The following is a 131,687-nucleotide window of genomic DNA, read 5'->3' as shown; positions in this document are numbered from 1 at the left end:
ATCTAGGAAAACACACTCAGCACACTAAACAAAATCATAGTTAGGGTGTACAGAAAGAGAGTTGAACACCAGCCTCATGTATAAATGGTTCATACTCACAAATATTTTTTTGTACGCTCGTTTCCATGCTCACATAGTGATGTATAAAAACTAAACTTGGCATAAAGCCACGTACATTCTCACACCAGCACAATCCATTGCGTACGCAGGTTTTTGGCTTGGTTTTGCAATCTGGCGGCACCTACCGTCAAAGCAGTACTGCATATCATTTTTAAATTTAAGGCATCTGATTGTGATCAACCTGTAACAATATAATGGTCCGTGCTGCTTTAGTGTTGTTACTCTCAGTGCTCCACTCAGAGTATTTTAACCCACTGTATCTGAGTGTGGAATCACAGCTCTACAGCAGCTGATCAGAAAGAGGATTATCAGGAAACAGCATTTAGCACACGCTGCCTCAGCCATGCGTACAGTCAATTTGAATCTCTCCCGTTCAGCAAACGCTTTAGAGCCTTTCCTGCAGGAAACCTCAAGATTCAGAACAGTTTCATCCCAAGAACAGCAAATGCATTCAATCAGTCCATCAAGTGCTCCCGGTAGAACTGTTTGTACTTAGAATTACAATTACATCACTGTAAAGATGCATAGTTGTCATTGTTTTTCATTGTATTGTCATTATTTTTGTTATCATTTTATAGAAAAATTGTCCAGTCCCCTTCTGGAAATTTATAGAAAAAGTTTATGGAGGAGTTTCATATTGAATCTCATTGTACTATATGATGACAATAAAGGAATTCAATTCAATTAAATAGAAGTGAGCGTGTATTTACAGATGATGATGACTGGCTTCTAAGAAGATTTAGATTTCCAAGAGCTATCTTCTTGGAGTTCTTAATATAATTTTTAAGATGAAATGTATTAAACTATGTATATTACATTATACAAATACATTTTAACTTCATTTAAATAATGTACATTATTGATTATTAAATGTGTGGGCACGGTGGTGCAGCAGTAGCGATGAGCTGGCACCTGTCGAGGGATTGGTCCTGCCTCATGCTGTATGCTTGCTGGGACTGGCATTACCCTGGTTGGATAGATGGATGGAATAATTAAACATGTACTATGAAGATGTTTCAATGTTCCTTAAACGTTTTGAAGAATCACCGTTCTAAGCTTACAGCTGCCTTTATATTTATTACAGAACTCATTGTGTGGCGACTGGTTACATGGAGAAAGAAAAGGAAGGCCAGGCATTGGAGGTTGGTACATTTGAGACAGTACTAAGACAGCACTGCTGCATTAAATTATTTTGTCGAAGGTTGCGCACATCCCAGCAAGCAACTTGCAGGAGGCAGGACCAATCTCTGGATGGCGCCAGCTCATCACTACCAGCTTTGGGAGGTGTTATTTTTGGTAAACTGTTCTTAACCCCAGAAGTGTTTTGAAGGCTTGGCTGATACATAACACTACAATGGGGTTTAAACACCTCCCTGCCAGTGTACTAGTCTGTCTAGAATGGTTTACTTTTTGAACAGGACAAAGGTAAAAGGATTTCATTCTTTATTTTTATAGCAGAAATTATTGTGTGCAGCATCAAAAAGCACTTTCAACAAAAATACATTTTGAAGACGCACAAAAAAAACGAGATAGAGAATTGGAATTTATAAAGAAAGTATTCTTAGTGGTACTTTGGGAGCTGGTAAAGTGAAATAACCACTGCCACTAGATAGTCAGCAGACATAGCTGTGTTTAGGTCAGTGGGGTAGCAGTCTTTTTATTTTACCCTGTGTGCTGTTTATGATTAGTATTTCAGGTAGCACAGGCTCACAACCACACACACCAGGTAATCTAAAGTCTTGAATTCAGTGATAAAGACACACTGCTATGGATTTTATCACATTATGTCTTGCTATGTTTGGGATTTGGGTAGAACCAGGGAAAAAACATGCAAATAGTGAGAACATGCAAAAATGGTTCCATTGCAATATTATCAGTTTCTTTTTTTATTCTTTACCATGATCTTGTGCTTTTTACTGTAATAAATAAATCAGCCAGTTATACGCATATAATTAAAATTTCCTTGCATTTGACTTACTGTATTAACAATATGCCTTTGTAGGGACTGGTGAGTCTATTATAATATTTTTGGGGTATAGACTGAGTAGGTGGGTGGATATAAGGCATACTAGGTCCGACATGGTAGATTGTCTGGTATTGTTGCAACCACTTAGCACTGGATTTCTGTCTGGGAAACCTTCTTTTAGGGATTTGCATGTTTTCCCTGTGTTTAGATGGGTTACACCCAACAAACCAAAGATTTAATGACTGGTTTACAGAGTATCCCTATTAATCCAGCCAACCCTTAATACCAGGAAAGCTTTGATTACCCAAAACTTTTCACCAAGACAGAGAGATTATGAAAACTCTGATGGATGAATTGAAGGTATGATAGGTTACGATAAACTGCATAAGGAACCTGCATACAAATATACAGTATAATAGATGATATCTGATGAATCTTGCCTATTTGCCATACTGTATAACTGACTAATCAAAACAGAAAATTAAGATGAACTTACACATCCAGGGTATATGACACATAAAATTGAGGTAAGAAGTATGTTAGTCAAAAATAGCTGCCATTTAATCTGCGCAAACTCACAAAAAGTATTTTAGAAATCCTGAAAAAAATCCATTATTAAGCAGGATTGTAGAGGTATTTATGGCTCACTGTTGCCTGAAATGTGCAATATATTTTATTTGTAAAGTTGAAGAATTAATATAAAAAATTATATAATTTAATATGTTTCATGTATACCAGAAAGTGTAAAGTTTATACACCGAGTATTGACATATTCTGTAGTAGAGTCATGTCGGTTACTGTAGCATAACTGACTTGTATTGTGTGTCTTGACCATGTGAGAAGTAAACATGTCCTCAACACCTCTCGGCACCTGAGCTGGTTATTTAAAACCTGATATCCCAATTATCATCATAATAGTAAAAGACTGACTTGATAAATAAATCATTCTGTGCAAATATACAGTTACAGAGCTTTTGTCAGTGAGTGGGAAAATATGCAGAACTTTCTTCATTGCTGCATCGTCTGCTTAACCACTTACCTTGCCAGCTACTGTCAGTGATGACACATGCCAAAAAGAGACATATTAAATGTACTGATCAGTTGCCCCAGTTGAAATGGTTAGCAGTTCCTACAAGTAATACAATCTCTCTCAATTGTGAAATGTGGCTTAATACTGTACAGTGCACATCATACCTTTCAGTATCTTCAGCAGATGCGTTAGCAGTCGTTCCGCACCAGTTGATCTGTATGGCTAAGACAAATTCTTGGAGTCTAATACAGAGATGCACTTTCTTTTAATGGGCTTTGAAGCTGATTTCCATTGTTCTTGTTCTTCACAAGGACTAAGAAAGGAATGAACTTTTAGACCTGTTATTGCAAGAGCTCTTCTGTTTTCCCCAATAAAGTATCCATGAGGGACATGGCTCCCGTACATGAATTTTTGGAAAACTCATCAGGGGACTGCAATTGTGAAGAGCTGAAGCAGAAACTGGAGTACATAACGAAGGTTGCCTTTCGCTCTTTAACTGACATGAACAGTTTTCCAGAAGGGGACTGGAAATTACTAGAACAAACCATGACAGATGCAGCGTTGCCTTCTTCAACAGCCCCCAAGGTGAATATCACTTGGGTAAGAGAAGCAAATATTACAAGTGGCATTAAGGAAGACAGATTCCCTTTTGCTTTGATCAAAGCAGTATTCCTAGTGGCTGTCTTAGCTATACTAATTGTCTCTTCCTGCCGGCTTGTCTTCCGATTTATCATCAGAAATGAGAGGATTAAATATTAAAACCTGTGATTAATTCTGGGTTTGAAACTGTAGAGATCTTGGTCTTACAGAAGGTGCCACCTGCAGTTACTATCAGGATAGTTATTACCTCTGCATTATCCTTGAGATGATTGCTGCACAGCTAGAAGATTGCACCTAAGAAGACAAATGCCAGGCTATCCAGCATGGACTGACTTTACCACTCTTGTAAACTTTTGTTATGGAAAATATCCTTATTCTTAATGTTTAATAAGAGTATATCTTATGGGACATTTTTTTCCCTTAATCAAACAAAATAGAAGTAGAAATTGTGCATCTTTATATATAACAATAAAATGAAGATTGTTCTACCATACTGCATGAGTGCCACGGCAGAATCCAGACTTCCAGGACTTATGAACCTAAAAGACAAATTAGTATTCATGGCACCACTTGAAATTTGGGCATTTACATGGATTTATTACATCAGTTATTTATGTCATTTTCCATTGATTTCTTTAGAATGTTTTGTTCTTTTATAGTGGATCACCATAGCAGAAATAAAAAGTAACAGAAAATATCTTTCAGCTTTCATTCCTTACACCAGTTTTTATGTTTTTGGAATTGAAAACATAATGTATAACAAAAAATAAAGACTTTCTTTGCAAGAGTCAATGCATATTTTTTGGATAGTTGCAGTTAAGTTATTTTATACATTTGTTTTCAAATGTAAGTTTCATCAAAAACTTTGCATATGACTTAAACTAAAATAGTTTTCTGTTATACAGTGTGCATGAGGGCTATAAAGTATTGTCTGGATTCAAGGTGTAGAAGTATTTTTTCCAAATGTAACTTTTCAGTAATTCACATGTTTTTTATTCTCCTCTTAGTGAAATGTGTGTTCAATTGCTCTTTTTTTATACATCTAACAGAGAATGAACCTCCAAAATACTAATCTTTTACTTGCTTAATGTTAATACTTAATGCATTTCAAATGGAAAATGTGAAGATACAATTTAAAAAAAAAACTATTTCATTATTATTAAGACAACCCTAGTACATTAAGACTCAGTGAGTAACTTCTGTAATCAGACACTGTCTATTTAAATTGTAACCCTATTAAAAAAACTACAGTTGCTTATGTGGCTTGATACATTTTTTTGTATTTGAAATGTTGCAATTTAAAGAGCATCCAGTGGTGGAATGGATTCTGTCAGGGTAATAGAATGACACATAACTATATTTTTATCACCTTTAAAATATAACAACTAAAATAACAAAATTAAGATTGTACATTTTTTACTAAGAATAAAAATGCCATAAACCTTAAAAAAATGCTGTTATAATAAATGTTAAAGTGGTGGAGATTTTGCTGTCAGAAATTAAAGATAAAAATAAAAAAATGTGTATCGGTATATAGTACACTTCATAAATAGTATAACAGTTAATAAAGTAATTTTCAGTATTACTAATTGCAGATATTTTTATATTTTATGTTTAAATATATGGCTTGAAATGGAAGATGTAATGATGTATGACAAATTCTACAGCTGACACATGCAGTACTGCATTGAATTTAAACTGCAGCTCAATTCAGTCCTTCCATTTCAGTACAGGGTATCAGAGGACTGGGTCTTTTCCAACCAGTACTGGGCTCAAAGTAAAAATCAGCCCTAGATGATATACTTGTCCTTCACAGGATATACACCTCCACACTTTCCTCCTTTAATATACCTGGTCAATTTTAAACTCAACAATTAACAACACAAGTGTCTTTGAGATACAGGAAGACTACATGGTGAGAATAAACTAGGGTACACTGAGAATAAACAATGAACTAGACAGGAAGTGAACCTGTGTGCCTGGAGTCGTGAGGCAGCAATGTTAACCTCTGTAGTTTTCAATCCATGTAAAGGTGAGAAGTTTTAAACAGGAAACTCACAAACCAGCCAGAAGACAGTAGCAAACACATAACACAACAACATTCTTTCCAATGAAATGTTGCATAAACATTAAGGATGGCAATTATAAAATGACTTCTGTCTTTCAAATTTAGCTAATATATCACTGAAACAAACTGTGCTACTCATCTAAGACGGGTTAATATCTAAGTAATCAACATAGTCCTCAGTGTTAACGTTTGCAACGCACCAGGCACTGCACATGTAATGCATGTCTCTGTTAAATGCCATTTAGCATGGGATTCGTAAAAGCAGTGTTAATGTTTGTGATGCACCATCTATTGAAAAGAATAAAGCAATGCATTTTATTACTAGAAATGTTAGTGATCCAACATCTTTTAAAATGACAGAGAAATAGCCGCTGGATGGACACATAGACAGATGCACACACACTTATTTTATTAAGGTGTATAATTACATAACATATAAATCTGCTTTATAGATGTACAATAAATCATTCACAAGTAATATGTTCTGTTTAAATACTTTAGCCATTGATACTGTTGTCTATGTTAACTAAAGATTGTTTTCCATATGCAAACTATGCTTTCAGTTTACAAATTTCCCAGTTAAGGTAGACATTAAGGAAAAGAAAGCAAACACAATGCTAACTAAAACTACACATACCAATAAGGATATTAAAATAAATTAGTCATCATTTTAGGCTCTATCAAAATCTCCTGTGATTTTAATACATAATGGAAGACAAGACCCTGTCTTGTCTGAGTTAATCATAGACCAAAGAGAGAGCTAAAATGATTTTAAAACTTAATTAAGTTAGCTGGTTAAATGTGGTATTTTTGGGACAGCAGGCAACATCACGAAAACTTTTATTTTTGTAATGCTTTTCTGTAGTTACAGATCTCCAGACATTTTACAAGCAAAGGTCCAAGATACAATTGCTTCCAAGAGGAGCACAGATCGTTTAGGTGAATTACTTACAATGACACAGTGAATCATAGATTGTAACCTTATGGTTTGTTGTAAAGGATACAGTATCTTGTAGATAGTTATGTGTGGTTTTATTTTAATCGCTGCCTGCACTGTTGTAAGAAATGTACTCCCTTCATGACACTAAAAAATAAGAGGGCAGGAAAATCAATGTATCCCAATATGATAGTAGTACAGTCAAATTAACAGAATAATGTAAAATTCTTAAATTGCATGCTTGATAGATATTATGTTAAAAAAACTTTTTGTACTGTAATTATATGTAAAATTCTTACTTGCATGTTTGATAGTTATTATGCTAAAAACACTTTTTGCACTGTAATTATAAAATGTGCATCCAAAATCAATTTCTATACTAAAATGGATATTTAATTTAATTGTACTGGATACCTCTGGGTTTGACTTACAGTACGTGGTATTTTGCATAATCCAGTTGATGACAACTAGGAAGAGGACAAAACACAGCCTTGTTGAACGCTCATCTTAACCAGGAACCAGTGACTAATACCCACAGTAAATGTGCTCAACGTCAAGTTATTGTAGCATGAAATTCTCTAACCTGTATAATTCAGTTGGGCTGGGAATGGCCAGAAAGGCCAATAATACACACAAGGCCAAGTGAGTAAAAAATTGAAGAAAAGCACCCAGACAAAACCCAACCATGACACTGGGAGTGACCGGGGGCCTAATGTATAAACGTTACAAACGCACAGAAATGTTGCGTACAAACGTTTCCACGTTCAAATTGCGATGTATAAAACCTAAACTTGGCGTAAAGCCACGCACATTTCCACGGTAGCTCATACCCTGTTGTTCACAACTTCTCAGCTTGGTTTTGCAGACTGGCGGCACCCAGCGTCAAAGCAATGCTACTATTCCTGTGTGGTTTATCTTTCTTATTAAGATCCACATCCCTGACGTGGCTTTATAAATACACTGAAATTAACCTCTGTAAGATAAGCGCTATATAGCACCTGACCCGACACAGATTGGACACGGGAGGCACGTGTGAAATACCAGGACTTTTATTTATCTTCAGCTGGAGGGCACGTCTTCCCTGTAATCCCCCCAGCCACAACACAGTCCCAAGCACTAGTCACCACCAGTACAGCACAAGCACAAACACTTTCTTCCCCTTGGCACCACCACTCCTCCTTAGCAACCTTGTCCTCCTCCACCCGACTCTGGCCCCTGAGTGGTGATCGCTGGCTCCTTTTATAGGTCACCTGAAAGTGCTCCAGGTGCTTGATCACCGAGTTCTGGCGGCACTTCCAGGTGTGATGAATTTGCTGCCCACATGGGCTCAGGCATCCCAAACACAGCACCCCCTGGCGGTACCTGCGGGACCCAACGGGGCTGCCCCCAACTACAATTCCCAGAGAGCCCTGTGGGAAACCGAGGCACTACTCCAGCCCAGGAGGGGTGGCCATTTAGTGTCCAGGGGGAGGTATTGCACTGTCCAGGGCTGCTCCCCCTGAATATAGTGTGCAGGCGCGTCCCGGCTGGGCATGGACGCCAGCCACCTGCCACACCGCATATTGTTCATTACAGATGGCTTAATGTCTATTACAGAGCTGATTGTGTGGTGATTGGGTATTTGGAGAAAGAAAAGGAAGGACAGGAATTGGAGGTTAGTACAGTGAAAGAGACAGTACAGCTAATAAATTATTTCATCGAAGGTCACACACAATCACTGTGCCACTGTGTTCCCATGTTTAATAACTTGCTTTAACTCCTATCATCATGAAAATGATATCACGTATACATCTCAGTATTTTACTTATTCAGAGAGCTGTAATATCATGAATGTAATGGATTCTGTGTCCTGTCGGAGGAAGAGAAGCATGTAGTTATTCACACACATAGAGCACAATGAGGATCAAATACAAAACAAAGCATTTAACGTACTACTTTAGTTACAATGGGATTTAAGAAACTAGTAAATTAAACGATATTAAGATTAAGTTTATGATGTTCTACCTTAATGACAAAATAAACCAAGTGATTAAAGAGGAAATTTCGAGATTAAAGTTGACATTTTGTGCTTTTTCCCCACTGTGTGCTTTTTTTTTTTTCTCTGTACCCTAATAAGCTTTCATATGACACTCAGACGGTGGGCTACGACTCGCCATTTCACGGCAACTTTGATATGCGACTTCTTTTTTATTTCGGGCACTGTGGGACTTTGTGAACTTGAACTTTCGAGTTTCTCCGACATGCTATGTCACTCGATCAGCTTCTTTTTCTTGTTTATACCACTGTTTAAACCAACAAATAGTACGTCTTTCCTTGCCTCCACTTGGTATTCGCTGAAATTGTTCTGTTTTTCATCGTGGTTTTGGCATTGTTTTTTCACAGAATGCTGAGCTTAAGGGCTATTTATATTGATTTACATATTCAAAGAGGCGATTCTGGTAATTCTGGGAGGAGTTGGGGCAGGACAGCAGACGCGTGCACGTGCGTTACTTTTTACACTGATCGGGATTTATGTGGCGGAAGAACGTGGAAGTTTGTGTACGCACAGATTCCTGTATCTGGATTTTTCTGTGCGTACACACATTCCAGCTTTTGTGCTTACGTCATGTTATAGTGTGAGTTCTATGCACGGCGTTATACGTGAGGCCCCAGGTTTTGCAATCTCAAAAATGCACCAAAAGCAAAACCAGTTTACAAAAAATTTACCAATTAGAGACCGGAATTGTAATTGACTATAAATAGAAAGGCAGCATGCACTGGGTGTAGAAAATCTGCCAATATATTAATTACCGACAGAAATAAAAGCTAACGTCTTCAAGCTCCATATCTCCTAATGATGCAATTAAAAACTAATTGTTAACTTTCTGTTAAAAAATCTGAATTTATTCACTCTTTTCTAAATATCTTTTTTTTGTAAAAATTACTTTCAAAACGTAATAAAATACTGAAATCAATTCACTCGACACATAGAGTACAGAATAAAACCTTATTTTTGTCACCACGACTAAATATTTTTCGTTATTTACAGTAATACTTTACTATAAATCATTTACAGATATTTTAAAATACATTTCGATTTTTATATCTTAATTCGACATTTCATATACAGTAGACGATCTGGACGCCAAGAAATCTCAACACCAACCTAATTTATCTTTACACAGTCAATTAATCAATATACTTCTATTCACATTGTATAATAAATTCTGAACAAGTAAGCGTCTGGACAAGTTCTATTAAGCTTTTAAATACTTAGAAAGAAATAAGTATGGTTGTCACACAAGCAGCTAGACAGCATCTGATTCTGCGCCGCAGGATACACGCCTCCAGCCCGGTCGCCAAGATATAAGAAAAATAATAATCAACACGGCGTTTAACGACAGTGCCAATAAAGTTTATTGAATTCGCAAAAAAAAAACGCGCATGCCCGACGTCGCTTCTTGTGACGTTTTTTTCGTCAGTGTGCGGCTCTTGGTCGGTGGTCGATTCCTTCAGTAAAATTATTATTTCGTTTAAATCTGTTTCTAAACTACATCACCTGTTTTGGTAGAGGTGCGACGGATTTCAGAGTTAGCCCTGACATATGGCCGAGGCAAACGATACAGGTAATATCTCTGACACTTAAGTGTACAGTTTTGGTTTGGATAAAAATAACTTGCTAGCTACAGAACGTTACTGTAACAACTCCTGTTTGTGATATAGGCTTTGCACAAAATGTTTTAATGTTTATTATATAGGAAGGTTTGACCCCTTAACTGCTTGTGAGACACTTGTGATTGTGTCGTGTGCCTGGAGGTTTGTGTTAGTGTGGTCAATGTTGACAGACTAATGCCGCCGTGGAGGGAGTACATTTTTTCTGCCTCTCATCCGCCTGTTCTTTATGTAATTCTATTTACTGAGCAGATAGATCTATTTTAGGGTCTACGGATGTGTGGATACTCAGCAGGCGTTCTCTTTACACTTAACGTTATTTACATGGCAGCTATTAATCATCGTGTTCAGTTTTAAACAAAATGTTTTTACTTCTGCTACCCGAGCTTATCCGGATCCAACGAATTTCAACAAATCAAATACAATCCTGTTGTCTATCACCAGTTTAAATTTATAACATGCTTATTTACATGATTCACCTTCATAATTTTAAAGCAAAAAACTTTAAAATCTTTGATACTTGACTCAGTGAAAAAACAGATTTCAATTTAAACTGATATACTGATATTAAACTGATCTGAGCCTATACTAAGTAAACAGTACTATATAGGAATGAGTTGAGATGTCATGGATTTTCAAGATTTAAAATTCAAGATTCTTTATGGACCACGTGAAAGTAGTGCTCTCGTCATTTCACAGTCAGAATAAGAAACGGACAGCAAGCAATAGTGCAAATAGTGCACTTCAAAGACAAAGTAATACTACCAATACATAAGTACAGTATAGTAACACAGAAAACATTAAAACAATACAGTTAAATGGAAATAGTAAGTTTAAAAAATAGCAAGGCTAATAAGTGCATGTGGCAGCAGTAGACCAGATTAACTGTAAATGCATCTGTGCATCATTTCCGCATAAATTTAAATGGACTGTTTATACATAGATACTGTAATTACAATCAAAGAACTTACAGGTGTGGAAATTCTCCTGTAATTACCCTTAATGTGAACCTCTGTGTGTCAGGTTGTGTGTGTATGATCAGCCCCAACATGCAAAGGTAGTCAACCTTTGATCAAGCCTATTTGGGTGATTTCAGTTATCACTATAATTTTAAAAGGACACACAATTATGTGACCATGAATTGTTTTGCCTGAGCATACTCCCTAACTGAAAGGAAAGCTTTCTGTACGATTACTTATATTTTTCAAACAATGTCCAGTAATTAACAAATTCTGCCAGGGTATGTAAACTTATGAGCAGACCTGTATTTGCCAGTGTGGATGTCAGGGTCCCAGTTACAAATGTGACCATCATCTTACCAGTCGCAATTGTATATAATCTTTTGAAATTGTATTTTCTTTGCATTTACCACCATGCAGTTTCCTTATTTAGAAAAGCACTGTTTATGTTCTTAGTATCATGCAAGTTTTAGTTGAAAAATTCAGACATACAAAGTTTTAAAAATTGGTTTCAGGAATTAAGCTATTGGAAATTTTGCAAAGCAAATGGTTTGGGTAATGAGATTACATTGTTTATGGGGCATCCCTTCAAGATACAATCACATGAAATTTTTTTTTAAGTAATTACGGTAGATTATTTTTTATTATTATATGCTTATTCTGACTTGGGTTGTCACCTAAAAGAAATTGGAGTAGAATTTGGGGAGATCGTGAATTACGTTAGGGAGGGGACAATGATTCTTGGGGGACTCGTAGAGATTCTTGTAGACATCTAATTTCTGAAAGTGTTTTAAAAATATAAGAAGCAAAGAAGGCTAATATAGGAAAAATAGTTTGTTGCACAAGGTTTCACAGCATCATGAAAATACTAATTTAAAATCTGAATGTTTAAAGAAATAAATAGTAGCTGCATTTGTGTGTTTCTAAAAAAATATTTTTGCCACTTACCTGAATGTCTAATGATGGTTTCAAGTTAGTCACGCCATTATTAAAATAAATAGAGACACACTTTTAAAGTTGTTAATTATACTATTAGTAACCTTTTTCAATTCAATTTATTGTATGCTATTTTTAACTTTATGGCACTGTACAAATATTTTGTACTTTTCCTTTTGAAATTAAGCTTTATACAGCAAGCAATAATAAAAAAAGATGTAGATTCTCCCAGTGAATGCATGGTATATTTCCTAAGTACTTTTGTTCCTTTTACAAAGACATGTAAAGTTAGGTTAAGTTATTACTAAACTGAGGTTTCACAGCTCATTCCTGCTTAACATCCAGTGCTGTCAGCAAATATTTTGTCTAATTGCAAATTCAATTTGAAAGAAGATAATTTGTAAAATTGGTGGATTAGTGGAAATTCAGTATTAGATGTAATTTAGAGTGTATCTCAATTGAAAGTGACACAGTGATTAAAATTGTTGTCTTATAGTTCCAGAATGTTGTCTAGGGTCAAACTCCAGCATTGGTGCTTTCAGGGGGAGTTTTTCCATGTGTTTCTAATGGGTACTTCAGGTTAGGTTAATCGCTATCTCTAAATTGGCTGTCTGGATGTGCTGTTTCTGGCTTTGTGTCTGAATTTTAAAACAGTAGCTTCAGTAAATAAGCTAAATTTGTAATTAATTAAATATGAAAAGGAAGATGAATGCAACTGTTTATACCAAAAACAATTACACATAACTGGGATAGTTGTATACCGAAAACAATTACACATAACTGGGATAGTTGTAGAAATTATAATCAATGAATAAGTATTCTCTGGATATAGTTTGGCAGTAAGTAAGAATTTTAATCTGGTGTAAATGAGTAGGTATGAATAGGTCTGGAACTAAAAGCATCAGTCTGTTTTTTGAGTGCTGATATTATATTTAATAGATTTCCCTCCCACTGCCACTTTTTTCAACAACCAGTCCCCTGCCTCCAGCCCTTAACTATCCTTACTACATACATCAACACCATTTACCATATCAACTGGAATGGTCAGTGACAAGTCCACCTCTGATTGTTAATGTGGGCTGTCCAAAACTGAAGACCAAGTAAGTAGACAACTGATTAAGCTACACACAGGAAACGCCATGGGACCAGATGGAGTTCTTAAGGCCTGTGCTGACCAACTTTGTAGTTTCCTCTGTTACCTGTTTGGTGTGTCCTTAAGGTTCCAAAAGCTGATGCTGTAGAAAACATTCTGCATTGTTCCTGTACCAAAGGAGACAGCCACCTCTACACCTAATGACTACAGACAAATGGCACTTAAGTCTCACATCATAAAGATCTTTAAGAGGCTGGTACTGGACTATATGAGTACTCTTGTAGTAGACCACCTGGGCCCACTGCAGTTTGCCTATTGGACAAAGTTTGGAGTGAAAAATGCAATTATCTACTCCACATGGTTTATTCTCACCTAAACAAATCTTTCAGAACTGTGAGGATTATGTTTATCGAGTTCTCCAGTGCCTTTAATACCGTCCAGCCATCCCTGTTAAGAAGTAGACTCAGAGATAAGCAGGTGGATGGGCCTATGGTGCCCTGGATAATGGACTATCTGTCATGCAGTTGGTAGTTTGTAAGACTCAAAGACTGTTTTTCTGATATGATGTGGACATCACTGGAGCAACACAAGCAACAGTCCTGTCTCCTTTTATTCACTTTGTACTCATCTGACTTGAAATCTTACTTGCATACTTGCATAAATTTCAAGATGATGATTCTGCAATAATGGGGTGTATTGATAAGGGGGAAGATACCGGTGGGGAACTTTGATTCTTGGTGCAGAAAGAATTGTCTGCAATTTACAATTATCAAAACCTTGGAAATGGTTATTGACTTTCTCTGTACCAAAGAACCTCTATGTCCAATCACTATTCACAGAATGGATGTAAAAGTGGTGCACTCCAACAAGTATTTGGGGGTCCACATCAGTGACAGATTTGACTGGTCCCATAACACAGAGGAACAGTATAAGGAAGGACAGCACAAGATCTTTTTTCTGAGTAGACTGCGTTCCTTTAAAGTGGGTAGTGACCTTCTTTACATTTTCTGCAACTCTGCAATTGCCAGTGTGATTTTTCTACACTGTTGTGTGCATGGCTAGTAACATCACTTCAAGAGAGATTCTGCTGAATCAGCATGGCTAGTAACATAACTTCAAGAGAGATTCTGCTGAATCAACAAGTTAATTGAAAGGGCAGGCTTAGTCATGGCGCTACTGGAGCTGCTTTCTACTAACAGCAATATGCCTGTATAATGCCTCACGGTGATTGTGATTGGCGAATCAAAAATTATTTTTCTTTTTTTATTTTCTTCCATTTTAATCATTCTGCTATATGTTCAGACCATTGTCTGGGTATGTTGGTCTACTTGTCTATAGAGCGTCTTTTTTTAAAAAATAAATAAATAAAAATTCTCTCTGGGGACATTAAGGTCTAACCATCTAAGTGTGCATATTATGATATAAATGTTGCAGATAACTTCATATGATAGCAATATGCAAGTAAAGTAAATGTACATAATATGCCAAATGAATATGTAGATTGTATCCTGTTAAGGCAAAGTTTAAGAATTTTAATAGTGCATAAGATTTGCTCTTCTAGAATAACCAATTAACTTTAAAAGGAGTTGGTGATAAATAATAGTATTATTTTGAAGCAACACATTTTCATCCTTCCCTTGTGTTGCTACATCCGCTTCCACAAAGCAGCTGAATTGAAGACTGTACATAGGAAGTAAAATACCAGTCAGGCACTAGTATTTACCTCAATAGATGTCAAGAATGACAGAAAAATTCATATACTTAAAATGCTTATACTGTAAATGTTTAACAAAATCATGTATTGGTTAAGTGTGTAAGAAGAGCTGAACGATGTTTGCTTACATTAATGTTTATTTACATATGCAATAAGCGTTAGGCATTTTTAAATGATCTTTGCAGTATAGATTGCCAATATACCCACACCCATTCCAACCTTTGTATAAAGAGATATAAACATACTGCTAAAAATAAAATATTCTATGTGTTTATTACGTTTGTTTTTCTTTATTAGATGACCTGGAACTAAATCCAGAAGCAGCAGACTTTGTTCCTGGGGAAAGACAGCCCCACTTCCAGCAAAGGAGAAGCTGGAGAAGACCAGACTTTAACAGAAATCGAAATAGTCAGTATGCAACTGCTCGGCAGCAGCATTTCAATCGGGTGTTTTATACTGAAGATACAGCACTTGACAAGGGTCAGCATCTTGACAGAGAGAAGTATTCTTCTCAGGCACTTTTAGATATTCAGAAATCTGGAAGCAGTCATAGCTTTCAAAGCCAGCGACGACATAAAGCAAGAAACACTGCATCTAGCCCAGTAGACCATGTCAACTCTTTGAACAGAAGCCAGATACAAGCTGCCTCTGAGAAAGTTGACAAAGATGGACTCAGTTGGAGAGCAGGGAACTCTGAACTCCATGACTTCACAAATGATTTCGTACATGAAGATTCAAAAGACTTCCGACTTAAAAAGTCAAGAAAATTCAGCTATGAGCCAAGAATGGCTCCAAGTGAAAGGAGAGAGCAAGTGTACTATAGAGACAATGGAGAACATTTAAATGAGATGAGAAGTGAAACATCACAAAAGCAAGATTCCATGGCTGTAGTCAAGACTGCTGAGAGAAGAGATCAAAGGTCTTACGAGAGCATGCCTAAACACTCTTATTACAGCAATAAACGAAAAACCCAAGTGCCCCAAAAGCATTGGCATCAGACTAAAGATGAGTTATATGCTGAAAGTGTTGAGGAGTCTTGCAAAGAAGACAAACACAAAAACATTACTTTTGAAGATCAACAGCCAAGAGTTTTGACAATTCCTGATAAGGCAAATGAAGTTGACAACAGACCACAGAGAAGAAGCAGTGTAGAAAAAGGATATTCACGGGGAATGTTGCTTCATGATCATGGACCAAAAAAATATTTTAACGCCAGTAGGAAACCTTTCTATAAGAAACAAATGGATGTTCCCAAAAATAAAGAAACACAGACTGGTAAGAAAGCATCCAAGGTTTTCTTTATTGTTCTTTGACAGTACTGTGCCAAAGTTATGACTCAGGTATTTTTTCTTTAAAAATAAACGTGACAGTCTGGGCTGCTAATTTAGGAACATGAAACATTCCATTTAAGACTTGTTTACTTAGTTAATTTTGGCATTTTTCACATTAATGATAAACTAAAAAGGAGAAAATAGCAGGTTTGTAAATTATTTGATTTTATATAGAAGTAACAAATTAGCATAATGTAGAAAACTCAGTTGTATTTATATTTAACAGTAATTTGTTTTACATAGATTATATTCTTAAATTCAATATATATATATATATATTATTCTATATCATTTTTATTATTTTTATCCTCCTTTTTGTAGGATGCCTTATTGAGCAGCTGACTGAGGAAAAATATGAGTGTATGGTCTGCTGTGAAATCATTCATGTGAAAGCACCAGTGTGGAGCTGCCAAAGCTGCTATCATGTCTTTCATCTGTACTGTATTAAAAAATGGGCACGATCCCCTGCATCTCAGGCTGAGGGTAGGTGTTTCACAGCACTAAACAGATATGAAAAATTAAAAAATGGTAATAACGTTAATTTCACTGAGTTGAGTTTTGCGACAGATTAAATATGACATATAAATATAACAAGTTTTACTTTTATTGTAGATACTTTTATGTATGGTGGCTGGAAATGGTAGGGTACAAACTGTACAGTTGTTTTATTTTTAACAACTAGAACACAGGCACATTACTATTGGTGAGCTCCTCCGAGACTGAACCAGTGATATTAATTAAACCTTGCAGTCTGAAGTCCGATGTCTTAGATTCGGTAACACATAACATGTAGATTTTGTTTGTATAGTGTCATGAAATTAACTTTTATTTAGTGCCCTTTTTTGTGAGAAAATGTGAAGTAAGGCTATTGCTTGATGATGTTTTTGCTTAGACAGTACTTTGTATAACTTGCCATTTTGTTTGTAGGTTTATTTATGTCTTTTTTGATTAAAGATATTTAATAGTAGGAGAGTGTTGGTTCTCACTGGTTCAGCTGTTCTGTTAATTGGAGTAACTGGGCAACATTCAGGATAATATTTTTTCCCTGTTGCTTAAAGTAATAAGAAGGTCTAGATAATTATCTTAGAAATTCACAAATCATCTTAAAACTATTACAATACTGGTTAACTTAAAATTCATAGCTGTGGATAAAACCTTTCATTTTTTGTAATGAAACCAAATGACAAACTGATGTGAAATGCCTTCACCATTTCTTAACACAATAATGGATGGAACTATTGTACTGATTTTGAAAACTTCAAGATTTTTGTTTTTTTTAGGAAGGAGTTTAAAAGATCCGGCAACTCTCTGTTTAGGTATTGTACTTTGTACCGGTAAACATTGTTTACCTCCAAATTCCTATAAGCCATGCATCGGTCATTACATTAATTCACTGACTATTAAAGACTGTAGTATTGCATGATTATGAAATGTCCCAGTGGAGTTCTTAACCATTTGCAAACCCCCCAGAGTAGGTTTTCACTGTTTTTAATTCCATGCTTTTTTCTCATTATACAATCTCTGGCAATATCTTGGAGGATATTCATTCAGCTGTTTTAATCAGTTGGGAAAAAAAGAAATCACAGATATAAGCTGAACATTCTGGCTTTGTTAAACATACTCAAAAAATTAAATGAAATTGTTGTAATTAATGGCACATTTTTTGTTCAGACCAAGTAGAGGAAAAAATTATGAATTAACTGAACGTTGAGGGGAAAAAAGTACGGAATCATTAACCCAAAATGTTAACATTTAGTACCTTGTTGTACCTCCTCTGGCTTTTTTGACAGCTTGAATTCTTTGAGGCATGGACGTCACTAATGAAAAACAATATTCTCAATCAGGTTACAACTTTCTTGTATAGCAGTTCACAGCTCAACTTCGCAGTATGAAGGCTTGTCATTGACCTTTTTTTTTTTTTTTAATCGGACTGAGATCTAAACTTTTTGCTGACCATGTCATTGAGTTTTCCTGAAGAAAAGTTTCAACACTGTTTGCTCTGTGAAAAATTTCAATGTAAACCTGTGTATTTACTGTAGAGGTAATGATTGCCATCTCTCCTGGTCCTTTACCAGATAGGCAACCCCATATCAACTATGAGTGGGAAATTTTCTTGTTTTCTTAAGGCAGTCATCTTTATTTGTTTCATTGGAACGGCACTAAACAAACATTCCAGCATCATCTCTTTGGCCAATGCAGATTTGGTATTCATCACTGAATATTACTTTCATCCAGTTATCCACAGCCCATGACTTCTTTTTAACCCACTGTAACCTTATTTTCCTCTGTTTATGTGTTAATGATAGTTTATGTGGGGTTTTTCTGTATGTAAATCCCATTTCCTTCAGCCAATTTCTTATAGCTCAATCACAAGCATTGACTCCTGTTTCTGCCCATTTGTTTTTTTATTTCTTTTTTTGTGCATTTTCTGTTTTGTGGAAACTTTGCTTTGAGTTTTCTGTCTTGACACTTCAGTGTCTTCCTTGATATATTTGTATGTTCCCTTTTTCTAGCTTTGCCATTTTGTTTGTACTTGCTCCAAATTTTAGACACAGCTGACTGGGAACAACCACTATCTTTTGCTACACTCCGTGTTGAACTACCTTTTTGAAGAAGTTTTATAATCCTTTTCATTGTTTCAACTAACAGCTCTCTTGTTGGGACCATTCCTGTAAATGGGCCAGATGCAAAAAGCTTATTAAGATCTGCAAGGACTCTCCTTTAACTGCAGATCAATGGGCCTATTTAGACTTGTGCAGGTAGTTGTTTTAGAAATGAAAATTACCAGGTGATTTCATATTTCACTCATTGTTGAGTGATTCCATTATTTTTTCCTGCACTTGGTCTGTATCAAAAGATTTGCCATTAGTTACAACAATTTCATGTAATTTTTGTGAGGTATGTTTTATAATATTAGAATTTTCAACTGTTAAACTCCTTAGTGTTGCATTTTATTCCAAAAAAAAGTGTATTGTACTCAAAAGTATAATATTGAAAGAAATAATTATAATGATGAATACAAATAATAATATGTAATGAACAATAACAAAAATAATAATAACAGTAATCATACTGCCAAAACAGTATATACAGTAATCTGAAAATGAGTCGTTTGTGTGGTGAATCTTAAAGCACAGTGAAAGACACAACCCAACGTCACAGTCAGGACAATAATTGCATATTTGTTTTCGGATATCCTTTCCAGATTTATCAGTTTTTAAATGGCACACTGCATAGGTACTAGTTGGATTTTTTTTTTTTTTTTTGTTTTGTTGTTGGAGGTATATAATCAATAAAGTGTCTGCCAATAAGATACTCTGGATCGATTCTTGGTGTGCTGGGTCGACCGCATCTCTTTAGCGGTAGTGTGGACAGTGGATGTGCAGCAATGATTTGTTCTACAAGCTGGCATGTAAAATTTCTACAGTTTCGCCAGCTTCTTGTTTGTATAAGACAAATGTATTCCAAATGCACTGTTATCCACCAGATGACAAAAGTATCTTTTTATAATATTTCTTTTGTTGCCTCTGTACAGTGGAATAGAAAGTCAATTCTTGATCAATATGATCTATACTGCCCATTGTGCTATGGTAGGTCAACTACAGCACAAGGCTTTGTATCCTGCTTGTTACCTTTTGCCTTTACAGTGACTGTAGCAGCATTATGTACAGTGCTAAGAAGTCAAACATCTTTGTTGTTTTCCCATTTCAGCTTAAGCACTGTACCTGTTTACCAAGGCACTAACTAGCACACCTCCCTTTAAAGTAGCTCTGTCAAAGTCTTCAGGTATGCTGCGATGGTTAAGATACACTATTCCATATACATCAGCCTTTCTTTGCAGCAGGATGTCAAATGGCTGTAGCGAAGTATAAAAATTGTCCATGGCTACACAGTAACTTTGATCCAGCAGAGGATCTATCAAAGTCAGCACCAATGACATAGCAACGCCATACTGATTTTATTTCGAATCAAACATTGTCCCTTTCTCTGTGTACAGAACTGAATTCCAGATGTATTGCTGCAGTGGACTGGTATATCTCCCAAATTTTCCCAAGTTGGTAAAGTGCAGATATTTCATAATTAATGAAAGCTTACACTGAGACGTAAATTCTCCAAAGAATGGTGTGGCCAAAATATTGTTATTGGACCAGTACCAATGCTGCTTAGGTTTTACTACAAGTCCTTGCAATATCAGTAAGCCTAAAAAGGCCCAGATATCATCAGCAGTTACTGGTTCCCATCTTTTTGAATGGGAAAACTGCTTAGGTGTACAGTTATTTGCCTGATATTCTTCAGCATAACTATTTGTCTCGACAACAATTCTGTCGATCATATCATCATCCAGGAATGACTTCAGGTTAGTGAGTGGATCACTTGCAGACAGCCAGATGTGGGGGTCACTTTTGGGTTTATCTTAACCAATTTTGGGCTCACTGTTTCAGTTTCACCACCTGATGACAGATTCACTTCCTCATCACTGCTGATGAGAAGCTCCTCAACATCACTGTTTGTATCACTAGCAAGAGCATGCAGCACCTGGGCTGCTGAAAAACATTTCTTACTGAGACGCCATTATTACGTAGGGTGTTACTGATCACACTTATAGGTGAGAGGAGAAGATGCACCTTTGCCCATGTGATGCTCAGACATAAAGCTTACGCAAGATTCACCTATAGCATTGCCCGAGTAATGCTCTGGACAGCACTTTTACAGCCCTAGTGATTCTCAGTTCTAATGCTTATGCAAGATGCATCGGTACAGTTTCCCTAGTGACACTCTGGACTAACGCTTTTAGCACGGTTTTCGCAACCTGAGTAATGCTCAGGTGTAATGCTAAGGAGGTTAAATAAAATAGTTTTATGTCATATCTGTGATTTGTTTTTTTGCAACAAAGTAAAACAGATGAATAAACATCCTCCAAGAGTAGTAATTCCATATTTTTGCCAGGGTTGTACCATATTTGTTTTTGATAAAGTAATAATGATTATGTACTTGTTTGTTTTTTCCTTGTATTTTTTTATCCATTATTTCATTCTTTACTGAAATTACTTATTTCATTTCAATAACTTGCGGCAATCCATCCTGACAGATGTAAGTACAGGGTTAAAACCAATCCTGTATGGGATATGACTTAGAGCACAGTCACACACACATACTCAATGGGCTAATTCAGAGTTGTTCATTGTGTCTTTGAGACATGCATAATACAAATTTAAAATCCAGAGAAGACCCATGTAAACTAAGACAGAATGTACAAACTCCAAGCAGAGACTGCCTTGGCCAGATTAGCGACTGAAGCAGCAGCAGTGTTAACCATTGCATTACTATTCACCCATTTAATTTCTGGAGTTCTAATGATGTTAAATCTTAATCCATTCATTTTCAAAACCTGCTTAATCCAACACAGGATTGCAGGGAGCCAATGTTTAATTTGACAACATGGTTTATAAGGCTGAACTCGGCATTAGATGTCAGTTAGTTAAATGACATACAGATGGCCAGTTTAAAGTCAGTGTAAATGTTAATTGTTATCCATCCATCCATCCATCCATTTTTCTGATTCTGCCCAGTCCAACACATGGTTTAAAGGCAACATTGTCCAAAAGATATAAACTAACCTTGAATGAGACATGCTCCATCATCAGATACAATCCTACAGAATCCCACACAAATTTACATCCGGCTAATTCAGCCTAACTCACATTTCCTTGGAATGTGGCAGGTAACTAGAGTAGCTGGAAAAATCTTGCATACATAGGGGAGAATGTGCAAATTTTCCATAGACAGTGGCTTGATTCAGTTTCACTTTAAGTCCCTGTATTTAATCTTGCAGCAGCACAAGCTATTGTGCAGCCCTAATTAACTAATGCACATTCAGTCTTCTGCCTTGTTTGTTTTTGTAGTGTTACATGATACTTTAGTAAATTCCATGTAGAGGTTCTGGATTATCACAGGAATCCTGCAAGACCCAATAGGAAAACCTGAAGTATGAATGCTTATGCAACAAGCAGAGTTTACCTAGAGAGCAATATAGAGTACACAACAATACAGTATATATAACATTTACAGTACTAAATTATTCAGCAACAATAGCCATTTTCATTTCGCAGGTAAATAACACTCATTTGGCATTCTAAACAGATTGGTTTGCTTGCATAATATAACTGGCTTTGAACACTCCACTCCACTCCACATCTAGGCTGGCAATTTAATTAAAATAAGTGACGAGGTCATAAACAAAGTTGAACAAAACACACTTTGCACTACTTGTAATGCTAATATGAAGCGAAGACAAAATCACCCATGATTCCTAATAATAGTCATTATTCTATTTTTCCCCAGCTAAGCAGCTTTTTGGTTCTAGAAGCCAGAAGACCTTAGGTCACTGTTCATCTCGCTTTTATATAAATGGAGGCATTGTGAGTCTCTTCATATCTCTCAAATTAAGTAACTGAATGTACTTAATGTTTCATTGTAATGATCTTTAGGTATTTATTCCTCATTGTATTTTTTATTTGGCACACAATTTTATTTACAGCAATCGTAAAATTCTCTAAAATGATTTTGGGTGATTACCAGGAAACTACTACTTTAACAAGCAATAAAGAGCAAACTTTTAAAGCAGATCATAAGAGAATTAGGATGTAGTTAGTTAAATAAAAACCAGCTGGTACAAAACAAATAGAGGGCATGAGCCCAACTTGATAAGATAAGGCTACCAGTTAATTGCTGTGTTAGCCAGCCATCAAGGAACAACAGACAAGGTTAAATCAAATGGAGTCTTTGTTTTCTCCTTTACTGTTACAGCAAAAATGTGATAATGATAGCCTGAATATTGTTAATTACACATCACTCTTTTAAGCTTTATGGATCAAACCAGTAGTCACGTAAGATGGAGAATAACTGTATGGCACTGTGTGTTGGCTGTGAGATTTCAAATTTTATAGCAATAAAACAAAAATCTGAAATAAGGCAGTTATTTTCCATTAAATAGAATGTCTTGGCTTAAAAACAGTGGTGAAAGATCATAGGTTTAAAAGTGAATTGAAACAGGATCAGATGCAGAACAATAGTTTTCAATAGTGTACTGGAGGACTGTTTTAAAATCTGTTCTAAGTACAACTGATAATCATGAAAACTAAGCAGTGGGGTAGCAAAAGCTGTGCCAAACTATGTTGTGACGGTATTTGGCTATAATTTACACTAATTAAGATTAAAAGTTAATCAATCAACATTAAAAATGGCTGACCATGGAAGTGATATGCAAAAACAGAACTATAAAAATACTTCAGCATTCTCTACTATATCTAAAGTAACAATGCCAAAACTAGGCGTAAACAAACCACTGTTGTTTTACATTTGAATGACAGCTTTAGCCATCAATTAATACCCTTTTTCAAATAAATTAGAATTATATATTGCTAGCAAAATACCCGCGCTTCGCAGCGGCGAAGTACTGCCTTAAAATTTTTATTAAGAAGAAAATTAAACCTTTTTAAACTGAGGGAAAATATACCAATAATTATTTGTTAAGGATCTCTTTGTATACCACATTGTGAGTTCGGCCCTCCTGTTGTAATATGACCAAGCTGTGTGCTGAGCTTACTCTTGAGCATGCAACATACAGTTGGCCATGTGAACAGTAATCTTGTTTCAAATCTCACAGCATGGATTGCTGCTGTCATAATTGGTTTGAGTTTCATGGTTTGTTTCAATTACGACAGTATTTGTAGGACTTGTGTTGAAGAGACATTCGGCATCTGTCAAGCGTTGTAAGTATACAACCGGTTTCATCGATAACTTCACATCCAGCTTTTGAGAGTTTAAACATTCATAAACATCAAAGTGTCCACTACTGAAATATTCACCTGTCAATCTAAGATGTTTAAGAGGCATTGGCGGTTGTTGAAAGGTGTAAAATATTTGGCCATTTTGGTACACTTGAAAGCGACAACCGAACAATTCAGCGGCAGCCATCAACTCACATGCAGATGCATAGGTGAAGGGCTTAAGCATTTCACTCTTATAGTGCTCCTGTGTAGTATAATTATCTCTTGTACCGTCACCAGTCCACACCTTGAACCTGTCCCAGTCATTCAATACATAAGACACAATGTTCCTCCGGATATCAAGAGTGAGCCTGATACGGCCGTGCAATATGTAACCAAGAGAATGGAAAAGGCAGGTGCCATCTCTGGGCATGGAAACCACTCGGAAAGTGACAGTTCTTTGATCGATGGTGATCACCTCGATAGACATGTTAATGGGGGTACGGCTGGAATGATAAAGGAAATGGGTACCTGAACAATGTAAAGTAAGTCTAAAATACCTAAACAATAACTATAATCGTAATAAATGAACAATAAAACAGCGGAGAAGCTGTGGATTAAATAAAAAGGCTGCAGTTATCAGCAGGGACACGTGAATCCCGTGGCAAAGCAAGGAAGGGAATGTAGAGACTGGAGTGACGGACGGCCTTATATAGGCAGGCAGTCAACAACGTGAGACATATATGGACGTATATATGTACGTAAGTAGGATTCAGTTAGCATTGGGAACCCACGTACCAAATTTCTTGAAGATGGGCCCATAAGTAACAAAGACCGTTGAAAAGTTCAGTATGGCGGCCGACAGTGGCATCATACTACCGAAATAAGTACGTACATTGGTTTCGGTTAGCGCAGGGAAGCCGCCTACCAAATTTTGTGAAGATGGGGCCATGAATAAGAAAGTTCAACATGGCGGACGTTGTCGACCGTTATCGACCGTTATGACCGTTACGTAGAATTTCGAAATGAAACCTGCTTAACTTTTGTAAGTAAGATGTAAGGAATAAGCCTGCCAAATTTCAGCCTTCTACCTACACGGGAGGTTGGAGAAATAGTGATGAGTGAGTCAGTGAGGGCTTTGCCTTTTATTAGTATATATTATATATATAACTAGCAAAATACCTGCACTTCGCAGTGGAGAAGTAGTGTTTTAAAGAAGTTATGAAAAAGAAAAGGAAACATTTTCAAAATAATATAACATGATTGTCAGTGTAATTGTTTTGTGACTGTTACGAATGTTGCTGTCATCAAGGATTTGATTGTCATTATTTCTTTCAATCAGGTTCGTATTTGGAGGATGTGTTGTGTTCAAGTTACATTCCGTGTTTGTCAACCATTGTAAAGATAACAGGTTTCATTCATCGAAGTGTTCACTACCCAAATCGGTACTTGTGAATCTAAGATGTTTAACAGGCATTCCCAGTATTCATTTGTGGATTTGCCTGCGAGTATTTAGCGCCACTGTGTCTATGAACTTAATTTAAACTTAAGCTTTACACCTTGCTCTCATATTGATACAAGTATGTCTACAAAGGCTTGTTTAGATTCAGAGGGTTGTTCCTTTCTTACTGCATCAATAAACAGCTCGTCTTCCTCTTTGAGACATCACACACTGCATGCACGGGTTTACCTTTCCCAGTCTTGCAAACTTTAGCGAAGTGGTTCAATTTACCACATTTTTTACACTGTCTTCCTTTAGCTGGACATTGACTTTTTCCACCGTGTGCTTTGTTTCTGTAGTAGCTGCACTTATGAATATGCTTGTATGCGTCATATGCTTCATATTCTTTTGCTGCCTTCTCAATTGTGTAATGCGTTTTTTGTTCAGCGCTCTTTGGAGCTCTTGCTTTTTGTCTGTGTACTGCGTTCACAGTCAGTTCACGTGAGCCGTTCAGAGTACATGCATCGAAGGTTCTCAGATGTGTTTGTGCTATCTCGTGCGATCTTGCGATGTCCACGGCTTTATTTAATGTTAGCTCAGGTCCGGCACTTAACTTGAAAGTTTCTCTCGCACTTTCGCTGAGTTTGTGCCAAACACTATTCTATCCCTGACCATCTCATCTTCGTTTGCATAAGCACAGTCCTTCACCATCAAGTTTAACTCCGTTACAAAGTGATCAAAAGTCTCGTTTATACTTTGCGTCTTCTCATTAAACTTGTATCTCGCGAAAATTGTATTCGTCTTAGGCATGACAAACGCCTCGTAGCGGCAGCGTGTCTATTGGATTGCTGCTGATGGATGGCCTTATATGGGCTGGCACTCAATTACGTGGGAGATGTGGGTATGGGGGACGCAATATAGGCAGGCAGCCAACTACGTGGTAGGCATGGTGATGGGTGACGCAACACTGCCTCACACGGCGACCGAGCTGCAGGCTATGGCTGTATATATGTACGTAAGTAGGATTCAGTTATGACCGTTACGTGTAGAATTTCGAAATGAAACCTGCTTAACTTTTGTAAGTAATCTGTAAGGAATGAACCTGCCAAATTTCAGCCTTCTACCTACATGGGAAGTTGGAGAATTAGTGATGAGTTAGTGAGTCAGTCAGCGAGGGCTTTGCCTTTTATTAGTATAGTATAGATATATGAATATATAATACATCTCCTAGCCTTACTCCAGTCTGTAAAGTAAGTTCAAGATCAGGCTGTTTTTGGTTTTTTTTTTTTTACCCCCTGTTGTCATAGCATTTATCACATTTGTGCTTAAATAGTTGCATTTTTCAGGATAGAATGAGGCACAGTGCACATTATGACCACAAATGCATAATCATGATGGGCAGCTCACATTTCTTTGAACTTGTTGAAAACAGGAAATGTTCCATTTTTGCAATAAATATAGTGTTCAAAAGAGAAATCTAGGGACCTAGCAATCATAGAGAATTATATTTACTCTGCTAGATCATACCAGTATTAAAAGTTTTATTCTGAAAGAATAGAAAAAAAAGTGTTTATTGAAGGAAGCAGTGTTTTAAAAAAAAAAAAAAAATTATTGTTGTGAATCTGGGCTATTGACAGCCAAGACCATTAGAAACGTAACAAAAAGGAAAATATAACTTTGAGGAATAAAACAAAAAGAAGGTAACATTTTGTCTCATAACAAGGAAAACAGTGTGTGAAAAACCAAGAAAATGTAGTTTTTGAACTCTGACCATATTCACTGTTTTGACTCCAAAGAAAATATTTTGTATTGAAAGAAAATAGAACAAACATTTTGCACATAGAAAATTATACCACATGAAAATCAGGACTTACGTTGTGGGAGCAAGTTCTAAATATTAGGTATGGTTGTAAAAGCTAGATGGAGCAGAAGAAACATTTTTTTAGTTTTAATTGCCTGAATTCACTAAGGGCTCCCAATGTTAAACATTTTGGATCTCCCATTTCAAATATTTTGATCTGGAACAATATATGTGTCTGAAAATTTTGAATTCTCTACAGTTAAGAATTGTTTTAAGTGTATAGATTAACTAGCCATGAACTTTACTTACAATGTTTTTATTTGCCCTGTATCCAAATACATAACCTGTACTACTTTAGATTTTGATTAGAGCAGTGTGTTCACAACCTACGGTTGGTGATATGTGAGGAAAAAAACACAAACACAAAGTGTGTGTGGGGGGATGCCCCTTAAAAAGCATAGTGGCTGAACCCATGTATGCTCAGCTTCTCTTCAGTTTCTCCTCTCTTTTCCATCTGATGATCCTACTGCTATGAGACTTCATTCTCATCACACCCACCCCGCCTTGTTCTCATCTTTTGCCTCCACCACCCACACCAGTTCAAAGTCTCCCCCTGCTTACATGCAACATAACGCCACCCTCTCGCTCCCCACTACTTTGACTGAATCCATGTCTGAAGCAAGACTACATGGAAACGACACATTAAAGCCGTGATAACAAAACAGTGATTTTTTGAGAAAAAGAGCATTTTAAGAAGTGAATGCTCTCTTTATTGCTTCTCCCACTCCCCAACAAGGTGTTTGCATAGTATCTGTCTCTCAGACCTGATATAGTATGTAACGTTAGGCTTTTTATATTTTTATTCCTTATCAAACTACACTACTGTTCTTACATTAAAATCTTACATAAGAAAAATTAAAAGACATATATCCACACATAAAACTATCAGTAATCACTTGTTAAAATCCCAAGACGCAATATAATTGATGGGGAATTGAAGAAACCACTTTTATTTGTTTTGTTTGTGCCCAGTAATAGTCTAGTACTTAACCTTTAAAGACTGAACAAATTGTACTACTATGAAACATTCAAATCCTGGAAAGGGTATGTCAAGAAAAAAGTTTGAAAGCACCTGGCTTAAGAGATATCACACAATATTGGATCACATGCTGTATGTATCCATAAACTGCCATAGTTACAGTAAGTATTTGATTTGACTAATAGATCTACTGTTGTCATAAATTGTGCTGTGTAACTACTGTTAGCAGTACGCAAGGTCCAAGATCATGCTTTGCTTTGCAGCATTAAGTTTATATTAGCGGGGGCCCCTCAACAGATGATACAACACTTGGCCTAGGAATTGCATTAGTCTTGCTTAATTAAAAGGTAGTAGGCTTATTGTCTTTTGTTAGGCTAAGGACTGGTATAATTTAGACGTTCCATTAACACATTGCAAATGGAGTAAGTATGTCTTAAATATTTAAGAAATAAATTATGAAAAGTTACAACACAGGCATCTTCATGAAAAGCAGAAATACATCTCTAACCAAATAAAGATAGACCAAAGGAGTACAATTAAAGGCATTCTTTAACTTAAAATAGTTATACCTTATTGGAAAAAATGTTTCTACTACTCAACCCGTAAACCTATATTTACACCATTTTACATTGTCTTTGACATGAAAAATGACTATAAGGTTAAAAGTATTGTTATTTCAAAGATTATCTGACTGTCTATATTGTGCATAAATTTACAGATGGAAACGATGGATGGAGGTGTCCAGCTTGTCAGAACGTTGCAGTAAGAGTGCCAAATGCATACACATGCTTCTGTGGTAAGTTAAGAAAAATATGAAATTGTCTTTGAAACTAACAAAGCTCAGGAACATGTATCATTATATTACAAAAGATTACAGTAGACATCTGTTGACAAATAGAAATAAATAACAATTTCACACTAAAGGGATAATTTTGTTATTAAATGTGGGTTAAGAAGATGGCTGGATGGATCATTTGGGTATGTTTATTGTACAGTTGTGCTTGAAAGTTTGTGAACCCTTTAGAATTTTCTATATTTCTGCATAAATATGACCTAAAACATCATCAGATTTTCACTCAAGTCCTAAAAGTAGATACAGAGAAACCAGTTAAACAAATGAGACAAAAATATTATACTTGGTCATTTATTTATTAAGGAAAATTTATTGAATATTGCATATTTGTGAGTGGCAAAAGTATGTGAATCTTTGCTTTCAGTATCTGGTGTGACCTCCCTTTGCAGCAATAACTGCAACTAAACGTTTCTGGTAACTTTTGATTATTCCTGCACACCGGCTTGGAAGAATTTTAGCCCATTCCTCCGTACAGAACAGCTTCAACTCTGGGATGTTGGTGGGTTTCCTCACATTAATTGCTTGTTTCAGGTCCTTCCACATTTCAGTTGGATTAAGGTCAGGACTTTGACTTGGTTATTTCAAAACATTAACTTTATACTTCTTTAACCATTCTTTGGTAGAACAACTTGTGTGCAAAGGGTCGTTGTCTTGATACATGACCCACCTTCTCTTGAAATTCAGTTCATGGACAGATGGTCTGACATTTTCCTTTAGAATTCACTGAAATAATTCAGAATTCATTGTTCCATCAATGAAGGCAAGCCGTCCCAGATGCAGCAAAACGGCTCAAACCATGATACTACCACCACCATCTGCTTCACAGATAGGATAAATTTCTTATGCTGGAATGCAGTGTTTTCCTTTTTCCAAACATAACGCTTTTCATTTAAACCAAAAAGTTCTATTTTGGTCTCATCCGTCCACAAAACATTCTTCCAATAGCCTTCTGGTTTGTCCATGTGATTTTTAGCAAACTGCAGACGAGCAGCAATGTTGTTTTTGGAGAGCAGTGGCTTTCTCCTTGCAGCCCTGCCATGCACACCATTGTTGTTCAGTGTTCTCCTGATGGTGGACTCATGAACATGAACATTAGCCAATGTGAGAAAGGCCTTCAGTTGCTTAGAAGTTACCCTGGGGTCCTTTGTGACCACTCCTGGGGAGGGTAACAATGGTCTTGAATTTCCTCCATTTGTACACAGTCTGTCTGACTGTGGATTGGTGGAGTCCAAACTCTTTAGAGATGGTTTTGTAACCTTTTCCAGCCTGATGAGTATCCACAACTCTTTTTCTGAGGTCCTCAGAAATCTCCTTTGTTCGTGCCATGATACTTCCACAAACATGTGTTGTGAAGAGCAGACTTTGATAGATCCCTGTTCTTTAAATAACACAGGGTGCCCACTCGCACCTGATTGTCATCCCATTGATTGAAAACACCTGACTCTAATTTCACCTTCAAACTAACTGCTAATCCTAGAGGGTTTTTTTTTTTGCCACTCACAAAAATGTAACATTCGATCATTTTCCTCAATAAATAAATGACCAAGTCTAATATTTTTGTCTCATTTATTTTAACTGGTTTCTCTTTATATACTTTTAGAACTTGAGTGAAAATCTGATGATGTTTTAGGTCATATTTATGCAGAAATGTAGAACATTCTAAAGGGTTCACAAACTTTCAAGCACAACTGTATGTGTTTATTCTTACACTGTTTTAGTGTTTACATAGCAAGTAACAATGTACATTATTCCTGTTAAAAGTGAGTCATTACTACATGGATAATCTCTACAAATTTTGTATTAATTATTTAAATAATTTTAAATAAATGCATTCCACAGACATTTAACTTAAGCCCATGTCACAGTGTGCAGCTTCTAGTCAGAGGGTGTGACAGACTTGTCAACTACAGTTGCTGATCTTGTCGCCAGACCTTGTCAATTTACATGACTGAAAATCACTGGCATGTCAGATTTAGTGACTGCATGCCAAATTTCTTGCATAGTTGGGCTCACCCCTTTTTATGACCACAGGTAACATGCCCGATGAAGCTGTTGCTGTACAAAGGGTTAAGCAAGCTGAACCACAATCTCTTTTTTCAATTGTCTCATGATACATCAAACAAGATATCAACAAAGATGAGGTTCTCTTCTCTTTGTGAGGTTCAAAAACCCCACATTCCTTATTCCATATCACTGCATTATATGCACTGCACTTATGGATTAGCATTAATAGGTTGTCAGCTGTTATGCACACAGCTCTGATGCACTCAACCCTTAAACTAAAACAAAATCAGACATACTTGATTTTTGTTGGGGCAAGTCACAAACTTTGTTGGAACAAGTCAAAGGGTATGTGTCACTAAGCTTATATAAATGAACGCTACAACTAAAAATCTCTGGAAAAGTCACGTGGCATTTATAAAGAGTTGAGTTGAGAGTATGTTGCAGTGTTTGCTAACATTCTAGGTTTTATATATTATAAAAAGAAGGTAGATTATCTTGGTGTCTGTAAAATGACGTGGTCAGAACAAGTTAATTACAGTTGCCATCATTACTAAAATTTGGAAAAGATTCATGGCAATGCTTTCCTTCAAAGGATAATGTTGGCCCTAACAACACAAAATTATTACTTTTAAGCAAAGCTGACTGCCTCAATTAAAATTGCTTTTTTCTTGTCAACAACCAACAGAGTATTCCTTAAAAGACTGAATTTAATAAAACTGGTGTGGAGGTCAAGCAGCACTCTTCATACATTAATCACTTCTATTGACAACATTTCCATTGTCAATGATTATTTGTAAGTAACAAAATACATAATAGTACTCATTTAACAGATGTCAGCATGGTATTAATGTACATTAAGTGCAGGAAACTGAAGATTGATGTTGCTGAGGGGTATGGCAGTTTTTCCCAAGGTCCACTTGATAATTTGTTTAATTGGTTAAAAATAGTTTAGAGTTTTTAAAAATGTTCCTATACATATTTATATTCCAACTACTTTCATCAGAAACATTTTTCTTAAAAATGAACTTGCAGATGGAAAACCTGTCTCTGCACTAAATGAAAAATAACCACATACGCCAAGTAATTGGAGAAATCAAACACAGACGAAAAATGTAGATTTTTATTACTTTATTGCGAACATTTGTTTAAAATGGAAATCAGTACACATATAGTTAAAAAAGGCCATATTAGGCAATCCAGTAGTTCATATGAACCAAATTTCTTCAAAATAAGATTGTAACAAATTCCAAATTTAATATACTTTGACATTATGTATTCCTAAGTTTTGTATACCTGTCAAACCTTCAAACTAATTACAGTACTTTTTGTATATTATATATAATACACTATATTAAATATTAAAAATTGAATAGCTTGGATTGTAGATTTTAAAACAGCTGTTATCCTGACAAGGAACTTTTCTTTGATATTTTACAAATAAATGAAATTCTTACAAATTAAAGAAAATGGCTGATTGTGTTGATGTGCTTTCAAATTAGATTTGTAGCTCTGCTTATGGAAGCTTTTGTGAAATCAAAGTAAAACTGCAATTTTTAGTGGTTTCAACAATGTCTTATTTTGATTTTTCTGCTGTCATCTGTTCAGTTTGTAATGTGTGGGTCATAGACTTGCACAAGAAAGAAAGAGGTGAGTCCAGATTTCCAAAAATCTCAGCTTTATTGTTGTGAAGACCAAAACATTCTCAAAGCATTTATTCAAACGGGAGTTGTCACTTAAACACATGCAGCATGCAAGCAGTGACAATGACGTTGTCCTGCATTCAGTCCCTTATCAGATCATAAGAACAGATAGCCTTCTTGCAGAAGATAGAAGACAAAAAGTGAATGCAAGGCCAGGTCAGTTGCCAGTTTTAAATGTTCCCCACATCAAACATTGGGCAACAAGGTGTGTTATGTGGTGAGCTGGCAAACTTGCAGTTGCACCAGTGGTGAACAACCAATCTCTACCTGCAGTAACAGGGTTTCAGCACAGTTGGGGGTTGTTGGGGTCTCATAAATCTCCTAATATATTTACATATATGAATATATACTTATTTTGTATATTTACTTTCATACTATTGCAGGAAAAGTGAACAATCCTGAATGGAACAGAAATGAAATTCCTCACAGCTGTGGAGAACTGTGTGGTAAAAAACGATCAGGTCTTGACTGCAATCATCCCTGCAACATGTAAGCAATATTAATACAAAATATCTGAAATTGTAATTCTGTCATTGTTAAGAGGCTTTCTCATGTCTGTAAGCCAGATTAAAGTCTGGTATGAAGCCACTGATTAACAGGTGAAATTATTTCTAGCTTGCCTAGTGGGATCTTTATTTTATTGGATGCAGTTTAGGATATTTTATAATTCTCATTCAGCATCTTAGTGTGTCAGCTGGAGTAGGAATGTATATTACAATAAGATGTACAGTTTGAATATAATTAACCACTTAAACCCCTTATCAAGCGGGGTCATTTTTGCTAAATCGCTTGTAATTTGACCTCTCCAAATTAGAATCATTGCTGTTATTGAACTATCTGGAGTATAAACACATGTTTGGTCTCTTTGTAAAGGTAACATTCTCTAGTTTCACCCTTAGTAGTCAGAATCACTGTAGGTGTGACTGATCAAAAGTTATGCACATTAGAACTCACAGAAAAAATGAATTTTTTTGATCTCGCCTAAGTTTTTTTGTGAAAATAAAGGCCTCTATAGCTGCAGTAGGTAGGTGGGGACAGAAACACACTATGTACCAACAGAATAACTTGTTGACTACTCACATTTCAAATTTGAAAAGAATACCTGTAAAAATGACATTTTTACACCAGTTTTATGTGGGCATGTCCAGGTGCTTTTTAGAGGGACCTATGGTTTATCCATTATCCACATTTTGGAACATATGGAAAAAGTGTAATAACTTTTGAATGCTTCAACCCACAGATATCAATGAGGGCTCTACTGAAAGCTTACACCTAAAGGAATCTATATCTACACACAGTGTCACTCTATTAGTTATGGAAATTCATATTCCATAATAAAAACAATAAAAAATACACATTTCAATATAAAAATAGTCAAAACAAGTCTTATGGGCTAAAAATATATATATATATTATTTTTACTTTTTTAATAAAATGCACACAAACTATATACATTTTTTACAAACTGTTACAATACAGCTCAGCGTTTTCCATGTGCCACTGATTGTAGCAATCTAGCAGGCAGAAAGCACAAGGCGTGTCACATGTCGCTCTCTGCCATTAGACGCCACCTGGTCCGATTGATCACTTTCACGCGCATACATGCATCTATTATTTAATCGAGAGTGTATTTACGTTTATCTGTACTATTTCCATATTTAAAATGCGAAAAAAACTAGGTGAAATCACAATAAACAACCACGCACCAAGTCTGCAGACTGGCACAAATGCCAGCTTCGCGCAGCTCCGATCGGTTTTGTTTACAAGTTGATATGGCAAGTTACATATCGACGTGCTCAGCTGCTCATTGGCTGTAAGTTTGGAGTGACACTCACATCGTCCAATCAAACTGGTAGATTCTACCAGGGTTTGGAGTTGTGCGTCATCTTTCAGCTGTCTGTGACACTCGTTGGCTATACGAGGTGCCAGTCACCCCAGACCCATCGTAATTGGCCAACTTAGGTGTCAATCAGAAGCTAACACTTCCGTGTAACATGCTTTAGCATGGTTATTGCCGACAGAAACAAATTACGTCTGATATGATCAATAGAAATGAAAAAAAATGTCGGAGCTAGTCTCGAGTTAAAAAACGCTTTCTGGAGTTTTGTCCCTTTGAGGATCTATCGTGTGTTTTGGACCTAATCGTTTTACTGGATTATATTCCCTGGAGCCTTACGGACAGAATGAGATCAATATTGCTCGGAAATATTGATGTTTGACTTGCAGAGAGCCTTCAAAGGTAGGAAAAGTCAGCTCTTAAAAAGTATTTACTTCTCTGTAAAAAAGGATTTAGTGTCAGTGCTGTGGTTGTTGTGTGTCAAAATGGTTTATATCATCGGAAAGACGAGACTCTGAATTTTCATTTGATGTGTAGTGTGTCGAGGTGCATGACAGAGGGGCATGCACACATGGCTGTGATATGATTGTGACGTCGTAAAATCGTCGTTAGTACCAGGACCGGTACGTGTGCATGTTAAGGGGCACAAGATGTTCCATGGACATGGACAATGCAATATTTCAAAGTTGTTTGTGTATATTGCAATAAACCCACAAGTGAAACAATAGCAGTTATTGCATTTTTGTATACACAAGGGTGTCTTCTTTTAAATACATTTCCATGTTGACTGCTCCTTTTCATTATTAAAATATGTGATTTGCACACATGTAACCTAAGGTAGGCAGAGTGTCACAGCTGAGTGAATCTGCTTTTATCACATATCCCTGCTACATTGAGCCACATGCAGTGAAAGTCACATTACCATTGACTAGCAGAGTTTTACACTGTTCCAGTGATGCATAGTTGTCTGTGATTGGTCATTTGTATTACATGTCACAGCTGTTCGTAAAAGGCAAGGAATAAAATGCTTGTGTGACCGCTCATCTTTACTCACCATTACGCACAAAGCTTGAGTCAATTTCTGATCATAGTTCTGACTCTACCTGAGAACAACATGTTTGCTGAAGGATGTATTGCTACACTGGTTTGTAAGTATTGCTCAAAATATTGCTTTGAAACACTGGCATGCAATTTTACACTTCAAGCATCATGGATTGAATTTACACCTGGACACACCTGTTCTCCCTATGTTTGTTTTCTGAGCAGTGCTCTTTCAATTTCAACTTAGAGTACCTGCATCGTTTCTAAGCTTATGCTGAACCTGTGCATGTCAGAGCTTTCTTTCTTGTGAGGCTCATCCCTTTGATCGCATATCACTGTATTACATGTGTTATTGGATCACGAGCAAAAGGTAGTGTTTTCAACTTGTGACTGGTTCATTGTGTAATTCCCCTGCCCCCACTCATCAAAGGGATCAACAACACCATGCTATAATGTTGATCCCTTTTCTAATCATGATTGCTCAAAACCCCCAAAAAATGAGTGCAATCACAGAGGGCAATTTACATCGAAGTGCACCCCAGTGAGAAGTATTCTATTGATCAAAGTGGCACTACAGCTACGAAGGACAAAGAATTGTGTGAAATCGAGGTGCAAAGCCCCACCCATTGATCCACACTATTTGCATGTCGAGAACTTGAAAATGAAAATGCACGGTGAAAATGTGTCTTTTCATTTTTGCAGCTTCATTGCGTTTCAGGCTGAAGATGAAATTGCAAATGGGGTATTTTATTTTGATTTAAATTTTTGCAGCATTTTTGCACGCAGACTTTGAAAGTGAATTCGCAAAAGAGAGATTTCATTTTATAGCTTTAATTGTTATTTACTTTTTTGCAGAAAATACCTCCCATACATAGTGACTTCATAACATATGCATAAGCATGGAATGACATTTAAGAAGAAATACTAGATGAGTTTTGAGCAGTTAACATCAGTATTTGAAACATGTGGAACAATATATTATTTAAAAAAAAATTCATAGCACTGCTTTCATTCAAAATTCACCATAATTTAACTAATGTACATATTGCCACATCAGACTCCACACATATTTTGGGTGGGTTAAGCTCCTTGTTTTAATACAATGCAATGACATCTACTGTATAAAACATGTATATTACCTTGTGAATAATATTTTAAGTTATTCAAATATTGCTTCTTAAATAATAAATGATATTCAATCACTTATTCATATCTCTGTAGACATGACTAAACTAAACTGTTAGCCAAATTTATTCTCCTATTGGACATTTAAAATAATCTTGAGTTAGAAGAAAGAAAGATCATATCTTTCTATAAGTCTACAAGTTACACATCTTCAGTTGCTCCCTTGTAGCAATCACATTGATCATTCTTGAAAATGTGTCCTCACAGTACTTAGAGTAAAAGGAAGCATTTTAAAATGAGGATCTAGAGATGATGTTTGTTGACAGCGAATTGAATGAATGGAACATAAAAGAAAAAAAAATGGCCATCATGACTGATAACACCGCTGTTATGGAGCTACTTCAAGTCGGCTGCTTTGTGCACACGCTCACTTTCACATCGCAGGCTGCTCTGAAAATCCCAACAGTTGCTTTCTTGCTTAGCTGGGTGAGGCCTGTTGCAAACTTTTTTTAAAGAACACACATTTAATGACAAAATAAACTATTAGACGTAAGCGTTGAGATTAAAGTGGAAGTGTTGAGAATAAAGTCAACGTGTCAACTTTAAAGTAGAAATGCCGAGAATAAAGTCGGCATGTTGACTTTATTCTCAGCATACACTTTTTTTTTTCTTTACTGTTTTTTTTTGTTCTCCATGGCCCTAATACACTTCCGTAGATTGTTACTTCAACAATGAGCGTTTAAATTTAGGTGTCCAGCAAAGAATGTTGTATTTCTTTTTCCCATCCTTATATGTATTATTTGAAAAAGTCCTCTAAGAGGAGAAAGCTAAGTTGTGAGCCATCCAATTGACTACATTTTCCAGTCACTCCAAAAGGGAACATTGTGCCATGTATAAGACCGCTAGAAGCAACATTTTTCTGTCCTTAGAAAATAAATTGAAGAAGTATAGTAGTATACTGGTCTCAATAACCCAAAACTAAGTAAGGTGTGATTTACAACAATTCTATGTGGTCCACTCTTTTATTTTGTAAATATAAAGAGGAGCAAAATATGACTTTAAAAACAAGCTTTTGAAAAAAAATGCTGAATCTGTTTTGATTTTTATTTAATACCCTGAGTGGTCTTAATTTGTTAAGTGAACATTTTACACATTTCTTTTATTATTTCTATTTAAAAAGTTGCTTTTTTATTTCTTACAGTTTGTGCCATCCAGGACCTTGTCCACCATGCCCTGCATTTATTACTAAAGCATGCATCTGTGGAAAAACAAGGTGAAGCTTAATCTTTGACTTTTAAAGTTCCTTTTAGTTGTACAACCATATATTCTTCATTTTATCTGTTAAAAGATTGCATTGATGACAATGAAAATGAGTAGTCATCTTTACTTCTTTATCTTTACTTAGAAATTGTGTACATTATTAAAAGAAATGTCTTAGAAGGTATTCGTGCATCTATCCATTCATGGTTGAGACAACAGCAGGGAAAGGCAGAAACCAACCCCAAAATGTAGCCCTAGTTGATCGTAGAGCACACTTAAACACATGCCAACACAACACACTGTCAGTTAACCTGACACATATATGTTTGAGGCAAAAAATGAAAACTAGAGAACCCAGTGGAAATCCAACCTGCACAGTTATTGGGAGAATGTACAAACTACCTTCAAACAGTTCAGGCTGGGATTGGAACCACTATGGCAATATGCTACCATGTAAAAATTCAATTAAGTTATGTGTGTATATATATTAAAAAGTTATTATATATGTAAAAAGTTGGGACGTTGTGTAAAATATAAATAAAATCCAGAATGCAATGATTTGTTAATATTATAAACCCATATTTTATTCACAACAGAACAGAGAAAAAAATATCAAAGAAAAGAATATGGTCATTTTGAATTTAATGGCAGCAACACGTCTCAAAAAAAGTTGGGACAGGGCCATATTTATTACTGTGTAGCATCCCCACTTGTTTTAATAACATTCCGTAAAAGTCTAGGAACTGAGGAGACCAGTGCAGAATGTTGTCCCATTCTTTTCTGATATAGGATTCTAGCTACTCAACAGTCCCGGGTCTTCTTTGTCCTTTTTTCTTTTTATGATCTGCCACATGTTTTCAGTTGATGAAAGGTCTGAACTGCAGGCAAGCAAGTTCAGCACCCAGACTCTTCTATTACGAAGCCATGCTGTTGTAGTAGATGCAGTTAGAGGTTTGGCATTGTTTTGAAGAAATATGCAAGGCCTTCCCTGAAAAAGACATTGTCTGGATGGGAGCATATTTTGCTCTAAATCATGTATAAACATTTCTGCCTTGATGGTGCATTGCCAAATGTGCAAGCTGCCAATTCTTTAGGCACTCATGCACCCCCATACCATCACAGATGCAGGCTTTTGATCTGAGCTCTGATAACAAGCCAGATGGTCCCACTCCTCTTAAGTCTGTAGGATGCAGTGTTGATGTTTTCCAAAAAGTTTAAATCAGTTTAAATCAGCTTTGGCCTAGACAAGACGATGTTGTTTTCAGGTCATGTTCACACATGGCTTCTTCTTTGCATAATAGAGCTTTAACCTGCATTTGTGGATGACACAGTGAACTGTGCTCACAGACAATGATTTCTGTAAGTGTTCCTGAGCCCACGCCGTGATGTCCTTTTTTTATTAATGCGGTGCCACCTGAGGCTCTGAAGATCACAGGCATCCAGGCTTGTTTTTTGGCCTTGTCTCTTGCACACAGAGATTTCTCTAGATTCTCAGAATCTTTTGATGATATTACTTACAATTGATGATGATGTTCAAAGTCTTCATAATTTTAAGTTGAAGAACATTATTTTGAAGTTGTTCCACAATTTCAAGATGCAGTTTTTTGCAGATTGGTGAACCTCTGTCCATCTTTACTTCTGAGAGACTCTGCCTCTCTAAGATGCTCTTTTTATACCCAATCATGTTACTGACCTGTTGCCAATTAATCTAATTAGTTGAAAAATGTTGCTCCAGCTGTTTCTTTTTAGATTCACTTAAATTTACATCCTTTTGTTGCCCCCGTACCAGCTTTTTTGAGACATGTCCAAAATGAATTAATACTTTTAATTAAATAGTGAAATGTCTCACTTTCAATATTATGTTTCTATGTTCTATGGTAAATAAAATATGGGTTTATGAGATTTGCAAATCATTGCATTCTGTTTTTTTTTACATTTCACACAGCATCCCAATTATTTTGGAATTGGGGTTGTGTATGAGAGAGAGAGACACACACACACACATACATCTTTACATAGCATAACATCTGGTATGTATTTTAAACTTAATTAGTATGTACATTAGTGAAACCTTGCAATGTTATTTTTTTTTCTTTTACACTGTACAGAAAACTTCTAAAATTGTGGAAAATACTGAATGGTCATAATTTAACGTAAAAGTTGGTAATATAATATCCATATGCAGTGATTTAAAGTACCTTTGTTTATTGTCCTTTCTCTTAAATAAGCCAATCTGTACGTTGTGGACAATCAACTACAATTAATTGTTCCAATTCTTGTGGTGCTATATTGAACTGTGGAAAGCATTCCTGCTCTCAAGTGTGCCACAGTGGAAAGTGTGAGCCATGCCAGCTTCAAGTCAATCAAGGTAACAAAAAATATACATCTGAGATGTAATAACTTGTTTGCAAACACCATATACTGTATCTAATCATGTGTCACTTTTTCAGTAAACATAATAATCTAAATAGTGTCCATTATTTTATTTTTAATTTAGATTTTTTTTTATTTGTATGTTAAAAGTGTTTAACCAAAGTTTCTTTTTTTTCCTTCCACTAACAGTCTGTTATTGTGGTGCTAGTTCCCGGGAAGTACCTTGTGGCACAGATAAAGAACTCTATGATGGCAATGGGAACTTTTCTTGCCTTAAACCTTGTGAGAAGTAAGTAATGTGAACCATTTATTTAGTTGGTAATATGTGGTTGTCATCAAAGACATTACAAGATTCCCTCATTCTTAATCTAAGACTCATGTGATTATTGTAAGACATTGGTATTTCGTTTATTAATGAAGCATCATATATTTGTGGATTTCAGAGTACTTTAAAATAGTAGTCTTAACAATTATTAGCACTTACTAGCTCCCTTCATATGGTTTAACCAAAACATCTGTTTAATGAATTTTATGCAACCACCAATCTAAAAATCTAGAAACATCATTTCCTCAAAATCATAAATGTCTAAAATATTAGATCCCCTTCAGTCAAAGAAAAAAAATAAAATTCTGCTTATCCAAGCACAAGTAAGGGAGTTTATAGATATCCTTTTTCAAGAGTTTGAAAAAAAAAGGCTGTTGTATGCAGTCTTCTTTCTTTAGTCATCATCATGAAGGCGAACTAACACAAGGCAAAAGGGGCAATATGTTATTAAATGTTAAAAAATCAGTATTTTTCAATATGCACATTTCTGGAACATTGTTCATTAATGTTAACCAGCAAAACAGAAAAGGTTGCAAGTGAATCTTGAGCCTCCATGCACAATAAGGGTAATATAACAAGACAGGCATAAAATAATTTATTAGTGATACTAAGAAATATGCAGTGGCTCCTTTCATATTGTAAATCATCAGTTGATATCTAAGCCAAAATTCAATTTAAAAGAGATACCAGAATATAGTCTTACTGAAGATAGGAAACACATTGAAGCTCATACGATGCTCTTGGTCATATAAGTTAACTTTTCATTCATTTATATATTATCTCTCAAGAGTGTCCTGAGTCTACCCTTAGGTCTCCTCCCAGTTGGACATGCCGAAAACACCTCCCCAGGGGACACCAGTGTTAAAGTGGGCAATCTTGAAAGCTAAACATGCTTGTGCCCGTCCAGTACTTGGATGGGAGACTGCCTATAAACACCAAGTGCTATAAGATTAAAATGCAAGGCTAAATTATTAATTTACCTATTTTTCAGCTTTTGCCAGATTTTAATTTTGTACTAAAGGTATTTCAGTTTGTCTTAAAAAAAAAAAAAAAAAAATTGCGGAAATGTTTTGCTGTGCATGTCTAATATGTTTAAGACAAATTTTATTTTTTGAACAGTTGAATATATATATAAATAATATAAAGTCAATGCGTGTGTGTATGTATGTATGCATCTATGTATGTATGTATGTTCCAGCATCACTTCTGAACAGCTGGAGTGATTTTCATGACACTTGTACACATGTTTCTCATTGGTCGACTAAAAATACTGTACTGTGCACCGTCACCCTTAGGGGTGAAACAATCTCTGTTAATCCTAACCACCTCCTTCTGGGTGAGGGGTGATCTTGCAATCTTGTATGTATGTTATCATCCAGGTGACACTCGGAACGACCACCAGAGGGCAAACTGGAGGTGACTGCCAGCATTCTTTATATTTGAGCACCACCGTGCCCCAGTTAATTTTCAAAGTAAATAAAGTTGGCCGGTTCCGAGCATCAACTGGATGATAACATACATACAAGACCATAAGACAAGCACATTAGTGAGTCTTAATTGTTTGTTAATTTATTTTTATTTTTAAAGGTTTTTTTCTCAAACAATTAAAAAAAACACTATTTTCCTCCTGGGCAACACCGGGTATTTCAGCTAGTATCCCATAAAACAATAATAATGATTGATTTACTTTCATCAATGATTGCATTTTTCTTTTTTACTAGATGATTACAGTGGTGTGAAAAACTATTTGCCCCCTTCCTGATTTCTTATTCTTTTGCATGTTTGTCACACAAAATGTTTCTGATCATCAAACACATTTAACCATTAGTCAAATATAACACAAGTAAACACAAAATGCAGTTTTTAAATGATGGTTTTTATTATTTAGGGAGAAAAAATCCAAACCTACATGGCCCTGTGTGAAAAGTAATTGCCCCTTGTTAAAAAATAACCTAACTGTGGTGTATCACACCTGAGTTCAATTTCCGTAGCCACCCCCAGGCCTGATTACTGCCACACCTGTTTCAATCAAGAAATCACTTAAATAGGAGCTGCCTGACACAGAGAAGTAGACCAAAAGCACCTCAAAAGCTAGACATCATGCCAAGATCCAAAGAAATTCAGGAACAAATGAGAACAGAAGTAATTGAGATCTATCAGTCTGGTAAAGGTTATAAAGCCATTTCTAAAGCTTTGGGACTCCAGCGAACCACAATGAGAGCCATTATCTACAAATGGCAAAAACATGGAACAGTGGTGAACCTTCCCAGGAGTGGCCGGCCGACCAAAATTACCCCAAGAGCGCAGAGACGACTCATCCGAGAGGTCACAAAAGACCCCAGGACAACGTCTAAAGAACTGCAGGCCTCACTTGCCTCAATTAAGGTCAGTGTTCACGACTCCACCATAAGAAAGAGACTGGGCAAAAACGGCCTGCATGGTAGATTTCCAAGAAGCAAACCACTGTTAAGCAAAAAGAACATTAGGGCTCATCTCAATTTTGCTAAGAAACATCTCAATGATTGCCAAGACTTTTGGGAAAATACCTTGTGGACTGATGAGACAAAAGTTGAACTTTTTGGAAGGCAAATGTCCCGTTACATCTGGCATAAAAGGAACACAGCATTTCAGAAAAGAACATCATACCAACAGTAAAATATGGTGGTGGTAGTGTGATGGTCTGGGGTTGTTTTGCTGCTTCAGGACCTGGAAGGCTTGCTGTGATAGATGGAACCATGAATTCTACTGTCTACCAAAAAATCCTGAAGGAGAATGTCCGGCCATCTGTTTGTCCACTCAAGCTGAAGCGATCTTGGGTGCTGCAACAGGACAATGACCCAAAACACACCAGCAAATCCACCTCTGAATGGCTGAAGAAAAACAAAATGAAGACTTTGGAGTGGCCTAGTCAAAGTCCTGACCTGAATCCAATTGAGATGCTATGGCATGACCTTAAAAAGGCGGTTCATGCTAGAAAACCCTCAAATAAAGCTGAATTACAACAATTCTGCAAAGATGAGTGGGCCAAAATTCCTCCAGAGCGCTGTAAAAGACTCATTGCAAGTTATCGCATACGCTTGATTGCAGTTATTGCTGCTAAGGGTGGCCCAACCAGTTATTAGGTTCAGTGGTAAATTACTTTTTCACACAGGGCCATGTAGGTTTGGATTTTTTTTTCTCCCTAAATAATAAAAACCATCATTTAAAAACTGCATTTTGTGTTTACTTGTGTTATATTTGACTAATGGTTAAATGTGTTTGATGATCAGAAACATTTTGTGTGACAAACATGCAAAAGAATAAGAAATCAGGAAGGGGGCAAATAGTTTTTCACACCACTGTATATCTGTGTACGGAATTTTACAGCATATTGTAAAGTATTCTATGTATTTGTAAAGTATTTACTTTCTGCATACTTTATCGGGTTGTAGACTTAATTTTAAATTGATAAATTTGCCATTTTTACCCAGCTTCAAGCACTGTGTCTGGCAAAGACCAGGCTCTGCTGAACAACTGCCTATTATCATACCCACAGTAAAGCAGTGTCATGCCGTGGGTGTTTCTCAGTGGCATGGACTGGGAAAATGATCAGAACTAAGGGAAGGATGGATATAGCCAAGTACAGACTGACCGTTGTAGAAAGCTTCCTCCAGAATTCATGCAATCTCGGACTGGTGCGACATTTCACTTTTGAACATGGCAAAGACCCAAAGTATACAACCAAGACAATAATGGAATGACTTCAGGACAAATCTCTGACTGTCCTTGAGTGACACTTCAAAAACCCAGTTTAAAACCCCATAAGATATCTGTGCAGAGACCTGAAGATGACTGTCTGTAGACACTTCCCTTCCAATCTAACAGAGTTTGAGAAGATCAGCCAAGAAGAATAGGATAAACTGTCCCAGGTGTGCAAAGTTTGTAGAGATGTAACCAACAAGACCCAAAGCTGTAATATCTACCATAGTAGCTTCTACAAAGTACTGAATTAATAGTCTGCATACTTACACAATGGGAGATTTCACTTTTAATATATTTAATAAATTTGCAAATCTTTCTCAAAACATTCTTTCACTTTGTAATTATATGTTATTGAGTGTAGATTAATGGGCAAAAATGGAAAATATATCCAGTTAAAATTAATCTTCCACTCGATAAAGTGTTCAGAAAGTGAAGGAGTATGAATAATGTCTGAATCTTCCATATGTCTTTAGTCATTTTCAGCTTTAATATTTTGACCTTTTCTTAAACATATAATTTAAAAATAGTCAAGTACAATTGCCCAGTGAATCTGTATGGGTCACAGTTCTGTAGTTTTACTGTCATGCAGTTTATGTTCTCGCTTAATCTTCATCATTTTTATTCTGCCTACCACTGTAACCCTCATCAAAGTAACATGCTGAATTGGGCTAATTAATCCACACTCAATCCTCAGCAGTTTCCTCCAACACTTCCTGGGGAGTTTCTTGACATTCTGATGCCACCTAAGAGGTGCAATCCTTTGGGTCTTCTACCAGTGATCAAGACTTGTATATCTCCTGTGCAAAGTACCTAGGGGACACTTTAACTACAAGCACAAATCACCTGAAATTGAGTTATTCAGTAGGAAGAATAAGTTGTCCTATTCAGGAGACATTCTGTGCAACTGACTTCCCCACAGTGTTACAGAGAATTAAGGCCTGCATTTGTACTCAGAAACCTCCTTGTGTTCATATGATCTCATTTTTATGATTACTAACCAGTGCACAAGACTATAAGTAAGGATAGTAAACTAGATTGACTGGTAATGTCAAAGTTTCACCTGAGGACAATCCTAGTTCGTAAGTCTGTAAAATTGTTGCTGCATAAATATAGTGGTTAGTATCAAGATCATCTTATACCACACTTGTGAGTAATAATGCCCTGAAGTACTTGAACATATCCACCTTGGGCAGCTGCTTACCTCATACCTGAAGAGAATAAATCTTTCTTTTCTGGGGGAAGATAATGATCCCAGCCACATCACACTTGCATATGACCCATTCCAGCACATGCTAAAGATCACACTCTAATCATTCCCATGGGACATCATCCACAAAGAGTAGAGATGCAATCCTATGGTTCCCAAATAGATACTCTACAATCCTGTACTGTACCTTGATATTTTGTTGAAGAAAACCATGAGCAGGAGAGGAGACAAAATGTGCTGTTCGTGGAGTTGAGTGATTACATTAAACAGAGTCAACTTAAAGTCAAGTATGCAAACTGTAGTCTTACTTCACAAATACAGGGAACTAAAGTCATGCAAGAGTAATGCTAGATCCACCTAGTCTTAAATCTCTTTTTTTTTTTTTTTTAAACAAATATGCATGGGTTTCCAAGTTATAATCTGTTTCCAAATCTGCCAAACACATGTAGTCAAAACTAGCAAACACCCCTGATCCCTCAAATATCTATGGAAAGATGAAAAACAGGTCTACAGTTCCAGAGGCAGAATGTAATCTTCATCATTCCTTATTAAACAGAGAATCTGATCGAGTACCTCAGCCTAGACTTTCCAAGGGAGAAAGAGAAATAAAGTCCTTTGGTAACTGGTAAAGTAGTTAATGGATTTTTCTTTATTTAACCTTTCCCTTTAGAGAAAACCCAGTTCTGAAGATTTCTCCTGTGCCAAGTTCCCAATCTTAGAAGAGGAATTGCATAAATATACATTATGTTTACACAGGTTTAAAACCAGAATATTATTTGTTTTATTTTAGTTTCATTTTTTTTTCTTTCCTTAGACAGCTTGGCTGCAGGAATCATATTTGTGTGCAAGTATGCCATCCTCAGCCATGTCCTCCTTGTTCTCGTGTTCCTGAGCTAGTGATCTGCTGCCCATGTGGACAAACACCCCTCTCCAAACTCCTTGAACTTGGTTATCCTGAAAGAAAAAGCTGTACAGACCCCATACCATCATGTGGAAAGACATGTGGCAAACCACTACTTTGTGGAACAGATGGTTAGTGATTTTCATAAATGCTGTTTCATTATCAGTTTTAAAAATGAATGCTTACTTATCTTAATTTTAATCTATAATGTGTTTTATATTCTTGATCTTAAGGAACTGCTTAACCATTTTTTCAAATTATAGCTCCTGGATTCAGTCAGTTTTAGAATAAAGAGAAGTATGGTGTCAGTAATATGTCCAGACTTAAAAACCAAAACAGCTATTTTTTACTAGAGTGACCTAACATTCTCACAATTGTTTAGTGCAATTCACGGTTACAGGGGAAAGAAGCCTATCTCCGTATCATTAAAAAATAATTAAAAGGCTTGCTAGAACCAGAAGATCATCCATCACAGGGTCTATTCATGTGCACAGAATACTTTCGCTCACATGGGAGCCAATTAAGAACCACTTGTTTATGTCATGTGCACATGTTTGGGGATGTACCAGGAAGAACCATTCATACATGGAGTGAATGGGAAATCTGGGGTTGCAAAAAGTAAATAACTTATTATAAAAACAAAAGGTTTGTCAAAAAGCAAGCAGAATTAGTGGATTTTATAACTTTGGCCCCATATTGAAACATAAAACATATTTATATATTTAGAATAATGTTAACTAGTGGTATTTTGTCTTAAAAGCTAATAAACATATTTTTCTTAGGATCTATTGCAATAGCTTTTTTGTATTCATTTATTTTTCAGTGCATATTAATGTTTAAATAATAATATTTAAAGAATAAATGGACCAAAAGTTATTTAAGATATTTTGCTTTTTGTTCCCCAAATAATTGTTTAACTGCCGATTCCTTCTTATTCTGTCTGTCTTAGATTCCATTCATACATGTGAGAGTCTCTGTCATGAAAATGAATGTGGGCCTTGCTCCCAAATGTCAACCATCAAATGCAAATGTGGATTCAAAACTAAAGTAAGCAACCAATCACTAATTAGGTATGAATATATTCATTTTTAGAGTTTAAATCAAAATTTCTGTTTCTTTTTGTTTCATTTTAGGATATTCCATGTGCTTCAATACAAAATGAAGGTATGCCAATTTAAACACTACTTGATCTTTTGTAAGTGTAAGAACTAATTCTAAATTGCTTTTAATTATAAGTTTTTGTGCTAAATATATTTACATTCAGATTACTGTTTCAAAATCAAAAGAAACACAGTCTCTTTTTCTCCCAGTAGCAGCTTGGCTTGATCTATATAAATTCTTTTTTACTCTAAATTAAATAACCTGACTTCCTTTTTTTGTTCTCTTTTATCATTATTAGTTGACCTGACATTTTCATGTGACAGGAGATGCAACAAAAAAAAGTCCTGTGGACGCCATAAGTGTAATGAGCTCTGCTGTGTGGTAAGCGTCACAAGGAGCATTTTTGTTACATGTCTTTGCAAAACACAGTTGTACTTCTCACAGAAATGCAAATTGTTAAAAGGCATTTAGATTTTTAATGTTGCCACATTAAATTATATAATTGTGTAATCTTAGTTGCAAATGTGGTTAAGTTTATTTTTATATAATATCTTCACTGAATACAGGCTGAGAGTGCTGTAAATACATATACAGATAAAATACAAATGTAATTTTTTTTACACTGACCTTGTGTACACACACTAAACTGCAAGTTAGGTTAGACAAGTAGTAAAGGTAGCAATTTGAGATAGATTAACGGTTAATAAATGGATTTGTTCTGAAATATTAACATTGAGATATTTCTAGGTGACAATGCAGGAGAAGAGAACAAAAACTAGTCATCAGAATCCCTGGAAAAAATAAACCTTGGTGATTCTTCTGTTGGTTATAACTAAAAATCCAAGACAAAGTCAGAATAGTCAAAATTTAGGAGACCTACTACTGTATGCCAGTTAGCTGTACGCCACCACCTGGGCATTGTTGTTGTAGTGGTAGTAGTAATAAGAATAATAATATATTTAATTTATATAGCATCTTCCCCATGCTAAAGGTGCTTCACAGAGTCTCAGAAAGAAACAGCAATTTCTTTTTTAATGTCACAGTATGTAACATTGGATACAAATGTTTCCTGAATAGAATACTAAAATGAGTACATACAGGTTATACAAAACAATAAATAGAATTAAAGACATTAAATCAGACAAAAATACTAAATTCAATACTAAAAGAAAAGCCTAGCAAATAACATCATTTGTGATATAACACACACACACAAATTATACTGAACATCTGGACAGAGTGGAAAACTGAAACGGGGAGTCACAATGTCATGTTAAGTTAAAGCCTTCCAAAACAGATGAGTTTTAAGTTGTTTTTTAAAAGTATGAATTGAGTCAGCTGATCAAATTAATTTAGGGAGGTTGTTCCAGGGTCTGGGTGCTATATAGCTGAAGGCCCTGTCATCCACACAGTGCAGGTTAGTGTAGTGAACAACAAGATTGCCAGAATCAGAGGACCTTAGTTGGCAAATAGGAGCACAGGGATGGAGAAGGTCATTGATATAGTCTGGTATGAGGACATTTTAAAGCTTTTAAAGACACAGGGAGCCAGTGGAGGTGAAGCAGGATGGGTGCTTGCTGTTGGTGGTTTGTGTTAGGACTCTGCTAGCAGAGTTTTCATTCAACGATTAGAAGCGGCACCTGCCAGTAGGGAGTTGCAATAAATGATGCGGGATATGATAAAAGCATGGACAGACATGTAATTGTACCGAATTACACAAACTTAGTTTGTGCTGTCCAATAAAAAAAAATGTAATTTCATCTTAAGATTCAAAGGCAAATGATTTTGATGCCTTTGTCATGGTGAAGAAAATAGCTTGGCAAGTATAGCAGATATATCAAGAGCCTCCACATTATACAGAGGGAAGAAAACAGAATAGAGGATGAGCAATAATAGCTTATAATTACTGTGATACTTCTGTATTTTACATGTCACGAACTGATGGAAAAAAGAGCAACTAAGCACCAGTTGTAATCAGGATGTGCTACACTAGATGAGTGAGTCTTCGCCCTTGATTTAAAATCTAAGACCAAATGGGGGAGTCTTTTATTCAAGCAGCTTTTGTTTTCGTTGGACCTAAACTTATTTAGAAGCCTGCATTTTTACTTAAGAATGGAAGATATGTGGTCATATTTTCCAGTTCTAATAGTGACTCTTACAGTAACATTTCAGTAATCTGAAAGCTACATTTAGAACAGCCAGTAGATCATGCATTTCAGTAGTCAGTTCTACCAGATATAAATATGAGGCAATTTCTCAGTATTCCTCATATTTAGAAACTTTTTTTTTGCATAAATACCCTAGTTCTTGGCTCAATGCATTGTAATTTTTTTATGTGGTAATTGGTAAAGTTGCCACTGTGCAGCGGTTAGCACTTCCACCTCTGCTTCAAAGTACCAATTTCATCCAGATCTCTGTTAATTGTCAACATTAGGATAATAGAAAAGTTACGTAATTGTTTATTATACATGGAATGGCATATGCTAACATCTGCTTATTCATTAGGTTAAGCCATTTATAGTGTTACTAGGAACCAACTTTAATGATAATCTAAAACGTACTTGAAGTCAGAAGTTTACATACACTTAGAGTGAATTCTTTAAAATTCTCTTTATAACCCCTCCACAGATTTTATACTAACAAACTATAAATTTGGCATATTATTTAAGACATCTACTTTGTGAAGAGCAAAAGTAATTTTTTCCAACAATGTTCACAGACAGATTTCAGTTTTTATTGACTATATCATAATTCCAGTGGGTCACAAGTTTACATACGCTTTGTTAACATTTGGTGGCATTGCATTTAAATAGTTTAATTTGAGCCAAACATTTTGGGTAGCCTTCCTCAAACTTCTTACAATAAGTTGCTGGAATGTTGGCCTATTCCTTCCTGGTGTAGTTGGTAGAGGTCTGTGGGCCTCCTTGCTTGCACACACTTTTTCAATTATGCCCACAAATTTTCAGTCAAACTGAAGTTAGGTCTTTGTGATGGCAACTCAGATACCTTGACCTTGTTGTTCTTAAGCCATTTTGGCACAACTTTGGAGGTATTCTTCGGGTCATTGTCCATTTGAAAGACCCATTTGTGATGGAGCTTTAACTTTCTTGCTGAGCTCTTAAGTTGTTGCTGCGGTATATCTACATAATGTTATGTGATGATGCCTACTATTCTGTGAAGTGCACCAGTCCCTCATGCATCAAAGCACCCCAACAACATGATGCCTCCCTCACTTACGCTTAACGTTTGGGATGGTGTTCTTTGGATTGCAAGCCTCACCCTTTTTTCTCCAAACATAACGATGGTCATTGTGGACAAATGGTTTGATCATGGATTCATCAGACCAGAGGAGATTTCTCCAGAAAGTAAGATTGTTGTCCATGTGCCATTGCAAACTGCAGTCTGGCTTTTTAAGGCAGCTTTGGAGCAGTGGCTTCTTCCTTGCTGAGCAGCCTTTAATATTATGTCAATATAGCACGTATTTTGCTGTGGATATAGATACTTGCCTACCTGTTTCCTCCAGCATCTTCACATGGTCCTTTGCTGTCGTTCTGGGATTGATTTGCACTTTTCCTGCCAAAGTTTGTTTTTCTCTAGGAGACAGAATGCATCTCCTTTCTGAGCAGTATGCCAGAAGTGTGATCCCATGGTGTTTGCACTTGCGTATTACTGTTTGTGTAGATGAACATGGAACCTTCAGGCGTTTGGAAATTGTTCTCAGGATGAACCAGATTTGTGGTGGTCCACAATTTTTCTTCTGAGGTCTTGGCTCAATTCCTTTGATTTTCCCCATTATGTCAAGCAAAGAGGCAGTTAACTTGATGGTAGGCCATAACATGCATCCACATGTTGACTCCAGTTAGACTAATTGGCTATCCGAAGCTAATTGTCTAATTAACAAAAGGATTGACACTGTTTTCTGAAATTTTCCAAGCTGTTCAAAGGCACACTTAACAAAGTGTATGCAAACTTGTGACCAACTGGAATTGTGATATAGTCAATAATGATGTCTTAAATCCCCAAATTATAGTTCGTTTGTATAAAATTTTTGGAGGGGTTATAATGTGAGTTTTAAAGAATTCACCCTAAGTGTATGTAAACTTCTGAATTCAACTGTAAATATCCTTTTTTTAACCTGCTAATCCATTTCAGGGTTTTAGAGGCCTGTGGTTGCACATGGTGCATGAGTAAATTTTTAATATTTATTTAAAAAGAATCAAACTTAAATGCAATTCAAGTGTATTTCTTTGGTGTAAACTGGGGTGTTCAGAGTGACCAGGACCCCAAGCTGTCCTTTTATTGCAGTGTGATCCATCCAGTTTCATTTACCTTTCAGCATTAATGCCTGGTTTCTCTATTAATGTATCAGGAGGGACAGTTTCCCTAAAATGTAATACACACAACTCCAATAACTCATACCATAATGATAATTTTTTTATGATTTCTGATTTTATGTAGTGCTAGTAGTGTGTGCAGATTTTTGTTTTTTTGTTGCATGTATTGATTTTGTTGTTAAAAGCAAGAAAGTCATGTGGATTTTCTCTTGTAGTTCGAAAAGAGCTACAAATATTTTTCCATTTTAATTACAGCAGGTCTTTTTTATTATGTAATAGGATAAGGAGCACAAGTGTTCTTTGATCTGCGGATACAAACTAAACTGTGGACTGCACAGATGTGAAGAGCTTTGCCATCGTGGAAACTGTCAGAAGTGCTGGCAGACTAGTAAGTGTTTTTCCTACATCATTGTGTCACATAATGTCCTTAAATTGTTTAATACTGCAAGAATATTTTTTTCTTGTCATTAGTTTACTTTGTTTAATACCTTTAGCCATTTGTCCAACAGAACTGTTCTGTTCAGGAGTTAAATATTACCAATGTGAGTTCCTGTTGGAAAGCACCATACTGTTTATTTAAAAAACATAAGTGCCACAATGACTCCTAATTTTTCCTCTTATGGTGTTCAATGTTATTTAAATTTGGACTTTGGGTTTTTTAATGAATGCCACAAGTGTAGTTTATATGTCCTTCTAGTCCTTCAAGAGCTATGACTAAGAAAAATAGACATAATGTTATCAAAGCTTATATTTTTAAGTGAAGTTCTTTTATCAAATACATACTATAAGTTTACAGATATTTTATTTTTACGCTGTATTTCAGTTTGAGTTTCTATACTCATGGCTATTCACAATATTATAATTTAGCAGAGGAAATGACTGGTACCCTTTACGATTAATGCAAGTTGTCAATCAAAAATAGATCTATGGGCATAACTCATTTTATTGCTGTCTTCTGCCTGTATTTTATATTTAAATATAATTGAATTTTAATAAACTGCGCAATAATGTTATAACCATGAATTGCCAGGCATCAATTAATTCATTATTTTTAATACATACGTTTGGATGTTTAACTGAGAGTAACAGGCCCTTTTTTAGTTTTGAGCATGGAAAAGGTGCATTATAAATCAGAATTGGCTGATTTTAAGACCACAGAGGTTAGTGCTGGGGCTACAACCTACAGAGCCCTGAATTCAAAGACGCCCCAAAAATCAGAGTGAAAAAATTATGTGGCAGGCTAGTCCATTTTGCCAAAATTTAATTGCAACAACTCAAAATTGTACGCAGCACTTTGTATGGCCCCTGTGTTCTTATATACATGCCTGACAACATCGGTGCATGCTTCTAATGAGATGACAGATGGCGTTGTGGGGGATCTGCCTGCATACTCTCACCACATGAGGCCAGGAATTGTCGTGAACCAGGAGCCACTGTACCAGCATAGGGTCTGACAATGGGTCCAAGGATTTCATCCTGATACCTAATGGCAGCCAAGGTGCCTTTGTCAAGCCTGTAGTGGTCTGTGTGACCCTCCATGGATATGCCTCCCCAGACCATCATTAACCCACCACCAAACTGCTCATGCTGAATGATGTTACAGGCAGCATAATGTTCTCCATGGCTTCTCCAGACCCTTTCACTTCTGTCACGTGCTCAGGGTGAACCTGCTCTCATCTGTAAAAAGCACAGGGCACCAGTGGTGCATCTGCCAATTCTGGTATTCTATGGCGAATGCCAATCGAGCTGCATGCTGCTGGGCAGTGAGCTCAGGGCCCATTAGAGGACATGGGGCCCTTGGGTCACTCTCATGAAGTCTTTCTGGTTGTTTGGTCAGAGACATTCACACCAGTGGCCTGCTGGAGGTCATTTTATAGGGCTCTGGCAGTGCTCATCCTGTTCCTCCTTGCCCAAAGGAGCAGATACTGGTCCTGCTGATGGGTTATGGACCTTCTATGGCCCTCTCCAGCTCTCCTAGAGTAACTGCTTGTCTCCTAGAATCTCCTCCATGCCCTTGAGACTGTGCAGGGAGACACAGCAAACCTTCTGGCAATGACACGTATTGATGTGCCATCCTGGAGAAGTTGGACTACCTGTGCAACCTCTGTAGGGTCCAGGTATCGCCTCATGCTACCAGTAGTGACACTGACTGTAGCCAAATGCAAAACTAGTGAAGAAACAGTCAGAAAAGATGAGGAGGGAAAAATGTCAGTGGCCTCCACCTGTTAAACCATTCCTGTTTTGGGGGTCATCTCATTGTTGCCCCTCTAGTGTATCTGTTGTTAATTTCATTAACACCACAGCAGCTGAAACTGATTAACAACCCCCTCTGCTACTTAACTGACCAGATTAATATCCCATAAGTTTCATTGACTTTATGCTATACTCTGATTAAAAAGTGTTCCTTTAATTCTTTTGAGCAGTATATATAAATGATTTAGATAGGAATATAAGTAACAAGCTGGATACGTTTGCAGGTGATACCAAGATAGGTGGATTGGCAGATAATTTGGAATCCATTAAATCATTTCAGAAGGACTTCAACAGCATACACGCTTGGGCAGATTTTTGGCAGATGAAATTTAATGTCAGTAAATGTAAAGTATTACACATATAAAGTAAAAATGTTAGGTTTGAATATATAATGGGAGGTCTGAAAATTGAGAAGGATTTAGGAGTCGTAGTAGAGTCTTTGCTGTCAACATCCTGACAGTGTTCAGAAGCAATTAAGAAGGCAAACAGAATGTTAGGTAATATAGCATGATGTGTGGAGTACAAGGCCAAGGAGATTATGCACACGCTTTGTAATTCACTGGCGAGGCCTCAACTGGAGTAGTGTGTGCAGTTCTGGTCTCCAGGCTGCAAAAAGGACAAAGCAGCACTAGAAAAGGTCCAGAGAAGAGCGACTAGGCTGATTCAGGATTAAAGGGGATGAATTATGAAGAAAGATTAAAAGAGCTAAGCCTTTTCAGTTTAAGCAAAAGAAGTTTTAAGAGGTGACATGATTGGCGTGTTTAAAATTATCAAGGGAAGTAGTACAGTGAATAGAGACTGTTATTTTAAAACGAGTTCATCAAGGGGAAATTTCCCACATACATTAGGTAGTTTTTCTTTACACCGAGATAGCTCTACCTCTACACACAATTGGCTCAATTCAATCCAAAAACCTAACATAACATACTGTAAACAGCAAAGGTCATCTTAAGAGTATGATCAAATAAGTCATTTTATCATGGTGAATTTATTAAAGAAAACTAGACCTAAATTATTTATTCTCTGGCTGAGATGAGGGCAGATTTTTAAGTTGGTGAATTCTCCTACACCTGCATTTCTGGAAGCAGTATCCAGCTCCTCCACACGTCAGCAGACTACTATTTTCACAGATATCTTTAGCCTGTCATTACCTAGTCTGCTGCTTTGTTTGTTTTAAAAATCTTTTTTTTTTTTTTGCTGTTCAAGACATATTGTATAAGGTGACTGCCTAAATGACATTCTGATAGTAATTCTTGCATCAATCACAATAAGATACTGTACTTTAAAACATCTCTGCCACCATATAGTAATATATATGTTTCTAGTTTATTATGCCCACTCTATTTTGCTTTTCTATAAAGCATACCTACAGCTAACATCATAATGAAACGTATTGTAATTATTTTTTTGGTAATATTTAGATGATTTACCTGGTGTTTTTCTTCTGTTGACTTATTGTACATAAATACAAATGTGGTGATCTTGTACTTTTTCTAGGTTTTGATGAACTCACATGTTATTGTGGTGAAACTGTGATATATCCCCCAGTTGCCTGTGGAACAAGACCTCCAGAGTGCAAAAACCCATGTACAAGAAAACATGATTGTGATCATCCTGGTGAGAAAATTAAGGGTACTTTTTATTTAACATAACAAGTGTTTCTCAAAAATGTAGACAAAAAATTGGATAAAAATATATTTAACTTGCTATTAGTTATCCTAGACATTTACTGATTTCTGTTTGTTTACATGATAAAGGCATACCTTTATCATGTAAACAAACAGAAATTGTAAATGAGAATAAATCAGAATTGTGTGTTTAATTCTGTATTTTGTCATTTTTTTCTCTAGATGTTTGTTAAATAAGTTGAATCATTTCACTTTGCATGTTCCTGAAATCATCATTGACAACAGTGCATTTAAATTAAATTTAGGCATAAATGCATTATACTGAGAGTTAGAATATGTGAAATATTCTCCAAGTGAATTGATTCTATTCAGAATAGAGTCATGTAGACATTATGCTATATAAAAATGATTTGCCTAGATATCATTTTACTTGTACAAGGTAAATTCTTTTATATTAGTGTATAAATGCCAGCTTAATCTATATTTTAAGTAAAGCAAAGCCATAATACATTTTGGATCATTTGAAGCATAAATTACAAAGACAAATTAGTTACTCATTATTTGATATATTTAGCCTGATTATCAATTATATTTAGGTGATTACCAGCACACACCATACAGGTGCTTCTGTGAATGTGTTAGGCCCATAATTTTTTAAGATAACCTCCTCAAGGTTTTGACTTCATTCTGAAGACAGGCTCTCTACTAACAACATGAAAGTTTCTTCCTGTCTTAAAAAAGACCCAAGTGTCCTTTAATACAAGTAATTCAGAAATGTTATGTTTTACTAAATTACATTTTACCGTAACGTTTTATAATTTAAAGATGTGCATATGAGGTTGATTGGAGATTCTGAATTTACCTTGCATGTTGGAGTGTGCAGATATGCTTACCCTGCAGTGAACTGGTTTCTTAACAAGGATAGACTTCCTCAACCTTCTTGAAATGAGTTAATAGGCTTTTATATTTTTGAAAGCACAATAAAAGAAAGTAATAAATGCAGAACAGCAAAGGCAAGAATATATTTTGTTTGGGATAAATGTAAAATAGGAATTTTCATGTTTTCCCTGTATTTACTTTTTCTTTCTCTTATTTCTAACCCTTTACAAAGGCCCACTCATGCACACAGCTCTCATTTCCATTCACATAGTATCAGCTTGGAATCATCAGTCAGCCTTGGCCTTGGGAATGAGGAAAGAAGATCATTCATACACGGGGGGGAAAAATATACAAACTGCACAAAAATAATAATAAGGCACAGAATTCAAACACGGAATGCTAGGTTTGTGGTGGCAGTACTATCCACTGCGTCATCCAAATGAGAAACTATGTATTTACAAAAGTTTATGTAAATCAGACTTGGCAGTATCTATTAATTATAACAAATTGCATGTTTATCCACCCATCTCTTAAGCCCACCTAAAACAGTTAATTAGGGTTCATGTTGGGGAACTGGACAGACAGGACACCACACTGCAATTTATGTGTTTTGTCGATTCCAGTAGTAGCATGTTTTCAAAAACACAGATCCAACCAAAGGACAAAACACTTCACCAAATAGGAACATAGATCATTTTTAGAGCAGTTGATGTAGTTCTGTTTATAAAATTATCTTTGTTATAAATATGTAATTATAACCAGTTAAAGTTCAGAATTAGATGTCAATCTGAATTCCCAAATTCTTAAAAGGATGTAGCTTACTCATCTAATTCTTGTACTAGCTGAGTAAGCGGATCTACTGTATTTATGCTTTATAAAGCCATATTAACATATTCCTCATTTTCTTAGCATTTACTTTGACAAAGTGTAATATTTGGTAAAGTCAGACATCTCATTTTAAAAGTATTCTTTGCATAAAGTGTTGACTTTTAAAAATGCCTCCAATGCAGAAACATTTGCATTTTTTAAAGCTGGGTGATTTTGCAAATTATTGTATAAAATATAGTTTGTCTCCTTGTTTTTTTTTCTCCAGTATTTCATAACTGTCACAGTGAGGAAAAGTGTCCCCCCTGTACTTATTTGACACAAAAGTGGTGCATGGGAAATCATGAGGCAAGTGTAGAAGAAAATAAATTTAACCTTATATGTTAAGCTTGAATGCTGTTTTTAAAAAAGCTCCAAAACAAAAATTGTAATATATTGAATGTTTTGCATTTTTATTTTCAGCAAAGAAGTAATATTCCTTGTCATCTGTCAGATATCTCCTGTGGACTTACTTGTAATAAAAAATTGCCATGCGGCATGCATGCATGTAAAAGAATCTGTCATAAAGGGGAGTGTATGTCAGAGGAATCTTGTAGGCAACCTTGTTGTATTATTCGTCAAGAATGTGGCCATCCCTGTGCATCTCCATGTCATCCTCAAACTCCCTGTCCTAAGACCACATGCTCTGCAAAGGTATGTTTTTGTGACAGTTCTAATCGAATATGCATTGTCTTTTGCCTCCAGGAAAAAAATAAACCATTAAAATCTGTAAGGTACTTCAATTCTGAATGTTTAGACTACATCTGAAACCCTGCTCTGGATTAGGGTTTAGAAAATAAATGGATGTTGTTTACATTAATAGCCTGATAAAACCTCAGTATTCCTATTGGTTAGTTCATCATCTTTTTTTGTCATTTGGTGTTTTGACATTGATATCTCCCATATCTGTAGCTCGTTATCATTTATGCCAAAGATAGTGTGGCTTGTTATATTTTTCATTCCAAGAGGTGGTATGATCAACTACATCATTATTAAGGCCGTCAGATAAGCAAGAGTGTCCTCAAATCAGCTTTTGGGTCTTGCAGTCTTTAAGTGTTTTTGCTTTCTGTATCTCTTAAAGCCACTTAAAGCTTTATGCAAAGTGACAAGAACAGATAGCTTTGCTTGTTTCCTCTAAACTACACCAACACTGTACTATATACCAACAAATTAAAATAATTGTCCAATTAAAATAATTCTGACTAAATTTTATTTGAAATAAGTAGCTGAGCAATGAATTTTTAGCTTGAATTACTCATTCAAATAGTAAATGACTTCTTGAATGTATTTTTGCGACTTGATTATCAAAATACTGTAAATGAATTAACTCTTGACTGTGCAGGGCTATGAGGCAGCACACAGCACAGTTGTTAGTGCTGCTTATTTATAACTTTAGCAACAATTACTGTCATATTGACCTTCTATCTACAATATGTTTTTTATTATATAGTTTCCTTCCACATTCCAAATACATGAAGGCTTTACTTAAATCAGATTTAAAGGTTTGTGCTTTATTGTGCCCTCATATGTAATAGCATCTGATCCAGGTTTGTTCCTTTCATTGTATCCAAGTGTGTCAGGCTAGATTACAGTCATTTTAGTTTAGCAAGTAATGAATGAAAATGTAGATAGACTGTATTCAGACACATCTTTACAGCGTACATGTATGATAAATACTGAACAATTAATCAATGAAAATCAAGCTGGAGAGTTTAGGGATGGGATGAGTAATATCTTTAGTAAGTATTGTTGGGTTTCAGTAGGTGAGTGAGTTTGGGAACCATTTGCACTAATATAAGAAAAAGTAGGCTCAACTGAAAGTGCATTTATAACACAAGTTCGGTGACACTAAAGAGAGAGACTTTCTGGATTGCTTCAAAGAGGTTCTGCTAATCTCTCGTCCAAGCAAGGAAGAAAGGGAAAGAAGAAACAAATAATAATGACATGTGCTGTCATCAGCAAGAGTGAGGGCATTAGAAAAAATGTTGACTTCAGCTGGAGATATTGAGGACATTGTTCAGAGCTGGATGGAGTTCTTTGAGGAAGTATTTAAGTAGTTTATAATGAACTGTAGTGCAGTCAAAACTAGAAATCAGCACTTTAAAATGTATCTAAAGCCAGTCATGTTTCTTTACTTAAGCTATTAGCCTGTTAAGGGAAAGTCGATGCTTCAGGTAGAGGAGTTCAAGTACGTCTGGCTTACCTATAAAATTGTTCAAGTGTATGCAGCAGCCACAATTTGTAAATGTTTTATTATATTTTGTTGGTAAAATATTACCTGAGCTCTTAAACAAAGCTTAATTTTACGTCAATTTATAACCTAGTCCTTACCTTTGGTTTTAGGCTCCAGGTCAGTTTTAAGGTTTCTGCATAAAGCTTGTCACCATTGGTAGTAGGATGAGGATCTATCTCAACATTGCAGAATGACCTGGGAGTACAGTTGATTCTTCCCTGGGTGAAGGAGAGCTAGTTGAAATAGTTCTGTTGCAGGATTTATACTCTGCACTGTCCACTAACAGAAATCCTAGTTTGCAGGCCAGTAACATGCTGAGGATTGGTGGTAGTGTGGAAGCAATTTCTTTACTACATTCTTGTATATTATGAGATTTAGTGCATTTTAGTTGACCTCGTATTTAGGTAGATTTGGTTTTACAATATGTCAGTCTATCAAAGAGGTGAATTTCACCATTATAAATATGTGTATTATCTTTATTCAGTTCTATGACAGCATCACTTTTAAGTCATATTCTAGATTTGAATAAGTACTCTCGGGTGGTAATTTCTACAAAACACCTTTCATTTTTTAACAGTACCCCCTCATAATCTATTTCAGGCTTGTTTCGTGCCAGTGTCAGTAAAATGTTGCTGTAAAACATATCAAGATATTCTTAGCATAATGCACTCTTAAACGGTGGATAGGTTGAGCCATTAACTAGAAAGAACGTTGGAAGTGGTCTAGTGGCCATTTTACAGCACCCCATAGTGGATCAAGGCACAAAGCAGTACATAGATATGAAGAAATCACAATCTGGGGTCTGTAGTTGCACTTTGAGCTACTGTTTGTATGAAAATGTGCTATATAAATAAATGTTGTTGCTGTTGTAGTTCAAACATTGTTTTCTCAGTTTCTTTCCTGAATGCAGTGTGACTAGCTTCTCCTGGAACCAACAGTGATATTAGAAGGCACATCTGAATCGTTTTACATATTACAGCTGTACAGAACTGAAAGTACCTTTTGAATGGTCTTTTAGATCATATAAGATGTTTTATTTGTGCACTGTAGAAAATGTGGTAATTGTCAACCAACATTGACCACCGAAAAAAAAAAATTAAGCAGAGAAGTTCATTGAAAACTATCCACTAACTCCAAACTTAGAGTAAATTTAACATCAAAACTTGACAACAGTGTTACTAGCAGCATCACGATGTGCTGGACTGTAGTTTACAAAAACATTATTTAGCTTAAGGTGCTTAGCTTGCTTATCTCAGTCTGAGAATTGAATTATTTACTTGAAGCTATTCTCCTACACCTAATTTATAAGAATTTGTTTTAATAAAACTGTAGTCTAGGACTGCTCTGTCAGTGCCCTTCTAGATATAGAATACCTGGTGCATCATAATGAAATCTTTTTTTAAGCTGCAGTTGGAAGTTCTTGCGTTCATTAAACTTCACACATGAAACGGATTCTTGTAGTACTAATAACATAACTGTCACTTGGTTCAGCACATACAATCAAAATCCTGCAATAAACGAGTAAATGCAGTGATTTGCAGTACTATTTTTATTCATCAAGTTAAGTTATTCAGTTGTTTCAAATCCATTATTGAACTTAATAATATGAGCATTTAATTTTCATTTTCAGGTAGAGCTGCAGTGTGATTGTGGACGCAGAAGAGAAACAATGATCTGTTCAGAAGCGTCTCATACGTACCAAAAGTAATTTTGTTTGATTATTTTTAAATGTTAAAATTCCTTGTGCAAGACAGCAGAACATAATATGTAAAATGGCGTGTGCATTATTTCAAACTCAAATGTGGTATTTATACGAGAAGCCAGAGAAACTTTGATTTACCCTAGCACACTAAGTTTGGTAGTGACTCTTCTTAAAAGTGAGTGTTTCCTTCAGACAGCCAAAGCTCTATAGATTTCATTTGTGTCCTCTTCAGAATTAGATTCTGGTATTCCCAGCATGTAGTTTCCAGTGATACCTGTGATGTCCCAAAAGAGAAACGCCTGTCAAGATGAGTTGTCCTTATGAACAAAGCCAAAATCGGTGTTACAAAATATTATTAAATGTCTCTTTAAGGTTTTGCTTATTGTGAGGGCTTGGAAGTTCTGGCACTCCATCTCTTTATTTGCAGTTATAATTAAAAAGTTAAAAATTTTGACAATACTTCAGTTTTATGTGAAGACAGGAAAAGCAGCAGAGGTCACATTATCAAAACTATTTTCTGGTGAGGAGCTGTGTGTTGCACTTCTTTGCCTCTCCTGATGAACTAGGCAAAGTGTTCTTTTTGGTCATAGTATGTAGTATAAAAATATACTATATTACTAAAAAATGACTTTTTATTTGTCAGATATATTACAGAGCAGAAAATAAGTGATTTGTGGCTTTCTGGTTGCACTGTAGTCTGATGTACCCACTCCAGCTAATCCACTTCACGCCCCGACAAAATCAAACAGGTTGGCAGTCAGGTTTGATTTTGTCAAAAGTCGTAGGGGCATGGCTCTGTCTGTAAGAGAGCTAATAAGAATTGAAGCACTCACCTGGAAGTACACTGCATATAATGCAATAGCTAGGAATAAGGTGGAACACAGGTGCTTTTTACACCTCACGAACAGAGGAGAGACTAAACTAGTCTGTCTGATACCTCATATATTACATATCACGACAGAATGGAAGAAAGTAAAAATAAAAAAAAGGCCTAAGATTTCAGGTGAATTCACCATGTGTGTGAATCCTTCATACAAAATTGGCTCCATCAAGTCTGCATGTTATAGCAACAAGAACAGCAACTGCAGTCGTCAAAGTTGACAATCATTTTAGGCAGCATCCCCTGTTTATCATCTTTTGTTTGGTAAAGGAACTGACACCCTCTAGTATCCTTAGGAAATATTAGGCCATATTTCCATGTCACCTATACTGGTGCCCTTGCTTTTTGCCTACTAGGGCATCCATCATCTCTTCAAGGCTTACTGACCCCAAGTGTCCCCAGTATTTACTTTCTGACAACTTTTGTTCCTTTGGTACTTCCACTTCATTTCTCTTTGTCACTCTCCCCATCCTCACTGGAGGTCTTGCCTGGGACCAGGTATCTCTGTGCCACCCCGAACCCCCATTTGTTCATAGCAGTTTCATGCCATCCAGGCACTACTTTAAAGCACTTACTGAAAGTTTAAAACAACTAATTTAGCATATAGTGTTTGATAAATGAAAAAAAAATGAGCATAGAGTATTTGAGTAAAATAAAAAGTATCTCATATTGGCAATTTTTTTTGATTATGTCTGTTTTAAAAACAATAAACCCATACAGTGCAAAATAACAATACAGATGCATGTGCAACATGTGATGCAGATATGAATTTTATCCAGCATGAATGCAAAAAGGTGATGATTCTTAAAATGTGATCTGAATATATTATCAGTATCTTTACAAACATTCCACCACAAATATATTGATATTTTGTTTAATGTTCATAAACAACATTCTGATATTTGTGTTATTTTATATCAGCTTCACAAACACTGACTTTTTCTGTTGCTTATTTTGTTTTATTCATTGTATTAATCTTTTTCTGTGGTGTTTGCCATCTCTTAAAATACGCATTATCTTTCTAATATATATGGTACATGTTAAATTTGAATAATGTCTTATATGTTAATACTCTAGAGCAAATCCATCCTGCATTTGCAGGAAAAATAGTATTTTACCAAAAGAATATGAAAACCTTCTCTGGTAAATTGCTAAAAAGACTGAAATTCATGATTGCTTGTCTCAATATCCATACTGAAAGAGCACAGGGTGCAATAATTTGCTAGTGAAGCTATTGAGTCAACACTGATTGTTTTCAAATGTAACATTTTAAAATGTGGAACTGAGCAAAGAAATTAACTTCTCAAGTGAAATATCCCACAATATATATTATTTTGATTGTGCAGAATTGCTGCTATTGCAATGGCCAGTCGACTTTCTGATATGCAGCTGGGAGACTCTGTTGAAATCAGTCAGCTTATTACAAAGAAGGAAAAAAAACAAAGTCGGTGAGTATTTCAAATGTATTCTCCTTGGATGGGGCACTAATTCATCTCAAAAATTACTCAAACATATGCAGAAGAAAAATGTGAAATTGCCAGTTAACTTAAAACACAGATCTTTATGGATATGAAGGGAAACCTGAGTCCCCAAAGGAAAATCAGTGCAGACATGAAGTAAATGTGAAAGCTCCAAATGTACAACAACCAGTTGTGGGGTTTGTATTCAGGACACTGAATTCGGAAGGCAGAAGTGCTAGCCTCTGAGCCACCTTCATTAAAGATGGTTTAGTAAATAATTACCTATAACCAATATTCCTTCATATAGTGGAATATGTAAATGTACCTTGAAAACATAGTATTAGCTTTTCTTTCATTAATAATAACAGTGATAATTTTATGTACTGTATGAAGGAAATTCCCATAATCATTATAATTGTTTATTTCATAAAGTCTTTTCACCAAGTGAAATCCATATTTAACTACTTCTATAATAAGTTGTACATTACATATGACTGGTACCATTTCTGTATTTAGCATTATGGTTTTTTTCTTGTAACAGTCAATTTTATGTTCAGTTCTGGAGTGAAAAATGAAGAACAAGTGTCTTAAATGTTTCACTGTCTGAAAAAAAAGGTATACAGGGAAAGTAATTGTGGATTTTATAATGAACATTTTTGTAAATTCAGTTAAGTATCATAAACTTAATCTCTCTACCACATTATTAAAAGTAAAATATTAATAACATTTTTAAAATGCTTTCTCATGTTTCCAGTGAATCATAGCTATCTTTAATGTTGATTTTTTTTTTTTAAAGTACAGTAATATTAAAGTAGTTCACATACTAAATTATACGCTTAATAAACAACTACAACTGCAATGAAAATAACAAATTCATATTCCATCATTGTGAAATGTGTTCTGAAAGTAATGTGTATTACAATTTTGAACTATGCCCTAAATTAATATTGGTACTAGAGTGCATGTTCCCAGGCTAAAAATGTTCAGTTAACAATAATGTTTTCATATTATTTTTTGTTGTAGGTTGCAATGTGATGAAGAATGTTCATTGCTTGAAAGAAACAGGTAGGTGGTCTTAACCTGCATGTCGGACATCAACTCAGTCTTAGGAAACCGAAGTAATTACAATGCTGGATGAATAGGCACTCTTCTTTTTAAATTTTTATCAACTTGTCATGGTTATGGTGGCACTAACATGGCAGAGTAAGTCTGAATAGACCACCATAATCTTAACATTTTTTTGCTCCTTTGGAGTGTCTTGGCCCAGTAGTCAAGGTCTGGTACACATTACATTAAAATGCCCAGTGGACATTTTCTCAAGATACTGAAACTAACCATAAGTGGATCACATCAGTTTGGAGCATCAATTGTAAAATAGCTCTTGTCAAAACTGTGTTTCCTGTGGACCCGTGGTATAACTGACCAATATCATACATTAACAATAGAATTCAATGATATATTAGAAAATCTCTTGCAGTTGTCCACTTGAGTCACTGTTTAGCAGCATTATGATTTACGGATAAAAATTGTCATGGAATCTAGTGGTTCAAATGGCAGTGGTCCTACAATGTCTGCTGGAATGGAAAAAGGAGAAAAATGACTGATGCTTACTTAATATTGCTGTTTACCAGTGTAAGACAGGATGTATTATGTATATGCTCAACTGAAGTCATCTTCCTCCCACATCCCAGAAGTTTTATAAACTGGAACTAGTAAATATCAATTTTATTGTTATGCGTACGTAGTACCTGCGTATCTCCTCAGAGTTTGCAAAAATACAATACAATTAACAGGATACTGAGGTTAGTGTGCAACAAATTACAGAAGTGAATGAATTTGTTGGTACCCTTATAGTTCATTGAAAAAACGCTCTCTTTCTGAAAAGTGAGTAAATAAAAAGCAATTGTCCCATGTATACCTGCATGCCTTTGATATGTCATTGAGTAAAGCAAAACAAATGTGAAAAGAGGTCAAGTATTGCTTATTCTATAAACATATTTTAAAATGGCCTGGACACATTTGTTGTTACCCTAGAAAAGATCATAAATAATATTGTTTTCTTTATTAATATCACATGTCTTCAATTGTGCAATCAGTCATTCAGCTTATTGAAAAGTAAAAAAGTAGTCACTCGGCTGTTTGGTATCATCATATATCCCACACTGAACATGAACCAGAGAATGCAAGGATATTTGTCCTAGAAGGTGATAAAAGAAAATTATAGACAAGCATGTAAAGACTATAAGACTATCTCCAAGCAGCTTGATGTTCCTGTGACAACAGTTGCAAATATTATGAAGACATTTAAGGCCCATAGGACTGTGGCCAACCTCCCCAGATGCAACCACAACAGAAAAAATGATCCTAGACTGTGCAGAAGGATAGTGAGAATGGTAGACAAAAAGCAAAGGACGGCTTCCAAAGAAATACAAGCTTTCTGAGTAGCAGTGGACTCAATGGAATTAGACCCAGGAGGACTCCACTATTGAAAGAAAAAAATTTAAAAAGCCAGTCTGGGATTTGAAAGAATGCATATTGAGAAGCCACAATGCTTCTTGGAGAATGTCCTTTAGACAGATGAGACAAAAATGGAGCCTTTTGTCAAGTCATACTAGCTCTGTGTCCACAGAGGAAATATAAAGCTTTCAAAGAAAAGAACACCATACTTACTTTGAAACGTTGTCTTGGTTATGTTTGGGGGCTGCTTTGTTGCGTCTTCCATGGGTTGCCTTGAGTCTGTGCAGGGAACAATGAAAGTTCAAGACATTTTTCAGCGAAACATTACAGTCCAGTGTCCGATAGCTCTGTCTTAGGTGCAGGTAATGGGTCCTCCAACAGGATAATGACCCAAAATACACATCTATCACCACATAAGAATGGCTAACAACAAAACGTTAGATTGTTCTGAAGTGGCCTTCTACGAGGCCCGATTTGATTTCTACTGAACATCTATGGAAGGAACTGAAACACGCTGTCAGGAGAATGGAGGAGTTTGCTCAGTAAGAGTGGGCTAAACTACCTGAAGAAGTCTCATTGTAAGCTTCAGGAATTGGTTGTTTGCGGTGATTGATTTTAAAGGTTGTGCAACAAAACACTAGGTTAAGGGTCCCATCATTTTTGTCCATACCATTTTTATTTTTGATATTATTATTTGAAATATTCTGTTGAATTGAAACTCTTAACACCAAGTATGATTTTTGTTAAATACAAAATAAACAATATACAAAGTAAGAATGTAGTATAATAAAAAAAGCAAGCAATGTATATATGTTGCATAAAACAATAATATCTCATTAACAGGTTACATAAGTACAAAACCTATTAAATACACAAAGCACAGCGACTCATTAAATATTTTTGATCCTAGTGGCTGCCTACAATTCCAAAGTAAAATATTTTCTGTTTTTATACTTAACCCCCGTGTTTGGTTTTCCAGATAAACACTTTTAAGATTTTTTTTTTCTTTGAATTGTTGCTATTTTGTTAGTTTCGCTTTTATTTCAGAACTTCGTTAAAAACAATATTTGGAATCTTTTGAGTCCCAATATCCTGAATCTTTTAAATGAGGTCAGTGAGACTTTTGTTTAATGACTTTATACCATAATTCAGGATAGGTTTCTCTGTTTGGAATTTCAGCACAGACAAAACAATCTACATCATCAGCAGTTAATAATTTTTTTTGCAAAGTAACCAATAAATGCATGTTAGGTAAACCCCATTTTTGAAATTCTCTGACTTAAACTTCAAAGCCTTACAATATTTACATACTTCTGATATATCACCTATGTCCATATATTCGATCTCTATTCTCCTTTTCGTTATTTCTCCGAGTAATAATTTCTCTTTGTTTGCGCTAATGCGATCTTTACTTTCTTTTTTTTTTTTTTTGGCAGTTTCGTTTTTTTCTGCTTTCATATTCTGTATCTTGCTCTGCATGTGTATCACGCCTAAGTTTTTTTTGAGTCTTTTGAATTCCCGTTTTCGTTATCTCATGTGTTTGGCCCCCTAGTTTTTTAACCTCTTTATGACATTTAACTTTTTTTTTGTACTCTTTGTCTTTTATTTTTGACCTCGCTTTGACCTGCTTTTTTTCAGTGACACCTGGTCCGTGGTGATTATTTTCCCTTTTTTTGAGTAATAATTTCTGTTTGTTTGCGCTACCGCGATCTTTTTCTTTTTTTTTGATACTTTCTAATTTTCCTGCTTTCATATTCTTTAACTTTCTCTGCATTTGTATCGCACCAACGTTATTTTGAACCTTTTGAATTCCACTGTTTTCATAATCTCTAACCTGCTCTGCATGTGTATAGCTCCAACGTTTTTGAACGTCTTTATGAAGTTCTACTTTGTCTTTTACTCTTTGTCTTTTAATTCTGAGCCCAATTGGACATGCTTTTTTTTCAATTCCACTTGTTCCGGGCTGATTATCTTATTTTCTGAATTTGCACCAAGATTACTTTTTCTTTTTTTCTCTCCAACGCATTTAATTCTCTTTTCTTCGCTCTGCTCTTTCTTCTTCGCTTAGTCGTCGACGGTTAATCTATAACGTATTGTCCTTATACGCTTTATATGCACTGAGAGCCTTGGATCTGTGTGTGCTCAAAGCCTTTACACGACTGAGTGTTTTGCTGCCCGTGGTCTTATTTGATATTGGTTGTAAGTAGGGCGTGTCTTGCAAGAATCTCATGTTCTATGTCCCCATAAGATGGTCCTGGGTCAATCTCTTGGCACAAAGTAGTCTCATGTTTAAGGTCCCCGCGAGACGCTCTGTGGCAAATCTCTTTCATCTCATGGGTCTTTTAAGTGTCTTCCATCTTCTGTCTTTCAAACTGATGGATCCATGTTTTATTCCAGCTGACAACCCATGGTAAAAACCTTTCGTCCTCTTCTTCATTTTAGGAGAGCAAATCTGGACACACATTTCTGCACAACCGCGTGATTGATGATTAAATTTGGTGGAACTCAGCATGCATACACTTTGGAATATTGTGAGGCAGTAGTAATGTTCTCTGCACATTCATTGAATACTAAAATCTCAGTTGCAAGCTACTTTTGATCATAATTTGTTATTCCTCTTGATATATTAAAAATATTTTTGTTTTTAGCCTATTTAGGTAGATATCTTGTCCTTAAAAATGCCCATTAGTATGTTTTTCTCTGTATCCTATAGACGTTTAGCAGAGGCTTTGAACATTGACCAGAATTCAAACCCTTTCAGTTCTCGAACCTCAACCTCGAAATACAGTGACACCCTAAAGGAAGATGCCAGGTGAGAAGAAATAAATAATTTGCAATTTAAAGTAAACTTTTACAATAAAAGCTCAACTCTTGTCCAACTGCGCATGTCTAGGCTAGCATTAATGAAATACTGACTGAGAAAGTACAGTTTTGCAAAAAGACTTTGAGCACTCCTAGTCTAAGGAAATTATTTGTTAGGTCTTAACTGAAAAGAAGTTCAAACAATGTCTGCAGAGAACACATTTAAATATAATTCTGCAAATTTTATTGAAAAGTTACTATTTATTTTTGAATTTATCAAATTTGATAAATACATAAAATGTGTCATGCGCAAAAATGTTGTCACATTGTTAGTCAGTATGTACTAAGACCCCTTTGGCAGAAATCCAAGCCTTCAACTGTTTCTTGTAGCCAGCTGATTTTACTTTTAAAGTATTGGGCCACCCTTTCTTGAGGAAAGCTTCCATTTCAGAAATGATACCTTGTCTTGCATACGCTGCATGTTTAAGACCAAACCCACAGATTTTAAATAATAATCAAATCTGAGGACTGATAAAGCAATTCCAAAACCTTGATATTTCATCTCTTGAAGTAGTTCATTTATGTATGTTGAGGTATGTTTTGGACTATTGTCTTGTTGTAATTTCCAACCATTTTTTCAGCTTTAGTTTCCTTCACTTACTGTGGGGCATTCGTTTAAATGACTTGATACTTAATAGAATCCATTCTTCCTCTCTCCCCACACACTTGTTTCCTGGGCCACTAGCTGCCACATATCCATAAAACACAATAAACTCATGTCCATGTTCAACAGTTTGCAAAGTTATATTTTCTCCATATGCCTGTTTCTCTTTTTTCTCCAAATATACATTGGGGATTGTAGCTAAAGAGTTGAGTTTTTGTTTCATCAAACCACAGCACTTGGTTTGAAAACTCCTCTGTCTAATCTGAGTGTTGGGTTACATACATCAGACATTGATTTTTGCTATGAGATTGCAGGTAATGTTTCATTCTGACGATTCTCCATGTAGATTATGTTTGAACAAGTGATGCTGCATGGTGGACTGGGGTACCACTGTTCCTGTGCTCATGGGAATTTGCTTTCTATCCCTGAACAGTCTGCTGCAGTACTCTCAGAGATTTTACTTGTTCCTCTTGACCTAGTCTTGATTTATACAGTTCTTTTTTCTTAATGGGATTTTGAGTAGTGAAAATTGTAAGCAGGAAGTGTTTAGGCATATTTTAAATATATTTTAAATATCTTATTCTGCTCGGAAATAGTGAATTACATTTCTTTTCATACACAAAGTTAGCTTTGTAGAGGAACAAATGGCTGTTAAGTGTAAGCACACTACCCTGGGAGGTTCGAAGGCTTAGACAATTTACCTAAAGTTCTAGAAATCTTTTCACCTGATTAAAACCTTATTAATTAGTTAAACTGAGAAACTCGACAAAAAATAACACTAATGGATCACCTGGAGGGATGGCCACACTTTTGCACATGCACATTTTATGTTTTATTTTTTCTAATTTGTTATATTCGGCAAGTAAATAGTTGATATGAATTACAATTTGCAAAAATATATCATACAGTCTAATAGTGTAATATTTGTTCATGAGAAAAGCCAAACACAAAAACTAAGTATCTTCAAGAATTAATTTTTTTGTATACAGGAAGGATACAAAATTTGTAAGTGAAATTGAAGAAGAAATGAAGAATCTTATAGAACAGGCAAATAAGGTAACAAGTGGTAAAGTCAACTTTATGAAACAACAAAATCTCTGTACTGTGTTTTTTTTTTTTTTGATGGACTTTTAATTTACTGTCGGGTATTTCCTTCAAGACATATTTTCACTTGGAGGTTTTCTTTAGCTTGTTTTCCTTCTCATACTACAATATCATTCAGTTGGAAACCGGTATTAACTGTTTTAGGAACGGTTATTATTCACTCCAGTATCTGATTAGTCAGTCAGTCATTGTCCAACCCGCTGTATCCTAACACAGAGTCATGGCGGTCTGCTGGAGCCAATCCCAGTCAGCACAGGGCTCAAGGCAGGAACAGATCCCGGGTAGGGAGCCAGCCCACTGCAGGACACACCCACACACCAAGCACAGACTAGGGACAATTTAGGATCGCCAATGCACCTAACTTGCATGTCTTTGAACTGGGGGACCCACGCAGACACGGGGAGACATGCAAACCCCTTGCAAGGAGGTCCCGTAAAGCGAAACCAGGTCTCCTAACTAAGACCATTCTCTTTACACTCCACCATTAAAGATGAACAACTGAACTTGTAAAAGTATTTAATTTAATAGTGGAGATGGCGGCTGTGGGTGTAAACACAAATATTTGAGTAGTAAACACCTGTCCTACGTCTAAGGACCCAGGCAACCAGGTGTGTTTTTTTTTTACCCTGAGCAATCCCTTTATTTACCTTACACCTTTCTCAGACCACCTTTTCTTCTAGTGGGCCATTGTTTTTTGTCTGACAACTCAGTGGTCTGAATGCACTTGCAGGAGCATGCCTTTGAATTGCTTTTGGAGTTGCTACTTGACTCCAGTATTTCATAATTCACTGGCACTTTTTTTTTTCTTTTCATAATGCCCTAAAAATGCTGAGCGCCAGTAGTTTTTTCCTGTGCAACTTTGCTAACCACTCTAGGTTTGTGCAATTTTGAAGAGCCACTAGCAATCACCCCAGTTTTCTACCTTAATAAACTGTGCCCTTTAGTGTAGCCTTCACAGTTCATCTACTGAAGTCTAAGATGTTCTTCCCAATTTATAAAATCATCTAACCTGAACTAGTGTAATTTTTTTTTCTTTACTGTGAAAATGTTCATGAAAAAAATTTTATTCAACTTTATTCACATTATAAAGATATACTTTATTTGTAATATTATGTTTAGGATACTCAACTGTGTGGTGTTTGCTTCACTTCACAGTAGATTTTATTTTGCAGGGCAAACAACCTAAAAGGAGTCATTGCTTTCCACCCATGAACAGAGAGCATCGGAAGCTCATTCATGACTTAGCTGAGGCTTATGGAATTGAAAGTGTGAGCTATGATAGTGAACCAAAGCGCAATGTTGTGATCACAGCCATCAGGTAAATGCTGGACTTTCGTGGTTTATCTTCAAAATGTATTGATACTGCCTTTAATGACACGTAAGCAAATAAATAGAAGTCAGAGTTCACATTTCAATTATCTGTACTTGATGGGAATTTATTTCTGTTAATATTTTAATTAATAGTAAAACCCAAATAAATGTTCTGAAGTAGGTGATCTAAAAATGAAAGCACTTGGTTTTTTTTTTTTTTTTTGGTTTTTTTTACCACCATTAATTTTGTGCAGTGAAGATGTCACCTATTATAGTACAACCCCAGTTCCAAAAAGGTTGGGATGCTGCATAAAATGTAAATAAAAACAGAATGCAATGATTTGCAAGTCTCATAAAACCTTATTCACAATAGAGCACAGAAAACATATTAAATATTTAAACTGAGAAATTGTGCCATTTAAACAATAAGGCCATTTTGAAATTCATAGCAACAACATGTCTGAAAAAAGTTGGGACAGAGCCATGTTTACCACTGTGTAGCATTCCCTCTTCTTCTATCAAGAGTCCATAAATGTCCAGGAACTGAGACCAGTTGCTGGACTTTTGGAAGAGGCATGTTGTCCCATTCTTTTCTGATATAGGATTCTAGCAGCTCAACAGTCCTGGGTCATGTTTGTTGTGTGTTTTCTTTCTTGATACATCAAGTGTTTTCAATAAGTGAAAGGTCTAGACTGCAGGCAGGCCAGTTCAGCCCCTGGACCCTTCTACTATGAAGCCATGTTGTTGTAATAGATGCAGTATGCTGCTGAAATACTGCAAGGCCTACCCTGAAAAAGATGTCATCTGGATGGGAGCATATGTTGCTATAAACCTTGTATATACAGTTCCTTTCAGCATTAATGGTGCCTTTCCAGATGTGCAAGCTGCCAATTCCCTAGTCACTAATGCACCCCCATACCATCAGAAATGCAGGCTTTTGAAATGAGCGCTGATAACAAGCTGGGTGGCCCCTCTCTTCTTTAGTCCAGAGGAGGCGGCGTTCATATTTTTCAAACAAAATTCAGAATTTTGATTTGTCTGACCACAGAAGAGGTTTCCACTTTACCTCAGTCCATTTTAAATGAGCTTTGGCCCAGATAATTTTACATAGTGTCCCAACTTTTTTGGAATTGAGGTTTTAATAATTCATCATTGAAAAGTATAATATATCTATAACAAACCTATAAAACATTGCGACTGTGATAAACAAGAGTGCATTATAGGCTTCTACACTAGCACAGAACATGTGGCACAGGCCTTTTTAACCGTATTATCACTTCCTTCTTTTAGAAGGGGGCATTTCTTTCATCAAATGCCTCCTTTGGACTTTGTTGATGAGGCACAAATGTGGTTTTTGTTTTCTCAGTTAAGGAAGGAAAGATTACATTTGTTATTTGTTAAGTCTGTGAACATCTTGAAATTTAGCAATGCTTTTTTGGACTTTTGCTGTTATAAATAAAGCTGAGAATAAGAATCTGATAAGTCCGCACTTTGCATTCTTCTGTGAGCAATAACTAGGTGATCACAGATGGATTGTTTTGTCATACAGTTTGGAGGTGATAGCTTCTGGTTGATGACTGCTTACCTAAAGACATGCTTTTTTTGATAGAATTGTTTAATTTTGGAAACTGCTACATAAGGAAATGAATCTACCCATCCATCTTTTTTTGAAGTTAAATTTCGTATTACATAGTCACAAGGAACCACAGGCAACTGGAACACTGCACAAATACAGTATTCAGCCTGCTAAGCTGATGATTTTGAAATTAATCTGTTGCAATATAAAATATATCTGTATGCGCTTTGTTACAGCCTGATATTTGTGTTTAATTGTGAAATCACGGTTTTGGTTTTCTTTCTCGATTGGTACCAGGGAGAAAACAAACAAATGTCAAACCTTAGACTATGCCAACGCCATCTGTTGCTAAGCATTTAATATTAAGTAAAACACTGAAATTAGAATCTAAAGCCTGTTGATAAACAGTGTCAGAAGTATTTTTTTCTTTACTAATGGAAGCTGGGTTCTTGATATTGAAGATATAGGTAACAGTTATGCCATTGACAAAAGCAGATCCAGCGTTTGCAAACAACATGGCTTTGTACTGTGATTGAATCTACCATAAAAGCCACCACAAGAGCTTGGCAGGGCCACATCCGAACATAGTGTCATTGCTCATAAGAACGGATAGTGCTCAGTGGTCATGATCCACAATACTCTTACATTTGGAGTGAAAGGCCTCCACAAAAGTGCACCTGGATGTAACTTGCAATGGTAGATGTCACTCTCAGAGTTTGTATCTGGGATAGCAAGTGATTAACAAGAACAATAATGTATTCTGATTTGTAAATTATAGTGGAAATAACAGCTAGTTGTTCAGATCAGAATTTGTGATGGGAATGCAGATGAGGAAAGAAATGTAAATTCAGTGTATTTTGTGAAAAATAACATCAATTTTAAAAACAACATAAACATTTGTTTGTTTATTTTCTTTTTAATTATTTATTTAAGTCTACATACCTGGTTTTAGTTCAGTGTAAATAAAACTAATAGCCAGCATTGACATTTGTGATGACATGCTACAAGATAAATTATTTCTCCAAGTGAATCCGTTATCCTAAGTAACTTCTTTTTGGAAAGATGAGTATGGGCATGTGTGTGTTGTGCGGTGGACTGGTGTCCCATAAAGGGCTGGTTCCTGTATGGCAGTTAATGCTGCAATGCTCAGAACTGTGGATGAGGGGTTTTAAAAGTTGATGGATGGATAAATAAAGTCCATTAGAGAGAGAAAATTTGATCAAGATATTAATTGTGTACATTATTGCCCTGACTCTGTCCTTCATTATTTATTTTATAATTTAACGCTATAGTAATTTTTTTAATAACCGCATTTCCTAACTACAGCAGTTCCACAAAGCACGTAAAACCCCAATCAGAGATAAACAAATCTTTAAATATGTAAAATATTGTACGTAGAAGTTGTTTTCTTGATAATCACAATTATTTTAATAAACACATTTTGTTGTTGTCAAATACTTCACCAAGGTGTTGGCTAACAATTCATTGGGCTGTGTCATTGACTTGGGTCCTTCTCATTTCTTGAGTTCCTGAGTTTTGGCCACACCAATGCATGCCTGATCTGGCTGTACATTTTGTTTCACAGAGGAAAATCTTCTTGCCCCAATTGCTCTCTGACTGAAACTTTGCAGCGGGAAGCTGCCATGAAACCCCCACCTCCCATTCCACACCACAAGCAGCAAGGTGCCAAGTAAGTCAGAACTCGAATCTATGCATGGGTTAATGGAATATTCTAAGCAAACTTTGAGAAACTCTCCTGATAAGTAAAATGAGCACTTATTACAGGGAAAGATGTGGCAGTGAACTTGATTTGTTTTGTTGAAGAATGTACAATAATCAAGTAGAAAAATCATATACATATACATTGTCATTTGTGTAGTTAGGGAACCACAGGGATTTGTAGACTGGTGAATATGGTAGAAAGTTGCAGTGATTAATGCTGAAGGAATCAAATATGTTAAATACTGGAGATTATTTGAAAACGAGAAGACTATTTTAAAATTAAAATTTAGTCCTGATGCCAGACAAGCTTAGAGACAGAATTTCTAAAGATGCCATTTGGTAAAAAGAGGAAAACTATTTAATGGAATTTTTTGTACCATATTTGCAACAAATAATTAAGTTATTGGGGATGGATTATTAGATTAAGCAATTTGGAAGAGAAAAGAAGTTTGACCTTTAAATGTACCAATCTAAGAAATGCTTATTGAAACCTGATTCGGGTTTTTAGAAAATTCTGCTAATAAATATGTTTACTAATCATACAATATCTGTATTTTTTTCCAGGGTTGGCAGTTTCAGTAGTATGCAAAAACCTGCCAAAGAAGAACCTCTGATTGATTACTTTGATGTCCAGGATTAAAGAATTGGTGTCCCATCATTACTGAATGGATTGGAATAATTTGCTCCAAAGCCACTTTTCTGTAATTTTGTTGAACTAATGCAAGTCTCTGATCATGTAGTCAGAGATTCTGGTGGTATTTAAATGTAACGATTTTGTTACTAATGTTGAATCAAAAATTAAATTCATAATAAACCACAATTATTGATATTAAATCAGTTTCTTCACATTTCAGCTGTTAAACCTTTAAAACCAGTGCAATTACACATCTGTCAACATAAATAAAATATATTGTTGCTTTTATGAAAGTTGGCATATTCAGAACAAAGCAAGTTTTGGGCATTCTTTGTTTCATTATTATTGGAAAATGGTAATAGTTATTATAGTTATTATAATTACATTTTGGTGTGCCAGGATGAAAGAAATATTGGAAGATTAAGCTTGTAATAAAACAATTTATTACAGTCTCTTCTTATATTGTAAAAGCCAGAAAATATATAGAGCGCCATGTTATTTTACATTACCGCAGCCAGATGGCGCCTGTTTGGGACTGAGCTGTCCCACATGCTCAGTTTGTAGTGGACACAATGTGCAGAGACGAGTCCGTCGACTCCTGTGCATGTAGCAGTAAAATATGCAGTGTATATCGGAGGGACATTGTCATAAGGAGAAGTCTAGTAAAAAGCTGTTTTATAAATAGAAGTGTTTTATGTAAAGTAGTTTGGAATGGAAAACCACCATCAAAAACAGCTAATCAGAAATAAGTAATGCTAGTTTATTTTTATTTAGAAACAGCCCCAACTAATTTGTGGTCAGTTTCCAAATTTGCCTGTATTTCTCCAAGCTTGGTTCAGCTACTGTATACCAAATATATTGTATTTCCATTAAATTATACTTTTTAAATCAATAAAAATACTGCAGTCATACAAATGGAAAGTGTTTTATTGCATTTCACTGTATCCTCCACAGGTTGTTTCATCCCAGGCTGGTTCCTGGCACTGGCTTTAACCCTTGTAACTGGATTTAAGTGGGATTGAAGGGAAATTCAAGAATGAATGAAGTATTCTTAACTTCTCAGCTGTATTGTTGCAATTTACAATGCAAAATTATGAATTTGATATATGAACTTGTAGAAAGACTCAAATGGTTGCTTAACTGCATGGATCTCCATATGTTGCTGTACAGTGATGTAGAGGCTTATAGAAATAGAGCCAGGAATGGCTGAGTGGGCACACATTGAGTTTCACAGTAAATATTATGAATTCACATATTTATTGTGTGCTGGTCACGGTATTAATTAATAAAATTAAAAATAACAATATCAATAAGGAGTACAAATAAGAAACCTTTGCATGTAACCTTCCTTGGTCCTGTACTTGCACATCCTAACTAAATCCTCAGCAGGAGCCCATCTGTGTTATTTGCATTACTCATTTCTCATATCTGATATGGTGGTGCAGATGCAGGGGCTTGCATGTGAAGGTTGGATGCTTTTGTTGAAAATTATTTCTGTGCAACATTTGTGTGTTCTCTCTGTGTATGTGTGTCCCGGCTGGACTTGATCTCTGCCTACATTGAAAAGAAAGCAGTGTTAGGTGAACTGAAGACTCGAATTCAGCCTGTCATGAGAAGGTGAGTATGGCTGAGCTCTAATCCCCATCCTTTCACTGATGTTGGCAGCAGAGGCTGGCTTTCTGGTTTCTCGTGTCCATATAGTAGATACAAGAGATAAAACAGTTTAAGACTGCTTGTAATGTAGCATTACTATTCATTTTCCTTTAATTGAATTATTTTATACATTTATTCACAATAGCATTCTAGCTCACATAAGAACATAAATACATTTTATAAGTTTTATTCATTTTCTTGTTAAATATAACCAAGCTAGCTGTTTATAACATTCCTGGCACCTGTGTACCTTTTAATATGAGCTTTTTATTGTAATACGTTTTAGTTAAATTGTTGTAAATAATATCAGTATTCTTGAGGCTTTACCCTGTATACTGAGCCAGCTTAGTCATAACATGTCAGAGTTCTAATTATTTCATGCAGACCTTAAAGAAGTGTAAAATGAAATGTTAAAGACATTTTATAACAAAATTAAGATAATCATTATAAAACCAAACAATATGCTGGCTCTCATCAACAGACTTCAGTCCAAGGAGAACATGCTGCATTTTGACACATCTCTGGTAAGAAGAAAATGGTTTTCAAAATTTGTAATGAATGGAATGCTAAAGCTTTAATGGCGACTCTCCTGTAATGTGTAACAAGACCTTCAGGCGTCCAAACTGAGGGAGGTGGGGTTAAGGGAATGCTGAACAGAACAAAGTACAGAGAAATCCTCAATGGCAACCTGCTCCAGAGCACTCTGGACCTCAGATTTGCCCGAAGGGTCACCTCCCAAGATGACAGTGTCCCTAAGCACAAAGAAAAGAGAACACAGGAGTGGCTTAGGGTCAGCTATGTGAAAGGTCTTGAGTGTCCCAGCCAGAGTCTGAGCTTGAACCCAGTTGAACATCGGCAGAGACAACTGAAAATATCTGTCTACTGATGGCCTCCATCCAGCCGGGCAGAGTTTTAGAGGATCGTCGGAAAACAATGGCAGAAAATCCCCAAATCCACAAGTGCAAAGCTTGTCCCATTCTACCCAATAGGGTCTGAATACTTGTATCAATGTGATATTTCAAGTTAATAAACTTGCATTCCGGGCTGTTGAGTGTTGTTTAATTGGGGACGATTTTAGCCCAAAACTGCACCATAACAAAATATGTGAGAGTGAAGTGGTCTGAATCCTTTCTGAAATACTGTATGTTTGTGTCCCCATGTGTTCTGTGGTAGGTGTTACTGTAGTGTATAAATTTGAGTGTGGACACATGCTGTCATCCCAAATTTGTAAATGCATTTGTAAAAAGGCCTTTATCCAAAGAAACATATAGTAATAGTAGGTTAGTTAAAAGCAAGAAATGAATGTGCGCAAACTGGCTTAAAGCCTGTTACAGAGTGATGAGGAGGAGGGCAAGACTGAAAAATGAAATCCATCAGTAAAGAGCCCTGTTTAAGGCTCTTAATTCAGTTAATCACTTCATTTAATGCAAGTCTCTTTTCATCAAGCTTTAGTTATATCTTTCTTGTGCTGTCATGTTTAAAGGTGGCTGGAATCATACAACTTCAAAACTCTATTGTGGGACAAAACATTTATGAATCCATGTGCTGCAGCCAATCAGGCCCATCTGCCAACTCCCCACTTGTGTAGTAAGGAGTCTCAAAATAGCTCTTCATGCATCTCTGATTTCTACTCCTCCATGTTACATGTTGGGTATCATTGCCTCATGTCAGTTAATAGTTTGCATCTAATTGTGTTACTGATTGCTTATGGATTAGAAATGTTGCCATGCTGTGTCCAGTCACATTTCCAAACTTTGTTGCTGGTCATGTACCCATTACTGCTTTTTGGCTTTGGTACCATCTTTGGACTTCCAGCAGTGGACTGTCACTACATCACAGACTGTGCCAAGTTCGGTTGTCGACACTGTACAGTAGTACCCTTAACTGATAGTGTGTTGCTTTCAAAACGAGCAGCCCTGGATTACTAAGTACATTAAAAGTCTGCTGAATTATGAAAAGAGAGCTTTGACAAAGAGGCTTTGGATGATGCATCTCAAGTGCTTAAGATGAAGCTGCGTGAAAGAAATGAAGCTTACAAGACTAAAACATCTATCCATTATCCAACCCGCTATATGCCAACTACAGGGTCACTGGGGGTCTGCTGGAGCCAATCCCAGCCAACACAGGGCGCAAGTCAGGAAACAAACCCTGGGCAGGGCGCCAGCCCACCACAGAAGACCAAAACAGAACACAAGAAAGAGGTCTGAAATGGACAGGGTATAGTTATTGGACTCAAACAATGCAGGGCTGAGGTACTAGAAGGGGATGTGGACAAAGCAAATGTCCTGAACCAATGTTTATGTGTGAATGCACCTATTGTGAAAGCTCGTGCCTGTCTGTCTGCATAAAACAACTCAGCCGCCCACCAAACCAATTTAATTAAGAGGTGGCACACTGATTCTTCAATTTGTTTTGTCAGTTCCATTTTTGTTGTGATACCTTGAACAGATCACGTTATATGTCTTAAAATGTCAAAATCTCCCATTGAAAAGCATTGGCAAATTTGCTATCTCATCCATCTTACAACAGAGAATGTTTAATTTCAACTAAGTATTAGTTTGCTGTTTCAATTTTACCTTGGGAATGGTTGCTTGAACTTCTGCATTTTGTATATTTTCCTCTTTGATTGTCTGATGGCCACTTGTATGCCCAATGCAAGTCAGCAGAGACCAGGTAGAGTGGGCACACACAGAGAGTACGCACTGCAGTGTCATCTCCTGCGGCTTTAAGCAAGTTAACTAATAGAGCACAAAAAAGTCACTTCTCTTGGGCAAAGCAATAAGCTATGTAATCGCTGTGTTTTAACTAATATTAATAGCTAGATGGGGAATTTATTTCAGCTTCCTTCATATAGTAATACTGATGTTATGTTAACATTTCTCATTTTGTATTAATAGGTATTTATCAATTTCTAATTATTGGATACTCCTCTATTTGATATATATTCAAAAATGTTACGTTTATAAGAAAACTGAACATCAATTAGTCATAGACCCTCCCGTACCCCCAAACCCCCACCCCAGTGTCATGGGACCAGATGTGATTCTCAAATGAGACACCTGCCCTCGATTCCTCCAGTCTGTGCATTTTAAGCCACAACTGGGGTTTCATGGAAAGGTCAAAAGATACTGAACAAAGGGCTTGATGCTGAGAGGAAATAAAAAGCTAAAACTACTGTTATCCATTCAGGAGCTCAGTAGCCAAGCCAGAGCAAATGAAGCTTAATAATTTGCATGTTGTAGCAAGTACTGCGACCATTGAGACAGGCACACACACACACACACACACACACATATAGACCACCACAGCTACTGCTATGATAACTTTCTGTCATTTTGATTAAGCATCACTATATGACATAACAATAAACAGAGTTTAAATAAGTTTTGAGGTCTATTGATGTAAAACGTGTTAAAAACCGGCAACTATTCTGGCATGGTATGTTTGCATTTCCAATTAGACCGTAATGTTACATTTCTTTAGTTATTCATTTAGACATGCAGTCAGAAGGTGGATGTTGTGCAGCTTCATCTCTGCACCTTCTGGTGTTACTGGGCAGATTTGTTGAGTCAGGTGTTTTGAGTACTGAAATCTGCATCTCCTGTGACTTCATTAGCAGCTCCCTTAACAACAATCCTTTTTGATAGAGTGTGACTCATTGATTACTTCAAATACATTTGGCTAACGGTTTAGTTAAAGGGCATCTACATGGAGATTCATAATACAAATACATTATTGAATAACATTATTTAGGGAGCAATATTTGATTATTTTATAATAATACTAGGGGGCTCTGCCCCCTGCTCGCTTTGCTTGCCCACCCCCGGGTTTGGTTTACCAGATATACAATTTAAAGAGATTTTTATTCTCATGGGAACTGTTACATATGCATTATTTTCACTTTTACTTTAAAACTTGTGTAAAAACAATACTGTACTTGCCCTTTATTTCCAGCCCCGGGCGTGGTTAAATCTCTTTCTTGCAGGACATATGACGCTGCTCGTGTTTGGGACTGCGGCGGCAGCTGAATGCACGCTAAGAAGAAGCAGTTGAATCATCTGCTGGTTTGTTGCTGCTGCTGGTGAGCTGCGTATTCTGCTTGTCACACTGTGCGTCAATCATTTAAAAGCCTGTACAGCAGCTGCCCTATTGTCACTTCGCGTCTCTGTCACTTGTGTTGTGAAGGTGAGGTGGGGATGAGGACTGGCTGAATGCATGCTAAGGAGTTGCTGTCGGATGTAGTTGCTGCTGCTGGTGAGCTGCGTCTTCTGTTTGTTGCTTGTCGTTGTTTTAAGAGGTGGGAGGTGGGAATGCCAAAAGCATTCCAACAACTGCTAGGTTAGATGTCCATGAACTTGTTTTAAATGTTGTATCACTGCCTTGTCTCGCAGGACGTCAAATTGTCTTCCGAGAAGATCACGTCTTGTCTTCCTAGTCTCCCGTCCAAGATTTTTTTTATAATAGAGAGATTAGTCACAAGATGATATAAAAGCTTTATGCCATTGTATTAAAACAAGGAGCCCCCCCCCCACCCCCTTAAAATATTTGAACTCTGATGTGGTGATACATGTTAGTTAAATTATGGTCAATTTTGAATGAGGGCAGTGCAGTGAAAAACTTTTTTTTTTTTCCCCCAAATACTGATGTTACCTGTTCATTACTAATCAACTATTTCTTCTTAAACACCATTCCATGCTTATGCATATGTTATGAAGTCATTATATAGGCACCCTTCAAATAAAATGTTAATGAAATTTGTCACATTATTTTAAAGTTCTCTATGCATGGTCAAGTCACCTCTAAAAAAAGCCATCACTTTGAATTGGCATACACTGGCATATTTGGTTAAGATAAAATTAATATTGAATCAAATCGGGACACTGATTTGGAATCGAATCAAATTGGGACATCATTGGCAATACACTGCCCTATCATCCAGTCATCCCTGTGAAGGGGTAAACTCGGAGATATGCTGGTGGATGAGCCTATGGTGTCCTGGATAATGGACTGTCTGTTGTGCAGATGGTAGTTTATGAGACTCCTGGACTGTGTCTCTAAAATAGATGTGAGCATCACTGGAGCACCACAAGAAACACTCTGGTCTCCTTTTCTCTGGATACCTCTGACTATAAATACAACACCAGGTCATGTCACTTGCAGAAATTCTCAGATGATTCTGCACTTATGGGGTGTATTGACAAGGGGGGGTTAGACAGAGTATAGGAGTCAGGTGAAGAACTTTGTTTCTTTGTGCAGAAAGAATTATCTGCAACTTAACATCAGCGAAACCAATGAAGCCTCTACATTCAGTCACTATTCAAGAAGTGGATGTTGAGGTGGTCCACTCCTACAGGTATTTGGGACTCCATATCAATGACCAGCTGTACTGTTCTTGGAAAAACGAGGAACCATATAACAAAGGACAGAGCAGGCTCTTTAAATGTGGGTAGTGACATCCTTCACATCTTCTTCTATGACTCTCTGATAGCTAGCCAGTGTGATTTTTCTACGCTGTGGGTGTGCTGGACTGGTACCATCACTTCAAGAGAGGCCCACCATATCAACAAGCTAATTAAAAGGGCAGGCTTAGTTATGAGACATACTCTGGACCCCCTGGAGGTAGCAGTGAAGGAGAAAGTTAAAACAAAACTGAGTGCCATTACGAACAGTACTGCATATCCTCTCTTTGACACACTAACACAGAACTTTCAAACAATAAATTAATCAACACAAGTGTGTCAAGAAACGCTACTGGGGCTCCTTTATACCAACAGCAATACACCTGCATAATGCCTCACTGGGACTGTGACAGCCAAGTCCAGCTTTTCTTTGTTTTGAATTTTTTTAGACTATATTTTATCTATCTATTTAATGAATACAAAATAAGAGGAGAAGGACTAGATCATTTAACAGCTCAGTCAATTAGAAGTAAGGCTGACTTCTTGATTTGTGAAATTGAGTGGAGTGAATACCAGCAGCCACTGAGGTACCCCAGGACTGAACTTGAGACCCCGACTCCATGAAGACACTTGACCTGTTTGTATCTTTTTCAATGCTGTTAGTACCAAACAACTTGTTAAAAATGAATTATTGTAATTCTACAAAACTGAGTTCTATAAATGACTGTGTCTCTTGTGAATAAATGCCAACCTGGAACCCGCACTACTCTGCACATTTCTTCTCTCGTCAGGCTTTGGCTTCGAGGTTTCTTGATTTGCTGTTATGAGACTTTGCCAAAAGATAAAGAAGCTGTGTTCTTCATTTTCTTTCTTTTGTACATGAAAGTCAATGGACTTTGAAAATTCCTCTATTTGTCACTCATAGCCCTGCCTTTGCAAGTCAGTTTTCCTACAGTGTGAAAAGCCATTTCAAGAGGTGCATCTTGCGTGTCACCAAAATGCACAGCTTTGACAGGCAGGGATGATTTGTGGCGTAGATAGCCCTCATCTGTCCTCCATATGACATCGTTGCTGTCACAGTTACAGAGCCTCCCTGGACCTGAGCAGGTGCCTAGACCGAAACAGAAAGACGTGTGTCAGAACCCAACATGGTGAACCTACCTGTATAATTTTTTAATGGCTGACACTTTGTCAGACCAAGAAGCTGTTTATGGAAAGACTGTTTAGCGCCACCATATTGTGCCTGCAATAAACTGTTCTTGACAAAACAGACATTATGATGACCCATAAGGTACTGAGTTCCTACCTGTCATTCCGCAGGCACAGCTTGAACTGTTGACCTCCGCTCCACCCCAGTCCAGCATCTTGTGTCCATCCCAAGAGACCCACCAGCCCCAGCCGGACTGCAGGAAACGTATGTGTCGACAGTCAAGCTACAATTCAAAAGTGAGGTGGGGTCATTTTTGTAGCTATTTGTTATAGCTGTCTCCTAAATAATACAATCAGTGAAGCTGTGACTGTCTATTCTACATTACTGAAGGTGAACATCTTGGATTTCCTAAAAATACATTTGATTTATTAGTGTTACTAGCTTTCTGTTTGCAGAAACTCTAGACTTGATGTAACTCTGATGTGTTCAACATATTTAAGACTTGTGGGCAGCATGGTAGCAGAGTGGTTAGCTTTACTAACCCTAGGACTCAGCCCTCAGGGTTGCAATCCCGTGTCCAAGTTGCCAACTCTTTTCCCTATCCGCAAAGATGTGAATTTTAGGTGAATTGGTGGCTCTAAATTGGCCCTGCATGAGTGGCCTCTGTGTGTGTTATGTTGGATGGCATCTCTGAAGTGATCTGTTATCCCTGTGATAGACCATCTAGAAATAAGTAGTCGTTGAAACTACTCTGTTCTACTGTCCAATTTCATGGATTCATGGATCCTCATCTAGCCATCAGAAGATGGGTACACTGTGATCATAAAGGGATGGAAATGGTCAGCAACACCACTCAGGTAGGCTGTAGCATTTAAACATTCTGGAGGCTACCACCCAGATGTTGTAGCAGAAATCAAGACTCTTTGGACCAAGCAACACTTTTCCCATCTTCTATTGTCCAATTTCATGGATTCATGGATCCTCATCTATCCCATAAAAAAATATTAGACGGCGACATTTTTTAAATACAAGACAACCATGATTACACACTTTGCAAAAATCCAGAGGTTTGTAAGGAACAGGTCTACAACCTGCCTCGGCTTAGTCTGGTAAGAAGATTGTTACTTGAGCTTTCTATTATGGGGTGTATGGTAAAACTGGTAAGCTTTAAAATGTTACAAAGATTAAACTTTTCTTTGCATGTGTGCTTGGTAAAGCAGCCAACTTTGGATAGAATGCAGCCCCATGCCAATCTTTCAGGAGTAGTAGCAGTAGTGGCCATATTGGCACATGTAAAAAGTACAGTGAAATTCTTACTAGCATGTCTGACCAACATCCATCATGCTTTCACTCTTTTGCATCAACATAAACAAGAATATATTAAAATACAGTTTGACTGAACTCCATAAATTTGCTTAAACAGTACCATATGTTTACAGTGAATAAAACAAGCTCCTTGACCCACCTTAACAAACTGCTCACAGCATCTCGACACCTTTGTGAGTGCATTTAGTTGGGTCAGGCTGGCTTCATAGTTCAGTTCTCTGCCGTAGCAACCCGGACTTTCACAAGGTGCAACCCGCATGCGAGTCTCACTGTCATGGCTCACCAGCGTGATACCTAAACCACAGCAAGAACTGAATGTCAAATAGATATCATTACAAGGAAGTGTAGCTCAGACTTTAAAGACATTGCTAATTGATCAGATAATAAAATGTCCGCTGTGGTGCACCCAGGGTCGCACAGCCATGGACACCTTCCTCTTCCCGAGACATTAATAGTCCTGACCAAGATCGGAATGAGTGAGACTTTTAAATCATAAAAAATATATAGTTTATTAAAAACAAGAGAATTTAAAGTGCTCAGTACACTCAACGGCCACTTTGTTAGGTACACCTTTCCAGTACCAGGTTGGACCATCTTTTGCCTCAATAACTGCCGCAATTCTTCATGGCATAGATTCAACAAGGTGCTGGAAACATTCCACAGGGATTTTGGTCCATATTGACATGGTAGCATCACACAATTGCTGCAGATTTGTCAGCTCCACAACATCTCCAGTTCCACCACATCCTAAAGGTGCTCTATTGGATTGAGATCTGGTGACTGTGGAGGCCATTTGAGTACATTGAACTCACTGTCATGTTCAAGAAACCAGTTTGGGATGATCGGAGCTGTTTGACATGGCGTGTTATCCTGCTGGAAGTAGCCATCAGAAGATGGGTACACTGTGATCATAAAGGGATGGAAATGGTCAGCAACAACACTCAGGTAGGCTGTGGCATTTAAACTATGCTCAATTACTACTAAGGGTTTCAAAGTGTGCCAAGAAAATATCCCCCACACTATCACACCACCACCACCACCCACCAGAACTGTTGATACAAGGCAGGATGGACCTATGCTTTCATGTTGTTGACGCTAGATTCTGGAGGCGATCCCCCGAATGTTGTAGCAGAAATCGAGACTCTTTGGACCAAGCAACACTTTTCCCATCTTCTATTGTCCAATTTTGGTGAGCCTGTGAAAACTGTAGCCTCAGTTGCCTGTTCTTAGCTGACAGGAGTGGAACCCGATGCGGTTTCCTGCTACTGTAGCTCATCTGTTTTAAGTTTCAACATTTCAGAGATGCTCTTTTGCATACCTCAGTTTTAAAGAGTGGTTATTTGGGTTACTGTTGCCTTTCCATCAGCTCAAACCAATCTGGCCATTCTGCTTTGACCTCTGGCATTTTTGCCCTTAGAACTACCCCTCACTGGATAGTTTCGGAAATTCTCTGTAAACCATTGTCGGGAATTTTCTAGGGGCGCCGCGAAAACTTTTTTAAAATATTTAAAATTGCTAGTGTTTTTGAACTTTTGGTTGATTAAAAAGATAATGTGGGGCGGCACGGTGGCGCAGTGGTAGCGCTGCTGCCTCGCAGTTAGGAGACCCGGTTCACTTCCCGGTCCTCCCTGTGTGGAGTTTGCATGTTCTCCCCGTGTCTGCGTGGGTTTCCTCCGGGCGCTCCGGTTTCCTCCCACAATCCAAAGACATGCAAGTTAGGTGGGTTGGCGATTCTAAATTGGCCCTAGTGTGTGCTTGGTGTGTGTGTTTGTGTGTGTCCTGTGGTGGGTTGGCACCCTGCCCAGGATTGGTTCCTGCCTTGTGCCCTGTGTTGGCTGAGATTGACTCCAGCAGACCCCCGTGACCCTGTATTCGGATTCAGCGGGTTGGAAAATGGATGGATGGATGAAAAGATAATGTTTAAAAAAATATATTTTATGTTGGAAAAACAGATAACGGAACACTTATGGAAATGAAGTCTAAGAAACGCGAGAGACTTCAAATGATCAACAAGGAAATGTGCGTCTGTCTTTCGAAAACTGATCCTCGCATCAATCTCAAATGTGCTGAAAAAAAATCTGAACGTTCACATTAATTAAATTTAAGATTTATCCTTTGATTCCTTTATTAATAAAATGTCTTTCAAACTTGTAAAATTAACTGTTTTTATTGCCGATTGTCCATAGATTGTGTCGTCATGACTTTATTTATGGGCAGTCCCTCAGGTGCGCCGCAACTCGAAAAAGGTTGCGTTTCACTGCTGTAAACCCTAGAGATAGTTGTGTGTGAAAAATCCCAGTAGCCCTGCAGTTTCTGAAATATTCAGACCAGCCCGTCTGGAACCAACAATCATGCCACATTCAAAGTCACTTAAATCAGTTTGAACTTCAGCAGGTTGTCTTGTCAAGGTGTACACACCTAAATTCATTGGGTTGCTGCCATGTGATTGGTTCATTAGATATTTGCAATAACAATTAAGGTGTACCTAATAAAGTGGCCGGTAAGTGTATGCACAAATTTTACATACCAGAATAAATAAGACTCTGTAAATTCATAGAATATTGTTTTCTAAAGCCTCTTTCACTCTTCTGTGTTCACCTGTGTTCTTTTCTGCATCTGCATAATCAACCAAGCACCAGTACCATTAAATCTTTGTATGCTAGGAGGAGTGCAATACATTTTTTAACATTCTGCATATTTTCCATGCAAAGACACACCACTGTGCATATATCTCTGTCTCCACCAAAGGAAAACTCCAGGACATGGAAAGTCACCGCTGCCTTTACCTTAATAACTGCCCTCTCCTGGTTAAGGATAATGCATGCTTCTTTCACCGTTGATCTCCAAGTTTCTTTTCTGTTTCCAATATAATTTTAGAATTTTAGAATTGCAATCACCAAGATTGTTGTCATAATTGTCAAAATGATCATCATTGTACATACTGCCAGAAAAACCACAACAATGTACTTTGCTGATGGCTCAACAAAATATCTTCAGGTGAATGGAAATTAGTTTGGTGATACATACTGTAGTTTACGTCTGTAGATACAGGTATGCACATGTTATTAATTAATGGATAAAACTGCCTCCAGACTGGAACTAAATACCTTTCCTCTTGTGTGAACTTCATAAATTTTACTGGATATGGAATGCAAATTATTTAACAGATGAAACTCGCTGCAGATTGTTTTGTTCATCGCTATTCATGACCAAATAACCTGACATGTCTTTTGGGAGGTTCTGTTGTTTGCCATTTAGGTTTTGTATTTCCCAAGCAAGTGTTGCATTGGCACACTCTTGATAAAGGGAAAAAAACTGTTTAAGATGAGGGTAAAACTTTGTCATTGGAACATTTTGTATCTGTTCCAATTTATGATTTTCATAGATGAGAGATCAAGACAAAGTTGGGGCATGGAGAAAATCCTATTTGAGAGCTTGAGGATAATTTTCTTTGCAGTTTGTGAATGAGAAGGTTCTTTTGGGCTTTATCTCCATTGTGCACTGGTGAGGTCTGCGTAATGTGGTTGGGATGAGAGGTGTCACCTACAAATATGGAGTTATGGGTATCTTTCAGAAAAGAGTGGCTTGCACTCTCTACAACGATATCTGCCAAGACGTGTAGTTGAAGCAGAAACCTTCACAACCTTTAAGAAGAATCTGGATGAGATATTGGCACTGCTTAACTATTACCTAAACAAATGGACTTGATGGACTGAATGGTCTCCTCTGGTTTGTCAAAATTTGTATGTTTCTTATGTCTTATGACTGTAAAACTGGGTGAAGAGGTAATATTATAGTATGATTTATACTGGCAAGTGGTAGTGAAGCAGGAGTCTATGAATTACCTACAAGTCACCCGACATTATCATCTTCATCAAATGACACAAGCTAAAGAATGAGATTAAGCTATAAGCATTCAAAGTTAAATTCCTATGCAATGTTTCAGGGCCCATTCTCCATGACATAGTGATGTTTCATACAGTATGGAGAAGAGACAATTGAAAACCAGGAGCCACTTTTGGGGATTAAATCCTTTAGCAGCTGTTTCTCTGGTTTACCATTCTCAGTCTTCCACCTCTGCCACTGTGACCAAGACAAATCAGTACAGAAAATGATGGGGATGATCATCATGAACTATTTAAGGTTATTTTTTTTTTCTTTTGTCCTTTATTTCGCCATATACAATTTCTTGTGTTTTAAATTTGTTAGTTTTCGTATACTTCTTGTCAGCCATTGTACAGCGCCCCTGGAGCAATTGCAGGTAAAGAGCCTTATTCAAGAATCCAGCAGAGTACGATCTCTTTTGGCAGTAACACTGATTTGAACTGGCAACATTCCGGATACCAGCGCATATCCGTAGCCACAGATCCACCACTCCAACCCCAAGTCACCCATCCATCGATTCTTAAACCGTCTGAATCCTGTTCAAGGCTGTGGGGCTGAAGCTTATGTCAAAAACAAAATATAAGTTAAGGCTAAAAATAGTGTCACTAGAGGACAGAGCACATTGCCCACGTTTTATCTGATGCATATGCATGTTCCTAAATAGTAAAATACTCTACTGCCATATCATCCATCCATTATCCAACCCGCTATATCCTAACTACAGGGTCACTGCCATATCAGCTCATATAAATACAACCTCAATGCAAACATTTCAGCATTAATGAAATCCAACAGGTTCTAGATTCTGATGGACACTAAAATAAATACAAGGTATTGCTTCTTTGCAGCTCATAATTACCTGTCACTGGGTCAGATATCATGTCACAAGAAACTTCAAACTGTGACACACCTTTGCCGGCTCCATCAGGGTCAATTACATAGCGCCCAGACTTGGTGAAGCCTGCCACTTTGAGTGCAGCACATGATTCTAGCACTGGTATTGTGGTCTCTGTGAAAGAAAAACAAACATAAAGTTAAGCTTGCTACTACAATATTGATCACTTTTATGGTTATTTTTTCTCAAACACAGTTTTGCCTGAGCATATGCTGTGCTCAGTATAGCTGAAATACCAAGCTAGGCCTAGCTTCTAATTACAAAACTGGTGCTAAAACCTGCCGCCAATGTGAACCTCCAGGACTGTAATCGAGTAGTCCTGTTCTAGGAGAAAGAGCATTTGAGAGACAGAATACAAATTTGTGAGGTTTTGTTAAACCTTTGCACGGGTTATTATAAGTCATATAATGAGCTGAGAAACAAAGAAACAAAAGGAGAAATGTGAACTTGAGGGCAGAAATGATCTCTCTTTACAAGCTGGGCTGGAACAAAAACCACCATGACCCTATAGTTTAACACCTTTGGTTTTAGATGGTATGCGCTATCGTTTTCTTTGTTATGAGTAAATACATAATAATTTCATTTAATTAAAATACAGTAAAATGTACGGGTACTCAGCAATGATGAATGATATTGATGATGATGATGATGAAGAAGCTGTGCAGTATGATGCAGAGGATTTAAAACTCCTCAGGTGGTGCATCTTCTTCAGGTGATTCAGGAGGAGTTGTATCTTTGGAGGGGTCTTCTTCTGGTGGGGTTTTGTGTTGGCTTTTCTTTATAGGTTTCAGGAACATTGTGATAGGAAGTTGCTACATTGTCTCCTGTACTGAACTTCTGGTACAACTTCCATTCTTTCTCACGGATGATGTTACCGTCCAAGGGGATGTTCTTCTTCCTGCAGTCAGTGATCCATAATGCCAAGGCAGATTCCATGCTGACAATATTTTTATTCCTTAAGGTCATTACCTTTTTGGTACTATCACAGAAACTTAACGGATACGGTACTGTAGATCGCTGCTTCATTCTTCTTTATGTAGCGTGCGGTGCTTTCATTAATGCCACAGTGGCACGCTACTGCAGCATAAATTTTTAGTTCCCGAAGCAAATCCAGAGCTTCAACCTTCTCCTGGAGTGTTTTAAACTTCGTCTGGTGCTTAGGCTCAGTGCCAGAAGCCTTAGAAGGTGCAGGGCGATTCAGCAACATCTTGTGCATTTAAGAATAACAAAATGAATACAGTAACAAAATGGAAAACACGAGGACACTCAGCTGGAGTCGTGTCACAGGGCAGCAATCAATCAGCAGCAAGGAGAAATGAATAACGGTCTTGGATTGGCTACTTTCACCATCCCAAAACGCAAATCATCAGACTGAGGTTTGGCGCAATAGCTGTGGAGTGATGTAGCCTCGAGATGACAATGTCAGATGAGATCAACTTGTTGGAGAGAGATCACTACATACAGTGTACGGTGAGCTGCTTTTCAAAATTTTGCCTTCATGTTGGATCTTTTCTAAAGTAATTGTTATGGATGATCGTGTCAAAAACTTACTGATCATCTAAAACCAAAGCTGTTAAACTATAGGGTCATGGTGGTTTTTGTTCCAGCCCAGCTTGTAAAGAGAGATCATTTCTGCCTTCAAGTTCACATTTCTCCTTTTGTTTCTTTGTTTCTCAGCTCATTATATGACTAATAATAACCCGTGCAAAGGTTTAACAAAACCTCACAAATTTGTATTCTGTCTCTCAAATGCTCTTTCTCCTAGAACAGGAGTCCTCGATTACAGTCCTGGAGGTTCACATTGGCGGCAGGTTTAGGCACCAGTTTTGTAATTAGAAGCTAGGCCTAGCTTGGTATTTTAATTTTATGGGTTATTAGTGCTTTCATTCTTCAAGACAAAAATGGCATGTTATTTGTTTGTGGTCCACCCCATCTCTCCTGTTTATTTCAGAACACTGTATTCACACAGATAATTCATGATGCATGTTCACAAGTTTATACGAAAGTACGTTAGCTTGAGAGCTGGTGATTCCTTTGTCATTTTCCGCTCATTATTAACTGATGGCTGGTTAAAAAAAGGCAACGGTTTAAACTAAAATATGTAATTAAGTGTCCTGAATTATAACAAGCAAGTTAACTCAAACTAAGCCCAAAAATATTGCTTTATTAGTAAATAAACTGATTCTAATTAAGAAACTGGTTAAAAGTGAAAGCCTGCAGCCACTGCAGACAGCCAAAATCATAACAGAATATCCCTGTCCTAGGGTTATTCCATTATTCTGTTTAAATATCATTATACCAGTACAGACACTGAGCAGCACATGGCATGGCACCCAGTTAACAGTGGCCAACATGGGCTCAACTCACCCTGCCTCCACATTTCAGAAACTGGCTACATCATACAGTGTAAATGAAGAAGTCATCTCCAATCCAGAGTAGCACCCCGCCGGGTTCAAATTCCCATTTTGTCACTGTTAGTTTGGAGTCTACATGTTCTTCATGTGGAGCCCCATTTATCTCATACATGGGTTAACGGGGAACTTTGGGTTTGCCTAGTGTGGTCCTGTAAATGGATTGGCACCCCATCCCATGTCAGAATCTAGCTTTGTGCCCACCTGGTTAAAACTGGATAAAGAGATCTAGTAAATGTAAGGATGAATGATGTTCTGTAAAGAAGTCACAGAGCACTAGATAGAACACCCCATGTAGAGCTTTGATGGTATCAGGACACATCCTTATTGAATTATTATTATTATTGAATTAAGATAAAATCATAGATGTGGTGAAGGCACATGACCATATAGCAAGCTGTCAAATGATCTTCGTACAACAGTGTAGCCTGATATGTGATAGAATGGTTAGATCTGTTATGAAATATAAAAATATTGTAATATAACAGACACTGTACCTGTTGCTGCACAGGATAGGGGCACCAAATAAATTTAAGAAAAAAACAGACCCTATTGGGTTCCCCTGTACAAATGGGAAATCTGTACAAAAATATGATGAAGACAGGTTAAATGGTGTGGATCTGCATACCAGACAGATACATAATATAGCGTTATGTAATGTACATACTGTATATCTTGCTTGTAAAGTACACCCCCAAAATTCACAAGGGGTTACGTTCCTAGAGCACCCGCAAATTGTGAAAAACCGCGACTTTTGGATGTGGTATAAAGTGCCTTTTAAATGCCTATTTTTATAGTTTAAACCCTAAATACAGTATGCCCCCAAAGCACTTTAATTTCGTTGCAAACTCAGCTTAATACATTAATACATTACCTAAAAACAGAATGGAAAGGTAAAGCAGTACTGTACTGCTATGTCTCCCGCGGTGCTAGAACATAAAATACCGATGTTACCGCTATACGTACCCTAATTTAAGCAAGCACGTTTTCTTTGTTATGAGTAAATACATAATAATTTCATTTAATAAAATACAGTAAAATGTACGGGTACTCAGCAATGATGAATGATATTGATGATGATGATGATGAAGAAGCTGTGCAGTATGATGCAGAGGATTTAAAACTCCTCAGGTGGTGCCTCTTCTTCAGGTGATTCAGGAGGAGTTGTATCTTTGGAGGGGTCTTCTTCTGGTGGGGTTTTGTGTTGGCTTTTCTTTATAGGTTTCAGGAACATTGTGATAGGAAGTTGCTACATTGTCTCCTGTAGTGAACTTCTGGTACAACTTCCATTCTTTCTCACGGATGATGTCACCGTCCAAGGGGATGTTCTTCTTCCTGCAGTCAGTGATCCACAATGCCAAGGCAGATTCCATGCTGACGATATTTTTATTCCTTAAGGTCATTACCTTTTTGGTACTATCACAGAAACTTAACGGATACGGTACTGTAGATCGCTGCTTCATTCTTCTTTATGTAGCGTGCGATGCTTTCATTAATGCCATAGTGGCACGCTACTGCAGCATAAATTTTTAGTTCCTGAAGCAAATCCAGAGCTTCAACCTTCTCCTGGAGTGTTTTAAACTTCGTCTGGCGCTTAGGCTCAGTGCCAGAAGCCTTAGAAGGTGCAGGGCGATTCAGCAACATCTTGTGCATTTATGAATAACAAAATGAATACAGTAACAAAATGGAAAACACGAGGACACTCAGCTGGAGTCGTGTCACAGGGCAGCAGTCAATCAGCAGCAAGAAGAAATGAATAACGGTCTCGGATTGGCTACTTTCACCATCCCAAACCGCGTTTCCCTCAGTGGTTGCTTCCTGTTCTCTCTATAGCACAGTATTGCCACGAAAAAAGCCATAAAAAATTGCGGAGGATATTTCCACTTTCTGCTAACAATTAATAGTTAGGTTCTAAGGAAAAAAACGCAAATGACTGAGTCCGTGAACCCTGAACCGCAACTTCGTGGGGGTCTACTGTATTGGTACTGTATTACTGTCAACTGTTCTGAGGAGACATGCAAGTTAGTAAATTCATTATTCTATGCACATTTTGCATACATAAAAATAAACTTAATATATCCTCCCAGTGCACATGTTCACCAGGTCAACCTGACATGATGCAAGGTCTGATGTGATGTGAGCCACAATCTCATGCTTTTTGTTCACATGATGTGGTGCTCATGTGTGGTGATCTGACATGACATGAGCATCACATCTTGCCATATGTGCATATTCACATCTCATTTGGTATCTGTAAATATTGGGACTCCTAATATATATAACTTAACTTTATATTAGGTGTTAAATGGTGTTCATGCCAGGCATACAATATATGAAATACATCAGGCAACCAACCATACCATACTGTACACCCTGACAAGTAAAAATAAAATCAAGGTCTAATTGATCTAGTAATGCAAGAGCTAAACAGAAATAAACATAAAGCTTAATATACAGTAGCTCTATTTCCTGCAAAGCTAGAGTCAATAACGGATGTTCATTAAAAGTTTAGGAGGCTGTAATTGTTGAAATAATGAGATCAGCTTCTAGCCATGACAAAAATCAATGAACATCTCCCTTGTTTTGGATACACCACACAATTAACCTCCATAATGCTTGTATTGTCAGAATATTTCATGAAGACCATTTTCAGAGCATCTTCCTTATAGGCACTGTGCAAGGGGACTGGATCTTACAGTGCACCATAAGAAATGGATCTGTTGAAGCACTGCCTGGTGAACTTAATCAGAAAACAGACAACTCAGAAAATCCAATATTTGTTTATGTTATGAGAGAATAATTGGGATGTAACGATAGTTACGTATTTTGGTCTGTAGTGCATACTGAAATATAAAATCATTTGTTTTAGGAATGTAATGAAGAGAATGACTGAAATGGTTAAGGTTGATGCAATACGCAAAATGTACTAGGAGATGATTAAGAGATCAGTAGATGTCCTATAAACAAGACTGGGCAGTTGTCACATATACAGAGTTTTCAAGGATAATAGCTGAACCTAAAAGATATAAGAAGAAAAAGAGTGTAATAGAACAGACTTTTATTTCAATAAGATATTTGGGTGTAAGTCAATGAACCTATCAGAGTAAATGTATGCATTAATCCGCACTATTATGTAAATTCAGTTGTTTATAAAACACACCTCCACCTTTACATTTTGACCATTCTGTAACAGACTGCTGTAATGAATGCTCCCTCTTCAGGATTTCCTAAAGAGATAATTAAAGATGTACTGAAAAAGTTTCCACCTGCCTGGTTTCTCACTCAAAGAGGTTTTATCAAACTTCTCCTAGTAGAGGATAAGTTTCTTTCTTTAATTAATATGTTGATTTCTTCTACAACATCCACTGTGAGAAGTTTAAGTCACATTAATTCAGGCTGTACTGTGTAAAAGAGAAATCTACAGGTTGTGAGTTTCTCAAGAAGGATGCACAAGCAGTGGAGCTAGAACATTGCTAGACACTGTCATTAAAACTTTGTCATTTGTATCTGAAGTGAAGGAGTCAGGGTGCCCACAGGTGGTCTTTTGAAGAACTATGTCACAATGGAACAGAATGAAGCACCACAGACCGATATTCCAACTTACATTTATAGCTTATGTTCAGTCAATGTTTTTGACAATATTTTAGAAAGTGAAAGACTGTGGATGGCATTTTTAAGTGAGCAAAAGTAATTAGTACCTTTTAGTTTATTCTTTTTGATTACAGATTCATTCAAGTCCATATTTTGACAAAGTAGCTCTAATTTTAGACTTTAATGCCAATACATAGTGTGATTCATAATAAGCTTAAATGAATTTTGAATGAGTTTTAAATCATTTTTATAATATTACCAAAACCTACTGCTGGTGCTAATACAGAGTCCTGTAGCCATCTCTGTATATGCATTTCCTCACGCTGCAGGTGCTTTTCACAGTTCATGGGTGGCGTACTGACTTTCATTCAGTACAAATACATTCAGCCACACTTGGATGGGACATGTCTTTGGCACAACATGATGTGCCACATTCTCACATGGTTCCACCAGTATGACCCAAGCATGACTAACACAAAGGGATACGATAGTATATCCCTTTTACTTCCACAACATGTGAGAGGTAATCAAAAGGTTTTCAGCCTGAACCTGAATGAAATATTCTATAGTATTGATTTTTAAGTGACATTAGGTTGGCTCCTGTCTACTGAAATACATGAATTATACATTTCGGGAATGTGTGGGTGGCTTATAATGTGTATTTCTTGTTTCAGAATCAAGTCAACATGGAAGGCAAAATGTGTAAATCAAGTACTGTGCTATCAATGAATAACTAAAACTAAAGAATGATACACCTTCAGAGATTTATTCTCACCTAGTCAATGGTCTTCATCATATGACAAAGCCAAGAGTTTGACTGCAGAATTCCTTTGTTGTAGGACATCTCATGAAGATGGCCAAGTTCTGGTTGGCCTCCACATTGTCAACAGAAAAAAATATCAATATTATGATTAATATTGTCATCATAATAGGCTTAAACTGGACAAGCTGTAAAGGATGTTCAATGAAAGTATGGATTTGAAGTCCGAAAATGGCCAGTTTTAAGATTCTCTTGCTATATATCTGGTTTACAGAGCAAGACCTAATGTAACCACCATCTTTGTTACACTCTGCCTGTGGAGAAGTCTAGAATGGAATTTTAATGATCATTTTTAACTTGTTTCTCCATTTAGGCTTTTATGCAGGACTCAGCCATCAGAAGAAAAGCAACTCTACAGAGGAAGTGACTACAGATGGCCGAACGCAGCTTGTCAGCATTCACAGACTGGCCTTTCTCACTCCTTGTCCCCTGAGGCGTCAGACATTTTCCACCCCCAGTCAACAAATTAGGAACATCTGGAAATACCATCCAGCTGTTCTCCCTGTACCAATAAGGAAAGGGACTCTCTGGCTGCTATGCAGCAGTTACAAAAAAGCTTTGTGGTTGAATAACAGAGTTGTGATGCTAGCACACCGATAAGTCTGAGCCTAAGCCTTTGTTCAAGCTGATAAATTAATTTGTTTTGTATATTGTGCTTTTCAGAGCCAAGATTTCTATAAAACACTGATTTTTGAGAGCACTTAATGAGTCAAATATGGAAAGCATTACTTTAAGCCTCTTGTGAGTTACAGATGCTCATGCATTGAGCAGGACTGCTGTGCAATCAGAGGAATCCTTCTGGAAACTGGAGGGGATTGATGTAAGCAGTGCTTTCAATGTTGCATCCATATTTTTTTGAACCTTTATAAATCCTTTAAAGAGAGAAATCGTGCTGTTTCTGCTTGTCCACAACGTTGCTTTTTCTCATGCAGAGTCACATGAGGCTAAAGCCAGATGAAGAACCAATGGGAGCAACACAGCACAGAGTCATGGAGAGGCCAGGCCATACAAGTAAGCATCCAGAATACAGACAATCATCAAATATCATGGGCACATCATGGACGATCTTTAGGCCTGCAAACTCTGCAGATTTTGTTTTTCTTCTTCAGATAAATTTGAGTTTTTTTTTCTGCCCTTATCATTGGACTAGCATTTATATACTTAAAAGCCGATTCTATATTTAAGGACTCTATGTATCTTTATTATATACTGTATCTATCTTAGGTCTCACTGTCATTGCCCACGTGGGCATTGAAGTCTCCCAGCAAAACGAGGGAAAACCCAGAAGGTATGCCCTCTAGCACCCCTTCCAGAGACTCCAAAAAGGGTGGATACTCCAAACTGCTGTTCGGCGCATACGCACAAACAACAGTCAGGACCCTTCCCCCCACCCGAAGGCAGAGAGAGGCCACCCTCTCGTCCACCGGGGTAAACCCCAACGTACAGGCTCCAAGTCGGGGGGCAATAAGTATGCCCACACCTGCTCGGCGCCTCTCACCGGGGGCAACTCCAGAGTGGTAGAGAGTCCAGTCCCTCTCAAGGAGATTGGTTCCAGAGTCCAAGCTGTGCGTCGAGGTGAGTCCGACTATATCTAGCCGGAACCAAGCGGAATGCGGCTTCGGTTGTTGCTGAGGCAAAAACTCGGGCATGGGAGGAGTTTGGGGAGGCCATGGAGAACGACTTTCGGACGGCTTCGAGGAGATTCTGGTCCACCGTCCGGCGTCTCAGGAAGGGGAAGCAGTGCAGTGTCAACACCGTATATGGTGGGGATGGTGCGCTGCTGACCTCGACTCGGGACGTTGTGGGTCAGTGGGGGGAGTACTTCGAAGACCTCCTCAATCCCACTAACATGCCTTCCAATGAGGAAGCAAAGCCTGGGGACTCTGAGGTGGGCTCTACCATCTCTGGGACTGAAGTCACCGAGGTGGTCAAAAAACTCCTTGGTGGCATGGCTCCGGGGGTGGATGAGATACGCCCGGAGTTCCTTAAGGCTCTGGATGTTGTAGGACTGTCTTGGTTTACAAGTCTCTGCAACATCGCATGGACATCAGGGACAGTGCCTCTGGATTGGCAGACCGGGGTGGTGATCCCTCTCTTTAAAAAGACCGGAGGGTGTGTTCCAACTATAGAGGGATCACACTCTTCAGCCTCCCTGGAAAAGTCTATCCGGGGGTTCTGGAGAGGAGGGTCCGTCGGATAGTCGAACCTTGGATTCAGGAGGAACAGTGTGGTTTTCGTCCTGGTCGCGGAACAGTGGACCAGCTCTACACCATTAGCAGGATCGTGGAGGGTGCATGGGAGTTTGCCCAACCAGTCTACATGTGCTTTGTGGACTTGGAAAAGGCGTTCAACCGTGTCCCTCGGGGAATCCTGTGGGGGGTGCTCCGGGAGTATGGGGTACCGGACCCCCTGATAAGAGCTGTTCGGTCCCTGTACAACCGGTGTCAGAGCTTGGTCCGCACTGCCAGCAGTAAGTCGAGCCCGTTTCCAGTGAGAGTTGAACTCCGCCAGGGCTGCCCTTTGTCACCGATTCTGTTCATAACTTTTATGGACAGAATTTCTAGGCGCAGCCAGGGTGTTGAAGGGGTCCGTTTGGTGGACTCAGGATTGGGTCACTGCTTTTTGCAGATGATGTTGTCCTGTTTGCTTCATCAGGCCGTGATCTTCAGCTCTCTCTGGAACGGTTCGCAGCTGAGTGTGAAGCGGCTGGGATGAGAATCAGCATCTCCAAATCCGAGACCATGGTCCTCAGCCGGAAAAGGGTGGAGTGCCCTCTCAGGGTTGGGGGAGATCCTGCCCCAAGTGGAGGAGTTTAAGTATCTCGGGGTCTTGTTCACGAGTGAGGGAAGAATGGATCGTGAGATTGACAGGCGGATCGGTGCGGCATCCGCAGTGATGCGGGCTCTGCATCGCTCTGTCGTGGTGAAAAAAGAGCTGAGCCGTAAGGCAAAGCTCTCAATTTACCAGTCGATCTACGTTCCTACCCTCACCTATGGTCATGAGCTATGGGTAGTGACCGAAAGAACGAGATTGCGAATACAAGCGGATGCAGGGTGTCTGGGCTTTCCCTTAAAGATAGGGTGAGGAGCTCAGTCATCCGGGAGAGGAGTAGAGCCGCTGCTCCTCCGCATCGAGAGGAGTCAGACGAGGTGGCTCGGGCATCTGATCAGGATGCCTCCTGGATGCCTCCCTGGTGAGGTGTTCCGGGCACGTCCAACCGGGAGGAGACCCCGGGGAAGACCCAGGACACGCTGGATGGACTATGTCTCCCGGCTGGCCTGGGAACGCCTTGGGATTCTGCCGGAAGAGCTGGAAGAAGTGGCCGGGGAGAGGGAAGTCTGGGCTTCTCTGCTTAAGCTGCTACCCCCGCGACCCGACCTCGGATAAGCGGAAGAGGATGGATGGATGGATGGTATCTATCTTATGTGGCTTTGCATTATTTATTTTTCAAACTATTTATTCATTATTCTTATCAAATTTGTTTTTTATTTTTTTATTTTTAATAATTTTATTGCATTCCATACAGATCAATCAAGTTTTACATAAAGAAAATTTGAGTTAAGTACAAATCAATCCCCACCCCTAAGAGAGAGAGCAAGCCAAACAGCATGAAATTTAGGACCTATAAACATACCTAAATTAATAGATTCTCTGTGCTTTATGAGATTATTTTAAAATATTACTGATTAGATCCTGCCATGTTTTGAAAAAGTCTGTACGGATCCTCTAACTGAGTATTTGATTTTTCCAATTTCAAATAGTATAACACATCAGTTTCCCACTGACTTAAAAGAGGAGAGTTTGGATTCTTCCAGTTTATCAGAATAAGTCTGCGTGCCAAAAGTGTAGTGAATGCAATCACAATTTGTTTGTCTTTCTCCACTTTAAGCCCCTCTGGAAGAACACCAAACACAGCTGTTAATGGGTTAGGAGGGATTGTGAGTCCAAGGCTGTCTGAGAGGTAATTAAAAATTTTCGTCCAGAATGATGTTAATTTGGTGCAGGCCCAGAACATGTGACCCAGTGAGGCTGGAACTAGTTTGCAGCGTTCACAGGTTGGATCATGCCCTGGAAACATTTTGAATAGTTTTAGTCGAGACAGATGTGCTCGATATATAATTTTGAGTTGTATAATTGTATGCTTTGCGCATATGGAGCTCGAGTGAATTCTCTGCATTGCTACTTTGCACTCCTTTTCTGATATATTAATTGAGAGATATTTTTCCCAGTGACCTCTTGGATCTTTGAAAGGAAGGGATTGTAAAATAATTTTATATATTGTAGAGATGGTGTCTAAGTCCTTGAGATTGAGCAATATTTTTCCAGCATGGATGTGGGTGCAAGATGAGGAAAATCTGGAAGGTTCTGTTTAACAAAGTTCCTGATTTGAAGATAGTGAAAGAAATGTGTAGTTGGAATGTTAAATTTGGAATGTAATTGTTCATAGGATGCAAAGGCGTTGTCTATATAAAGATCTCTAAGCAAGTTAATTCCAAATTTTTTCAGATATTAAAACTGCATATGTTTGTGAAGGTTGAAAGAGGTGGTTCTCTTGCAGAGGTGCCACAGATAGAAGCTTCTCCATCTTAAAATGCTTTCTACATTGGTTCCAGATTCTAAGTGAGTGGAGCACAATTGGGTTATTAGTGTATTGCCGATAACGTGTGTTTATTGGAGAACAGAGCAAGGAATACAAAGAAGTACTGCAGGATTTTACTTCTATTGCGGACCAAGCCTGTGTATGTTCTTCTATTTGTGTCCAGGTTCTTATCGCCTGTATATTTGCTGCCCAGTAATAAAACTGGAAGTTAGGTAGAGCCATGCCGCCTTCTGCCTTTTGTCTTTGTAGGGTTGCTCTTTGGATGCGTGGATGTTTTGAATTCCAAATAAATTAGGTTATTGTTGAATCTAATTGCTTAAAGAATGATTTATTAATGTATATTGGAATGTTTTGAAATAAAAAGCTTAGGAAGAATATTCATCTTAACAGTGTTAATTCTTCCAGCTAGTGTGAGATGAAGGGTTGACCATCTGTGCAAGTCTTGCTTGATTTTTTCCATGTAGACGGCAAATTTTGCTGATAAAGAGCTTTATGTTTACTTGTGATGTTTACCCCTAGGTATTTAAACTGTTCTGCAATGATAAAAGGTAGAGTATCTAATCTAATATTATATGCTTGAGAATTCACTGGAATTCAGATTAATTGTGAGACCAGAGATCTTTTGAAATTCTGTGAGTGCTGCTAAGACTGCAGGCACAGAATTTTCTGGGTCCGAAATATACAGTACCATGTCATCTGCATATAATGAGATTTTCTGTTCCAGTCCTTCTCTGCTAAGCCCCTTTATCTGATCAGTATTTCGACAATGTATTGCCAGTGGTTCAACGGAATTGCAAACAACAACGGTGACAAGGGGCATCCTTGTCTAGTACCAATTTCTACAGTAGTTTAAAGTAGTCTGAGCAAATGTTGTTGATGCAAACTGAAGCTTCTGGGTTAGTATACAGTAATTTGATCCATGCACAAATGTTCGGGCCAAACCCAAACTTCTCCAGTGTAGTAAAAAGGTATTTCCATTCAATCATGTTGAATGCTTTTCTGCATCCAATGATAATAATATTTCTGGGGTGTTTGATTTAGTTGGTGAGTGTATTACATTAAACAGGCGTCGTAGATTTGAAGATACAGTACTTTCTTTCTCTTTAATTCGTTATTCAAGCCTTTAACATTCCAGTTCATTAAATTAACTGTCCCATCATGGAGACATTGACTCTGAGTTTTTGATGTCATTTTATAGTCTTAACTGGAAGTGAGACAGCTTCGGCCTTACTTTCCTATTTCCCCTAGAGTTGTTGCCATGTAGCATATTATTACACTGGTAGTTATAATTATAAAGATTAAGAGGATAGATTAAATATAGATCAAGTCTGCTCTCCTTCTTTCCCCCCCTTAAACCCCCACCCTCCCTTTTTGCCTCCCCAAGTGAGGCTAGAACCAACTTCACACAGTCCCAGTCCTCTGACATACCCAGAGACAGAGCATGTCCAAAGCAAAACAAGCCCCCACGCAGCGGTGTTTTAGGATTAAAAGATAGAGATATCTATTACCAATATAGTCTAAAAAAAAAAAAAAAAAAAATTGTGCATTTAAAATATATATAGTCTTCAGCAATCTTAGTGCATTAAGATAATACACCCAGACAATAAACCCAGGGGATAGTGTTGGAAATTTGTCCAAAATAAGCATAATAGGTCTTAATGCAATAATAGCAATAACCATAAACCAAGGGTTTGATGTTGAACAGTCTCGTTTAGGGTAGAGATAAAAAAAAAAAAGTAATTAAGCACAATAAAACATAGACAGATAGCGCCCTAGTAATACTAAGTAATAATGAGAATATATGATAATAAACACCCGTATTTTAAACAAAAAGATCAGACAGTAGATTATTAGTCCTTGCTATATCATTAACGACCATGACTCACTATTATGTATCAGAATAGTCCCGGGATCAGCTTTCTTAATTCCTTTTCTGCTTCTTCCTTGCTAGCGAAGAAATAGAATTGACCTTGCAATTCAACTTTCAGTTTGGCTGGATACAAGAGGCTGTATTTGACGTTGGCTTGCCGTAACTGCTGTTTAATGTTGTAGAAGGCTGCGCATTTATTTAGCTGTTGCTGGAGAGAAGTCAGGGAAGATATGAATGTGGTTATTCTCATATATAATATCTTGCTTGTCTCTGTGGAGTGCCATCACCTTTAGCTTAAATGATAATCTTTCAAAGCGAATAATAAAAGATCTGGATTGAACGGTATTTCATCCGCGTACGCGATAAGCCGCTGCTATCTCAGATTCTGCTTTAAAGTCCTACCCAATTATTTTAGGGAAGAGTTCAGCTGTGAATTTCACTGGGTTTGGACTTTCTCGATTCTCAGGCAGACCTTCAATTCTGAAATACCTTCTGCTTCCATCTTCCAAAGCAGCCAGTCTGTCTCCGAGTTTTTTGCATTCGGAGCTGACATTTTCTGCTTTCTCTTCGGCACCGGCAGCTAAATTTTCGGCTATTTCAATCCTAGTCGTGAATGTCTCCTTGAGATCCCCCAATTGATCAGAAAGCGTTTCAATTTTACCCAGCACCTGTCGCATCTCCAGTTGCATTTCTTGTCGCAGCCTTTCATTTGCCTGTTGCAGCATCAGCCCCTGCGTTTCATTTGCTTGTTGCAACTCCTGTTTCAATTCCTGCTTCAATTCCAGCAACTCCTGTTTCAATACCTGTCTCAGTTTCTCATGTGCCTTTGCTCTTGCTTTCTCATTTGCCTTCTCGCTTTTCTTTATATCTTGTATGAGCTCAGCAAACATCACCTTCAGCTCAGACATTTCAATTGTGCTTTCTTGTGCCGTAGGTGAAGCGGCAGGCTCTACTGTAGCCGGTGTCCCCGCTATTCCCGGCTCGCGTGGAGTAATTGAAGCCGCGGACCGCAAGACCTTCTCCAGTTTCAGGTGTTCTTCTCCGATCGGCGAGCTATTGAGATCTGCACTCACGATCGTACATTCGCTCCCCTTTTCACTCTCAGCCGGCGACGATGTAGCGGACCGTGGTCCCGAGGAGTCTGTACCTTCGCCCATCTGATCCAGGTCTGTCTCTGAAAGGCCATATCTTGAACTAGGGCTTGCTGATCTTAGCTTGGGTGCAGCTTTAGTTTTCGATTCTTTCGGACCCCCTTTCTTGTTAGCCATGTTTATATATGCTTACATATACTGTAGCAGTCTCCTTGGATTGAATAGATACGGGATATCTCAGGAAAATAAGTAAATAATATGAAAAATAACACCACTGCTAGCGGAGCTCCACTTCAGACGTCCATCTCTCGCATCGGACGAGACCAAATTCTTATCTAATTTTTGTTTGTTTTTTCTTTTCTTGTAAATATTTCATTGATAGTTTCAGCTACATTCTTTTATGAAAATCTGCTGCAGAAATAAACATCCACTGCATGGCCTTAATGGCAAATGGGACACAGAGTAGGGTTCATTTCATTCCTACAGGTGCCAAGGGAAGGCAGCAAGGGACACAAGTCAGGCTTGGGCACCCCAATGGTGACTGAATAATGTAGCTGGGGTTTAAGACCATAAGACAGTTGACTGCGCCTGCCAGCAGATGTTTCCTCACACTTAATAGGGTGAGCTAAGGAGACGTCATGTTTAAAAAGCACCAAGGCAAGCATTGGTTTTAAAGAAAAATAATCCTGTGTGTTTTAACCTCATTTTTATTGGTTACTTATTGATTATGCATTGTACAATTTACCTCCACAAACACTGTTTTAATGAATTATTTATTGACTACTACACTTTTTACACTTTTGGGTTTTTGAACCCTTCTTTAGAAAAATAAAAGCACAAAGCACTTTGTACAGTCTTTTGCTGTGTTATGCGTCCTCAATGCACTGGGCTCAGCTCAGTTATGATTATCTATGGTTTTGTGTCTAAAGATGTTACGGAGCTAACCTGGAATTTATCTAAATTTGTCTTCTTTTTAGATTTTATTTTATTAAAATCAAAAAACATTCCATACATGTCAAGTTTAGCAAAACTGGTTTGAAACAAATCGACCCCCACCCATGAGAAAGAAAGCTAGGTCTGCAGAGTAATAGTAAAACGTTTGTCTTTGATTGCAACTATTTCTTTGACATCTTGTAATTCACTTTGAACTACATCTTTTGTATGAAAATGTGCTATTGAAATAAATGTTGCTGTCTTGAACCATTTAAAGGATTGCAATATTTCTCTCACTGGCTACACTGGTTACCTGTGTCATTCAGGATTGACTTTAAAATTCTGCCTATGGTTTTTAAAGCCTTAAATAATCTCGCCCCATCTTATATATCGGAATGTCTGACACCTTATATTCCAAATCGTAACTTCAGATCCTCAAATGAGTGTCTCCTTAGAATTCCAAGAACAAAACTTAAAAGTGGTGAGGCGGCCTTCTGCTGTTATGCACCTAAAATCTGGAATAGCGTGCCAATGGGAATTCGCCGGGCTGATACGGTGGAGCACTTTAAAAAACTGCTGAAAACACATTATTTTAACATGGCTTTCTCATAATTTCACTGTAATCAAAATCCTCTGCATATAATACTATGCATATCCAATTCATTATAATAACTATTCATGGTTGCTCTAAAATCTGTACTAACCCCTACTCTCTCTTCTGTTTCCTTTTCCGGTATCCTTTAGGTGGTGGCGCAACCTACTCAAAGCACCGTGATGTTCCAACAGTGATGGATAGATTACTCTGACTCTGTGAGAACCCTAACTACAAAGAGGACTGTTTCATTTATATTAGGTAGAATGCCCAGAGGGGACTGGGTGGTCCCGTGGCCTGGAACACCTGCAGATTTTATTTTTTTCTCCAGCCGTCTGGAGTTTTTTGTTTTTTCTGTCCACCCTGGCCATCGGACCTTACTCCATTTCTATGTTAACTAATGTCCTATTTAATTTCTTATTTTGTCTTTTATTTTTCTTTTCTTCATTATGTAAAGGACTTTGAGCTACTTTTTGTATGAAAATGTGCTATATAAATAAATGTTGTTGTTGTCTTCACACATGGTATTTTTGAAGGGAAGACTCATAGATTTCTCAGCACTGGTTCTGGGCTTTGGGATGGTGGGAAGCGAGTTTTTAGATTAACATTTTGTCCAATTTCCCAGTCAGACATCAATTCCTGATTTCAGTTGACTTAAATGTTTAATTAGCAACTTGTACCTGCTCTTGGTTTGTGGAGTCATAGATGCACATGTTTAAGAAAATTAGAAAAATGTGTTTGACTTCTCGAACTGTGAATATCCAAGGGTGACTGCACTCTCTTTATTTTTCATGTTGTCCTCATTAATGCTGCTATATTTTTTAAGTACAAATAAAAACGGCAAACAGGTAAAAGAAGTTATGGAAACAGTTTCATCCATCCATCAATTTTTTGCACTTGTATTTTCCTCTACAAGCTATTTTTAGTATTAGACACAAAGCAGGAGATGGCCTTGGGATACCACTCCATCACAGAACGCATGCATACTCACGTGAGATCAATTTCGATTTATCAATTAGTCTAACAAGCACATCTTCAGAATGTCAGACCCATGCAAGGGCAATTCCAACATGCAAGCTACAGCCACTCACCAGAAACTGGATACGGGTCTATGGAACTTTGAGGCAAAAGGGCTAGCCACTGTTTCACCATGCTGCCCAGAGGTAAAATGTATTTGTAAAAAAATTAATTTGGCCATTGTTAATGAAACAAAACTAAAAGAATAACATTTCATAAATTATTAATTCTAGCAATTTTATAGTTTTTGTTAAAATATCTTACTTTCTCCTTTACATTGTAGTTTCCCAATACTATAAAATGCCATCTCTACAGGAACATCCCTTGTATCACCAAATCTCACTTCTCTCACTGGCAGAACAGACTTGTCAGTCAGGTAGCCTTCGTCAGACCGCCAGACCTCATCATTGGCGTCACAGTTGCAGGTAGATAAACCTAGGTCACAGTCACCTAGAAGGAACAGCCCCCACCAAAAAATTGGTCAGATACAGAGACACATACAAAAAAATGCTGTATTTGTTTATTTTACAAATTATTAAATACACTCATCCATTGCTTTTCTACTCTGTTTTATTAAATTCTTAGTTACACAAATCCACATTAAAAACCAGAAGCAAGGCAGACACAACCAGTCAACAGAAACTGGGTAATAAACTAAGTGGCTAAGATCAAATCTTTTGAACATAGCACTAACTCATTATCTCATGTGTGAACATATGCAGTGCCTATAAAAAGTATTTATCCCCTTTTCTGTAAGTATTTGTTATACAACATTAAGCCACGTGGATTTAATTTGGCCTTTTTTGACAAAAGTAAAAACAGATCTTGGCAAAGTGGTCCAAATAATTTACAAATATAAGGCATAAAATAAATGATCTTATAAGTATTTACACCCTCAAGCCCATATATAGAGGATGCACATTTGGCATCCATGACAGCCTTGAGTCTGTGTGCACAGATGTCTATCATGTTTGCACATCTCAACAATACCGTTTATCTCAGTTACAGAAATCATAGTAAGGGACTGGCTATGGTAAGAAATGGAAGATTGTGAAACTAGCAACCAATAACAAGAAGACAAATCAAGGCTCAAAGTCAGGAGCAGAAAAGAGATTTTTACTAATAGCGAAATCTAGTGCTTGGCCTACATGGAAACAAACTAGCCACTTTAGAGAATTTTAGAGGCATAACGTGACATGATACCACCAATAATCTCCTTTTTAAAATTTATGGGTGCACGTACCTTGATTAAAACATGCTGAATTACAATAAGGAAAATCGTTCAACCAATTGCTTCTTTACGTGCAAACGTGATTAGCCAATTTCCTGATCAAACACTCTGGGGCTGCACAGCATACACTGGCACCCACTGAGCCCGAGACGTACTGTTTTTATTTAAAAACTCATGCACTTCCTTGGAAGCCTAATGTGCTTTACTACAGTCTGTAATGAAAAAAAAAAAACTATAAATTAACACAGAAATCAAGCAAAAACAAAGTTTATGATTACAGCAACACCAGCTGTGATTTAGCTGTGGCATATTAAAAAGGGTGAATGCTTGTGCAATCAATTGTTTTTTGTTTTATATATTTGTAACTCATTTAGAGTTCTCTGTAGAGTTCTGTTTTCACTTTGGCATTAAAAGGTATTTTGTGTTGACTAGTGTCAAAAAAAAACCAAATACAATTCACTGTAATTCAATATTGTATAAAAATAAAATATGAAAACTTCTAATATGTGAATTCTTTTTATAGGCACTACATGTAGCCTCCATGCATGAAGCCTAGCATTCAAGCAGCAATGTCTGTATCCACATAAAAAAAATTCTCATCTTTAAGACTGAGTGTACATTGGTTAAAAATATTAATTTCTCCTCAGTTTACTTATCATAGTAAAAGATTTGCATATATTTATAATAAGCATCAATTCTGACCAACCAACCTTCCACTTTCTGAATTTACCCTTTTCAGCTACAAGGTCACTCTTTCATCACCATCAGAACAAATTCAAACACACCTCCACATTAACAGTTGACCTGTTTAGAATTAGCAATGACGCTGACACTAGAACCTCATCCAAACCAACGTCCTGCCTTACACACCATGTTGCCGAGATGAGCTCTAGCTCCATATCAGGAAAAGCAGTTTTAAAAATGTTAGTTAGTAACAACCTAATGCCCACATCTCTTGAGATGTAGGAAGAAACCAGGGGCCTGAAAATGCTTACATAGGCAGTGATCGAAACATGAGAAAACCTATGTGGGCTAGGGCCAAAAGTGAAAACATCACACAGACAGTGTCCAATCCAGTATTTGAGACCAGGACCTTGAAGCACTGTGCCAATATAATTGATTGAAATTATAAAACACATGTCAGCTGTACAATTTGTTTTATTATATACAGTAATAAAGACTATTAGACCCCTGGACTTTTTTCGCATTTTGCTATGTTGCAGCCTTGTGCTAAAATCATTTAAGTTAATTTTTTCCCTCATTAAGAGACACTCAATACCCCACAATGACAAAGAGAAAACAGGATTTTAGAAATGTACATCAATTATTTTAAGATTAAAAACTAAATATCACATCGACATAAGTATTCAGCCCCTTTACTCAGCATTTAGTTGATGCCTCTTTGGCAGCTATTACAGCCTTCTTGAATATGACGGGACAAGCTTTGCAATACTTTTAAGCTTTGTCAGTTTGGGAGGAGGTCGAGCCTGAGGCCCAGAGTGCTCTTGAGCAGGTTTTCATTCAAGATATCTCTGTACTTTGCTCTACTTAGCTTTCTCTCAACCGTGACTAGTTTCCAAATCCTTGTCACTGAACACAACCCCACAGCATGATGCTGCCACCACCATGGTTCACCCTCAGGAAATGTATTTGCACAGGTGATGAACAGTGGAGTGTTATAGTAATGGTTGTCCTTCTAGAGGTTTCTCCCATCCTCAGACAGGTTTTCTTTGGTCCACTGGGTCCTCACTTTGTCCTGACTGGTTTGTTCCAAACTTCTTTCATTTAAGAATTATCAACTGTGCCCTAGGGAGCCCTCCATGCTGCAGGAATACTTTTGTAACCTTATTCAGATCTGGGCCTCAACTCAATTCTGTTCCTAAGCTCTGCAAGCAATTCCTTCAACTTAATGACCTGGTTTGTGCTCTGATACATGTTGTCAGCTGTGGGACATTCTATAGACAGGTGTATGCCTTTCCTAATCTTGTTAAATCAAATGAATTGACCACAGGTGGACTCCAAATGAGGTGTAGAAACACCTCAATGATGATCAATAGTGAGATTTCAAGTTTCATAGAAAAAAGCATGCATACTTATGTCAATGGGATATTTTTTTTATTTTTAATACATTTGTAAAAAAAATCTAAAATCTTATTTTCACATTGTCATTCTGGGAGTACCGAATGTTGCTTGGAGACTACACATTCTCCTGGTGTTGCTATAGGTTTCTAGTGGGGTCTGATTTCTTTGAACAGTTCAAGGACATGCTGTTAATCAAATCCAGATTATCCTGCATTTTCTATGTCCTGGTGTACTGTCTGGGTTGGGTTCCTGGGTTTTGCTAAATGCTGACAATATAGTGAAAATCTGGACAAAGTGAATCAAAGAAAGGACAATAATAGTCCCTAATATGTCTTGTATGCCCTCAAACTTTTCAACGGCCTATAAATTGTGCAGTAGTGCTTCTCTTCCCCTCCCCGTGACATATCTTCTGCATTTTACAGTCCCAGAAACCCATAGAAAGTAATATTTACCTCTTTCTCCACAGCCACACTTCCCACTGTTTGTGGAAGAGCCACCCCAGGATTGCACCTTCTGTCCATCTCTGGATATCCACCAGCCCCAGTTTTCGCGAAGGAAGCGGATGTGACGACACTCCAGCTAATGTATAAAGAATAAAGTAAAAAAAGACACTGAAGATACAGAAAAAAATTAATAGAAAATATTATGAATATAAGAGGCAAAAGACCACTGACAAATGGTGATTATATCCAATCAGTTTATAGAGATAAAAGTACTAAATATTTAACTGTCCATTCAGTTTATGCTGTGCCTTCCCTTTGACATATTTGTAGGAAACCCTTGTTGCCAGAACAGTTGAAACCCCGACTCAAGAACTGTCTGGGTGTAGTCTATGTGATTTTTCAACACCTGCACAGCTTTCCTGCATGTACTACAGTTTCTTCTCACATTAGAATATTAGAAATAATTTGACAAGAACAGACCATTTAGCCCAACAAAGCTCACCAATCCTATCTACTTAATTCCTCCAAAATAACATCAAGTCAAGTATGAAGGTCCCTAAAGTCCTAATGTCTACCACACTACTTGGTAGCTTGTTCCTTACTTCTTTATTTCTCTGTGTGAAGAAAAACATACTTATGATTTGGAAAATTTACCCTTAGCAATTTTCTGTGTCCCCGTGTTCTTGTTGAACTTGTTTAAAATAGCGTTTTCCCACTATACTAATTTGTTTTATAATTTTACACTTCAATCGTGTTACCCATTAATCTTCTTTTGCTTAAACTTTATCTCATAACTTAACCTGCAGTCCTGAAATCAGCCTAGTCACTCTTCTCCAGGGCTGTGGAGTTGGAGTCAGAGTCGAGGAGTCGGAGTTGGAGACAATTTTGGGTACCTGGAGTCAGGGTCGGAGTCGGCAAAAATGTTCTGACTCCGACTTCTAATAAATTTAAATCGTAATGAAAAAAAAATACAGCAAGTTCAAATATCCCATTTCACAAACAATAGTCATACTTAAGTATTTCTCTGATGTAAGAATAAAGTCCAATGCATTGTTATGTTACTACTAGTGGGAAGTTCAGATGAGTTATTATACAACCTGACATTCACATATTGCAATCTGGATTATGGTACATTATAAAAAGTGTTTTCATTTTATTTCAGATATAATGTGTTTAACAAGTTCATTTGAGTGTAAACAAGTGTAATGATGTAGGTGTGTGCTATGGCCCGATGTGTGTTCAGGGGATCTGTCTGCCCTCTCCTCAAATGCTACCACCCAGGGCTGAACTTTTGCATAACTTTGTACACCACCTGTTCTAGAAGATTTTGAAATTAAAAAGGAACAGATTCTATGTATTGTGACAGATAATGCTTCTAATATGTTAAGCATAATTGAGAAAATGAATGAAGTAAGTGACAAACTGATATTAGAGGAATACAGTTCTACAGTATTGGAGAAAGTGAAACCGAAGGGAATAGTGAAATTTTGGATAATATTGCTGAAGAAGCATCTAAGCTTACTACCATTCAACATATGCATTGTGCTGTTCATACTCTGCAACTTTCAACAAGAGACGGATTGAAAGATCGTCATGAAGCTACTCTAATTGGCAAATTGAGGCAAGTAACTGTTGCAGCCAGGGCCCCTAAAACGGATGCCATTTTGAAAAGACATGCAGGAAAGGGAGCCATTTTGGATCAAACAACACGCTGGGGAAGCACTTATTTGATGGTAAAGCGTTTGCTTGAACTAAAAGACTTTCTTGAAGAACTGGACAATGAAAATGTTGTATTAAATGAAAGCCAGTGGGCACAAGTAAAAGAACTGGAAAGTCTACTTTCTTACCCCTTTACTGTCACCAACAAGTTGCAATATAAAGGTTTAACACCCGGTAAACTTTTCTTGGAATCCTTGTTGATCCAGAAATTTTTAGTGATGTAGCTAGAACTGTAACAGCAATGCCTCCCACCTAAGTCAGTGTTGAAAGACTATTTTCAGCTCTAAAAATAATCAAGTCAGATTTAAGAGCTTCTATGAAAGAGGATCTGGCAGAAGCAGTTCTGTTTCTTAGAACACTGCATTGAGTTAATTTTGGATTGCATTTAACAGCTATTCTACTCTACAACTGTATTCCAAGTTTAATATATAAACTGTTTAAGGTTTTTCAGCTTTTATTTTTTGTTCATGTTGTTAAGCTTTGTTTTTGTTTTAAAACTACTGAATAATGTGGTTTATATTTTTGAACTGGTCCTGATTTTAATGTATGCTACTACTTTATAGCAACTTGATAAAAACAATAAATAAAAACGTATTGTTTTCATTTTTTTGTCTTTTGTTTAACTGGCCAATACGGTAGAGAGTCAGCTTCCTAGCCAGTAGTTCTGTGGTTAAATGACGTGTATGTTGCCTTCCTTAAATCAATATGGAAAATACATTTGCATATTAAATACAGAGCAGTCGGAATCACTTTTTCCAGTGCTGCTATGTCCTTTTTGTATCCTGGAGGTCAAAATTGCACATAGTACTCCAGATGAGGCCTCACCAGTGAATTATAAAGCTTGAGTATAACCTCTTTGGAGTTGTGCTCTACACATCATGCTATATAACCTACAATTATGTTAGCCTTCCTAATGGCTTCTGAACACTGTCTGGCAATTGATAGTGTTGAGTCTACTACAACTCCTAAGTCCTTCTCATAAGGTGTACTTTCAGTTATCTGACATTGTGTATTCAAAATCGAATAATTTTACTTCCTACATGTACTATTTTACATTTACTTATATTAAATTTCATCTGCCACAAATCTGCCCATGCCTGTATGCTATCTAAGTCAATCTATAATAATTCAATGGATTATACAGTAGATTATCTGACAATCCACCTAGATTTGTATCATCTGCACACTTAACCAGCTTGTTGTTTACAGTACATTCCTATCCAGATCATTTATATATATTAAAATAGCAGTGGCCCCAGCACTGGCCCTTAGGGACAACACTCTGATAATTCTGATAAGGTTCCTTGCACCATAACCTTTACCCATCTACATACAACACTCTTAACTTCCACTTCTTTTGTCTGTTGCCTGACCTCTCATGTGGGATTTTATCAAATACTATCTGAATCCCAAGGTAAATAATATCATATGCATCTCTCTGATCCTATTCTTTTGTTGTTTCATCATAGAATTCCAACATGTTAGTAAAACACAACCACCCTCATCTGAACCCATACTGACTGTTCAATAAAACGTCTGTGCTTGTCCAGTGTTGTTCAATCTTATCCTTAATAATTCCTTTCATTAATTCCTGAAATGCACAATAAGCTTATTGGACAATAGTTACTGGGACCTGCCTGCTCAACCTTTTAATATAAAGGGATAATACTTGCCATTTGTCAGTCCCTAGGAATTTCCCCAGTAAGCTGTGAATTTCTAAAAATATGTGTCAATGGTTTATATACTGTAGGTATGTATTCACTCATCTCCTTAAGCACTCAAGGATAAATATTATCTAGTCCTGGCAATTTGTTTGACTTCATCCTATTTAATTTAAGCAGTACTTCTCCTTCTACAAGTTCCAAATCACACAGTACATCCTTGGTCGTCCCTGCAGCTGCTGGGAGGTTATCCACTTCCTCACATTTGAAAACTTCCAAAAAAATGCAAGTTTAGTGTATTTGCTATTTCACTCTCTGTATATTACAATTCAGCTTTACTGTTCCTGATACACTTCACCTCCTCCTTAACTATTATTTTATTACTAAAATACTAAAAGAACCTCTACGGATCATCTTTCACCTAATCTGCAGTACTCCTTTCTAACTGCTTTTTAGGTTCCCTAAAATCCTTTCTTAATGTATCCCAGAGAAGGTTGTATTAGGTTGACTAATAGTATAAAATGGCATTGTGAGTGTATGTGGTCTATAATGAACTGGGAACATTTTCAGAATTGATTCCTGCTTGCACATACTGCTGTTAGGATAGCTTTGAGCTCTGTATACCTTCAGTCCTGGATTTCAAATAATCTAGATGGAGTGATAGAAGAATGGATAAATAAAAGGACATTTCATTTAAAGCACTCATTTCACTATGGAAAAGGCAAATGATGTTCAATTATGTCATACACAAACATAAACTAAACTATAGAAGAGAGTAAAATGTAGGAACAAGGTATTGCACTAATAATTGTGTGAGATGTCCCATCATTCTCGGCTACAGACCGATTAAAAAGGTTAAATCTAGATTGCAACCTGCAGCATCATTTCACATGTCACAATCACAAGTGCAATGTTGTTTGCATGCTGGCACTCAGAAAGAAACCTGTATTAGACAACAGCTATGGAATTAACAGAGTTTAGTTTTTATCTAGGATTCACATTCAACTGTGCATTTGTGTGCATGCACTGGCACCCCGTGTAAAGTTGTTTCCTGCCTTGTGCCCAATGCTGCCCTCATGACTCTGAATTGGAGTAAACAGGGTGAAATTAGTATGGATATATAATTGCATTTTCATGGTGTTTAACTGTTTACAAAGATAGATCATTTTACTTTCAGTTGTCTGCCGAGTATTCTGAGCCAATGCATAGGTACACTCTAAAAATGAATAGTTACTTCTGATGATGTTTTTACTCACTTTAACAAATTGCTCACAAGTCTCAGAGGTTTCTGTCAAGACCCGAAGCTGGTGTAGCGATGCTTGCTTGTACACAATCTGTCTTGAGTAGCAGCCTGCATCTTCACACGGAGAAATGCGTAGTCGATCTTCTGAATTGTGCCCAACTACAGTTATACCTTTGGTAAAAGGCAAGGTTACAAATGGTATGATTGCAAATGAGAAAAGTAATTAACAGCATTAACAGCCATGAAGTTAATTCTAGTACAAATACACTCATCTGCATTAGAAATGGTAAGTGATAAAGTGTGTGTCTGTGCCAACTCGGAGAAATATTGGCATGTGTGAACAGGAGACCTTTTTTTTTTGAGAGATGGGCTAGCTCTTGGACATTGAACACAAGCTTGTAACAACATCATACTATAAATTTTAAAATTCTTTCAAAAAGATGTATAATCAAACACAACATTAGACTTTTCAAAATAGAAAATTACTCACAATTCCCATCCCAAATATGTAAACAGGGACTAGGGCACTTTGCACCTCATTGTTCTCCTACTTTGTTTCACTCTTCTGCATGTTAGTTAATGCAGATGGCTTTCCTATTCTTGGCAGCTGGTCCTGAGGCACCCAGATATTGGTGGTTTCTTACTAATAAACTGAATCACTCTTTTCATGTTTCAGTCTAGTTCTTTTAGGACTAACTGGACTCACACCAGTGAAGCAAGACTGCAGTATACAAGTCAAATAAGGGTAGTAATGGCAGATGTGTGAGCTTCCTGAGTAAGATAGTTGAAATTCTACAAAATGCCAAACAATATAATATGTTAGACTGAATACTATAAAGCTTGCATTTATACTGTGTTGTAAAAGAAGTTGAAGGTGCCCTTAACAAGAGGGCAAGCTTATTCACTGCTGAATGCCCAACTTGACTTACAGTACACAATAAAAACCTAAAATCTGAATTGATTATACAATTATAAAATGTTAACAGAGTTCAATGAGTATATCATTAGTGCAGCACTGGATGCTTCTAATAAGAAATAATTACTAACAAAGTAATTGACGGATTAAACTAAAATCAATAACAAACTGTCATCAGGCAACACAGTGGCATGGTGGGCAGCAATGCTCCTTCACTATTCCAAAGACCTTGGTTTGATTGCCAACATGTTCCTGGGTCTGTGGAGTTTACACGTTCCTCTACATTCATGAGGGTCTTTTTAGGTACTCCATTTTCTATCTACATCCAAAGGCCATGCATTTTAAGTTGACTAGAGTCTACAAACTCATCTTTTACGAATGAGGGCATATTTGAGTGTGCCCTAAGTTTGAATTGAGCCCCATCCAGAGTTTGTATCTACTTTGTGCACAATACTGCAGGCATGGCCTCTAGCTACCTATGACCCTGTATTTGAATAAGCTAGGTCAGAAAATTGACGGAAAAAGCGTGTATCTAAAACGTTTGTGAAGTAAAAAAGAAATAGATAAGTAAAAAACAGTTTTACTTACATAGTTTCATAAAGTTACTTAGTATTAAAAAAATAATTATAATGTTGCATTTTTACTATTATGAACTTGAAAAACCTAATTTGAAGGAAAACGTGTGGATATACATAAGCATTTGTTTTTTGTGTTTTTATTGAACATTATTTTACATTTTCTTTTTGAATACTTGTCAATGTTCCATGATCTTGTATTTAAATTAGCAGTTTTTGAAAATGAATAAATAAATTAATCTTTATAGATGTCTACAATACTGTAATTTTAAAAATAGAAAGTGTAAGAGAGAATGATTTTAACTTAATAAATGAAAAAGAAGAAGTCGGCAGAGTGGTGCAGTAGTTACAGGTACTGTTACATAGTTACAACAGCCAGCCATCCATCATCCAACCCGCTATATCCTAACACAGGGTCATGGGGGTCTGCTGGAGCCAATCACATCCCAGCAAAGCAGGAACAAACCCCATGCAGAGTGTCAGCCCACCGCAGGGCACACACACACCAATACACCTAACTTGCATGTCTTTGGACTGTGGGAGGAAACCGGAGCACCTGGAAGAAACCATCACAGACACGGGGAGAACATGCAAACTCCACGCAGGGAGGACCCGGGAAGTGAACCCAGGCCTCCTTACTGGGAGGCAGCAGAGCTACCACTGCGCCACCTTGCCACCCTATAGTTACAACAAATAGGTTCAATTTAATTTTGTTTATATTACAAATCTCTTCCACTCTGAGTGTACTGTTTTTAAATTCTCCAGTTTCCCACCACATCTCAAAAAACCATAATGTATGTCAGGTAAACTGGTTTTCTAAATTGACCTGCTATCAGTGTGTGCATGAGTGCATCCTTCATTGAGTACTAAGCAGACTTAGCTCCTACCTTGTAACTCATACTACTGTTACAGACTTTGGCTTCCTGTTACTTGTTATTAAAATTATTATTTTTATTACAAAGATAAAAGAAATCTAACAAAAACACTAAACATGTATAATAGAGTACAACATGTTAAACTAAAATTTAAGAAAATCTTTCTTAATTGGGAAAAAAATGACATGCGTTAGAATTGAAAACACTAGGACAGTGAAATAATGAAATCACGTGTACTTCCTGACATTTTTGTGCCTTGAGATAAATGATAGACTTTCTAATTCTTTTAATTCTGCAAACAGTATGCTTCATTGCAGGAACCTTTTAAGTTTAATTCTTTTTAGTGTTTGTGTACACTTGTTCTGAGAGGGTCTTTTTCTCTAACTTTGTGTTGTGGGAATCAACAGCTGTTTTTACAATGTGAACTGACCTACTTCAGGATAAGAATCCATGTCGCAATGTACAGAGAATGGGTCCACTCCAAACTCTTCACCATCTGGATCAATAAGATATACTCCAGACTCAACTACTCCAGCATTTTTAAGGGAAGAGCAGGATTTAAGTACTAAAAAGAAAAAGAAAGAAAAATATAAAAAAATTTAAAGCTGTCAATAAATTATTACATGACAAATAACAAAATATCAAGAAAAGAAATGTGTTACTTACTTGAAATTATGAAACGAATAATAACTTATGACACTATATGGGAAAGTACAAATACAACTATTTACTACAATAATACTTTTTGATATATTGTTTGTCGAGGAATAACATTTCATAAACAATACATTTACATGAGCCAGACATGGATGTTGAATTCTAGTCTTAAAGATCTGTGTTTTTTTAACGCATCCAATTTTTTTAACCCATTATCTTCCTAAAAGATAATAGAAAAATCAAAGCCCACTCTGGCAGCATCTGACCATAGCAGACACCAAACCTGGTAAGGATGTTAGGCCCACAAATAGCACATTCACGTACATAGCCATAGACACATGTTGGGCTGCATTATCTAAAACTAGCCAACCCGCATCGTACCATACGGCGCATAAACAGGCCGGTTTTTTAATGATTTTTAAGCACAGGGAGAAAATTAGCATTTGAAAAACCGGTAATGTAATAAATCAGCAAGAAAAGCAACATTTTAACAATGCATGGAACGAACCAACACACAATCATCCGTGACTGAAAACTGGAGGACCGCCATCGCTCATTTGCCCACCTCCAACTTGTCACTTGAGTCGTTGTCATCTTTGCACAGTCCAGATGCACCTGTGACTCACGTAGACTTTCCGTGTTCCTGCAGGAGCATCTACATGTTTGTCGCGGATGCAAATTGCTTTATGTTGCGTGTAAAACAGTTTGCTATGGTGCACGCGGTCGTGCGTTGTAACCGAAAACTCGGTTTTTAAAGACTGCTTACTTCTTGGAGTTGGTTGGCGTAGCTCCTTCCTGTGTGTGCCATAGGTGTCTTACTTGTCGGCGGCTTAGTGAATCCACGCCGGGTTTTCCATGGGTGTCTTGCCTAAGTGAATTATATATATAGATGTATGTTGTCAAAGTGATCAGTGTTCTTGTCTCAAACGTCAAGGGAATCAATGCCTGTGAGTTTTATCCTGGTATTTCAGTTTCTTACAGACACATAAATCAGGCTGATGTGTTGATGCTACACTAGTTTAGCATGGATTAAATGTAGATGTCTTTGTAAGTGTCTGCCCCACTGCAGAATGACAGGACATTTCCTAATTTGAAACCAATAAGCCTGCCTCTGTGTAACCACATAATTAAAAAACAGGGTTAAAAAATGAAGGCTAATACAATAGAATTTAAGAACAAAATTGGCATTGCTTTCTTTTTCCTTGAAGGGCAGATCATAGTTGCGGTATCTATAACATTGATTTGAGGCCAACCATTAAGAGGATGGTACAGACGTTTTTCACCCCTATGTTTGCTAGCACCAACCCTATCTTCATTTAATGGATGAACAATCTGGAAGAAATCCCTCCAGTACTGCAGTCAGATGTCAGGCAATCCATTGCACCTCTAAAGAAGAACATTATAGTATCACAACCAGATAGGATTGTCACCAATATCCCGAAGGATGGTAACACCATCATTAACTCCTCGCTGACCTGTGTCTTTACAAGATGTATCAACATAGTAGAGATACTGGAGCAATAAGGAATTTTGACAACGATCTTTATCCATAATAAGGGTGAGAAAAACAAACTCTGGAACTACTGTCTGATCTGTCTCCTCCAGGTAATCTATACGGTCAACACCAAAGTCATAATCAAGTGGATTAAAAAGTATCTGGAGGAAGAGTAGTCAAATGAACACAGAGGCTTTTGGGGGGAACTAGCACTACATGAATTATATCAAAACAGTAGCAAGCCTCATCAATGCCTCCCTTGGGGCCCTCCTATTGCTATAGAAACCCGATGCACAACAGCAAAAACAAAAGCTGGTTATATACAACTTTTATATGTGAACACAAGAGTTAATAAATCTACTAATCTCTCTTACAATTCCATATATTACTTGGGAAGATAAAATGAAGATGAAGACCACTGTCACCTTTGATTACTGAATTTAAAGTTAATATTGTCGAAAAGGTACATTATCAGATTAATTAGAGTAACCAAAACTCAATACTCTATCACAAAAGTACCTTGGAAAAACTAGAGCCAAGCAACAAAACACATAAAAATCTTGGCTTCATAGGCAAAAATTAGTGCCAAAAGACTAAACAAAAAGAATTTGCTTCTCTGTAAAGACTACCCACACACTCTAGCTACATGAAAGCATTTCTTATACTTGTTCTCACCTGTAAACACATCCAAAAATTTTTTGTGTTCTGCTTCTTCTTTACAATGCTGGCTATTATTCCTCTGGGCCCAGACAGCTGTTGTTCCATTTTATTAAAGAACAGTCACTTCAGCAGTCACAAGGCCTGTGGCAACCAGTTAACAAGGCTACCTGTTCACCTTAATGACCAGCAGAGCCCATGTAATCCTAAATAGAGAATACCCAAACTGATTCCTTCACAAATCTACTTTCAGGTTGCCAAAGGGTAAGTCTTTTTGAACGCATGCTCCTTAATAACTCAAAGTATAGCTTCCCAGTTACCATTTTCACTCCCTTTCACAAATGGTCCCATTGCTGTAATTGTTCTGAGCATTACCCTTCACAAACACCCAGCACTCTCTTTTGTGATTGTCTACAGCAGGTTATACAATGGCTAAATGTGTGTGTGGCGCAATTATGTATAAATCAAGGATTACAACAAGCTTATTTACTTTTAAAGCAGTAAAACGGTTATTATGAAAATATTTCTTATGCAGTTTTAATTTTAAAACTCGGTATGTTTCTTAGGAGATGTAGTAGTTAGCACTGCTCCTGCATAGGTTACAAGATTGGGTTTGAATTCACTCCCAGTCAAGTCCTTAAACACAATTACACATTCTCTTTGAATATGACTTTGAGTGTTCCACTTTTCTTCTCACATTTCAAAAGCATGCATGTCCTTTTAATAGGAGACTCTAACTTAACCCTATAAGAGTAAATTGTTAATATTTGACTGAATATGAGCTTCAAAGGGCTGGTACCTTATCGAGGCATCTACCATGTTTCCCCGAAAATAAGACCTACTCCGAAAATAAGCCCTAGCATGATTTTCAGGCTGCTCTGTAATATACGCCCTACCCCAAATATAAACCCTAGTCAAGATCATCAGCTGAAAAGTAAGGCGCCTAAGGCCAGGTTTATACTTCACACGATGCAACGCGTGTGCCCGAAACATCCATTAAATTCCAAAGACACCCTGCCATAATATCTCTAAAAAGGATGTTTAATGATTACATCCATCAATTCGGGGATGTGCCTATTCCAGCAAGCATCGGCACAAGACAGAAACAAAATCCCTGGACGGGGCATCAGCTCATTGCAAAGTGAACACAAGCACACACATACACTAATGGCATTGTAGCTTCACCAAATCCCCAAACCTTCATGTCTTTGAATGGAAAACTGAGCTCACTGTGGAAACCAACCAGGGAAACATGCAAACTCCAGGCAGGGATCACAGGGGACGTGACTCCTTGCGAGACAGCATCGCTACCACTCTGCCACAATGCCACCCCATACTGTATGTGTTAACTATTAAAAGTATTCATTATTTAAACAAAGTTAACGATTTAGGCCTATCTGTAAAATGTAACATACATCCATCCATCCATTTTCTAACCTGCTGAATCCGAATACAGGGTCACGGGGGTCTGCTGGAGCCAATCCCAGCCAACACAGGTATTTTAATGCATTTCATCATGAAAGTGATATCAAGTATAAATCTAAGAATTCTAAATGTGCAGAGAGCTGGAATATTATACATTTAATGTGTTCTGTGTGGCGATGCTGCTTGACGCTGCTGTCAGGTCAGGAGGGAGCCCCTGAAGCGTGTAGCGATTTAACAACTGGATCGGTTTTAAGATGGCATTTATGACGGTCTGCCTTAATGATAAAGTAAACTATGAGGTTAAAGTGGACATTTCGAGTTTAAAGCTGAAATTTCCACTTTAATCACAAAATAGACATTTTCATTATGTTTTTTTTTTCTGTGGCTCAAATACGCCGCTATACATTCTGATTATATTGTGAAGGTGCAAAAAAAAAAAGACAGCACAGAAGATGGTATGTGAGACTTTTAATATATATATTGTGTCATTACTTTGGGGAATATGCCACACTTGAATATCAAAGCAACACGAATACATTTGTATGTCGCCATTTTGCTTCACCATGTCAAACCATTCATGAAACATTGAAGCAAGCACATCGATCCTGGAGGAACCTAAAGGCGGCTGGAGTAGCAAGAAATTCAGGCTGGAATTCAGGGTTTGAATGTGGAGAGTTATGACAATATTCCAGAAGAAGATGCCATGACTGTATTTGGATAAATGCATATTGTTGTACATGAATAAATATAAGATATCCCCTGAAAATAAGCCTTAGTTCATCTTTTGGAGCAAAAATTAATATAAGACCCAGTCTCGGGGAAACACGGTAGTAGTGCCGGAATATGGTTTGGCTACCAATACTAGACAATAAAAGAAGACAAAATAGCAAGAATAGACAGTGTTCATTTGTTAGTGTCCTCTAGAACCACAAAAAAGCTGCATTTAGATATCTGTGTTTGAAGAATGTGCAAATTCTATTTTTCTTAAGCTAAAATATATTAATAGTTTTAGCTACATACCTTGGCAGTGGACAGCTGCTCTCTCTTTTGTGCTACATTTGGATCCTCTTCTATTCTCACAATCACCCAGTGATTTCTCATGTCCTTTACACTTCACGTATGAAATAATCACAGGAGACTCATTATTCGTTTTAATTCTGCAAAACAGCAGGTTTAATTTTAAGTGCCTGTCCTTGGTTGTCTTATTTGAAATTAAATAATACTGAGTAATGAAATCCTCCTAAAGTGTCTGCTTTATTTAAGTTCAACAGGATTAGCTTGATACTAGCAGCTGTGAATCATTCCCCTGGCCTTGTCACTCACTGTCTGCATGTTCTCCTCAAGTATGGATTTGCCCCTGGATACTGTAGGTTGCTCCCAAATCTCAAAGTATCTAAACTTCTTCAATATGAGCCAATATGGGTATGTGTTTGAGAATGCCCTGCAATGAAATGGCATCCTGTCTAGGGTTTAAGTCTACCTTGTATTCATTGTTCCAGGGATCAATGCTAATGCAGGCTTCCCACAAACCTTTAATCAATTACAAGGACTCAGAAAAATAATTTATGGATATTAATTCTGCATATTGTAACACTAACAAGTGTATAACTCTTATAGGTCAATGAGGTCAACAGATAACCTATAGTCAATCTGCTAGAGCCACACAAGGTAATATAACATGTTTGTCTGTTCTGCAGCTGAGCTATGAGCAAAAGTACAAGGTTTGATGCCAAGTATTGGATGAACCAAAATAGCTGGTAAGCCAGACATATGTTACGAAATCCCCATGTTTTTGGGAATATTTGAATAATTTCTACGGGAATTTCTTTTTCTAACTTGAATAGATATCCCTCAATCTAGATTGGCATTTGGCTTAGAATATAATTTTGCCTTTACCCATGAACTAAATGATTACAGTATTTTTACGAACGATTACATTACAAATTATCTTTACCCAGTCTATCATACATTGCATCTATCTACATATGGAACCTATCCAAACTGCTGATCATATAGTGTTACCAATAGTGCTTGAAACATGGAGAACAGCTAGTCCTGAAACGGAACATCTATTTTTAAAGGGGATTCTACAATTCCTGCAAGAGCAATGTTTGACATCTACATACAATATAAACAGACAAGCCCCAATTTTTAAATAATTCTGAGTAAATATTTTTTTTTAACAACTGATATTTTGAATTTCGGTAGTAAGTAGGCCACAGTTGACCAAGCCGTCTAAAGATGTTTTGCCTTTCCCTGTACTGAAGTCTTTCTCATCTTGACCCTCTTCATTCTAATAACAATGTAGTATGAAGCAGGATTCCCTGCTTTACTGCGAGATTATAATTCTTGTTTTCCAAACCAATATTTTCATTCCTCCACCAAACACTTCTGATGGACAAGATACAAACAGTACATGATTTTGCAGAGCTATGGGTTTGTTAAAATGTCATGGATGCTTTCTGGTAGGGAGAACAATCTCTACTGAAAATGTATTAGAAATAAGGAAACCAAACCCAAAATAAATCCATGACCAAGATCAATAAGATCTGTAATTATACATATAAAACTGCTTCCTGATCCTCACATCACTTTTCTGATTACCTGGGAGACACAACTAACAACATCAAGGATAGAAATCCTGATGCTCTAAAGCGTTAATTTTATTCGGAATACCTCCGCAATAAATGGAGACCTGAGTGAATCTCCAGGCCACCTTCCTTTTTTATGGCGTTATTTCAGTGCCACTATTCTGAGCACACGTAAAAAAATATTGAGCGCACGTAAAAAAAGAAACAGTCCGAAATGTAGCTAAATCCAGCTAAACTCAATTAAACCCCAATTTGCGGATAATATCTTTAATTATTTTATTTTAAAATATATTATTTGTTAAGACTATCGTTGGTGTAGTATAATGTAGTTGCATTATACAACCATGCCAACTGACTGTTTCCGGAATGCAGCAGCTAGCGAGCTGATTGGAGACCGTAAGAGCCAATCAGAATTTTTGAAACCAAGTCTGTGATTGGTTGGTTTTGTGGCACACTTATAACGGTGTACAGAGAGTTGGCTCGCAGCAGAGAATGTTGTGGCGCAAGCAACACATTGCGAGCAAGCGCAAATGAAAAAACTGAGCGAGAGGGGGTGCTATTGTGTGTGTGTATATGGATAAGCGCAAACACTGAAATACATTTTTTGCACGCAGCAATGAATTTTGTTCACTCAAATTCAGCTTTTGTACGCTCAAAATAAATTTCTCTTCAAAATGCAACACTTGCAATCTTTTTTTACGTGCGCTCAATATTTTTTTACGTGTGCTCAGAATAGTGGCACTGAAATAACGCCATACTTTTTGCCTTTATTTGTAATGTAAGTTCTCCAAAAGAACTGTAAAACACGGTGGTAGTGTCTCCAGGTTTCACACCAAACAAGTTTCAGTTTTCCCTTTATCTACTAGCATCCATTTTTTGGTATTCAATTTATATTTTTAGTTTGGCCTATTTAGTAAATGTTTCACTTTTTGGCAACCAGTGGCGGAGTTTGGTATTCTGAGCCAAATAAAAATTTGAAAGGAGCTATATAAAAAAATCAAGTATTGCTAGGTACCAAAAATACATTCTACCTTCTGCAAACATCATGCTAAGGTATTTTTCTAAGATGATCCCACACACTTTTTGTAAATGCTATATCTAAAACCTAACATAAAGATCCTTCACACTATTTTGTTATCAGTTCACCTTCAGTGTTAAGATACACACATTAGTGATAACATTTCTGGATAAGTTACAGAATTGCCTGTGTCAGATAGCTGCCCATATTAACATGGAGCCTGTCTGCTTCTGAAACCTGGTAGCCAAAGCCGGTCCAGTGAATCCCAGCTGGTGACATGCAACTGTTGCAGCCTTGTCATCCCATCCTTTTGAGCAGATTCCACCACGCTGGCCATTGTATTCAAGCTCAATCACTCCCTCCAGGAGGTTTCCACCTTTACGCAGGCTGATGTAGCTTGTGGAAACTGAAACAGGATTCACAAAAAGTTCAGCCTCAGTGACAACTTTCTGAGTTTCCAAATATGCAAAAATGAATCAAAATTTAAAGTTGCATAAAAGTGTGCTTCTCACAAGTATGTATGGCAATACTAAAAGACAAGCACAGATAGAAATTTAAAACATTAAAAAATATCTTGAAAATGAAAGGCAATTTATACATATCAAAGTCAGAGCATCAGGTTTGTAAAAATACTAAATTACCTACATAATGTCTCCAGTGGTGGATGACATAAATATTTTCTGGTAAGTATCAGAAAGAAATGTGAAATACATAATTATTCAAATGTTATCTTTTACTTGTGAATTCAATGCATACACAATAAAAGCACATCTGGAAGCTAGACAACACTAAAAAGGATAACAAGATAAAGTCATGAAAAGCCAGGATATTTCTAACATTTATTTTAATGCTACTAATCTGTGTAAACCTTAAATACACCTCATGTACCCATGTAAATCGCCATTTTGCTCTGCTTGGCATAATGGTTGGCTATGTTTTTACTGTGCACAGAGTGGTGAAACGTATGATTTATAGTATAAATTAAGACAAAATAAATTAGACAAAACAGATCAATACTGTATTTTATACCCATTTTAGTGCAGGCTATGAAATAATCTTGCATATAAAGCATTTATTAATCTTTTAAAATTAAGGTGCATATTAATTTGCTACATGAAATTGTACTCTATAGTGAAGCATTTTTTATAAATTAAAAAAAAAATACCATGCTTGTTCTTGTGTTTTAAAATGGAGCTCAAAGGGGACCAGTCCAACATGAAAACAAAAGTCTGAAAACTTGTGGAATACATCCATTTTAAAGTGGTAGATATTTAAATTTAAGAAATTATGCCTTACAAATTGTCTGAGGCATGTTTATGACAACAACCATAAACTGAACGTAATACATTTTATCACAGATTCTTGGTACTATATTTATTCTTGAAGTAAAGATATGTGTCATGTTTGCTTTTCTGCTCACAGAAGCCATTATGGTTGGAGCTTTGACATTATGCACAAGCAGACCACCAACTGGAAGTTGTCATATGTCTTTCTATAGCTTCAGGCTGCATATTTATCTTCTTTTGTCTTTCCAGTTCTGTTTCATCAACGGTCATGTTCTGCCATGGCAGGTAACAAATGATGCAATGCACAACAATGTGCCATGTGTCTGATAAAGCAATGCAGCTGTGAAATTATTTGATATGAGTATGAATCTCTTGTCAAGCCATCATGACTGCACGTAAAACTGTAATACTGCACAACCTGAGCCACTTTAGGAAACATTTGCCCTATCTGCTCTATTTGTATATTGCACTTATGCTTTCATATTGTACATTTTCACTGTTTTTTTTATCATATTACTATTCTTATTTTTATTGTTTTACAGGAAACAAGGAGTTGGATATTGAATCTCATTGTACCATACAATGACAACAGAAGAATTCAATTCATTTCAATAGAACAGCAGTGCGTATTTACAGATGATTATGATTGGCTTCTTGATTTAGATTTCTAAGAGCTATCTTGGAGCTGTGTGCTATTAGAATACTAGGATGTATACTTGATATCATTATTATGATGAAAAGCATTAAATTATGTATATTGCATTTTACAGATAAATTGTTAACTTCATTTAAATAATGTATACTATTAATAATTAAACATGTTGGCGGCACAGTGGTCCAGCAGTAGTAATGAGCTGGCACCCCTTCCAGGGATTGTTTCTGCCTTGCGCTCTATGCTTGCTGGGACTGTAGTGACACTGGATGGATGGATGGATGGAATATTTAAACATGTATAACAAAGATTTTTCAATGTTCCTTAAAAGTTTTGAAGAATCAGCATTCTAAGCTTACAGCTGGCTTTACATTTATTACAGACGCTTATTGTGTGGCGATTGGTTAAATGGAGAAAGAAACCAGAAGGACAGGAATTGTGAGTTGGTACATTTGACAGAGACAGTACTGCTGCACTAAATTATTCTATTCAGGGTCACATGTGTCCCAGAAGGAACCAGAAACAATCCCTGGATGGGGCATCAGCTCATTGCTACCGCCGCACCACAATGCCCCCACATGTTTAATACATGCTTTAATGTATTTCATCATGAAAATGATATAAATTATACATCTTAGTATTCCAAAACATTCAGAGAGCTGTAATATCATGAATGTAATTTATTCTGTGTGAAGATAACTGCATGCACACTCCTGTTGGCACATTTAAGAAGCACATAGCAATTAATGACTAAGTGGGAGAACACATAGAATATGAAGCATTTAATGTGCTACTTTAGTTGTAAATGAAACATCGATTTTAATGACAAAATAAATTATGCCATTAAAGTGGAAATTTCAAGATTAAAGTCAAAATCTTGACATAGACCTTTATTTTCTTCACTGTGGCCCTAATACGCTTCCGGATGACACTCATCGACACTCACCTTTACACACTGACTTTGACATCTGACCACTTCTTTTTATTTTAGGCACGGTGCAACTTTCTGAACTTGAACCTTTGAGTGCCACTCTATCAATTTTCTTTTGTTGCTCATACCAATGCCTATGCCACCAAATAGTACATTTTTCCCCACCTCCACTTCACTGAGTAGGGCCACCATTTTGCATTTGGTGAAAGTCTTATTTTTTACACATGGTTTTACCATTGTATTTTAACAAACCAATGAATGGAAGGGGCTAGTTATATTGATCTGCATATTCAAATATGCAAAATTCTAGGAGGGGTCAGGGTGGGGTTGTACCCGCTTGCATGTGCATCAAAGTTCATGTTGATTGGGGTTTATAAAGGGGAAGTGTGTGGAACTTTGCTTATGCACAGTTTTATGCATTTGAATTTTTTGTGCATACACACATTTCTGTTTTTGTCTGTACCTGTGTTTTAATGTGAATTCTACACATGGCGTTATTTGAGGCCCAAGATGAAGATCAACACTTGATAACAAGATTTGCAAGTTTTAAGACTTTTGTTTTCTTATTTTCTTGGGGATTTGTGTACTTTGAAGCCCATTTTACACCATAAAAAGAGTTAGAATTTTTTTTTTAACTTATAAAAAATGCTTCACTTCAGAACACAACTTCAGGTGGAAAATGAATATATGGTATACTATGATTGCAAACTACTAACATTTACTTCAAAATGCCATATACAAGTCACTTGGTTATTGATTAGATTAAATATTGGAATTTTTTTTAGAAAATCAAGCTTGAGAATAATCTTGAGAATAATAATGTGTTTTATAGCAGTATTTTACAAATATCTTCAAAAATTAAAAGTAACAAATTGGTATGTATACTCTTCAGTGTACCAATAGCATATAAAAAAACATTGAAAATAATAAAGTATAAACAGAAAAGTTATTAAAATTATACTTACTACTGTGTATTTTTGTTGTGGTAAACCTGGCTGAAAACCCATCAAGCTCTACAGAAGAATCTGATTTCATTACAACTGCTAGATAATTGGACCTTGTCCTGATTTGTGAGGGCACTTCTGAACCGCAAAACCTGTTTGGTTTTATGACGCAAAAGTAATGAACAAAAAAGTAAGAATAAGAATGTCAGGGTTGCATAGTGGTTAGAGCTACTGCCTAACATTTCCACGATTTAATACAATGACTGATCACTGTCTCTGCAGGTTATCCACATTCCCCTGAATCTGTTTGCCACTCTTTCTTTACAACTCCTTATTCTGACACTTATTCATCTCAGATTAATCATTGAACAATTCAAATCATTAATGATTTAATGTAAGTAATTAATCTAATTTATGTTAGAGATGATGGCTATGATTAAAAACATCTGTAAGAAGAACCACAAAAAAGAGTGTTTACAAAAGAACTTGCAGTCATATCACTGAACTATCTGCTAAAAAACATATTAGTGCAGGGTGGGAGACAACAAGCCTGTTGTTGTTGGAAAACATTGCTTAAGTTTGCCTGCTTATTCAAACCATTCAAGAACTGCACACAGTACTACTAACATGTATCATGATGTCATTAATTCAGCTAAAAACCCTGACCACAGTTAAACAGTTAAGAAATGATTATCATTATGTTTGAATCACAGCAGTTTTGATTTTTAGTAATAACAGTAATAATAAATTGCTAAAAAGGAACTAAGACATAATGATGTTTTGCACTTAAACTAAGATAGAAATACTTATAGAAATTCTTATAGAAAAACTAGGGATGTTTAACAGTTCCAAGACTTTCAACAATAGTACTTAATTATAGATACAATCCAACATTCTAATTTATCACCTGCCCAGCTCTTGACCTGCAGGAGTTTCTCCATCGTAGATAGTGACATAGTCATACTCGCAGCTTTTGTGGTCCTCTAGTACAAAAGAATGGAAAGTTAGAGTGATGAATGAACCAAGTGGAGCTTCAATCGTCCAAGTGCATTCCATATCACTCAGGTAAGACTGTGGAAATCCGGGGCTCTGAAACTCCCCCTCTGTACCTCTCAAAACACTCCCACATGCATCTGTAAGAAAAGCCAAAGGTTTCTTGATTAAACAAGCAAGCATTATATTATTATTATTATTTTATAGCAAAGAAATTCAGCATTTGCTAGATTAATACTCTTCCAGAAAACCAAATATGTATTAATAATGTACAGTATAACCAACAAAGTCTAAGAAACTCACATTGTGCTTAAAACATCAAATTTCACAAACTGTTTTCCTGTTTAATAGTCGTGAAACACAAAGAAGCACACAGATCTTTCTGTAATAAATCAAATGTTCCCATTCTGTGTCACCACAATCTGATCAAAGTCCTGTGCAGCCACCTTTGATATTTGAATGTTTGAATGAAAGCAGATATTCCAACTTGCCATCAGACCCACTACATTGAATCCTCTAAAATAAAAACTAAAAAAAATCATAAATAACTACTTAGAAACACTTATGTTAGGTAGAATGGCCACTGGGGGATGGGCGGTCTTTTGCTTGGAATTTAGGTTTTTATTTCTCCAAT

General features: G+C 37.0%; 2 protein-coding genes across 2 annotated transcripts in view; one reads left to right on the top strand and one right to left on the bottom strand.

The window, feature by feature from the left end:
• The first annotated feature begins 10,149 nt into the window (after positions 1 to 10,149).
• nfx1 (nuclear transcription factor, X-box binding 1) lies at positions 10,150 to 77,341 on the top strand. Its single transcript, XM_039754875.1, has 24 exons — positions 10,150 to 10,326; positions 15,372 to 16,349; positions 16,727 to 16,888; positions 29,174 to 29,251; positions 33,396 to 33,501; positions 38,217 to 38,288; positions 40,504 to 40,643; positions 40,838 to 40,937; positions 46,736 to 46,953; positions 47,772 to 47,869; positions 47,956 to 47,986; positions 48,222 to 48,304; positions 52,537 to 52,645; positions 56,008 to 56,127; positions 58,111 to 58,190; positions 58,305 to 58,535; positions 61,745 to 61,818; positions 64,043 to 64,144; positions 65,180 to 65,221; positions 69,327 to 69,425; positions 71,069 to 71,135; positions 72,356 to 72,501; positions 75,656 to 75,760; positions 76,357 to 77,341. Exons 1-24 carry the CDS (start codon positions 10,305 to 10,307, stop codon positions 76,430 to 76,432), a joined length of 3,339 nt encoding a protein of 1,112 aa, XP_039610809.1. The 5' UTR covers positions 10,150 to 10,304; the 3' UTR covers positions 76,433 to 77,341.
• A 6,542-nt stretch (positions 77,342 to 83,883) lies between these two features.
• Positions 83,884 to 131,687, bottom strand: part of LOC120530397 — a 58,235-nt gene continuing 10,431 nt past the window's right edge. The window contains exons 3-14 of the mRNA XM_039754873.1: positions 130,968 to 131,193; positions 130,082 to 130,212; positions 126,485 to 126,653; positions 123,659 to 123,795; positions 118,835 to 118,969; positions 116,052 to 116,209; positions 111,425 to 111,551; positions 107,924 to 108,109; positions 90,699 to 90,848; positions 86,094 to 86,248; positions 84,785 to 84,911; positions 83,884 to 84,589 (exon numbers count right to left, since the gene is read on the bottom strand). Coding sequence (XP_039610807.1) covers positions 84,387 to 84,589; positions 84,785 to 84,911; positions 86,094 to 86,248; positions 90,699 to 90,848; positions 107,924 to 108,109; positions 111,425 to 111,551; positions 116,052 to 116,209; positions 118,835 to 118,969; positions 123,659 to 123,795; positions 126,485 to 126,653; positions 130,082 to 130,212; positions 130,968 to 131,193 — 1,904 coding nt within the window. The 3' untranslated portion in view covers positions 83,884 to 84,386. The remainder of the gene's footprint in view (positions 84,590 to 84,784; positions 84,912 to 86,093; positions 86,249 to 90,698; positions 90,849 to 107,923; positions 108,110 to 111,424; positions 111,552 to 116,051; positions 116,210 to 118,834; positions 118,970 to 123,658; positions 123,796 to 126,484; positions 126,654 to 130,081; positions 130,213 to 130,967; positions 131,194 to 131,687) is intronic.

Source organism: Polypterus senegalus, chromosome 5 (assembly GCF_016835505.1).
Source record: "Polypterus senegalus isolate Bchr_013 chromosome 5, ASM1683550v1, whole genome shotgun sequence".
NCBI lineage: Eukaryota > Metazoa > Chordata > Cladistia > Polypteriformes > Polypteridae > Polypterus > Polypterus senegalus.
This window is presented reverse-complemented; position numbering and strand designations above follow the sequence as displayed.

Bases quoted from the DNA above. Each gene is read 5' to 3' on its own strand.
- nfx1 (XM_039754875.1), top strand. From the start codon at position 10,305: ATGGCCGAGGCAAACGATACAG. The intron at 56,128-58,110 runs GTGAGAAAATTA...TTTTTTCTCCAG, and splicing joins ACATGATTGTGATCATCCTG to TATTTCATAACTGTCACAGT. The intron at 64,145-65,179 runs GTGAGTATTTCA...TTTTTGTTGTAG, and splicing joins AAGGAAAAAAAACAAAGTCG to GTTGCAATGTGATGAAGAAT.